Source organism: Scylla paramamosain, chromosome 27 (genome assembly GCF_035594125.1).
Source record: "Scylla paramamosain isolate STU-SP2022 chromosome 27, ASM3559412v1, whole genome shotgun sequence".
NCBI lineage: Eukaryota > Metazoa > Arthropoda > Malacostraca > Decapoda > Portunidae > Scylla > Scylla paramamosain.
Genome location: NC_087177.1, coordinates 6,231,911 through 6,370,000, shown reverse-complemented (window position 1 = coordinate 6,370,000; position 138,090 = coordinate 6,231,911). Strand labels below are relative to the sequence as shown.

At 38.9% G+C, this 138,090-nt stretch overlaps 6 protein-coding genes across 8 annotated transcripts in view; 3 read left to right on the top strand and 3 right to left on the bottom strand.

Annotated features, from left to right (window-relative positions):
- The first annotated feature begins 34,642 nt into the window (after positions 1 to 34,642).
- Positions 34,643 to 90,108, top strand: LOC135114397 (uncharacterized). The gene is made up of 6 exons (XM_064030300.1): positions 34,643 to 34,686; positions 34,781 to 34,978; positions 87,933 to 88,053; positions 88,240 to 88,354; positions 88,832 to 88,961; positions 89,206 to 90,108. Exons 1-6 carry the CDS (start codon positions 34,643 to 34,645, stop codon positions 89,582 to 89,584), a joined length of 987 nt encoding a protein of 328 aa, XP_063886370.1. The 3' UTR covers positions 89,585 to 90,108.
- LOC135114088 (uncharacterized) lies at positions 77,461 to 86,868 on the bottom strand. Of its 2 annotated transcripts, XM_064029784.1 has the most exons (7): positions 84,448 to 86,868; positions 83,690 to 84,062; positions 83,313 to 83,448; positions 82,622 to 82,748; positions 81,343 to 81,602; positions 78,358 to 78,642; positions 77,461 to 77,600 (listed from the first exon to the last, which is right to left on the bottom strand). In XM_064029784.1, exons 1-6 carry the CDS (start codon positions 84,533 to 84,535, stop codon positions 78,361 to 78,363), a joined length of 1,266 nt encoding a protein of 421 aa, XP_063885854.1. In that variant the 5' UTR covers positions 84,536 to 86,868; the 3' UTR covers positions 77,461 to 77,600; positions 78,358 to 78,360. The 2 variants fall into 2 exon arrangements, with proteins under 2 accessions (XP_063885854.1, XP_063885855.1); XM_064029785.1 differs by lacking the exons at positions 77,461 to 77,600; positions 78,358 to 78,642 and adding an exon at positions 80,065 to 80,229 and having other exon boundaries at positions 84,448 to 84,816.
- Positions 90,109 to 94,263: 4,155 nt separating the features above from the next.
- On the bottom strand, positions 94,264 to 98,916 carry LOC135114090 (signal recognition particle 14 kDa protein-like). Its single transcript, XM_064029787.1, has 4 exons — positions 98,761 to 98,916; positions 97,118 to 97,190; positions 96,723 to 96,862; positions 94,264 to 96,270 (listed from the first exon to the last, which is right to left on the bottom strand). The coding sequence occupies exons 1-4, from the start codon at positions 98,788 to 98,790 to the stop codon at positions 96,151 to 96,153; spliced, it is 363 nt and encodes a 120-aa protein (XP_063885857.1). The 5' UTR covers positions 98,791 to 98,916; the 3' UTR covers positions 94,264 to 96,150.
- A 3,701-nt stretch (positions 98,917 to 102,617) lies between these two features.
- LOC135114087 (molybdopterin synthase catalytic subunit-like) lies at positions 102,618 to 112,714 on the top strand. Its single transcript, XM_064029783.1, has 11 exons — positions 102,618 to 102,758; positions 103,231 to 103,360; positions 104,192 to 104,313; positions 104,858 to 105,102; positions 107,122 to 107,282; positions 108,517 to 108,682; positions 109,095 to 109,187; positions 109,440 to 109,577; positions 110,031 to 110,179; positions 111,251 to 111,313; positions 111,975 to 112,714. The coding sequence occupies exons 2-11, from the start codon at positions 103,241 to 103,243 to the stop codon at positions 112,053 to 112,055; spliced, it is 1,338 nt and encodes a 445-aa protein (XP_063885853.1). The 5' UTR covers positions 102,618 to 102,758; positions 103,231 to 103,240; the 3' UTR covers positions 112,056 to 112,714.
- A 2,210-nt stretch (positions 112,715 to 114,924) lies between these two features.
- Positions 114,925 to 124,457, bottom strand: LOC135114089 (vesicle transport through interaction with t-SNAREs homolog 1B-like). Its single transcript, XM_064029786.1, has 5 exons — positions 124,317 to 124,457; positions 122,697 to 122,789; positions 121,781 to 121,962; positions 119,690 to 119,804; positions 114,925 to 117,136 (listed from the first exon to the last, which is right to left on the bottom strand). Exons 2-5 carry the CDS (start codon positions 122,769 to 122,771, stop codon positions 116,834 to 116,836), a joined length of 675 nt encoding a protein of 224 aa, XP_063885856.1. The 5' UTR covers positions 122,772 to 122,789; positions 124,317 to 124,457; the 3' UTR covers positions 114,925 to 116,833.
- A 662-nt stretch (positions 124,458 to 125,119) lies between these two features.
- LOC135114086 (uncharacterized) overlaps positions 125,120 to 138,090 on the top strand; it is a 25,030-nt gene continuing 12,059 nt past the window's right edge. The window contains exons 1-9 of one of the 2 annotated variants that reach the window (XM_064029782.1): positions 125,120 to 125,313; positions 130,951 to 131,084; positions 131,605 to 131,693; positions 132,453 to 132,607; positions 133,265 to 133,395; positions 134,039 to 134,174; positions 135,399 to 135,559; positions 136,770 to 136,966; positions 137,804 to 137,982. In XM_064029782.1, the coding sequence (XP_063885852.1) occupies positions 130,970 to 131,084; positions 131,605 to 131,693; positions 132,453 to 132,607; positions 133,265 to 133,395; positions 134,039 to 134,174; positions 135,399 to 135,559; positions 136,770 to 136,966; positions 137,804 to 137,982 (1,163 nt within the window). In that variant the 5' untranslated portion in view covers positions 125,120 to 125,313; positions 130,951 to 130,969. Of the gene's footprint in view, positions 125,314 to 129,165; positions 129,443 to 130,950; positions 131,085 to 131,604; positions 131,694 to 132,452; positions 132,608 to 133,264; positions 133,396 to 134,038; positions 134,175 to 135,398; positions 135,560 to 136,769; positions 136,967 to 137,803; positions 137,983 to 138,090 lie in introns of those variants that run through there. The other variant, XM_064029781.1, reaches the window with a different exon arrangement.

The window sequence follows — 138,090 nt, the reverse complement described above, 5'->3', positions numbered from 1 at the left end:
TCTCTATTCGAAAAATATTTAAACTGCGTCCCGTCTGTTTTCATGATTCCAGCGACGGGGATATTAAAAATAGTGCTTTTGTTTGTTGTTAGTTCTTGCAATACCACTGTATGATGATTAATGAACCCAAAGATCACAGAAGAAATGTTTTATTTTGCCAACAACAACGACACTTTGATGGATTCAAATGCTGCGCAGGATTGACAGAAGTGCATGCATAAATTAGGTTATTACCCGAGGAGCCAAGGAGAGAAACATTAACAGGAAGGGTTTAAAATCTATAATGTTGGAAGTAAAAAAATATTGATGTTACCACCAAGGTGATGTAGCACAGCGAGTGCATCCCATCACCGCCTGCTGTGCTCTATTTTGCCTACTGTGCTGGAATACTTGTTCACAAATTTAGACGCTGAAGGATAATTACTGAATTTTACATTTACTAAGTCCGAGATTTCCATCTAGTGAGATGGAGTCAGTTTTGTTCAAGGTTTTTAGACAAGCTAAAGAAAATTGTGGAAGTAGAAGAGACGTTTGTTTCAATCGAAACGGGGAATACGCAGAAAGTTTATGATTGTGAACACGAGTTAATAATTATTACATCAGTGTGGGTAAATATGCAACAATCAGTTTCTTGATCGAAATGAGGATGAAAATAGTAACCTGGTGTACAATAAGAATGCCCGTCGATATTTTTAGAAACATGACAATGGGAACAATAGAAGGGATATGGCATTTTACAGATAGGAAATGGCGAAAGTTGAGACCACAACAATTGAAGGAGCTATCGGATCTCTTCAAGAATCGTCCCCGTGATGGTGAGCCGATATGGGAATATATTTGGCTCCCCCTAAACTGCAATCGCGAATTATTATCATGTAAGATGAATTCTTAAGCATACTAGAAGTTTAAATGACACGTAAACATTACCGTGTGGAAATCAAGAAACAGAATTACAAAAGTGCACGCTGAATCGCCCTCTGATTTTGCAGGGACGAAATGAAAAAGTGACGTAACAGTGAGATTGAACGGTAAGCTTCCAACACACATATTCCGCCACCAGGACTTAAAGCTCAAATTCCTGTGCCCTAAGAATGCCTCCGAAAACTTAAGTTCTAGTTAGCCTCGGCCAAACCTTTTCAGGGTGCAGGGAGTAACGCTTTGAGTGAGTGAGAATCCGACCTGTCGCCTAGAGGCTGTTCAGTACCTTGTCACTTTCCCTCGCGGGATACTTGATCCATTCTCTCTCTCTCTCTCTCTCTCTCTCTCTCTCTCTCTCTCTCTCTCTCTCTCTCTCTCTCTCTCTCTCTCTCTCTCTCTCTCTCTCTCTCTCTTGGCGGGTGGTGTCAGCGCTTCACAGCATCATCAGGCGCAGTTTTCCTTGGCTTTAAAAGTTCATAGCACTCGGGAAAGCCTCTCTCTCGCATTTTTGTTTTGCCTCTTTGACATTTGAACCTTTAGCTCATCCGTCACCCGTAATTATCAAAGCATTACGTGATTACTCTTGAAATTATATGCTAATGTTTTTTTTTTCCTCTGTGTGTGTGTGTGTGTGTGTGTGTGTGTGTGTGTGTGTATTTTAAACACACACACACACACACACATACACACACCCTTCTCAAGTAATGTCAGTGGTACAGTTATCAAAGTAACATTATTTTGGATATTTACTTCAGCAGATTCTTGCTTAGTTTTTTTTTTTTTTTCCAATCTTCTGTTACTGTTGATTTTCTCTTATATTCCTCACAAGAGACAGATTTGCCGCAGGGAGAGGGGACGGGAGGGATGGGATCCACGCCACACGCTGCACGGAATACGAGATAAACAACAAAAAATATCCCCGTAAAAAATAGGAATGCCCCAAAAAATATATGAAGTAAAGTTTTTATCTCCTTCCTCCATCCCCCTCCCCTCCCAACATGTATTGCTTTCATTAATTCATACTGCACGCTTCTTCAACATTATCTTAGCTGACCGAGATTTGTTCCTGCTCTGGAGCCTCGATTTCTACGGATGATAGAGGAGTTACTGTTTTCCTTCAGCAAGCGGATGAGGTGTTTGGTGTTGGAGTATGAGAGGTTTGAGCCTCACTCATAAATCTGACTTTATAGGCTCTCACTGGGAGGCGATCACGAATCATGCACGTGATCGTCAAGGCTGCGGTGAATATTTCAAACACACACACACACACACACACACGTATCTTCTTCCGTCATACTGTATCGGGAGGGACTTTTATAACAGTTCAATTTTTATTTCATGAATTGCAGCACAAAAACGGATCGCTGTTAATGTTTTCATGAAAAGTTCGCATCTTCTGTTGACATGAAGGCTACAATCGGCCCTGGATCCCTTCTGTATTCGTATATTATATAGGCGTCCAGCTCTCCAGTGCCTATCTTGTTGTCTTGAAGTCTCAGCTTCACTCTCCTGATCCACTATGATCATGATCGCCTTTAGGCATGAAAGCAAACTGGTTCAAGTAGGATTATGACATCAAAGAATTAAAATTTCGGCTACTTTAATAAATTTCAAATTTTCAATTTCTAGCTACATTTCGAAAAGTAAAAAAAAAAAAACTTGAATAGTGACTTACAAACGTACACTATTTCTATAAAAATTATTTGCTATTTATACATCAGAGCATTACATAATAGATGTGTGGAAAATTAAAAATCCGATTCAGAAACACAGTTCATCAGAATTATTCTGAATATTTGAATAACTAAGCTAATCATGCTGTTACTGACGCATTAGTGTTGTGAATACGTATGAAAGATTACAAAGAAGTAATGTCTTTGAGTGAGTTGTATCGAGGCTGATAATTAGAAACTGTTGATAAGAAAATTAAATGTATGAAGCTCTAAACAACTAGAAAACAGTTGGAAGGAAGAATGTACCGAAGCATCTCATATTTAATAATGATATTGTGATACACAGCTGATGAAATTATCGAGTTCAGGAAATACGTAGAACTATGAGAGAGACCTTTATTTACAGCTGGCTGAGTTTTGTACCGTCATGGCAACCATCCATGATATGGCTGCCATGAAAAGGGTAATTGTTGGACGAAAATACCACAAGGAGCGGAGAGGTGCACATCATTAAGAGGTTCCCTAACAACAGATGAGGTTTTTACCCTCCGGATAGCCATCGTGCAAGACAGGACATGTCAGTGACCTAAATAATTATCCATACGTGAATGACTGGCATCTTGATCGCTGAGAACTAGTAGCTGAAGCAAATGAAAGGGATCCCACGAACTGTGTCTGAATTTATTGTCTGGCCAGCATTCCTTGATGAGATAATGACTACTTAAAAAAAGTGCAAAGCAGGGAAGGCAGCGCTGTATGATGAAGGCATTCGAAGTGCCATTGAGTGACAGACCAAATTTACACTAGAAATATATTGTATAGCCTGGAGTTTAATATTACCTTACTAAAATCAGGTAGTGTTACTCAAATGAAGTAATAAGCGTCATACTGTCATTATCTAGTGCTGAAAAACTGAATGATTATCTAACACAGAAACCGCCACTCAATTATTTAGTTTTTCCTTTGTTTGTTTGTTTGTTTTTTTAAGTAAAGCGGATCCCTTTCATTTATACTAACAAATGAAAATAAAATACTAATAAATAACTGTCTGGCTTTTCTGTCAGCATAGAGGCTAAAAGATAAACTTGCTCTTCACCTGAAATAAACTTTTAAAATATACTGCCATAAAAAAAAGATGACATGAACCAAGAAAGTTATGCAAGAATTCGCGACTCGTTATATATTTTAATGAGGAAAAAGGTACTGGTGTGTGTGTGTGTGTGTGTGTGTGTGTGTGTGTGCTTGCTTATTTGTTTTAAACTATTTGCGTTTTTCAGGAGTGAGTGAAGCTCGTAATGCCTTGATTTTCAATAGTATATTGTTTTCCTAAATGCTATTTGTGTGTGTGTGTTTGTGTGTGTGTGTGTGTGTGTGTGTGTTTACTTAAAAGTTACTATCCTAAATATCTTCTTACGGAACAAATGTCGAATTTTTTAACACTGTTTTTATTACTGTTTTCAACTCCAGTTTTTGTTACCTAGATTGCTTTATATTTTTCGCCTTGCAGTTCTTTGAACCTATCCGAATTTCTACCACATACATTTCCTGCGGTTAATGATTCCATGAATTTTCCTACTTCGAAAAACAAAACCACCATGACTCACTCTTTCTTTCCACATCTAACAGTTTTCTGTGACGTCCTCCTGATCCTCGGATTCCAGGAGTTTTATAATTACTTCTCTGGATTCCCTCCACCCACCATCCTGACGGAATTGCACATCATTATTATATGTTTTCTCTTGTTCCTTCCCATTATAGGAATATTGGAATATTTCATTCTTTCTTCGCAATACATTTACATATAGTTAGTGATTTATATATATATATATATATATATATATATATATATATATATATATATATATATATATATATATATATATATATATATATATATATATATATATATATATATTATTTTTTTTTAGAAAGACGTCACACGGTATCTCTACATTTAAGTATTTGCCTCATAAATAACGTGATTTTTTTATTTTTTTTATCATGTGCTTGTTGATGTGATTACAGGTTGTCTTCATAATGTCCAGCTGAATGTGTAAGTCTTTTAGTTCACTGTCGAAATGATCTTCAGGGAAAAATGGTGAAGGATATTGTACCAAACTGAGATTGTTCCCTGTAGATTGTAAGTGGAAGTTGGAAAGGGTTCCTCGACAGTCTTACGTTTAGTGGTCACAGCCTCATCTTTTCTCTCTCTGGCAGTCTATTTTCCATTTCACTCTCGGTTTCATTCAGCTTTACCGCTTTACATAAATTCCATCAGATGAATATTTGATTTTTTCTTTTAATTGAATATTCATATTTAACTATCTAAATTGCTTATTAATATTTTCAAGCATCCAGCACGGTCTTTCCGTTCGATGTTAGCTCTCAAGTAATGGTTTGATCTGGTACCAGCTTTCATATTATAAATATCTCTGGAATCCACTTTCTTTCAATAAAGACTATTTCTGGTTTTATTATTTCATACTTTTGTTAAAAATGATAATTCGACGATTGCTTCATCTGAATCCAGACCCATTAACTATTTACCAGTGTGTCGCTTCTTATAGTGAAGATATTTGATCCAAATACACAATATTACATAAATCTGAGTTTTGACATAAAAAATCTTGAGTACTTGGTCAAGAAAGGATCTGCTGAACAGGCTGTGACTTCATTCTATCGTAACATGAGTTGTGCTGCTCACAATTCACTGACTTTCCGCACAAAACGCATTAGTTTTTTTTTTTTTTTTTTTTTTCCATCAGTGCTAAATCGTGCTTGCCTCCTCTTATCCGCTACATTTCGCGTTGACTTTTCCTGCATGTTTTCCCCGCGTCGCTTGATAAGATTTACCAACTCAATTCTTGCGATGACGGGAGGGAACGACAGGTACGATCAGTTTACATTCGCGCGTATGGAAGCTGACTTGTGTTTACTGCCCCGGAACTGATAATATTGATCTTGCACATTATTAGATGAATTAGAATCTGAATTAGAATTAGAATCTGTGTGCCTCGAAATGGACTCAGGGATCTCCTCCTCCATCAACACTCACGTTCTCTTGCTTAACGATGTTGCTCGATTATCAGATACCACTCCTACCATGTCACCACCATTGCCTCCATCATCATCCATGTTCTGTCATGCATTCATCACTATTTAATCTATTTAAAAGCAGTAGGGCAACAATAGTCTCAACTCTGAAAACAAGACAGACATGGGACTTAATGAAATTTAGTACAAATGTGTTTGTTATATTACTCGTTTCCTGCACAACATCTCTCATTTCGTTCCCTAATAATTCTGGGACATGACCCGGACCAAGTATTACACAGTCGGATGCTATCATAACTCTTAGTAATTACTACTAATATAAAGTGAGCCTTCTCGTGTGCGTGTGCCTTACATGCTGGGAATGTATTAGCCTGAGTATTGGTGTGCCGCCATGCACGCAGTACAGAGAACACCAGTGGCATGGGAATTGATACTTTTCTTTGTGTGACGTAGAAAAAAAATACGCTTACCGGTTTAAGTATCATTATTCAGTTGATACGAAATTAAGGAAAGATGAATATAAGCCGCAGGAAACCGACAGAAAGGTATAGACAGGCCGTGAAACCCAAACCACTCACTCCCCTCAGTAAGTGTGGCACAAGTCTGTTCAAGGTAACTTTCGCCGCCACAGGGAGAAACCCTTCCAGTTGATTTGAAAGTGTACCAGAGAGTAGCAAAACTATCGTTCGTAGAGGGTGGTTAGCAAGGGCATACTGTACGTAGAAGAGAGGGAGAGTGAAAAACGTGAAGGAAAGGTGGAAAGAATAGAACTCGTGAATGAACGTGAGAAGTAGGAAGGAAAGACTCGAGGGAGGCAGGGAGGAATGGAGAATGGGATTTTGTACCACTTGGGAAGGGGGAAAAGTTTTGTTGGAAGAAAATTAATCCGCTCTTAAAACAAAAGAGTAGCAACGTTTACGAGATTGTGCAGACGACGAAGAAAAAGGAAGAAAAGAAAAAAAACAGATGGGAAAAAAGATGCCAAAAACTACAGTATGTTCCGGGCCTCTCAACATGGGGTGTAGGTTGAGAAGAAAGAAAAGAAAACAATCTCTCGCTTTAACACCCTGTGGTCATTAGTTTTAAATAACAGCGACCTGATAAGCTCTCATCTTCGTGGAGAGCTGTGTCTTGTCCGACGTGAGTGACATGACCACCTCACCAGGCTCGTGAATACGTTGGCAATTACAGAAGTTCATGAGGAATCAATGGAATAAGAAGCTCTAATTCATACAAGTAGTAAATAAATAACAACACTCGCAAGTGAGAGAACACACACACACACACACACACACACACACACACATACACACACACACACACACACACGCACACACGCACAGCCATGCAGATTGTGACTGACTTAACTGACTGGTTGACTGAAAGCAATCGTGAATTCACAAAGCTGTCAATAAAGATCAGGTTTTCTTATAAAAGCCAAACGCAGTTGAATGCAAAATACAGTAAATTCGGCTTTCGTTCGATAGAAAAGAAGTGAATCACCTAATAATATTGTCATAATAAACTGGATGTATAGAAAGAAACAGGCATATATATATTTTCGTTTTTGCTCATTTGTATGTATGCTTTCTTTCCTTCGCTTTCAATATTCCGTTTCGCTTGGTTTAGATTATGCAGTGTATCGTATCGCAGGTCTGCTGATGTGTGGTCTTTTGTGTTCTTTGTTCTTTTTTTTTTACTTTTTACTTTTATTGCTTTCTCATAATTCCTTCCTTCCTTCCTTCCTTCCTTCCTTCCTTCCTTCCTTTCTTTCCTTCTTGGTTGTTTGCTTGCTTACTTTTCTTTTCCTACCATTCATCCTGCATCCCCTCCTTCCTTGCTTACTCATATCCTTCCTTCCTCCCTCCTTTATTTTCTTCTTTCCTTCCTTCCTTCCTTCCTTCCTTCCTTACAAGGCAGAGGAAATTTACAAGCCACGTTACATCACATTGGCTGGATGAGTGGCGGCGTGAGGGGGGCAGGACTCAAGGTGTGAGAAGCTGAATGCTGGGTGGAATAAATCATTGGGTGTTGAGGGGCGAGGAGTGGGTGTTGAAGTGACTTGTTTATTGTGGAGCCTGAGTGCTAGGGATCTGAATGCTGGACGTGGGGATCTGAGAGGATTACATAGCGGGGGAAGGGTTTCTGAGAGGTTAGGCGTTAAGTGATTGGATATTACATGTTAAGTGGGCCGAGCAGCAAGGGGACTGAGAGCTGCGGAGGTAACTGGGTGGTTGAGGCTTAGCGGAGAAGTGTGGTTGCTGCAAAGTTACTCAACGTATAGTTATGGTTAGAAGTAAAGAAACATATCGTATTCGCTTCCACTGTGCTTAGCGTTCTTCCCCTCAAGCATAAGTCCTCCGATGTGCAGGGAATCTATCAGTCATTAGGATTTGTAAGGAAATTGTCAGCAGATGAGAGAACTTAGAAAACCTTATACACATAGGGAGTGCAGTTCTGACCTTTTTTTTTTCTTTTTTTTTTCTGTGTAAGAGGAATTCTGGCCTTCGTAAAAAAAAAAAAAAAAAAAGATATGAAAAAAAGAGGCCCACTGAAGGAGGCAGTCCCCCAAGTAAACAGTCCGAAAGCTTGTCCAGAATTACTTTGTGAAGTGTTATGAAAATACTGAAGCAGGCAGGGAGTTTCAGAGTTTACTATTAAAAAGGTATACAAGGAATTTATCGTGTGGGAAACCATACCACTTACTCAGAAATTTGTAAGAGTGATTGTTACCTGTAGATTGTGAGTGGAAGATAAAGAATTGCTCGACAATCTCAGTCCGTCTTAGAAGCGATGGATCTAAAAGAATTGACTTACAGAGTTGGATTATGTGATAAAGGAGATAATTACAGTTACAAAAACTGTTTAATACACAAGAATTATAGGTTTGCAGTTTATGGAGACCAGAATTTTTATCTAATTGACCTTAATGAATGAATGTACATCAGAGAGAGAGAGAGAGAGAGAGAGAGAGAAACTGACTGACTTGACCATAACAGTGGAATCAGATGAGCTGGGCGGCGCGTCACTTCCCCGCCTTGCTATTCATGACCTCGATGGAATGGTTGCGGGAGATTAAATTATTTCGTCATTTGTCCTGGCCTGGTTTGTAGCAATATGAATAATTTAATGGTAATTATTATTAAATTTCCTAATCATGGTGTGAATGGATTCCCTTCAACACAGCGGAGGGCGGGAATTAGTCATGTTTTGGTGAGTGTGAGCCGCTGAGGGAGGGAGACGTGGGCTGTGGTGAAGGCTGAGTAGGAAAGAAGAGGAAAGAATATCACTTTGAATAAGATTTTTCTAACAACACTTAATTGCGCGTCATTCCCAAGACCTCTTAAGGTTGATTAATGAGTAAGAAGTGGACGGCTTGCTTTTTGCTCCACACATCGTGTTTTCTTTTCTCCAGCGGTGGCTTTAACGATTCCCACGCCTGCTGTCTGGTTTACTCCCACTTTCGATAATAATTACCTGTTACTTGTTAGTTATTTTATCGTCTGAGAAGGAAGACAGCGAGAAAGACGCATTCGAGTGTTCTGTCTCGATTAGTAAGCGCGGATGGATCTTCTTACTTTCAATAGTTATCTATTACTTATTAGTAGTACTTCTTTTATTGGCTGAGAAGGAATGTAAGGAGAGAGGCGAATTCTTGTGCTCAGTGTCGATTAGGAAGCGCGGATGGTAATTGTGGACGCAACTAATTTCTCACTGCATATGCTCAACTCAACATTCCTCGTGTGGAAGTCATCTTGGATTATGTTTTCCATTAATCTTTCCCGGTACCTCCAACGAGCTGCCATCATCAGCCTCGTGGTAATAAGATAAAAAAAACGACCACACACATCCCAAGGTGGTCTTTTCCCGCATCGGTTATTCTGTACCACAATTTTATAGTGATGGCTACACGACATTGTAAAGAACTGTAATTTTCTCTAGCTTTTAAACAAGTATTGTTACCTCATATTTCGTGGAGTGCAGCCGTGCTGTTTCGTGGAGTACAGCCTTATCATGATGACTGTTTGGTCTCCTAATTGCTGCACTTCCTGGTTTAGCGCCACAGCTTAGGAGACTTACGAGAGAGAGTTACATGCCTTAGTTTCTTGGAATAACGAAACTTTGCCTCCCTCCTCCTCTGTCAATAAATTAAGTCATGGAAATGCACTCACCACCATGGCAAAGTTCATGAAAATATAGTTCTAAACATGTGAGGTGCCTGCAGTGCCTCAAAGAACAATTCAACATTTTTAAACACGAGAAAATATTATACGTACGTTCATTTTTCTACATGTTTCTATATTTATCGTGTGTGTATGTATGTGTTTGCGCGCGCGCGCACGCGTGTGCGTTTTCGTGTGTGTGTGTGTGTGTGTGTGTGTTTTATATGTAGAGAGAGAGAGAGGCGGGCGAGCGGCCTGACTCCACCTTTTGCTGTTGGGTCTAGGAACCGTGCGCTGGCCTGCCCGTCTCTGCCCTCTTATCCCTGAACTCCCTTTATCCCCTTTCCCTTCCCCCTCACAACAGCCAACACCTGCCAGGAAAGGAAGACTTGCGATGTTTTCCATTCTTCCATTTTTCTTTCACCCTTTAAAGCCAGTCACAATCTTTCCACCATTTTTACACACTGACATGCTTCACATACCACCACAGTGACTACCGTCACTTCCTCTTCCATTCTCCCTTTACTTCCTCACTCTCTTCTCTTGAACCGTTCTGTAATCCACTCACTCTTTTACTCACTCACTCACTCGCTTCCTCACTCACTTACTTGTTTGTCATATCACATTTCAGCTCAATGCATTACAACAAAACATGAAACAACTTACTACATACAAAATTTAATAGAATAAAGTACAATAGCAAACAACACAACACAGCACGACACATTATTAAACAACACAGCACAACACGACGTAATAGAACACAATACAACACACTGGAACAAAACACAATGCAGTGCAACACAGTAAGCATAACACAACACTTCATCACAACACAACACAATACAACACAACACGACGCAACACAACACAATTCAATAGAGCACAATACAGCTTAACGCACCATAACAGAACATGATGCAGTACAACACTGCTCAACACAGTGTAGCTAAACAGAGCACAGTACAATACAACACAAAACAACTCTTTACAGTATAACATAATGCAATAGAACACAATACTACACAACACAACACAATAGTACATAACGCGACACGACACTATGGAACACAACACAATTAAACATAATAAAACAACACATGGCACTATGCTGTGCACCATAACACGATATAATACAACACATCAAAATAGAACTGAACGCAACACAACAGCGCACAACCCAACTAAACACGACTCGACACGACACAACAATGAACATCGCCTTCTATGGCTATACTATTACACACACACACACACACACACACACTGCTCTCCCTTCTCTGGACATTTTTAGGCTGATAAGTTTGAAATTGAATTTATCTTTTCACAACAATCAATTTTCTGGATAAATTTTCGTTTGGCTGAAATGATCAAATTTTTCGGAAGAGAAAATAGATTGCGATCTAAACCCGCTCCGCTAAGCCTTTCGTTCTGGGAGCGCAATCCTGCTCGTGCATTTAAAGTCTTTCATTGGTAGTGAATTTGAGCTGATGCCTTTTTTATGCGTGTGTGTGTGTGTGTGTGTGTGTGTGTGTGTATGTGTGTGTGTGTGTGTGTGTGTGTGTGTGTGTGTGTGTATCCGCCCGCGTGCGTGTATAATCATTTATAATTTTTCTTAGCATCACATTTATCATGATATCTTTTATCATATTTTATTCTATCGTTTCCTTTTTTGTTTTTAAAAAATCCATGTACACAGAACATTTAATTTGTCATTTCCAGGTGCTTTTAATAACTGAAATTGTATTTATGTATTACCTTGAATGTGTATGTGTGTTAATATGAACAAATTATGTCATACCGAGGGAAATTTATGTTGTGAAAGTAAAAATAATTTCTTTTCCTTCCAGTACTTTCCCGCTGCAAGGCTGAAAGAATACTGCCACTGTATTCCGTGCGTGTCCGTAAAAGGCGGCTGAAAGGGAGGGATCGAGGGGACTAGGAACTCTGTACTGTGTGTATTTTTATTCCTACAATACGTTATTTAGACACCTTGTCTGGACTACCCACCTTTAACGGTGGACGTCAGCAAGGTATATAGATAGACACAGATAGACACTCCGCGAAACATAACCTTCTGCATACACACAGCGCTCTCTCATCGTGGGCGGTTTCCACTTCTACTTCATCCTGACATCCGGTTGTCTGTGCTTACACTTTAAAGAAATAGGTTGCAAGAAAATATTAGAAAGATTGAAGGGACAGAGTCAGTAAAGAGAGATTCGATGCTTTCTCCACGCTGTTTCATTGACCAGACACAAGGAATATTAGATAACAACGAAATAAAAAGAAATAAATGGACAAAATCAGTAAAGACAGATTCGATACTTTCTCCACGCTGTTTCATTGACAAGACACAAGGAATCTTTTCTGTTTGTATTATATTTAAATTCGAGCCACACTGGAATAGACTAATATCCCAGAGTTGTTACTGGCTTTTATCAGTGAAATATCTGGACAACATTCTGTTCCAAGAAACTACGCAGAATGCAAATTTTTCGTCACCGTTGCCTTTATTGTTTCTGAAGTTGGGTTCACATTTTTTGGTAAAACTTCTGCATTTCGTGGCACACAAGTGTTATCAAGTATTGCCAAGAGAAACAGAGGAGACTCGGCATCTCCCTGCACTGGATTCTTTATTGCCTCAAAAAAAAATAAAAATAAAAATAAAAAAAAACTAACCGCAATAAACTGGAGTCGCTGTCGAAGGAGTAACGGAACTAAGGCGTGTTAGATCAGAGATAAAACTGAAAAGACAAACTAACGAAGCAAGATAGTGGAAGGCATACACACTGGATGTATCAAAACATAATTAATGCATGACAGAAGGATTCAGATTTGACTTAACAGTCTCACGCCGCCTGGAGACAGCCACCACAGGCCATGCAGGCTATGAGCTCTGGCTGAGGCTTGTGGGATTCAGCGAAGACACAGCAAGATGGACGGGCACATACATACGTTGATACGAACATGCATATATACATCACTGGTCCTAGATTTGAAGCTGATGGAACCATTGAGGACCATTTCACGTTGGACGGTGTTTGTTTCATTCCCATATTCGCCCTCATTACAGGGAAAGCTTGAAACAAATAGACCGATAAACAGACCAAGCACTGTTATAATGCAGACGAGGAAACCATAAGGACAAATGGACGCCTGGTGTTTAGGAGAGTCAAGAGGAAAGACTAATGGACAGTGGATTTGCAGTCAGCCGATATACAGATGGAGGACGACCGTGAAAAGGGCGACATGAATATATACGAGAGATGGGTCCCTGCGCGTGGCGAGGGGACGGCCCCGCACCGTGGTGTCAGGCAGACCGATGCAAAACCAATCAGGAATCGAGTTGGAATTAAATTATGGAATTCAGATTATAATTGGAAACTTGAGGTAAAATTGATTCGGTGGTGGTGTAAGCATAACTTTTTGTGGCAACAGGTAAAGGAGAATATAGGAACAGATTCTCACTTTGCTGGATGGCACGGGTGAAATGAAAGCCTCAATATTTGTACCGAAAAATAAACTTGAGGTAAAATAGGATCGATGGGAGTGTACGCATAACTTTAAACGTCAACAGGTAAAGGTGAATAGAGAAACAGATTCTCACTCTATTGCATGGTGCACAGGGAATGAAAGCTTGAATATTCATACACAAAAAAGAATCACATATAGCTGAGCGAGGCGCAGGCGGCGGTTTGTGAGGCAGATGCAGTGTTGTCTGTAGTTTCCATCACACCACACGCAGATCAAGGCAAAATAATTATTAACGTTGCTTCTGCACTCGCTTTTGTTTTCCAACGTTATTTCCAGGACACCTACTATAATTATTAGCATTGGATGTGTATGTGTATGGATGTGTATGGATGGAATAGTAAAGGTAGACTCAAATAGTAAAGGGAGACTGAAATGATAAATGTAGAATCAAATATTTACTCAAATAATATATCCAAATGGTAAAGCTAAACTCGTGTAGTAAAGATAGACTCAAATAGTAAAGGTAGACGCAAATAGTAAAACTAGTCTCAAATAGTTGACTCAAAAGATAAAGCTAGACTCATATAATAAAGATACAATTAAATCTTTAGCTTCAAATAGTAAAGCTAGCCTCAGACAGTAGATTAAATAGTAGAGGTGACCTAAACAGTAGATTAAATACTAAAGGTGGACCATAACAGTAAATTAAATACTAAAGGTGGACCACAACAGTAGATTAAATTGTAAAGGTGACCCAAACAGTAGATTAAATAGTAAAGGTGGACCGAAATAGTAGATTAAATACTAAAGGTGACCCAAACAGTAGATTAAATACTAAAGGTGACCCAAACAGTAGATTAAATAGTAAAGGTGACCCAAACAGTAAATTAAATAGTAAAGGTGAACCCAAACAGTAAATTAAATACTAAAGGTGGACCGAAACAGTAGATTAGATAGTAAAGGTGGACCGAAACAGTAGATTAAATACTAAAGGTGACCCAAACAGTACATTAAATACTAAAGGTGGACCGAAACAGTAAATTAAATACTAAAGGTGGACCGAAACAGTAGATTAGATAGTAAAGGTGGACAGAAACAGTAGATTAAATAGTAAAGGTGCACCCAAATAGCACATTCCCGTGGGTCAAGAGGTTGTGGGGGTTCTGAAGCGCGAATATTTTGTCCCGCTGGTCGCGTAAAGGAATTGTTGGCGGCATTTTTTCATTCTTTGTCATTTGGTGTGGAAGCACTGTGGGGATTACGGAGCGTGGCGCCGCCGCGACATTTTTATTCTATTTTCCTTTATTCTTTATTTGGTGCGTTTTGCTTTTTTTTTTCCCCATTGTATTCCTATCCTTTTGTTCGAGAAAATAGGATTGCAAACACACACACACACACACACACACACACACACACACACACACACACAGAGAGAGAGAGAGAGAGAGAGAGAGAGAGAGAGAGAGAGAGAGAGAGAGAGAGAGAGAGAGAGAGAGAGAGAGAGAGAGAGAGAGAGAGAGAGAGACCAACATAAATTAAAGGGTTCCGTTGCAATTAATTTAACTTACGACTTTATAAGAGCATAAATATTGGATTCGCATGTTGAGAGAGAGAGAGAGAGAGAGAGAGAGAGAGAGAGAGAGAGAGAGAGAGAGAGAGAGAGAGAGAGAGAGAGAGAGAGAGAGAACCACAGCAAGTCACTTCGAATACCCCCATAACTGCTATGAATGAAATATGGAATTAGCTTCAGTATTCGTCTGTATCAGTCACGTGCAAGTCGAAGTTCATCTCTCTATGGTGGGGTTTAATATCGTGTCATTTTCTTGGCCTAAAGCTTAGCTAAAGACGAGTTCCTGTGCCCTGTTTTTAAACATAATGAAGGGAGCTCTATATGCTTTAAGACTTGTATGTAATTTGTCTCACGTGTTACTGAAGCTCAAAGGAAGGATTGCATATCTGGAATTCTGGGAAGACGAGTCGTTTTTTAAATAAAGGGATTTTGCTGCATGTTAAAAATTACATTTCAGTCGTCCTTTATCCTCTCCCTCTCTTTTCTTCTCGTAGTTTTGTCGCACGTAGGTTGAGAACTTTGAGACTGAACATTTTACATTTAGAAAAGAGAACTTCAAACCTTAAAAATATATAAAAATTTGCTGTAAATTTTTCCATCCTTTTATGCAAGGAAATGTCACCAGCAGACAGGATTTGATGGACAGGACGTGGTAGTGACGAGGACAGAGAGACTCCCGCCAGATGATGAAAGCCAATGTGGATTGATTTACCGACATTTTATTCCAATGAGTGCTGGTTAATGATTTCAGTGTTGTACTTAACGAGGCAAGGGAAGGAAAAGAAGTGTTGTACTTAACGAAGGAAGGAAAAACACCTATTAAAACATTAAAAAGTACACTGGAGAAGCTTTTCCCGTTACAAAGTTACATCACTTATTTTATAGAGCATGTTTGTAATGTAGCTTATCACAAACAGCCTCTTAAGAGACAATAGGTCTTTGCACTGTAATAAGACTAACAGAGATCTTAAATAATTTGGTGCTATAAGGTAAGGTTTCTTCCCAAAAAATATATGAAGATTTTTATGATCGTAGGGAATAAGACAAATTGGTGCAGTCGAATAGATTAATAGATAAATATGGAGCAAACCCACGATGTAGCCAGCAGCAAGCTTTGGCCTTTATATTTCACTTTCATCCTTTGCCATTGTTCTGCTGGTGTTGTTGACAGTGGACTCGCAGTTTATTGTAACTCATATGTGTTTTTATTTTTGTCCGCATTTAATTTTATGCATTTGAATTTGAATGATTTTGTTCATTATTTATTCTTTTTTTATTGGCATCATTTCTCGCTTTCATGTTTGCATTTAGATAAAATTGTGCTGATATAGATATATTATACTGTATTTTTTTTTTTTTTTACATTGAATATCTCTCATCTCCATCATAACATACTGTGACTCGCCTGTTGTAATTTCATGAGTCGCCTGTTGTAATTTCATACGAGTCTCCTGTTGTAATTTCATACGAGTCTCCTGTTGTAATTTCATGAGTCTCCTGTTGTAATTTCATACGAGTCTCCAGTTGTAATTTCATGAGTCGCCTGTTGTAATTTCAACGTGTTCATTAATATTTTCTTGTAACTGTAAGAGGATAGTTTCAATGTTTGATTTTAGTATGATGAACACTGACGTTGTTATAACTACACGACGAACAGCTGAACACACTGTAAAATATTTTTCATTAGATAATGTATGCTTTCCACTATTTTATGTGACCTCACAGCCAACAAAGCCTGATGATATCCATGGCCACTTGTGTATGATATATCCTCTCATGTTTAATTGATCATAGCACTAATTCATGTGAATGTACCATGAACTGCACATGAATGGGGGAAAAAAAATCAGGTCAACTGTCACGTCGCTGAAACACCGTCCATTCCAAACTCATATTTTTTGCATTTTCTGATGGCCCCTCCAGAAATGCCTTGCCACCTCCCCCAAGCTGGGAGCCTCTGGGATTTTTATGTGCAGTTGACATACTCTAGAAAAATAATTACAGTGATACCTTTTGGTGGAGTTAGCAAGGATATTTGTTTAAGAATACAGTATAGAAATCTGAGTCATTATTTCATTCCGCGGTTTTAATGAATTTCCGTGTTTCCCAAAGAGATATGAATAATCAAACTCGTAATTAATTTAATGAGCTCCACAGGCCTGACAAGATCGCAGCTGCTGAGTTTCTACGAATGTCCGTGCTCAACATCCATGTTTGTGAATCTTATGAATAGAAGGTATTGTGCACACATGTTATGATATATTAACACACCGAGATTACAAAAATAAACTTATTCTGTATCAAATAATTCGGATGATCCCTTTTTGTCCCAGGTGAAGCATTGGACGAGCCAAGCACCATACGTATTAATCTTTTTTCCATCATTCACATTTTAAATTGTTTATCTGTGACTTATCAGAAATATATTTTTGTTACTGTCGAATGATGTGTATTTTATTTTTTTTTTTTCAAGTGAGGGATCGACCATGGCAAAAATGGTAATTAGATTTTTGTTTTATTTCTTACTATATTACATTAACTGTACTGTACATTGCGTCAGAAAACCTATGCCCATATCTAATAGAGAAACCATAAATCCAGGTGGAACAGAATGAATGTAATCACTCTAACAACCAAACTTACAGATGACAGAGAAGTGTTTGATGATATGGGTGATTTATTTCCTGAGACTAGTTTTTTTTTTTTCTTTTTTTACCTAAGATGGGCTCCGGCCTAGAGCAAAGGAAGTTGAAAAAAATAAGAAAAAAAAACACTGATCGTGCCACTCCCAGTAGAGTAGTCAAAAAAGAATTATCCAAAATTCTGTGTGGCACTATTTCAAGAAACTAATGTGTGTTGTTTTTTGCATCAGTAGCTGGATAAATTACCTTGCTGTATACTGCTCTGTTATACGTTACGTCTCAGCGCCTTGCAGTTGCTCACACTACATCCCGCCATTGTAACACCAGTACGTTCAGAAACTAAGATAAATTAATGGAAAGAGATAAGAGGAAGTTTCTAAACTCTGGGTTGTATATCTTAGGGATCGTGCGCGGAATAAGACGTGCCACCGGGAAGCTCTTATCGCTTAAGCAAAGGTGACTGTGCTGGAAACCGGTTGGCTAGATGGCTGTGTGTACTGTGCCTCTGTTTGTTGTTGTTGTTGTCGTCGTCCTCCTCCTCCTCCTCCTCCTCCTCCTCCTCTTCCTCCTTCTCCTCTTCTTTCTTTTCTTTCTATTCTTCATCTTCTTATTCTTCTTCTCCTCCTCCTTTTCCTTCTTAGGTCTTCTTTTCCAACAGATCCTTTCGTTTGCTCCACTTATCTGTTCCTCACTTTTCTCTACACTTTTTAAACTTTTATCTGGTGATTTTCTATCTAACATATTTTATTCACGCATCTGCGCCGATCAGTTTTACTTCTGAGTCGATTTTAAGTTCGACATTTCACTCGGCATTCGTTTCGTAACATCCATGTCTTCTTCACTCCCACAGTTCGCGATCAATTTTAGTTCCCAATCGTTTTCAAGTTCCATAGATAGGTATTTCACCCCGCATCACATCCCGCACTCACACCCACACACATCCTCGTATTCCTTAACGCCACACTTCACAGCACGTCCATCACCTTCCATCACCATCAACTACTGGCATTCGTGGAACCCTCTCCTTCATAACCATTGCTATGCACAATACGAATCGCACATCGAGCCCTCCACCTTGTCCTCCTTTCATCACGGCTTTCCCAGGGACGATGGAATGGAATAGAGCCGTATCAGCAAAGACCTTTTTTTCTCTTTCTTGACACAAGGCATTCTTTGTGATGGATGGCGGTGAGCGTCTTGTGAAGGGTCCCATCTCCGCAGTAATTGAACCTGGCCCAGACATTATCCATCATGGTGATAAGCTGTCGCCGAAGAAAACGGGCTAGGTGTGTGGAAGGAGGAAAGCCGGATGGCCTTGTTTTCTGCGTCCTGGTTCGATTAGAAAGGTTCGGGTATTTCTTGGTGTGAATTGTTTTGTGCCCCAATACTCACATACAGAGGAGTGCAGTGCAAGAAGGGAAGTGAGTGCGTCAGGTGCGTTGATGGCTATGGGTTGTATTCGTGTTTAGAAGCATGATTCTATAGTTTTGTGAAACACTGAAACAGTCGTCGGTAGTTCGTGGGTTCATGGATGAGTTTCAGTGCAAAAAAAAGAGGTAGTAACTAAAACAAAAATATCTGAATGAATGTACTGAGCGTGAATCAATAGCATCCTCGCACAACGCCTCATGTTCGTGTCCCCAGCCAGAGAATGTGAGATCCGTCTAATTTTCCTTGGTATTTCCTTCGATTCTTCCACTCCCTCGCTCGCTGCATCTTTATTACTTTGTTTTACTTCAGTTCTTCTTAGTTTAGGAACATTCTTCACTGTGACTGATACCTTAGTCTTCGCTTTTATGTAAATTATTTAAATCTTTTTTTTTGCAATGCTAGGACGCTACCTTACTCCATTGCTCGTATGAAAATTAATTTCACAAATAACTGTGTTCTTCTTTTATCTTTCTATTTATTCGTTGTTTCTCTTTGTATATTTTGTCTTTGACCTAGAATCTTATCTCTGTTATTAAGCTATAGACCGTGAAGGAGCAGCTTAGTGTGGTGCAAGTAGATTATGTGATGATTACATGAATATAACAATATCTGCTGTTGATCCATGCAACCCACACCTGGATTCAAGATGTGTATACTAGAATGCAGACGTAGTGCGTATGGTTTTAGAACAGTTCATCGCCGCTGTAAAGCTTCTCCCACGTCATCCGTTAAGTTGTCTGTGACGAGTATTTATGACCGATGGAATATCTTAATTCCTGTCCTGCCCAGCTACTCATTACTTCAGCAGGACTCACTTGATAACCAGTACTAAATTACTTTCGGAGAAAAAAATTAGCTGTAGGCATAAGTTCCAGAAGAGTGCATCCTGAGGTGAAAGTTTTAACGACATAAACTTTGTCCTTCTAGCTGGAAAAGAGGTGGGGACCGCGGTGAAAGTTTGAGCGGCTTTGCGTCTTCTGGACCTCGGAGGCGGTCGCTGCCTGTTGGAGCTGAACAAAACGTCCTGCCTATTGTAGTTTTTTTTTTTTTTTTTATGTAAGAGAGGCTCTGTCCTAAGGAAACAAAAAAATAACCAAAATGAAAATCCCTCTGAGATGCCAGTCCCTAAAGAAAGGTCAAAAGTATCATCCAAAACTGGAGGATGTCTTGAAACCTCCCTTTTGAAAGCAAGTCATAGGAAGGAGGAAATGCAGAAACAGGCAGGGACTTCCAGAGTTTACCAGAAAAGGGATGAAGAATTGAGAATACTGGTTAACTCATGCATTAGAGAGATGGACAGAATAGGGGTGAACAAAACATCCTACCTGGTCAAGCTGAACAAATCGTCCTTCTGCTCCGTCACACACACACACACACACACACACACACACACACACACACACACACACACTTCAGATCTTTCTCCCGTCTACAAACATAATGACTTCAAACCACAATTTCCACTGGCACTTTCTTGGAACGCAGGTACGATCCATCAAGTCTCTCGATTTTGTGAAATCATTGGCTGTCGTCAAATCAACAAGGGAAGCGTGTTGCTCATATCCACCTGTCCGTTCAATGCATTACTCATCCATCTTTCTTGTGAAATTAGTTCCTGGTACGTAGACCTGGAGATTTTTAGAACGTACACTTAGAATTTTAATCAAGATAGAATTTAAATCACGATGGACATTAAGTTCTTATCTTTCCAGATGTCCCCTAAGGTGTACTTTATTCTTGTTATTATCATTATATCATTTAATCGCTAAAAATTTTCGTATTTTGTATCTTTGTTAAAAAAAAAAAAGTTAATTTCTATTTAAAATTTTAAATATGTTCCTTACTTCAGAAAGAAGAATTGTACATATGCAAAATATTCTTTTTACTTCTTAAGAGTGGTACGTAATCATCTTTCAATTTCTCAAAAAAAATAAATAAAATAAAATAAAAGACCCCCCCAAAAAAACTTTTGATTGATATATATCTTTTATATTAATATTTTTCACTTGCTTTTCATGATTCATTCATCTGTAATCTTAGGGTAAAAATTTTTTATTGCAATTTTTTTTCGGTTTTCTGTACAGGTACGGTCTTTGGTAAAATGTCAAAAATTTTGAAATTAACAATTTTCATCTGACTATTTGGATACATTTCTTAATTAAGAAAGAATCATTGTACATATGTAAAATATTCTTTCGACTTCTTAGGAGTGGTATTTAACCATTTTTTAAATTAAGACTAAAAACATATTATTCTTATTATGTACATATTTTATAGTTTTTTTTTTTATTATTGTTATATACTTTCATGATTTATTCATCTGTTTCAATTTAAAAATTATCATCTTGTAACTGGGATATACACCTTCCTTAAAAAAGAAACATTGTACATGAAGGGTATAACACGAGTTTCTGCGGATGTTGCTACAGGCGAAAATGCAGGTTTATCTTAGTCAAAAATGTTCTATGCACATATGCATTTTGAGACGCAGTTTAGCCGTGAAATGAAATTCAGTGTGTTGCCTGGCGACAGATGCAACGGCGGAGCCGGGCGGATAACCATGGCGGAATGAATAAACCTGGATGTCCGTTGGTGAAGTTGTGAATTATTCATTCATTATTTCTACAAGTTTCCAGTGAGAGCAACGTACAGGTGATTTGCCGATAAACATTACACAATGATGGTATGGATGTAATAAACGACAAGTAAGTGATAAGTATTCTAGTCTTCCTTTTCATGGTTTATTCATCTGTAATCTTAGAGGAAATTTTTATTCACTTTTTTTTTTTTTTTTTTTTACAGGTATGGGCCTTTGTTGAGAAGAAAAAGTGAAAACATTTCAAATCAAAAGTTTTCTCTTTGAGTTTGGGTATACTGCTTACTTAAGAAAGAACCATTGTACATAATTATGTAAGATATTATTTTGCCTTCTTAGGGGTGGTGGGTAACCATCTTTCAGTTTTTCAAAATATTGGCACTAAAAACACACTTTTTTCCCTGATATGTACTTCTTATATTAATATTTTTCTCTAGTCTTTCATGATTTATTGATCAGTAATCTTAGAGGATAATTTTTAAGGATAATCACGGAAACACGACACAGGAGGAACTGAAAGCGACAGCAAGACATGCGGGAAGGAATCGTGTTGACAAGGGAAGTGGGGCGGTGTTAGGGGACAGGCAGCTGGTGGGAGGAGGTGAACGGGTCTCATTAAGGTCCCCATCACAGGTAATTACCAGCCGGGAGGTGAAGGCCTTGTGGTGACGCTTGAAGCACTCTAGGAAGAAACCTGAATAGCGAAAAAAAATTTGACCTATTAGCGGCTGTATTCCCCGCAGTGAGCCAGGGAGCAGCGGCCAAGGCCCCTGGAGACCTTATTATAGTGGCTGATGAAAGGGCCTCTCCACACTCGGGATTACCTGGATAACGCTATTTCACACGTCACACGCAAACCTTTCCTGACACCGCAAAATAACAACAGCTGCTCCTACTACTACTGCGGCTGCTGCTAGAACTGCTCCTGCTTCCCTTACTGCTGCTGCTGCTGCTGCTGTTGTTGCTGCTGCTGCTGCTGCTGCTGCTGCTGCTGCTGCTGCTGCTGCTACTACTTCTGGTACTACTACTACTACTACTACTACTACTACTACTACTGCCTTTACTACTACTACTACTACTACTACTACTACTACTACTACTACTACTACTGCTACTACTACTATTTTTTTTTACGTAAGAGGTTCATTGGCCAAGGTAAACAAAAGAGGAAAAAAAATCCTACTGAGGTGCCAGTTTCAAAAGAGATGTCAAAAGAATCATCGAAAATTGAAGGATAAGTGTCTTAAAACCTTTTTCTTTGAAAGAGTTCAAATCATAGGAAGGAAGAAATACAGAAGCAGGCAGGGAGTTCCAGAGTTTACCAGGGAAAGGGGATGAATCATTGAGAATACTGGTTAACTCTTGCATTGGAGAGGTGGACAGAACAGGGATGAGAGAAAGAAGAAAGTTAATAGATTTAGAAGAACAGTGACCGTCTACCACAGCAGCAATAGAACAGTCAGAAAGGAAACTTGAGATGAAGTTACAGAGAAAGAAGGATAGAATCCGTAGGAGGGTAGTTTGGAAATCAATGCTTTGTGCCAGAATCTATCAAAAGCTTTTGCTATGTCTAAGGCAACAGCAAAAGTTTCACCAAAACCTCTAAAAGAGGATGACCAAGACTCAGTAAGGAAAGCCAGAAGATCACCAGTAGAGCGGCCTTAACGGAACCCATAATGGCGATCAGATAGAAGGTTGTGAAGTGATAAATGTTTAAGAATCTTCTTTTTGAGTACAAATTCAAAAACTTTAGATAGGCAGGAAATTAAAGCAATAGGACAGTAGTTTGAGGGATTAGAATGGTCACTCTTTTTATGAACAATAAATGAAGGCAAACTTCCAGTAAGAAGGAAAGGTAGATGTTGACAGACAGAGCTGAAAGAGTTTGACTAGGCAAGGTGTAAGCAGGGAGGCACAGTTTCGGAGAACAATAGGAGGAAGCTCCATCAGGTCTATAAGCCTTCTGAGGGTTTAGACCAGCGAGGGTATGGAAAACATCACTGCGAAGGATCTTAATTGGTAGCATGAAATAGTCAGACGGTGGAGGAGAGGGAGTAACAAGCTCTGAATCATCCAAGGTAGAGTTTTTAGCAAAGGCATGGGCGAAGAGTTCAGCTTTAGAAATAGATGTGATAGCGGTGGTGCCATCCGGTTGAAATAAAGGAGAGAAAGAAGCAAAGTTATTGAAGATATTTTTGGCTAGATGCCAAGTCTGTTGGAGAACAGACTTGGCATGATTCCGGGCAGAAGTATAAAGAGCATGAGATTCTGGTGATGGAAAGCTCAAGACCTTTTGTGGGCCACCTCTCTGTCATGTATAGCACGATAACAGGCTGAAGGTTTGAAAGGTTAAGATCGAGAGAAAGAGTCAGGAATGTACGCCTCTATTCCAGACACTATCACCTTTGTTATGCGCTATTGCTGCTGCTGCTGCTACTACTACTACTACTACTACTACTACTACTACTACTACCACCACTACTACTGTCATTATTGTTGCTGTATCTGGAGTTGTTGTCGTCGTCGTCGTCATTTACTACATTACTCGCATTACACCTTCAAAACAGAAAAATTCCTGAACAGAAAATAAATTGTACAAGATTGAACGGCATCCCATGTAGCGTCTATAATTTTCACCCTTTATCTTTGTCCTTTTTTATTTTATTTATCTGTTCCTACTTTAAAGCAGATATAAATTCAGATAGAAATAAATTTTTAAAACTCTTATCTTACAAATCTTGAGGTAAGGAGACATCGTTCTCTGGACGCATCCTGTCGCCGCGGAGCAACGATAAAGTAGATAAGCTTGAGGTCTCGGATTTACTTGGGTATTTACGTTTTCAAAAAGTTAAAGCACAGCGTTCATCTGACATTCAAACTGATGCTACATGTAATACTTGAATATCTGACTGATTTTTAGTAAAATGACACTAATTGAATCAAATAAGTATCACGTTTAATTTTCAAAGAATATAATATAATAGGACTCGTGTTCCTGTAAATAGATTACTTAAATATTTCTTTATTTCGACAATCCTGTTATTGGTGATGATGAAGCAACTTTTCTTTAATTTCTGAAAAGCTACTGAAAGGATTAACTTACTCTGAGCAACTGCCTCATTATAAAACTTGAAAATCAACAAGAAGATTTGATTACATTTAGAAGTACAGAATATACTGAAATAATAATGAAATGTTACAGTGAAATCCATACATTAAATATTCACACTAATTTATTTTCATATACTTTAATGAATGCTTATTATCATTATTATTCATGTTACCCATAAATAATTATTTTAAAATTAATCTATAAACAAACAAATCTCATTCAGATTCATTAGATTACCTGCGTGAGCGCTTTTTTGTTGAATTAATTTCATTGTCATGCAAAGGTCTTTGTATCAACATACGTATGTGTGTACGGTGCAAACCTTTTAGCATCTATTAGCAGGCTTGTTTCAGAGATACACAAGAGACGCTTTGAACTACAGTATGCAAGTGAGGAACTCAAGAGCGTGGATGTTTAACGGTGGTTTTATTCATTTCCGTCAACTCTGGTAGTGAGTGTATGTTGAGTTATTGACGTGTGTGTGTGTGTGTGTGTGTGTGTGTGTATGTGTTTATGTAAGCGCCAAGTGAAGTCAAATCAGTTTAATCACAGCTACGAATGCAAAAACAGTATCAAATAAGATAAAATACCTGCAAATACAAATGTTGGAAAAAATTAATGCTACGGATGTCGGATAACTCACCACAGGTTCCCTAAACAGAGGTTCCCTAAACAGATACACACATTTTGTTTTTCTTCGAAGCTACGTTTATCTCTTGAAGATTGTATTTAGAAGGTTGGAGGCGAGTTACTTAAGGGCTTCCAATGAATGAAAAGCTATTCGTCTCCTAAATATCTCTTGTTATTATTACTGACAATTGCCTTTAGACTCCCACACAATTCAGAGCAGTGCTGGGATGCGTGGAGTCCTGTATGGCAGTCTTCACAATTACTACTCATCAGAACTTGATGCTGGCACACTTCCTTCCCCTTTCCGCTGCAATTGGGTCTCTAATCGCCCTCGCCCCTTCTGTCCCATCTTCCTAATGCAGCATTTAACCTCTACATTCACTCCTTTGTCCCTTTCACTGGTATACCTCGGAGCGGGGTTGTCTCTCTCTATTGTCCATTTTCTACAAGTGGGCATTTCTTCGTAAGAGGTGCATTAAGACGACTCTTGGACTAAATTAAACTTACCTTCTGTTTTTTTGGTGAGCTTTCTTTCCTTCCTCAGCGGCGTCTGGTAGGCTTATTTCCTCAGTTTGTCTCTGTAGTTTCATTTGACGCGGCTTTCATGTCAAAAAAAGAGAAAAGTTTATATTAAAAGAATTAATCCTCTCTCTCTCTCTCTCTCTCTCTCTCTCTCTCTCTCTCTCTCTCTCTCTCTCTCTCTCTCTCTCTCTCTGACATGTGAATCCGTTGTTTATCAAGTACTCACAAAGTTGTAAATCAAATTAATTGGAATGGAATCCTTTCATTTACCTCCGATTACGGTGATGCAACATAATTTCCCTTAATAAAACCTAACTATAACACGACTTACTGTACCGAAGGGGGGGAAGGTTTAAAGTACTGGGAGGGGTAATTTTATCACCTCCCTATAGAGCGTCTGTGTGAGAACGTGACGTGGGAGTGAGAGACTGAGGATAGATGAGGTAAGGCTGCCACCGTCACTATTGAATGATTTGCATGTGTTACGAAACTTTTAACTGATTTATTGTTTAGCTTTATAGTTTTTTTTTCTATTTTTATTCTTTTTTTTCTCATTGGTTGGTTTATTTATTGTATTTTGCTTGTTTGTTCATTCATTTATTCACTTACACTTACATATTTTCCTTATTTTAGCCTTTTATATATTCCTACACTTGCTATTAAATAAGTCATCTTTTATGTGTGACGGACAGTAGTGGAAATAGATCTAAAGCCGAACACTTCAACAAAGGCAGTAACTGGTAACTAAGGTGACGATACTATGCGTATTTTGAACCAAGTCAGTAATACTCGTAGATGGAAAGCGAAGCCAGGTTTTTTTTTTTTTTTTTCGCGTACCGATTCGCTGCAAACTTTTATTTGTTCGGCGAGTTCATTTAAAGGGGCAAGAGATTCGGGATCACATGCAGCACCGGCAAGGATTACGAGGGAGTACTGGCGCCGAGAAAGTGTTGTATGCGAGGACTGAGCTGGCAGCGTTTTGGTGACGAGTTTGATCTTGACTATAAGAGGAAGTGGAGAAGAAACATTGAGGCATGAAGGAAACGAGAACTAGGAGAGGATATGCTTAAGAAGGACAAGAAGAAGAAGGTGTTAGTGTAAGGTACTCTATCTTTAAAGTTACACAGATGATAAAATTAGCAGTTTCAGTTGGAAATATCATCTAAACACTCATTCGAGAGGAATTATTATCTATATGTTACCGAATTCCAATCCGCCTGCGAGATTTCATGATTCCAATATATAGTTTTGGCTGTCCACTGCACACAAGCAGACTCTCGCACTTTTCAATAGTATGAGTTAGTTTCAGTCACTATGCACAAGTTCTATCACCGTGGTGCTGGATTCCTTACACTGACCTGCCATCTGATGTGGAACGGTGTGGAACTCACCGCCTTTCTTACCAGCAGCTGTAGAAAATTCGGAGGCGGGACTATCAACTTTTGCTAGCATTTCGACATCTCTTATATCTTTATTCAGCCTTCATATCCTATCTACTTTTATGGGAATTACGGAGCAGAAAACAATCTACTTATTACTTTCTTCATATAAATGCACGCACCCTGCTTCTCTAATTTATGTGTATTTTCTTCTTCTTTTTTTTTTTTCGTGAGTATTCAATAAATCAACAACGAACAAAAGTTAAGCCTCAGTGTCACTCCTTTAAAGGCATGCGTCAGTGTTATTAAAGGCAGGAAACTGAGTTCTTTACTAAGGCAAATGAATGTCATCCTCTGGAAACATTTTCGCTGTGTGGATTTAATTTCCTCCACGCATAGTAGAAAAATCCTCTGCCATAGTGGAAATCACACGATCCAAAGCGGCTCCAGTGTATAAAAGCTCATTTTCTTACGCTCAGGTTGTTACGAAAATTAACAGTGAGACTATTACTTGTATTTGAGAGAACCAATCTGAAGGGAACACTGCCGAGAGGAGAATATATGTTCATTTCTACCAGTGAGGAATGGAGTCGTTCTCGCTATGAGGAAATGCAGCCGGGAACAGACAGGAGTTACTCTGCCGCCCACTTGAATTAATTAAAGAGAGAAAACACACCGCCACGCTCAGCCCATCTCGATAAAATGCACAAAAATCGTGCTATTATTGTGAAACGATATTAATTGGCGTCGCTATACGATGACAGGGAAGAAAAATGGGGTTGTTTTATTCATCAGCAGGAAAAAATAAGATTTGTGTTTCTGTGGTGTTAATTGGCCATTCATGAGTATTTCCGCGTCACGATAGAACACACAAAGGATCAAGACACAGTTGCAGATGTTTAGACATTAATGAGGATGTTTGTGATAAGCTACATTCTCTAAAATACACAAAGTAGGAGACGTGGAACCCTGGTGACACTGGTGAGGTCAGAGGAGTACTTACCACATTGTGAATCAAACATTAGCGAAATACAGACCTGCTTGTGATACGTTACGCAGTCTGATTCATTACAGGTGAAACAAGACAACACTGGCAAAAATCAGAGAGTCACCACATAGGAATCAAACATTAACCAGGTTTAGTTGATCTCGTACAAAAGGAAGACGGTAAAGGTTACAGTCAATAGCTTTATGTAAAGTTCTAATATGATACGAGTGAAAAGGGTTATAGGACACCGATAACACTAGCGAGAGCAGAGAAAGTCACCATATACGAATCAAACATTAACCATCTCCATTTCATGTTGAGGAAGACGGTAAAAATTATAACCAACAACCGTACCCAAAGTCACAACAAAGCTATTCAACTACGCCAACATCAACAATAGGAAAAAAAATATTATTCCGTCATTAACTGCAATCAGTTTCTCATGGAAAAAATATTAGCCATTATTCAAAGGATTCATAATGACGCTTGATTGGCCAGAGCACTTGGCGGTGTTGCGTTTTATGTTTGGAGAGGGAGAGTGGGAAGGCGGCTACACGTGTGTGTGAATGCCATTAGTGCTGAGTGTGTCTTTGACCTGAGAGAGTGGAAGAATTATACAACAATTAATCACACTTATGCAAAGTATTTCCACGCATCTGTTATTCAGCTTCATCGAACTGACCTGCACAATGAGAGAGAGAGAGAGAGAGAGAGAGAGAGAGAGAGAGAGAGAGAGAGAGAGAGAGAGAGAGAGAGAGAGAGAGAGAGAGAGAGGATGCCGTCTCCCTTAACACACTCCTGGACACTCGGAATTCAATTAATTTCCTCTAAAATTCACAATGTTTTACTGACGATGTAATAGAATTTCTCCTCGCCATTCACCCTGGCACCACCTGCGTGACTGTGGCGGCCGCGGCTAGAAGGCTGGGCGGGGCAGTGAAGCAGGTTAAGTAAGTGTGCTGATTTGTCGTGTCTCTCTCTCTCTCTCTCTCTCTCTCTCTCTCTCTCTCTCTCTCTCTCTCTCTCTCTCTCTCTCTCTCTTGACATAAAATCTATTGTATTTCAAAAGCCAACCAACGAAAATAGATCAGTGAATTTATTGAATCATATTCATATTATTCTTTTTGATTGTGTTCATCACGGTTGAACTCATGAGGTGCGGGAAAACTCCCCTCCTGCTGTAGAGGTTCTGATGAAATCTAGATTTTTGTGATTATTTATTTCGTGTATTCAGGGGGACACTATGTATTTTTATTACTAGGAACGTTCAGTATGTGTTTGTGCACCTGTCTGTCTGTCTGTTTGTCTGTTTGTCTATTAAGGAAACTTTTCCCAACAGAGAAGCAGAATTCAGTATATTTGTCTGTGTGTCTGGCTGGCTGGATGTCTGGCTGGCTGTATGTCTGTTTCTTTGTCTATCTTTCTGGATGGCTTTTCATGACACTGAAGCCGAATCAAGATTAAATAAAGCAGTTCTCAACACACAGTAATCAAAATCCCCATTGAGGAACAGCGAGATTAAAAAATAAGAAAAATAAAAATTCCTCTATCAAAAGTTATAGGCAAGAAACTAATTCAGGACGCAGATCGGAGCAGAGCAGAGGATTAGGTCTATTTTTTTCCTCCGGGAACTACGCTTTCTGTGACCACTGCACGAATATTTTGCCAGCAAGATTTCTTCCCAAATAATTCTGCCATTCATTGATTCGGTTGTGTTATGTAATGTTTATGTTATGTTGCGCTACGTCATGCTGCATTATGCTGTGTTGTGCTATGCTGCATTATGTTATGCTGTGCTGTGTTATATTATAAGGTTATTTTTGTTGTGCTATGTTTTGCTGTGGAAGATTGTCATAGGAAGAATAATTTTGGTGTGAGGTATTTATGGATGGAAACTACTAGTGTGAATTAATAAGAGAGAGAGAGAGAGAGAGAGAGAGAGAGAGAGAGAGAGAGAGAGAGAGAGAGAGAGAGAGAGAGAGAGAGAGAGAGAGAGAGAGAGAGAGAGAGAGATTGGAGAAATGGGAATTTATACGTGCCGTAAAAGGCTGCCGAAAAGAACAATGGCAGAGGAAAGGAACCCCACCCGCGGGAACTTTTCGACTGAGACAAAAGAAGTAAGCTTGAGGTGGCTTTCATTCTTTTGGTTTTATTTTGTTTTTCCTTCTGCTATGTATTTTCTCCATATATTCTTGCATACCAACGAACTTTTTTCTGTGTGTGTGCTGGGAGAGAGAGAGAGAGAGAGAGAGAGAGAGAGAGAGAGAGAGAGAGAGAGAGAGAGAGAGAGAGAGAGAGAGAGAGAGAGATTAATAACTGCAAACTACCTCCATTTATAATTTCATCAATGTTGAAAAAATACTCCTATCATTATTATTGTTTGTGTGTGTGTGTGTGAATCATTGTAACTTTGTAATGAAACTAAAAAAAAAAAAAATGGTTATGATTTTGTTCAACGCTGTCCTCCACCGACACAAAGATGTGATTTCCAGCCGACGAAACACCAGCTATTCTGCGCCGCCTGATTCATGACGCTGCCCGGAACCGCCAGGAAATTACTGCTCGCTAAACTTCGGAAAAGGGTTCTTAATTGCCAGATATCATAATGGCGGACGGAACTGACGGTCGGCCGCGGCTTGTGGGTGCCAAACAATCCCCTGCAGTAGCCAGTTAGCGGGTTCAGTGAGCCGTGGGGGAGGAACGGCTGTGTTAAAACATTGGTAAAACATTAAAATCCGTGCAGCTAAAGGCGGTACTCCAGCGCCGTGAAGCTTCCCTCGCTGAAAGTAATAAAAGCACGGAGCGAATACAGTTTCCATTGTGTCGGAGTTTTTCTATCAATATTTGCTGGATGTTTCTCGGCAGGCGCAGGGAACAGCTCGGAGTAATCACATGCATTATTTACACGGCAGGCTCCCCGGCGCCGCCCATGCCGTGTTTATTAAGTTGATTAAATCGGTGAGAACAATGCACCCAAGACCAGGCGGGAAGATAGTGATAAACGTCCCCACTGACGCGGAAATAACGCATGAGCTGGTGGCCTCCGTGCTCCATCTGGCTAATTCTGGTGCTGCACGAAATATTCTCAAACCATTTGCCCTTCTTTCCACTAGATCTTCCTCTCTCTCTCTCTCTCTCTCTCTCTCTCTCTCTCTCTCTCTCTCTCTCTCTCTCTCTCTCTCTCTCTCTCTCTCTCTCTCTCTCGCGGTACCGGAAGTTTTTCCTTTTCCTTACATAAAAATCTGATCCCCTCCTACACACACACACACACACACACACACACACACACTCGCACAGAGAGAGAGAGAGGCAGCGATCTTCCCTTCACAAGCTTCCAATCCCAACTCGAGCGCAGTAATATTATTTTTTTCCACTAAGGCTTGTCCGTTCTAGATTTGATCGATCTCATACCCTCTCGCCCCCACCCTCTCTCTCTCCCTCCACCTTTTTCCTTTCTTCCCATTTTTCAGCTTCCTTTCTTCTCTCTGTGTGTATTTCTCTTTCATGCCTCCCCCTTGAAATCCCCAGAGCGCTCTTCCCTTTTTTTCTTCTCCCTCTCTCTCTCTTTCTCTCTCGCAGCGTCCTTCCTTCTGCCGCCAGTGATGGAAGTTATCTGAGAAGAAGACTCGCGTGTCCTCCATCTCAGTGCTCGAGGCGTCCCGGAATGGTCAAGGGGGGAAGCAAGTGGGAGTGATGACGAGGAAAGTAAGACTGATAGAGAGAGAGAGAGAGAGAGAGAGAGAGAGAGAGAGAGAGAGAGAGAGAGCGAGAGAGAGAGAGAGAGAGAGAGAGCGAGAGAGAGAGAGAGAGAGAGAGACCAAATAACTTGTCTGTGTTTAACGAGGATATCTGCTGATCTGCTGATTAATACTAATTAACTACACATGGAGTGACAAGATAGGTGTAGAGGAGAGAGAGAGAGAGAGAGAGAGGAGAGAGAGGAGAGAGAGAGAGAGAGAGAGAGAGAGAGAGAGAGAGAGAGACGTAGGCTGGCATGAATGAAAACATCCAATGAAAATATATACAGCGAGTCAGATGAGTGAGCAAAAGATTCATACATACTTCAAAAACAAGAGGTACGTAGATAACCGTACACACACACACACACACACACACACACATACCAAGACGGATGGGGTATGATGGCAATTTTTTTCATATTACACGAGATAACTGCGATGATTCATATTTCCATAATGACCCTATTAGTTTGTTTCTCCTCAGCGTCTCCTTGCCTCGAGAAGTAATGGCCACTCGTATCCTCTCCGGGGCGCTTCAGGATGGACCAGTCAGACAGAACTCGAGCGAAAAATTGTGGTTCCGCAGCTCATCAGAATAACTGCATTACTTTCCCTCACCACACGCCGTCTTTGTCCCGGGTTTTCTACATTCACTTTTTATACACCGGAGTGAAATTAAGGACCGTCGTCTTCCTATATTGCCAGATATTTTCATTGTACATACTTTTATATTTATTAGTGTCTTTCTCGCAGGAACTTAAGTATTCTGTTGCAAACGATTCTGACGCATTTACAAAAAAAAGTCTTAGTTTTTTTTTTCATTCATTTTGTTAAAGTGTATGTTGTTGTCCTGCTTTTGTGTCCCGTTGTATTTGTTAGTGCTGTGTTGGGTTTATATTGTGAGTTTATATCCTTTTGTTTTCTTATGTTATGTTTCATGCTTCCTTATTAGTGATAACAATTGTCGTAATTATCAAAACAGCAACGAAGTAGACGACGACGACGACCACGACAACAACAACAACAACAACAACAACAACAACAACAACAACAACAAACAAAATGAAACCAAAGTAAAACACAGAAAAGAACAAGAACAACGAGAAGGGAGCATCGTGGTTGTTGAAATAAAGTGAAACTGATGCCGCGGTACTGAAAGGAATACAAATGGCGTTTATGTTTGTATTTGTATTTTCGGAACCACGAATTTCAAGAAGTTTGTGCAGCTGCGGTTGCGTGAGATAATAATATTTGACTTTGCACACTTGCGTTTGCTTAAGTAAATATTCCCTTGCAGTGCTCAGCTGTTGTGAAAACATTTCGGCTTCTTTAAGAGATAATAAAACGGATGCAGTGCAGTATTCAGTGTCATCAGTGTAACATTTACTTCAACCGTCGTATGTGTCTACTACTTTTCAACCTCAACTTTTTCCTTTATGATTTAGGATGATGTTCATAGTAAGTTTCACCGTAACTTGTCTTAAGATATCGTTAGAAAGACACATATCTACGCATATAAATTAATGTTTACCACCCTAATTCTTGCTATGACTATTTTTTTCTACCGTTAAGTATGAAAAGTTTCAACAAAAGGAAATCTATTCTTTTTTTCCCCCTTGGAGGTGCTTAATGACCCTAAGTAGGCCCGCGTTTTCTTCGTTTTCATTTAGGCTTTAGTTACGATCCGGTGATTATTGGCTACAGTAAAACCAGTGTTACATGAAAGGAAATTTGTGGTAGAACAAAATAGCAAAAATTAATTGGAACTCCATGCTGATGATAACGATAGTAGCAGTAGTAGTGGTAGTAATGGTAGTAGTAGTAGTAGTAGTAGTAGTAGTAGTAGTAGTAGTTAATAATAATAATAATAATAGTAATAGTAATAATAATGATAATGATAATAATAATAATAATAATAATAATAATAATAATAATAATAATAATAATAACATAATTGATAATAGTAATAATGATAATTAATAAGTATTATTTAAACCTTTATTTTTAACTTTCATTCCCGTTGATTGTACTGAACACCATTATATCATTTGTACACGCTTTCTGCAGGTTATTTATGAAACAATACATCAAACGCAAATTTCACTGGATAACAAGTGGTCTCACCCTCCCCGCCCCCCTCAACCAATGAATGCACGCTGCCTGGCCGTGGCTGCCTGGCCTGCCCGCCCCACGCCTCGCTCTCGCTGCCACCCACGCGCTAGCTACAAAGGTCCTATCAGATTTTCTATAAAAGGGAAAATGTGGGAGATAACGTTTAGTCTGGTGACACAGTGCAGTGTAAATGACTCAGACACCATGTTTGCGTAGGCTAATACTTAGGCCGCTTGCCATTAGTGACGCACACTAAGACTCAAAATACTGTTATCTTCCTTCCATTCCCTTCATCGAAAATATGTTAACGCTTTCCTTTTTTTTCGAACTCTTTCTGTCACATATCAGCTATTCCAACGTCACGACTATTTCCATATAAAATTAAATTAAATAAAAATTATATAAATAAAAAATGTGTATAGTATATATTACCACACTTAATTTTTTTTTCTTGAGATAAAGATATATATATATATATATATATATATATATATATATATATATATATATATATATATATATATATATATATATATATATATATATATATATATATATATATATATATATATATATATTATGAATACACACTTTACAGTAAAGCTGAGCGACTGAGGCAGCAGTGTCCGTACTTCATGAGGCATTATAAGCTTCTGCGGGTACGAAGAGCCAACACGAGGTGAGCCTTGGCAGATAATAAAACACGCGTGTTACGCCAAGCAAACTGATCCTGCCAACACGTGCAAGAGAAGCAAACGTTTTGGTCCTCGCAGGAGAGGCTGCTGGCTGCTGTGTTGCCATCCTCTGATCGTTGCCAATGCGGCCACCTTCATCAGCTGTAATACTTTTAGATTCTCGCCTCACTTACTCTCGCACGCTTTCCCGCTCTCAGTGCAGCCGCGGCCATACAAAGGTGTCTTACGACTTCCTTACGCCTCTCTGCTGAACGACTCTCGAGACACTGTTTCTTTGTGAGTTACTATTACCGACGTGCGAGACTGTGAGATACAGTAGTAGCATTAAGCATTAGGGTGTGTGTGTGTGTGTGTGTGTGTGTGTGTGTGTCTATATATATATATATATATATATATATATATATATATATATATATATATATATATATATATATATATATATATATATATATATATATATATATATATATATATATCGCGGAAGCATTCCATGTCACGTAAGTCTTATTTAGTGTTAAAGGAATAACAATATTTAAAATGAAAGTACCAATTTGTAATTGTTTCGTTCCCTCATAACTTTCTGCGTTACAGGAAGTGTGAGTTCCAAAACATTGCATGCACTGGTGCACTCATGGATTTCTGTCTGTCCTTCCTTTATGTTGCTGTCTGGGGACACGAACAGGCAGGAAAGAGATCGAAGTAAATAAATAAATCAATAAATATTTAGAAAAGTCAAAGATTGTTCAGTCGTTACTATTTTCCTTCTATCTTTTCAGTCGACAATCTGTAATGCATGCCCCATTAAACATGGAAGTCCTTTGAGTTCAGAAATTGACGCAGAAAGTAATACATAACCATTCATTCCTGTCTTGCAATTGAACTCTAAGCTACTTCTGTAACAGACAGTGGCTCTTGCAGTCTTGTCGCCGACTGGTCTGTGGGCCAGTCAGCCGGTCAACAGCTTAGCCCACACGCTGGCTTGGTCATCAAAAGTTTTACTTTTCTTCCCTCTATTTCCGTTATTTTGTGGAATGCTTACTTGATTTCTTGATCACTGGATGAAAGAATGATAGCAGAATACAAATGTGTTAAAATTGACAACGAATAATCAAGATAATGCGAGTTGAATTTACGAATAGAGCTGAAATGTTTGTGTTGATTTTTTTTTTCTTTTTTCATGGAATTATCATGATACCGTTAAATAAAAATGATGCGATAGAGGAAACTTTCCTGAACACGATGGTGTTATCAGATTATGAGGTTAGGGTAGTAAACTTTTTTTTTTTTTTATCCGAAGCTTTCGCCTTTCGCCTTTCGTCCTCACGTTGCTTCTCGGCAACGTGAGGACAGACACATGCACACATCCACTGTTGCCTTGCGCCTACATCGCGATGGATAAAGCTGCTTACCATTCTTTCTATCCGCCTTATTTAAAATGTGATGACACTATCGCAATGAAGAAAGCTTCCTCTACCCCGCTTCACTATTTCTTATTTACAATATCATGACTCATTCCATTAGAAGAGCAACGTAGAACAAAAAGTTATATAAATTCTTTTCAACTTTGCCCTTGACTTCAGCTTGCATTATCTCGATTATTTCCTTCTTTTGCTGAGAATGATATATTCTTTATTTTCTTTCTTTCCAGAGATAATTAAGATTATTTTAAGCATGCCCGGCATATTATACTGCATATAATTGTTACAATGAGTATTAAGATTTATGTTTTCTTCCCTAAGGATCCCTCATGTCATCATTTATCTTCTCTCTCTGAATAATACGATGTAATTTCAAGATTCCAATCAAAAAAGAATTAGTCCGCACCGCGGCTTTTTTCAAAAACCTGAAGTATACAAGTTTTTCTCAGTTCTTTGACTCGAATGAGTTCACTTTCTGCAGGTGTGTACGGGGTGACGTCACCGCACGCCAGGCGCCGCTGCCCTAGACAGTTTTACCACAATTAAACCGTACCTTAATTTTAAATCAGGAAATAAGCTCATCTTTAGAAAAGGCAGTTTCTTTTCGATTGAGGTCGTAACGCTACAACAACTTTTATTTTGGTGAGAACCTCAAGATAAGAAAAAAAAAAAAGCAGGCGTGGCGCGCAGTGTATCTCTCAATCTGCTCACATCACCAAGTTTTGTACAGGTTGACTAATACAGATATTCTTCTAGTTTGTTTTCTGTACAGTACATAATTCATGTTGAGCGTTCTACATACTAGATTTCTTGTATGAATTGTTTTCGCAACAATTATGTTCATAGGAAGTGTTACAAATGTCTAGGAATGCTTTGAAGGAAGGGTTCCGAAAGGAGTGTTTTATTGTGCAGAGGTGCCGCCAACTAGGCCACCCAAGTGTAAGGCAGATTAAGGTCAGAACGTTGCCATGCATTTAATATCCTAGCGCAACTACTCGTCGTAGTCCACGTACGCATTAACCCAGATAGTTATTCTGCTCCCAATTGTGCTCCCAGTTGTGCACGCACGCGCACGCGCGCGCGCGGGCGCGCACACACACACACACACACACACACACACACACACACACACACACACACGAGTGTTCCTGCAAGGGATGACTAATGTCTGTGATGATGGTGGTCATAAAGGAAGCATAAATATTGATGATGATGATTTAGGAATTCTGGTATGATGTGGATGCGCAGATACTGGTGATCACTACTTCAGAATGTTATGACGTGATATGTATTAAAATAAACACGAGCAGTAACAGATAATCTGTGGTGTCTTGAGTGTTTGGTTTGAGGTGATGATTCAGGCATCATTACCGGTAGTTGGTGTGTACGATAATTAAATGGTGGTGGTGGTGGTGATGGAGGTGGTGGTGGTTCTGGCAATCAATTCAGGGATTTCTAATGTGAAAAGAAGACCACATAAGTGTTACAAAAATATTAGTATAGCAATCCATTAAAATCTGCGCCAGAAGTGGTAAGGGTAACCAAGTTAGAGTTCATAAGAGAGTTCATAAGTTTATTGTCAAAGTGGTTACAAAAGTTTACAATATTACAGACAGTTGTAAACATATTACACATGACGAAGAGGACCTGATGCCTGATGGTGTATGTGTCCTACCATCCTATTATGCAATTAGAATTTAAGGTTTTGAAAGAAGATGGGTAGTGCTCCCACAGATTAATTAAAGATAAATGATAATTACCAATAAATACATAAATAATAGCATTCCTATGGTGTTGACAGTAACAATAATAATAATAATAATAATAATAATAATAATAATGATAGTGATAATAATAATAATAATAATGATAATAATGATGATAATAATAATAATAATAATAATAATAATAATAATAATAATAATAATAATAATAATAACTAGTAATAATAACTAATGATAAAAATACTAATAATAATAAGAAGAAGAATGATAGTAACAGAAATAGCGTTAATGAGCTTATGCTTTAAGTAGAATTTACCTTGTAATTCAAATTATCCAGCTTCATAGTTACAGTGTTTAATGAATGGTTTAGAGTATATGGCTGATGTCATTCTGAAGCAAATTTTTTATTTATTTTTTTTTACTTAAAAGAGATAATGGTGCGATCATGTGGGACATGTGCTGATATATAGTTCCAGCTTATTGCCCACCTGTACCTGAAGGTGTTTTGTAATAAGGTTGTTCTGCATTGTGGTACATGAATCAGTTGACTATGTCTTGTTGAGTGAGAACGAATTTGTCTATTTCTAATTATAAGATTAGTAAATATTACAGATAAGCAGTAATTATTTAAGTATTTGTACATCAGAGTACTAAGGGAAAACAAATATATTTTATCAAGAGATAATATTTAGTGTGATAGGAAGAGTGGTGACATGTGCTCTCTGTAATTTACTGATGCAACAATTCTTTTTTTTTTTTTTGAAGAAGAAGAAGAAGAAGAAAGAATCGATATGACACTTGCTGGCCTTTCCCGATACTTTAATCCCAATACAATCCCTATTACAGTTTCATATATCCATATTTAATATAGATATATGAAACTGTAATAGGTTGTTGTAAGTGATAGTTTGTTAGAAACTTTTTTGTTTTACTTGGTATACCAATGCCTTTAGTAATCTTATTCTTAGTTGTATTTATGTGTTCAGTCCAGTATAAATTTTCATCAGTAATAACACCTAAGAATATAGTATTGTTTACTTTATTAATTACTTTACTGTCAATAGATAAAGCTGTATTTAATGATAATTGTTTTCCTTTAATGTAAAAAATCATGTAACTAGTTTTATCTAAGTTAATCGACAGTTTGTTTGCATTTATCCAATCCAACACTCTCAACATTTCCATATTCATGTTTGTTACTAATTCATTTACGTTACCACTCTCAAGAAAGATATTTGTGTCATCAGCAAACAATATGGGTACAAATAAAGGGGAAAAGTTTCCTGTGTCATTTATATATAAGAGAAATAGCAGCGGCCCCAGAATGGATCCCTGAGGCACTCCACAAGTGGTAGTATTAGTATGTGAGTTGACATCATTGTAGCATACATACTGATATATGTTTGATAGATAACTGGTAAACCATTCATGAGCAATACCCCTGATACCGTATTTATATAATTTCTTTAATAAGATTGAGTGATCAACAGAATCAAAACATTTCCTAAAATCTAAAAATATCCCAAGCACAAAGTGGCCTTCCTCTGGAAATGATATGTAGCTAAATTAGCTCCATATCCATTTTTAAATCCAAACTGGTATTTGCACAGGTTATGATAAAAGAATACAGTCTGTTATACATTAAGCGTTCAAATATTTTTGAAAATACTGGTAAAACGGAAATAGGCCTAATTACTTAATTATTTACGATCGTTTCCATTACATATGGGAATAACTTTTGTTCTTTTTAACTTTCGAGAAGACATCTTGCCAGTATGATAAATGTTTAATATGTTCGAGGCAGACTAATGTGAAGGTGAGTTTCTTTTACAATTTTTGCAATAATGCCATCCCATCCTGGGCTTTTAACTATAAAAGTAAAGTACTTTAAATTTCAGCTCCGTATGAGATGGAAAGTGTTTTTGTTTACATCTGGTAGTAGGGATGGTGCGAGAGGGAGGCAGGAGGGGTCAACCAAACATCATGTCAAATCTTATGGTACTGGTATTGCAGGTGTGCATTCTTCACTCATTGTTGTAGGCTACACTTTTACAGTTGTTTTTGTAAGAATATAAGAACATAAGAAATAAGGGAAGCTGCAAGAAGCCACCAGGCTTACACGTGGCAGTCCCTCTATGAAATATACCTACCTATTTCTATCTATCATCCCCATTCATAAATCCGTCTATAGTAGTTAGAACTTCATGATGCAGCACTAACAGACGAAAATAGCATCAAATGAGGGAGCTGGTTTGTTTTGCCTCCTCCATCTCCTAATTTTGAAGTTAAAGCATCTTATTCGTCAGACTCTTACATATTTTTAATTCTGAAAGATATAAGGTAAGCCGAATGTTCTAATTAAGTTATTTCATTCACATATAGGAAGTGGAAAACGTAGTCAAACTTCCAGATATTTAACACTGAAGGGAATGGAGGAATAGAATTGCTGGTTAAATGTTGCATCAGTAAGGTAGAGAGTGTACACCAAAGAGTTTCCTCATGTGTATTTCTCTTACAAACATTCCACTTGTACTAGATTTCTCCCAACCTTTATGATGTTATCTATTTTTTTTTTTTTAATGCAAGGGGGATCTGGATATGGGTTACCCAAACATTCCACATATTAGTACTAGATTTCTTCTAAAACCATCCCCTCTATAATGTTTTTTTTTTTTTTTTTTTTTTTTTTTTTTGCTTTTCGTATAAGAAAAGTTCTGGCAAAGGGCTGCAAAAAGACAGAAAAAGACCCACTGAAGAGACAGTCCTTAAAGATTAGAGTAGAGTAGGTTAGCTCGAGAAGATTTATCATGGGAAAATTATTTAGGGTGAAATTTTAATGGGTAAATATTCGTGGAGTAGCATGGGGTGGTGTAGGGAATAGGTTAGAACGCGTGTGTGTTGACCTATATGTACATTTAGGAGCCATTAAAGGGAAGGACGGAATGCGGTCAACAGTTTGAAGAAATCTTGTTAAGTGGGTTACTCTTTGGAAAATTTACTTAAGGGAACGTAAGGAAAACGGTAGATGAAGCGTCTAATATGCTTATTTCATACCGGGGTGATAGCTTCCAAATAGACTGAGTATTAAATACAAAAAAAATATTGGCGAAGATGACACACGAGTCTAAATTTTGATGGAATCCGTTAGAGCAGGAGTTGGGATAAGAAATGTGTAGTTGAGATACCTCGTGTGGAAGTGACAACCTAGGAAAGTTTATTGTGAAGAGAGAGTTGGCTGAGCGTTACTAGAGTGTGTAGTTGTCAGGAAGACGTATTTACATTGCACCCACGAATATTTCAGCATTTTAATTTCACCAGTGCTAATGCCATCCATCCCAAAGGAAACTGAAACCTGACATAACCCAGTCTACTATGGAGAGGAGGGAATAATTTTGGGAAGAAGACTATCAAATCCTCTTATGTAGTTCATGAGATCATCAGTCAAGAGGTTTTCATTCGCAGCTGTGACCCACAAACCACATGCTTAACTGAGGATATCTTTCATCTTTGGTGTGCGGCGGAGGTGCGGTAGTGGTAGAGGTAGCAGAAGTGCCTGCAGGTACTAGTAGTGTTCAGGTGGTGTGAGAAGGGACGCTGGAGGTAGTGGTGCAAGGGAAGTATTGTAGCGGTGGGCAAGAGTGATGATTGGAGACTTCTTTCTTGTCTCGTCTCCCTCTGTCACAGTTCCTCTCTCTCTCTCTCTCTCTCTCTCTCTCTCTCTCTCTCTCTCTCTCTCTCTCTCTCTCTCTCTCTCTCTCTCTCTCATTTCACAAGTTTTGCTTTTTCCCTGTGGCAACTTTCTTTTCGCCTTTCATCAATGAATATTCAGCATTTTCTTACTTTGCTGTCTATGACATTTTCTTTACACTCTTCTCTTTCCCACACATGTTTCATCCACACCCCTTCCACCAATCTTTTTTTTCCATTCTGGCTTTTCCTCCCCTTCCTGCGTCTTTCGTTTTTTACGCTTTTCGTTTATACTCGCCCTTTCTTTCTTAATACCTCGCTGCTCTCTCCATTTTCTTTCGATTCAGCACTACCGTATCCTCCTCCTCCTCCTCCTCCTCCTCCTCCTCCATTTTTCCGGCACTTACATGGTTATAAGTAAAGGTGTATCTGGTATTTGCTTTCTCACCAATAGACGTTACATATCATCCCTCCCCTAGCACAACAGCTCGCCTCATGCCACGCAATACCTTTGTGATCTAGAGAGTTGTACATAGATGTTTGGAGAAGGAAGGAAGAGCAGCACGTGTGTGTTATATAACAAAAGCTATGGGTGAGTGGAGTCGTGCGTGTGTGTGTGTGTGTGTGTGTGTGTTTGGTATTGATTAAATGCTGAGAGAGAGAGAGAGAGAGAGAGAGAGAGAGAGAGAGAGAGAGAGAGAGAGAGAGAGAGAGAGAGAGAGAGAGAGAGAGAGAGAGAGAATCCAGTCAGTCATCTTCCCAGTAAAGTTGAAATGTAGAAGTTATAAACTGTAAATAACGTATCAACAAGAACATATGATAATTGCAAAGGATGCGAGACAAAACACTACCTTTCCCACCGTGACTTTTCTAAGTAACCAACTCGCAACATTATGGCATCAAACTACTAAGGGCGAGGATAAATAAAGCTTTAGCCGAGGACTCATACCCACCCCTGAATACCTAAAATCCAATTAGGGTTGTCTATAGCAAGAGAAGTTTCCACGTGCTGGGAGGGGCTTATGTTGAATTAGAATAGGTCTATAGTATCATCTCACAGTCCCACCTGTTACTCATTCCTTTAACTCCCTTCCTTTTCAATGGGGTTGAGAAATTGTTCTTCTCTTTCCAGTGTCATCCACACAGAGATACCTGTTACCTTCCTTTCTGACATATCCCTATCATCAAAGAAAAATTTTAAGATTGATTTTTTTTTTACTTTTTTTTTTTACTTAAGGTCTGGATCAGTACAGAAAGTTCAATTTTTTATGCGATTAATTTATTTTCTTTAAGGCTACAGATGATTAAATCATGAAAAATATAAGAAGAATATTGATACGAAACTTATGTATCAACTGAATGTGTTTTTTTTTTAGGGTCTTAATGTTTCTTTTAAGTGAAATATTTAAGTGAAATTATCTACGCACCACTCCTAAGAACTCAAAAGAATATTTTACATATGTACCGTATAAGTTTTCTTTAAATAACCAGTAGAGTTGAGAAATGAGTGAAGCCTTTCCAACATCATTATGGCGCCGTACAGATCCATCCATCCATCCATCCATCCATTCATCTATTCCATTCCATTCCATTCCATCCATCCATCTATCCGGAATTCGGACTCTATTAGGTATGGGCAGCGTGATGATTTTGATATTACGTGCATGCAGTAATTAACTCGCTGGTCTTAATACTTCCAATATTTCGTTCACTATTTTCCTCAAAGGCAACGCGTATTTCAGAGAGAGAGAGACAGAAAGAGAGAGAGAGGGAGAGAGAGAGAGAGATTGAAATTCTGTGAAACTTCATACGGCTCACGAAAGAAACACGGGAAAAAATGATAACTTGGTCGCCAGGAGTTGAACGGTTTCGCATTTCACCTTCGTCTTTAACGAGAGAAGGTGGAAAATGGGCTGCTTTCGTTGTGCTGTTGTTGTTGTTGTTGTTGTTGTTGTTGTTGTTACTGTGGTTGTCTTTTTTGTCGTCCTTGTTGTTTTTGTTGTACTTCGCTTTTTTTTTTCCTCCTCCTCCTCCTCCTCCTCCTCCTCAATCATTGCTGCTTTTGTCGTTAGTAAAGTTGTTGTTGTTGTTGTTGTTACTGTTGTTGTTGTTGTTGATGATGATGCTGCTGCTGTTGTGCACAAGGGGACTAGTTAAATTAATATATATTTTTTTCTGAATGTACTTTTTTTATTAAAGCTCACATTTCATTTTGCTTTATTATATCTGTCTGCACTGTGCATTGCGAACATATTTACTTTTCATTGTTGAATAAATTTATCATTATTAAAGCTTTCCCTGCCTGCCTGCTGCTGCTGCTGCTGCTGCACTGTACTCACATTAAAAGTTATTATTTAAGGCTAATGTGCTTTGTGACTTTTCAACAAGCGGTGTGCGTGACAGGGGCTAATGTAGTGGTTCCCTAACTCATGAAGCTACCACGGGGATAAACAGTTTCATATCTCGCTCTCCGTTTTCCACCATTTCCCCGCTCTGGCCGATCACCCAGCATGCACCGGGGCCGCGTGTCGTTCAGGCGTGCATATTAATCCTGCAACATGTAGAGCCCTGCGTTTTGTGCGTCGTTGTTTCACTTGCCTTTTAACTGAACTCAGCTTATTGTAAAGGATATGGTGTTGTTGGTTCAGTACTTTTTTTTTTTTTCAACTTAAGTTACTGTGCTTATATTTTTGTAAAGAATATAGCGTTGCTGCATCATTACATCTGTTCCTAACGCAGCATAGACTAGTATTTCATGTTAATATAATGCACCTGCCACGAGGTTTTACAACGAGGTATTTGTAAATATGAACGTTATAAATTTGCCGGAGGAAATATGGTCTATTTTTTTTTTTATAAACGAAATGTAATATATATATATATATATATATATATATATATATATATATATATATATATATATATATATATATATATATATATATATATATATATATATATATATATATATATATATATATATATATACGAGTATATATATATATATATATATATATATATATATATATATATATATATATATATATATATATATATATATATATATATATATATATATATAATAATAATAATAATTTTTTTTATAAACCAAATATAATATACATAGATCAACCTATGAATTATCAAATGAAATACAAATCGACATATGAAGTACTAAAAGTCAAAATTCGGTGTCTAGGATAGAAAAAAAAAAAAAGTTAGATAAAAATTCATTATCTCTGAAGTACTCGGCGAAAAAGAAAGTGATGTCAGATGTAGTAAATGAAATAGAAAAGCAGATTAACAAATTAAATAAAAGTATATCTCTGAAGTACCAAACAAAATAGAAATTCATCTCATGAAGAGTGAACTGAATTGTGCAAAGCACAACTCGATCTCTGAGTTACAGAATGAAATAGATATCAGTTTTAAAAGGAAACAAATGAAATCGAAGTCAGACCTCTACAGGATTAAATAAAATAAAAACAAACCTTGTAGGTTCTAAATGAAGTAAAGAACCCATCTCCTAAATACACCACTCAAAATTAGGATCCGTGACAGCGTTCCTTAAATACACCACTCTAACGTAGGATCTGTGACAGTGTTCCTTTATGTTCTTCCTCATTGCCGCGTCAACAGAGCTCATTCTTACTGGATGGAATAATACGTAACAAATTTAAACTCGAAAGAAACAGAAAAATATGTAGGGCCCAAATAATAACTGAATAATTTCTTAAGTGATTAGTGAATACCTACATCGTCTGAGGTCATCTGAGGTCATGCTGCGATAACCCTTTTTAACGCCGGGAAAATTGCTGGCTCATTTTTAATGAAAGAATTTAATTCGCTACTGATATTAAACCAAACGCTGTGTAATTAGCCACCTGTCATTTTACTACTGCTACCTAGGGGGAGAGAGAGAGAGAGAGAGAGAGAGAGAGAGAGGCATACAAACAGACAGACAGAATTCAATCAAGTTAAGGCAATGAAAAACAAAACAAATGGCATTACTCTTCACGTGAGACAAATGAGAAGTGTTATTTATGATGGAGATGTATCAAGTATTAATGCCTGCACATGACGCGACCGGGAACACTGAATGCCTGTGACCGGAAACTTTTGCGTGTACGTGAAACCACTGGGTGTAAATAGGATATATATTTATGGTCAGAAGTCCAGTAGTCATTGCCTTGCGTTCTCTCAGTCTTGGGTATTTTGATCAATTAACAGTCTCTTTAAACTTCTTCATGCGAGTGGCGTCTACTCGATGTAAGTTGGATGTATAGTCATAATGAAAAGTCCAGTACTTAGTTTACTGTATGTTTTCTATCAGTCTTAGCTTCTCTGATCTACTGGCAGTCTTTTTAAACCTCTGTGTGTGCGTGAGTACCAATGGATGTAAGTAGGACGTATATTTTTGGTCAGAATTCTTTTCTCTCTGCAAGACAATCTTTCGTTTGATCATTTGCAACTTTTTACGACTTCTTTTTTTGCACTAGTCTTTTTAAATAGTTTTGTAGCTAATAAAAGACAAAAAATAACCTCTTATTCTCTTCCTTTTTTTCTGCATCCAAACTTTTTTTTTACACACCTGTGGATGCCAACAATGGGTGACCGTACCATTGAAAGAGTTAAGAACCATCGTGTGTTATTAAGGATTAGGACCATTAGATTCGAACACCATTGCACGTGACTAAAAATCAGTGAATGTAATAACCTGTACGTAAATGTATGAATCTTTGTACAGGTGTGCGGAGCGGCAGTTAGGGATGTACTAATGGCTGTCGTAAATCGTGAAAGAGACTGTAAATAATTTCATATCGAAGCTGTAAATTTTCACATTCACTTCCTCTCCCCTCGTTCTCTCTCCTCCCTCCTCCCTCCCTCCCTCCTTTCTCCTCTCTCTCTCCTCTCCTCCCACCCTCCTCCCCGTCGCTCGTAGGTCATACACGCTTCTATACTCTTTGTGGCTCCACCATGCATGTTAATATTAATTCATACTTTTTTTTTTATTCAGTCTAGCCTCCATTCTATCTGGGCAAAAAGTGCAAAGGGAAATAGAGAAATGGATATTTATTTTGTTTGCATTTCACACACACACACACACACACACACACACACACACACACACACACACACAAGCGTACAGGTGCTATTCGTCATGCAAGCCCTGCTCACACTGATGGGTGGCAGGGTTGTGCAGGGATCGTGGGTATTTAGTACGCCACGCGAGGCGGAATGAGCTGGGTGGTGCGTGTCGCTTAAACAGACCTCCGCGCCGCGCCGTGTTTCAGCTGGTAGAGGTGACGTATTTCTGTCTGCTCTGAATATGTTTGAATGTTATCTGTAAGATTTTTCGTGCGATGTTACTCGAAGATGCATGTAATTCTTCCGTTTACATTGAAAGGAGAGAGATTAAAGATTATAAAACAAATGAAATCAGAGAAGAAAAAAATAACAGGTCATTTATACGAACTGACAGATATCCTAATAAGACGTAAGTTAAGCCACCTCTTCAAGAAATATGAATATGTTACAATAACTAATGAAGGTTTTTATTAATTCTTGTGGAAATGGTCCATGCCGTACTAGACAATGTGATCAACAAACGATGTACAGAAGGAAAGTCATACGGTTCAGAAATGTAGATGTTTCTGTTTATGTGAGGTAGTTTAGATTGAAAGAGATCGCCCCTTTAGGCCATGGGCTGAATTGCTCTTCACCGTCAACGAACCAGAAGGAAGCTGCCTGAGGAGACACAGGAAGGGTTAACGACACGCTGTCAATGTCCCTCATCGTTCTGACTGCTGGGTAATGTTAGTTTAGCTCTTGTTATCTAATTTAAGAAACGTAAATTGTTCTAACCAGCGAAAATAAAATTGCAAGTACTAAATATTTGATCACTTATTTTGCTGTCACTGGTGTTTTTTTTTTTTTTTTCTCTCTCAAATTACATTCGGGACTTGCACCAGATAATTTCAGGAAGGTCAAAGAAAAGCCATAACAGTCAAAGGCTTAAGCAATATGTATGTACCTTCTGAAGTGTGTGTTGTAACTGTAACGGTAAATATCTGACTGCTGGGTGTTAGTGGGAGGTATATCCTTATTTCAAGTGAATGGAACACACTCATTATCATTTATGAGACTAATAAAACACTCGCACCAGGCACAAAATAAACTTTCGGTAAATGCAAACTTTTTAAAAGAATAAGAGGATGCATCGATGTATTTATTATATAGCCCGTGCTCTATTTCAGTGCTGTATTTAATAACGGATAGCACATACACATCTTGTTTACATACAGACTCATAGCAATTAAATAAAGCGTTATGATGGAGGGATGCATTATTGATACACTACTGACGAAGGGAGGAAATTACACATCTAATACATGTATGTACATACTCGTATTTATACACCCATCTGTACGGACATGTATTCAAATGACGCTATACAAATTCAGGCACAGCACGTATTTGAGTGACGCTTCGAAGATAACGTATGAAAAGACTATATATGGGAAAGATTCGGGGGAAGAAATTAGTTATGATGCTGTGGAACCGAGACGTGGAATGACAGGTGGTGAGGGGCGGGAGCCGGGCGAGGCATGGGAGAAGACAGGTGGTGCTGGTGCTGGTGGAAGAAGGGTAGAGGAAAGTGGCTGGAGAAAAGTGTAAGGAGGGAGAGAGAGAGAGAGAGAGAGAGAGAGAGAGAGAGAGAGAGAGAGAGAGAGAGAGAGAGAGAGAGAGAGAGAGAGAGAGAGAGAGAGAGAGAGAGAGAGAGAGAGAGAGAATAAGAAGTAAGAGATTTTGTTGGCCTTTACGAGGCTGTGGTCGATTACAGAACCTAACATCAATCAAGAGATATAGAATAATAAAGCTAGAGAGAGAGAGAGAGAGAGAGAGAGAGAGAGAGAGAGAGAGAGAGTCAAGTCGAAAGGGTGAGAATGATAGCGGAATTGCTCTCACAGGATGAATGAGCGTCCTCTGAACCGAGCCAAAAAGAATCGGTGTCCCAAAGCTTGAGGAATTTGCAACTCCACCAAAGGAAGAGAAAATAGCTACATGCGTCCCGGGATAGAGGCGAAGATAACAGAGGAGGAGGAGGACAAAGGGCGGATAAGACTGAGGGATAGAAGAGATGGAGGGATGAAGGGAAGGTGATGACGACGGCAAAGGAAAAAGAACGTTCAAGCTTCAGATTATAAAAAAGATAAATAAAAATTGCATACCTTACGCGGCTTGGTGATGGAGGAGGAGGAGGAGGAGGAGGAGCATGGAAGGAAAAAGAGAAGAGGATTGGCAGAACGAGGAGGAGGAGGAAGACGAGAAGAAGGAAGGGAAGAATGATAACGAGGACAAGACGAGGATAAGGGTGAGAACGGAAAAAGAAGAAGAGGAGGAAGAAGAACGAAAAATTGAATGAGGGTAACGGAGGATGTGGTCGAAAACGATGAAGCGGAGGAGGAAAACAAGAGCGATGAAGAAGAAGAGGTGGAGGTGAGGTGAGGAGGAACGCGGTCATCCCACGCTCGGGGAGAGGCGGCGGTAGCAGTGCCAGATTAAAGTGGCACTCTGGAGGTAATTGCCGCACACCTGAACGCCAGGTTAAGTGCAGCAAGACGATTTAACACTAGATGTACGTAAGTGTGGCTGTGCAGACACATAACGTAGAGGTGCTGGCTGCCATTGACTTCGCTAATAATACGAGTAACTGCTGTAAACAATTGCACAGATACACTCACATACAGACACATATGTACTCTCTCTCTCTCTCTCTCTCTCTCTCTCTCTCATTACACGGTCTCCCTCAGTTCCGTTATCTCTGCCGCCCTGCTGGTACACTGCAAACATTCACCATCTCCACGGCGTGATATCACCCAGAGAAATATACGACCGTTCCTTCCCAACATCAAGGGAACTTTTCTCGAGCTCTCCTCTCCCCTTGTGCTTCATTGACACATGTGGCCGTCCCCCAGTAAAGGCGGCTGGGCGCTCATCATTCCGCCTCCCTACGCCGCACTCAAGGTACCCAACCCTCACTTCAGCTTGCAAGGGACACGAAAAGGAGTGTTATCTCGGTTCTTTCAAAATAATGGGGGAATTCTCGTCAGTTGCAGACTTTCACGTGTAGGTTTTGTTTATGCGTTGTTTATCTGCTTACGAGTGCTTTTTTTTCTTTCTTTCATCAACTTACACTTTTCCACTGCAAGAGAAAGCTTTGTATTTCACCAGTCCGCGATAGTAAAGTTACAACAAGATCATAAGCCCTCACTTTACGTCCCATGCCTACAACCTGCTGGTAAACAAGGACCACAGCGTGAAAGGAGCCTAGTCGAATGGTCCCTCTCCGGAAATCTGAACCTGAGATCGTATTGCCCATTACGCCAGAACACAAGAACACAGGGAAATAAGAGAAGCTGAAAGAAGAGAAGCTGCAAGAAGGCAACAGGCCTACACGTGGCAGTCCCTGTATAAAGCATACCTTCCTGTATCTGTCATCCTTATTCATTCATTTTTTTTTTTTTGTCTTCTTTTAAAGCTTGTTACTGACGCGTCTTTAACAACGCGACTACTAAGTCTGTTCCTGTTGACTACCGCTACTTGAGAATCAGTTTTTTCTTATCTGTTTTTTTTTTTTTTAAGTAACTGTTTCAAGCTTCGATCTGTTACTGGAACTTACTTCTACCCCTAGCCTAGATACTAATACTAAGGGTTTGGTTTATATCACCCTTGTTATATGGCTTATACCCTTCAAATACCTTTATCGGATCCCCTCTTAATCTGCTCCTTTCTACCCAAAGCAAATTTAAAGGATATAATCTCCCTTATAAGATCTCTCTCTCTCTCTCTCTCTCTCTCTCTCTCTCTCTCTCTCTCTCTCTCTCTCTCTCTCTCTCTCTCTCTCTCTCTCTCTCTCTCTCTCTCTCTGTTTTTGTCATTATGTTACCTTTCTGGTTTTCCTTAAAGTCCATTATAAATTTGACTTTTCTCATTTTCTTCCATCATAAACTTAATTTGAGCTTATACATACTAAACACGAGTAAATATTACATCATCCTCCGGTACGAAATTATACATCAAAGGTAATTAGTTTGCAAATGTAAGAAGCGAAGAACCTCAATAATATTGGAAAATATCGTCGTTCATTTTTTTGGCAACACCCACCCCACTACCACCCCCGCTCCCCACTATGTTACTTCTGCAGCATTCCATTCCCATTAACAAACTCCCTTACGGTCACATTCTTCGAGATCCTACTGTACCCCTGAATCACATATAAGACTAATGTACCACCATCTACTATCACAATCTACTCATCTAACTATTAATCCCTTTATCTACTTTTCTCTCACCTGTGTATAACCATGTACAGACACCGTATTCTGTTATTACGTATCATGTATTACTAGAGCACTACTGTAGGTCTGTTTGTATCTGCCTGCTGTCCGTCTCCCCTCCCTAGAGTCCTAGACATTCAAGTTCCCCTTCCTGTGAACCCTTCGTCTACATTCCTGGATCCTGTATTTTTTCCTGGCTCTTTCTCCTCTCCTATCTCCCTTCACTCAACCTGCCTCCGCTCTATCCCTCACCTCCCTGTTTCCCTCGCTTCCTCCCTCCCCTCCTCTCCCTGCCTGGCTTGCATCCCTCTCCTCCCCTTCTCTCTCCTCTCTCGCCTTTCGCATCTCTCTCTCTCTCTCTCTCTCTCTCTCTCTCTCTCTCTCTCTCTCTCTCTCTCTCTCTCTCTCTCTCACCTCCGCCCAGTTACTCTCCCGGGCTCAGTTTCACGGAGTCACGCATCGACATCCTTTCATTGTCACTTTTCCCCAACGCGTGTCCTGCATAAATGTAAAATAGTCGTTTCCTGAGTTGTGTTTTAACTTCACGTTGCGATCCGATTCCGACTCGTCTTTCTGTCTGTCGCGCCATCTGTTCGTGTGACATGCATTTAGATAAGAATACTGTGAGATAACTATGTGATAAAAATAATAGCGTTTGTATCTATTTCTTATTTTTTCTTTTCTTTTCATGTGTGCAAGGAATTTATATAAATGTTTGCGCATGGTATTGAATTTGAGAGAGAGAGAGAGAGAGAGAGAGAGAGAGAGAGAGAGAGAGAGAGAGAGAGAGAGAGAGAGAGAAGGGGGGAGCAGGCAGGCAGGCAGGCAGGCAGGCAGACAGACAGACAGACAGACAGACAGACAGATTCACTCAATCACAGACAACAGATGGTCAGACAGACAGATGGACAGATAGACACATAGAGACAAAAGGCAGACACACGGACAGACGGATAGAGCGACATATAAACAGACAGTCAGAGAAAATTATAACAATATGAATATAGAAAAAAATTACATTAACCTGACAAGTACATAAGCCCTCGTGCATAACGGATTTGAACATCAGTAATATGGGCAGTAATGAAACATGAGGCTTTTTAATTAAAGAGATACACTCGTGCTATATGAATGTGCTTGGGTTAGCGAAACCTAAATAGATGGATAGATAGATAGATAGATAGATAAGTAGGTTAATTGGTTGGTAAAGGTAGATAAAATAGATAAATAGGTAGATAGGTACTAGATATATACTCTCTCTCTCTCTCTCTCTCTCTCTCTCTCTCTCTCTCTCTCTCTCTCTCTCTCTCTCTCTCTCTCTCTCTCTCTCTCTCTCTCTCTCACAGTGCAAAAAATTGTAGGAGTAAACATCCATTATATTCAAACACTGCAATATGAGTACTCTGCCACAGGCCACTCAATATCGCTCGTCTCTGAACCCCACGTGCAGCAAACATGATCCTGAGGCAACGAGAGGGAGGAAAGAAGTGGAGGAATAGTTCATTCGAGACGCTGACAAGCAGATAAAAATGAGACAGACAGACAGACAGACAGACAAATATGGATAGACACATACATTTATTGATGTGTTATTTATTTTCTTTTATTTTTATTGTTGTTGTTCTTGATATTGTTTTTTACTTTGATGATTATTATGTGTTTACTTAGTTTGTATTTTCTTAAATCAGTATTAATAGTGATAGTAGTAGTAGTAGTAGTAGTAGTGATGGTGGTGGTGGTAGTAGTTGTAGTAGTAGTAGGGGTGGTAATAGTGATAGTATTTCAATAATAGTAGTAGTAGTAATGGTGGTGATAGTAATAGTATTTCAATAGTAATAGTAGCAGTAGTAGTGGTGGTGGTGGTGGTGGTGGTGGTGGTGGTACTAGTAACAGCAACAGCAGCAGCAGGAATTGTATTATTATTATTATGAAGGGACGAAAAAAAGACTGGTCACGTAGAGGCTCCTCACCATCTCTGAACATCACTTACATCACCCCATTCACTGTCATACCGTATACAACCCGTGTCTTATGTCCCTGGCAAGATACTCACTGCTCCCTTTAGAAACTCCCTCTCTCCCTCTCTCCCTCTCACTGAAAACCTGAGGGAAGCACAAAACTCGTATTGGGAAGTGGAGTTAGAGCTGGAAGGTGTCGCTGGAGAGACCGGCATCCCGCCACGCCCTGCTGCATCACAAGCCCCCGAACTTAGTAAAGATAGGACGATTTTTTTGTCCAAATCTCCGGATAAAAAAGAAGGGAATGGGACAACTTGATATTGGTAAAAGTTCTTGGACCGGATTAATGAGTTTTTTTTCGTTTTTTGCCTCTTTTTTTTCTCTCTCCTTCTCTCTCTTTTCCTTCTATAGGTGTTGTGAGAGGAAGTAAAGGTGTGTGTGTGTGTGTGTGTGTGTGTGTGTGTGTGTGTGTGTGATTCCCATCTTAGATCATAAAAGTTAGCAAGGTTCCCCAGTTACTTTGATTCCTCAGTATAGAAATTTCCTAACAGCTGAATAGATTTAACCAAACAATTACCAATCTTTGTATTCTTTCATTCAAAGACCTACAAGTGTGCTGCTTTGTTTGTTCTTCCTTTGTATTCATTGGTGATCACTGTCCTCCCTCCATAACTTTGTCCTTTTAGCTTAGTTCCTATTTGTTTTACGCCCATATTTACATTTGTCACACACACACACACGCACACACACACGCACACAAATCAGGATCAATGTTGCAGATGCGCTGGAATTTTCTCAGCTTGAAGAAATAATAGATTTCATTTTTTTTTTTAATATATCATAAGCTTTTATAGAGGAGGAGGAGGAGGAGGAGACAAGAAACAAAACAATAAGCAAAACATGAAGGAAAAAAAACACAAACAACAACAACAGCAACAACAAGATTATAAAACTGGAAACGGGAGAGGAAGAGGAGCAGGAGAGAGCATAAGAAGGAAGAAGAGGAAGACAACCCACTGATATCCGCAAGTAATTTTATAACCATCCACAAACAAAGAAAATGGGCCCACGAGTAAGAGTGTGCAGCGGGATTTAGGGAAGACTGAACCAAACCCGCTTAGCCGACCTGTGGGGGATCACAGAGCGCAGGGGATCTTAACATTATGGGAGGGTCTTGCGTGTCTGTGTGCTTAGACGCGGGTGAACGACCTGTAAACACGAGAATTTTGCGGAGACTCCGGGGAAAGAGGATAAGGGTGGTCTTATTGCCTTGATTTTTGATGAGCCCAGATTATCCTAGTGACGGTATTGAGAGAAAGAGAGAGAGAGAGAGAGAGAGAGAGGGGGGCGGGAGACAGGCAGGCAGGTAGGCAGGCAGATAGACGATAGACATAGAGACAGAATAAAAGACCTAAACAGGAACAGACAGACAAAAAAACAGACAGACAGAAGCAGGGACAGGCAGAGACAGATAAAGTGAGGTTACAGATAGATTGATAGACAGAACAGACGGCAAGCAAACATAAAAATCATAGTATAAGAAATATGAGCAGACAAACGGAAGAAAAAAAGGCAGGATTCCACACACACACACACACACATACACACACACAGAGGCTTAAGAAAAAATAAATAAATAAAATAAACAGACCAGTAAACATGCTAACAAACAGACACGGAAATGAGAAAAAAGTTGAAGAGGGGATTATGAAAGAAGGATCGTGACGAGAAAAAAAAGTAAAGGAGAAGAGAATGAAGAAGAGAGAGAGAGAGAAGAGAAGAAATTCATGAAGGAAGGATTCTGAAAAAGGAAGAGTGGACTGATGGAGAACATGGAGAAGAGGGGAAAAGAAGAGAAAGAATTTAGTGTGATGGAGATGCGGAAGAAAGTAGAGTAAGAGAACCCTGGAAGGAGACTGAATGAGGAAGTTAGTGTGATGAGATGGATGAAGGAGGGAGAAGATGCCGGAAGGAAGGAAGGAAGGGAGAGAAGGAAGGGATGAAGGCAGCCGTCAGGATAAACATGATCCTCAGAGGCGTTCAAGGCTCGAGGGAGGATGACGATGAAGATGCTGTGAACAAAATATTGAGGGCGAAACTTTAAGGAGAACCTGGGTGAGGAAAGATGTGTGTGTGTGTGTGTGTGTGTGTGTGTGTGCGCGCATTCCTGATGATTATTGATTTGTTATATTCTTTGATCTTGTGCAGTTCTCTCTCTCTCTCTCTCTCTCTCTCTCTCTCTCTCTCTCTCTCTCTCTCTCTCTCTCTCTCTCTCTCTCTCTCTCTCTCTCTCTCTCTCTCGTGCACCACAGAAGCATTTTTCATTTCCCTATCCGACACACACACACACACACACACACACACACACACACACACACACACACACACACACACACACACACACACACACACACACACACACACATACACACACACACACAGTTCCATCCCTTCTACTGGGTGACCAGCAGAGACATTCTCTCCAAATGATCGCCGATCCCGCAAGATAGATGATGATAGGGCGGAGATTCCCTTTCGTTTTATCCCTAAAGTTTCAAGATTAGGGGAACAGTCATACTCAGCAAACAAACCTCCAAAAAACCCTAGTGGATGTTTTTTGTCACGGAACCGGAGAATTCGATACCGTTGTCAGAGCTTTCTATCCATCGTCACTAAGCATGGATTCGATACCTTAACGTTTTGAGAATCTCATAGTAGTGACCTAAAGAAATTAAAATATCAGTTGGATTAATACTGATAAAATGTACAAGTGAGACCTCCCTTATTGGTCTTGATTATGTACTGTTGTTTGAAGTGTTAGTGAAGCACAAAAAAAATTACTTTCAATTAAAAAGCCAGGAAAATTATGACCTGTGCCACATTACTAAACGTTCCTGCCGTCACACCTCGAAGTGTTTTGTTGTGCATCGTAAAAGAAGATTAGATAAATTTATAGATGGGTATGATAGACTGAAATAGATATGCATGTTTAATTCAGGGGACTGCCACATGTAGACCTGATGGCTTCTTGCAGCTTTCCTTCCTTTCTCTTGATAACAAATAATGGGTTCAAGCTTGATAAAGTCAGATTTGGAAAAGAGATTGGAAGGAATTGGTTCTCAAATTGAGTGATACATGAGAGAATAGTTGTGGTTGTTAGTGCCTAGTCATTAAGGAGCTTTAAAAGAAGATTAGACAGATATTGATAGATTGATAGGGATGACAGATAGAGGCTGGTAGACATGTTTGATACACGTGTAGGACTGGTGACTTCTTACAGCCTCCCTTATTTTATTCTGTTCTTGTGTTCTTGTGGGGGTCGACTCGAATGTTAGCAAGCTTTTTTTGTAACCAAAGACTGCTAGGTCAGCAAAACACTACCAGCAAACATCACTCCTGTTAACCATTGTGCTATATATTGTGCTATATTGTTACTTACCACCTCGCTGCAGAGTCCTCGAAGATCAGAGCTGGATCAGTTTAGCAAGTAAGCACTTTGTTCTTTCCACTCACTATCTGGAAGGAGAAAAATAATCCGCACGAGTTTATTAATTAGTGGATCCGTTTTGTACCCGACCTGGTTCTTCAGGGAATGGATTGTTCATTAATGTGGAGTTTAGTTTTGCTAGCTCGCCAGTAACGGAAATCAGAGAATACCTGTCCTGTGCCACCAGTTCTTGTCTCTTCATCGACTCAGGAATGAACAATAAAGTGACGCGGTGGAATTCATTTGCGATACTAGCAGAGATTTCACTACTCTTCAAAAATGTTTGAGAGTTTTTCTTTTTGCAAGTTCTTACTACATTGTTGTGTTGTGTACAAAATTAAAGAACCGCTTTGATTTCCTAATGATTGTGGAATAAGATTGTCAGTGACTTTTAGGTGGTTCTCATCGGCGCTATGTGACCCAATACAGCTGTGCCCAAGCCTTTCACTGCGAAACATTTTTATCATAATCACTTTTTAAATTTACACTCAGCATACAGTCTATTACAGTCCGACAGTCTCATACATATATCTGTAACCGAGAAAAGACTTTTTTTTTCTGAATGTCCATTGCAAGCAGATTTCTACAGTGTTGTAAATGTTAATGATCACCATAGCATTAAGAAAATTTAAATCAGTAAGAAGTCAATCAGTAGAAGTAGTTTTACCTTTACTCGGCTTTTCCTCTTTATTCGCTTGCGCCCTGAATGTCCATGCAAACAGATATCCAAAGTGCTTTCAATGTTAATTACTATCATAGAGATAAGAATCTTTTAAAATCAATAAGCGAATCAATCAATAGAAGTAGTTTTGCCTTTACTCAGCCTTTCTTCCTCATCCTCCTGCGCTTCTCCTCTCCCTGCCATCTAATCCAACTTTCATCGTCTCATTTCCTCTCGCTCCTCCACTCACCGCGTTCCTCAGGCCTTCTTACTATGCTTCCCTGCAATAATGAGATTCAGATTATTTTTCCGATACCGATGCCTCTCAGTCCGGAAAGACCGTATCAAGCTGCGCATAGACGGAGGTGCGACGGATGCAAGAAGCCGTACGCTCTATTGGACGCTAGGGAAGGGGCGACAAAAACTACATTTGTGATACAGAGAGAGAGAGACAGACAGACAGACAGACAGAGAGAGAGAGAGAGAGAGAGAGAGAGAGAGAGAGAGAGAGAGAGAGAGAGATACAGACAGACAAGGAAAGTGTGTGTGTGTGTGTGTGTGTGTGTGTGTGTGTGTGTGTGTGTGTATAATTTCATTTCAGAAAAACTACAATTGTGTACTTACTTCATATTCAATTTATTCCTGAATGTTTGGACAGCGCGACTCATTTTAGCATCATAAGGGGACGAACAAATCTGCTGGTGTCTGTTTCTTTTTTTTTTTTTTACTTTAATCCTGTCACCGGCAGATAATCCCTCCCCCGTTCACCATAATAACCTACATAGTAACCTACAGCTTTTAAGCCACTTTTTTTTTTTCCTTTTTTTTTTTGTATTATAATCTTCAAAAAAAAATGTTACCTAGAAAAAACAAATTGAGCTACTGTTTTCTTTCTTTCTTTTTATTTATGTCAACGCATATTTCACTATGCTCTGAGGACTACGGTGAACATAGCAGCAAAATTTCTGTGCGACTGATATTTAATGCAGTGTAAATTGTAATTCATATCCATTTGTAACACCTACACGTTTCCTCTAAAGCAGTAAGATCCAAGACTACTTTATGTGTTCAAACTCAAAATCATCACCTGGAAAAAACACTGAGATTTGTCCAACTAAACCCAACTTAAATAATAACCGTGAATGCACATCTTACATATGAAATATTCAAGATACTTCTCCATATCCGCCCGTCCTTTGATAGCGACGAGGAAGAGTAATTTGTTCCCCTTTGTTCCTTGTCCTCTGGGGCCTTCCGCTCCTGCTCAAGAAGGTGTGTAGGTGTGTTGTGCTCTGTTAATTAATCGGAAGAGTGAGAGGAAATTGTGAAGCGCTGTTAAGGAGAGAGAGAGAGAGAGAGAGAGAGAGGAGAGAGAGAGAGAGAGAGAGAGAGAGAGAGAGAGAGAGAGAGAGAGAGAGAGAGAGAGAGAGATCTAGCCAGGGAAAACTAACACGGTTGACACTTGTTTACTCTTAGTCACCAGGGAAATGGAGTCTTTGAATGTACTAAAATGAAAACTGGATTCAAAATGAGTTGGTGATATCTCATGTAAAAAAAAAAATAAAAATAAACAAAAATAAATAAATAAATAAAAATAAACGTTCCTGTTTGTTGATTAATTACTTTGCTTTACTTTTAATTTCACCGAGTAAATGTTGCTGACCTGCATGTATTAAACGTATAACCTCGGGGTGGGGTGGGGGAGTAGGAGGAGAGGGGAGGGGGATGTTCTTAATATTGACTTTGTATTCGTTTGCATGTGAATCATTTATGAGTCCCTGCAGTTTTTTTTTAATAAAGCATCTGCAGAGATTCAACGCTTATTCCACCTACTCATACAGGGACTGCCACGTGTAGGCCTGACGTCTTTTTGCAGCTTCCTTTATTGTTTTATGTCCTTACGTACTAGTTAAATGGGTGTGAGAATAAATTATGTAGCTCCGCCATGGTGAGCGTCTGACTGCTGTGAGTTGTCTTTGGGCTTAATGAAATGGTTTGATGTATGAACAAGTTTAGAACATAATTTGAAAGTATTCCACTGGCAGCAAGAATTGATCGAGTAAAATCGCCCTGGGTTCCTCCAATTAAAACATCAAAATATAAGAAGATAATGGAAGTCGTCAGACCTACGCGTGGAAGAAGTAGCAAATGTCATAGCGTCATTAACCAAGAGCATTAAAAATTAACATTATATACGGTTAGGAACGAGAAAATGCTGCTCTGAGGACGGTCAATACCTGCCCAGTGCTCGAGACACTCATTACGTAAGACTTTAATCTCCAGAAGTTATGAAATTCAAGATGTTCGTTAATCTTTTTTTTTTTTTTTTTATCAGATACGTTTGGCATCAGTGCTGCCTGGTATATGTTGTTCTCAGAACGTATGCTGAAAAAATGGAGAGACATGTTTAGCATCTATATTCATTTCACGTGAAGATTAGTAACTTCGAATCTACAGCGTAAAGAAATGTGTTATGTTCGTGTGAAGTAAAGCAGATTTTTCCATAAAAGAATATTCGTGGCAGTGTTTCTAAATATGCATTGTTCTTGTGTGTGTGTGTGTGTGTGTGTGTGTGTGTGTGTGTGTGTGTGCGTGTGTGATGCAAGGTGAAGTTCCTGAAATGTGTGGAATCTAATACGTCATTTCCTCTGCACAGAAATAAGGGCTGCGTGCAGCGATGTGCCAGGAATGTCTTGTTCAGCATGAGAATCCTGTATTCCCAGTCACTCCGACTTTAAATTTGCATGTTTATGTCTTTTTTTTTCTGATAAAACTGTGGACAATTGTCCGTTACGCCCTTTCATTAAAGCGATTACTTAAAGTATCGTGAGCACTGAAGCAGTGCACTGATCACATCTCTGGCACTCTCACTGAAGCCTCGTGCTTCTCATTTACCTCGCCACGAGAAAAAGTCTAGCAGTGTTGTTGCCATGGGCACTCAACTGTTTCAGTAAGTCGAATGCTAAGTCCAGAGCATCACAGTGGCCTCTCAATATTCAGAACTCGAGACCAATGCCTCGTTCCTTGTAAGTTTAGGTGCCGTGAGGATGGAATAAACCGATGGAAAGAAAAGGAAAGTGAGCGAGAAATGGAACTGGAAAAGGTTTTAGAAATGGAGTTAACTAGGGAAAAAGTTTTACTAAAAGAAAACACTTTCGTATAGATGAACTCATCTCTTAATTAAGTACGACTGCGGCAAAAATTGTGTGGTCGTGAACAAAATTCAATACAAAAAATGGACGATAAAAAGTCATTCTTTGTGAAAGCAGAGAGAGAGAGAGAGAGAGAGAGAGAGAGAGAGAGAGAGAGAGAGAGAGAGAGAGAGAGAGAGAGAGAGAGAGAGAGAGAGAGAGAAAGGGCGGGGGGGAGGCAGGGGGGACTGTCGGTGTGGCTGGGTTTGTTTACCTACAGAGCACCAGCAGCACCAAGCAGTCCCCGCCCACCGTGGACTCAGCGACCTTGTCTCGTAAATCATGAGCGAAAAGCATACGCAGTGTGTGTGTGTGTGTGTGTGTGTGTGTGTCGGAGAGGGGGATAAGCAACACCCACCTCCACCTCTCCCTGTTCCACATCTCTACTCCCGCTCCCACACACGTCTTTATCAACTCCCCCTGTCCGTAATCCACGCCACTCCCTCTCCATCCTCCCTGCTTCCGCTCCACCAAGTATTCCATCTACTTTATTCCTTCAGTTCCTCCATCATCATTGCTCTTTGCTTCTCTTTGTGTGTGACTGTGACCAGTATTATGAACACACACACACACACACACACACACACACACACACACACACACACACACACACTCATCTTCACCTCCGCGTCACATTACATTGCCAATTAGCTATTTTACAAATTCCCAGAAATAGTAGTTACCATAGAGAACACTTTTCTATACCCGCATTAATTTATCTCAAATGGTTCAGCAAGCGAAGATTTGTGGAGTTAAATTAAGCAGTCTTGTTAGAATCTGAAGCTCTGTTCTTGTTTGAAATCTCTTCATCGTTTATTTTAATATTTGTGGTAAGTATATCGTGAGTTTCTCCTGGGAAAAATAAGTAAATATTTTCCACCACGAGAATTTCTCCAAAAATCATTTCCCCTACGGTAGGTTAGACTCGATTAGAATAAGTTAGGTTATTTAACGGTAGATAAGATTTCGTTTGCTATAAGGGGAATCTGGCGTGGACGAAACATTCTCTCTCTCTCTCTCTCTCTCTCTCTCTCTCTCTCTCTCTCTCTCTCTCTCTCTCTCTCTCTCTCCCCCAATTTCCTCTCATTCTCCCTCTTTCCGTCATCTTCCCCGTCCTTCCCTGTCCCTATCCTTGTCTTTCCCCCACTCCCCCTCCTTCCAAACCCTCTTCATCTCTCTGTCATCGTTAGCTTCACCTCACAATCCGTCTTCACTGCCTCGCCCGTCGGAAAGTAATTAGCGTTGGGCCGGATAAAGGATCTTCGCCTCGTCGTCTCCGGAACGCGACTAATGAGAGGCAGTGATGCTCCGCTATTCGTCTACTGGTTTTTCCGGAATGGGTATTATTCTCGTCATGTTCGTTACGTCTCGGTATTTGCATAAGTTATCGGCTTTAAATGCGTCATATCATCAGCTGTCTGTAACTAGATTTTATTGATTTTTTTTTCGTGTGTATTTGATTTTTATTTATGGATTTTAATTAGTTAGGTTTGGTGTGTATAGAAATTTAGTAGTAGCTAATGTCGGTGATGGTTGGGTTAGCTGTCTTTTTTTTTTTTTTACTTCGATTTAATGTGGTTGATTCTTAGTGATTCTCTCTCTCTCTCTCTCTCTCTCTCTCTCTCTCTCTCTCTCTCTCTCTCTCTCTCTCTCTCTCTCTCTCTCGTATTTTTTTTGTAGTTTGTTATTGTGCTTATTTTGTGTCTGTCTGTCTTTCCGTCTATCTGTCTGCGTGCCTGTCTGTCTGTGTGTGTGTTTGGAATTTGCTTTGTTTTGTTTGGTAGCGTCACTCATAGTTGGTCGGGTGTTTTCAATCATGTACGTATATATTATAGTCTCCGGTGTAGTGCTCATAACTTTTGTGTTTGTATTGCCCTACTAGTTGTAACTGTTATGGCTGTGTGTGTGTGTGTGTGTGTGTGTGTGTGTGTGTGTGTGTGTGTGTGTGTGATGCATATAATGATTCACTTTTCTCTTTTTTTTAGTTTTTGTTTTCGTTTTTCGTATGTACGGATGAAATGTGAAAAAAAAAATCATTATTGAATGCTCTCCATTATCATACGCAAGCTGTTTATCAAATAGATAGTAAATAAATAAATAAAAACTATATGAAAAAATTCCACCCCATGACTGACTGACTGACTGACTGACTGACTGACTGATTGACTGATTGACCAACTGACTGTTAAGCTCCTCAACATTAGAGTCACAAGGCAATTGCTCCACACGGCTCACAAATACCCAAATATTCCTTCGTGAAGGTGAGTGTGCCTTGGGGGATGGCACAAGAACGAGGAGAAGGAAAGTGAGGGCGAGGGAGACGAGAGATAAAGTGAGCTTAAAGAGAGAGATCGAAAGAATGGTTGGACGACAAAGGACGAGGGATAAAGGAAAGGAAAGAGGAAGAAAAGAGAAAGTGGTAGAAATCTTCAGAGAGAGAGAGAGAGAGAGAGAGAGAGAGAGAGAGAGAGAGAGAGAGAGAGAGAGAGAGCACTAACAGGGAAGCACGTAGACAGAAGAACACATATACAGGCAGATTAACACACACACACACACACACACACACACACACACACACACACACACACACACACACAGACCGACAGACAGAAGAGTGGTATACAGAAAAAAGCAGACAGACAAATTGTAAAAGGATGAGAAAAACACACAATAATAGAGAGAGAGAGAGAGAGAGAGAGAGAGAGAGAGAGAGAGAGAGAGAGAGAGAGAGAGAGAGAGAGAGAGAGAGAGACGGAGGACATAATACAAAGGCAGGGCAAGACAATGGGCAAGGCGCGAGGAACAGCCAGACATAACAAGCTGGTCATCTCTCAGACTTCCGATGATTGAGTCATTGCCATATCAAAGGGGCGCATCAGCGGGGTGTCCGAGCTTCCCTTTTGTCCCCTGCACTTCTAAGCTGTCTTCATTGCAACCTCCCTTAATCTCTACAAGCCAAAAGTCTTCCCAGGGGTAATGCGTGTCATCTGCATCCGCGCAGGTATAAGTGTAGATGTGACACGACGGGCAGGAAGTGAACACAAGTTTGACTGGGTTTAGCTTGGAGTGCATTAGAGAGAGAGAGAGAGAGAGAGAGAGAGAGAGAGAGAGAGAGAGAGAGAGAGGGCATCCTTCGTCATTATACAAGTTGATTTGTGGATTATTTAACCATCCAGTAATTGTGTCCTGTCATACAATTAATAGTACTTAGGAAATTAAGTTGGAATATGTTTGGCATTGTGGCACGTCACTTTTTCCCCCTCGTCTTTCAGTTTCTCTTGTCTTGCCTGCTGCTCTCATTTTTTTCCCCTGTTTGGTTATATTTATCTCTCTCTGACTGGCTCTTGCTCCCACTTCTATGTCCGTTCCATTTTTTTCTCCCTTTTATTTTGTATTATCTTCTTACCTTGCGTCTCTCTCTCTCTCTCTCTCTCTCTCTCTCTCTCTCTCTCTCTCTCTCTCTCTCTCTCTCTCTCTCTCTCTCTCTCTCTCTCTATCTATCTATCTATCTATCTATCTATCTATCTATTTCTCGTGTCTGAGTGGTGGATTTGTTTGCGAGTGTGAGAGCCTTTTTATCTATCTATTGTTGGTCTATAATCCTTGCGTCTATTTGTTTTACTTCTTATGATATCTTAAGATTACTGGTCTGCATCTCTTATTTCATTTAGATCAGACAGTGTAACATATCACAAACAGCCTCGTAATGACCATCATGTCTGCTACTGCTTGTTTCTTCCCTTTACACTCCTTTGTGTCACTTGTAGTTCATGGTCACCGAGGACTAAAAGTTAAATTTTATCGCCCGTGAATTTGTCTTCTGCTCGCGAGGCATAAATTAGATTCTAGCCCCACGCCAAGGAGTTTATCTACCGCTCGCCTGGCCTGCGTCACCCAGCCACACACCTCCCTGAACTCATTAAAACTTAGTCTGAGCTGCTGGCCGCTCCTCTGCAGGGCTTGCTATGAATATACAGCTGCAAGACCAACCGGGGAAAACTTTTGTACTGCTCTGAAAAATCCTGAACGGAGCGCAACAGGTTCTCACGTTCGTAAAGATTTAATTATTTTGCGATGATTAGAGAGTGGGTGCGATTAAAAAGGTAGTTGTTGGTGTAGAAGTGAAACAAAATCTAGACGGAAAAATTCTTGAACACGATGCCTTGGTAGCGAAACAGATCGGTAATAAAAAGAAAAAAAAAGAAATGGGTAGGCATTATCGGAGAGGGGAATGGGAGGCTGCATGCTCGAAATGGAGTGTTTTGGAAAGAAGAATGAAGGGCTTGGGAGGGAGGCTCGGTCCACCCTCACCCTCGGGGCTGGTGGCCACCATTAACTTGATGAACATCGATTACTCACTCTGGAAAACACCCGCGCTGCACTTTGTCCCCGCAAGTCACCCTGATGCTGACTGTGATGCGTTACAGGCTTCTTTCTCGTCCCATGCATTTGTCTCCCCGTGTAGGTCACTAGTCACTGCTCCCTTTTTTCCCTTCCCATTTCCTCCGTTCACTTCACTTGCTCTTTCAACACTACTTACCTTTTTGAGAGTAGATTCGCCTCTGATTCTTTAATTAATGGAGTGCTGATCAACAGGTAAAGTTCCAAGAGCCTCCTAGCGGATCGGAGACCCACTCACTTTTGTAATATCAGAGTCCGCGGCGAGGAATGATGTTGACAAAAGGGAAAGAAACACGACTCGGAAGGGACGCGAGGTTCGGGACACGAGCACAGAACAGAGCACTAGGAGTCTAGGTTTAGGGGAGGAAGCTGTGAGTGTGAGCGCGAACACACCGTACTGAGTCCCTAGTGATCCTTTCCTGCATTATAAAGCTTCACCTCACCCCCACAGCGTGACCTATGCGTGGCTTGGTCCTCCGTGACTCAGCTGTGTCCTTTAAGGCACCACTTGATGGGAGCAAGTTTTCCCGTAATTTGCAGCGTTAGTTTCAAAGTAGTAATTGAGAGTGCAGTGGAAGCACGTTTTGAAAAGGTGATCAATAGTGTGAGCGACGGTAATGCAGCAACGTGCATAAATTATGCGGGTGTTTTTCTTTCTTGACTTTGTGTTGAAACGTCCATAAATTCACAGGAAGGGGAGAGAAATAAGAACAGTCTTTTTGTGAATGATTTATTAAATGTAAATTTTATTTTATTATATTTATTTATTTTATTTATTTATTTATTTATTTATTTATTTATTTATTCTATTTATTTTAATTTAATTATTTATTTTATTTATTTTTATTTATTTATATATTAATTATTTTTTTTTTATTTATTTTTTTTTTTTGGCATCCAAATTTTGAGTTTTCATAATAATTTACTGATATATTGACGTGATGATACCATCACCCTATCACCCTGTCCTCACAACACCCCATGAACACACCTGCCTCAGAACACCCGAAAAATCTTCGCCTTGACACACCTCATCACCCCAAGCCAGGAACCTCACCTTCTTAGGACATCTTGAATATCACCAATAGAACCACGTTAAACACACACTCAGGCCCAGACACACCCTTGTCCCTTGACGCTTCTGAACACCTCTGCTTCAGATCACAACCACTCTCGCTGCAAATACCAGACTTTTTTCACATTGCCATGAGTCTCCGAGGTTCATTGGTCTCCCAGAATAACCTGCTGATTCATTAGTGGTGGCCCATAATGCTCTCACCTGTAGTGTCGCTCACCTTTATCAGAATTAATGTATTAATTTGCTTGTTTCTTATATTAAGTTATCATCACACCTAGCGATTTTCAGGTTTTTTTCATTTCAAATTTTACCAATACGTATTGAGAAAAGAAAGTTGATATTTTCTTTCTTTTCTTTTTCTTGACTCAGCTTTCGTTTTTTTCTTTTCTTTATTTCTTGTTTTTCCTTTTTTACTTATTTTTTTCACTTCTTTGCTTTGCTCTCTAAATTTTTCCTCCCCTCCATTTTCTTTCCTTTAACTTTTCTTTTTTCTTCTTTTTATTTATCTTTTTTTGCCCCCACCTCGCAGCAGCTTCTCTTCCTCCTTCAGTCCCTCCTCCCTCCCCCTCTCCCATCCTGTCCTCCCTGTCCCTGGGGGAGGATGCGTCAGTCAATCGCACTTCCCTACCCCCACCCCCATTACCCCACCCCCGACCGCACCACCAACGCCCGTCCCGTGTCACTTTTTGACGTCTAGCATTATTCCGTGACTGAAATTTATGAAGAGGCACTAAATTTTCTTTTTCGATAATGCATCCAGGAGAGGCTGACGGAGGCGACGGCGAGGTGATGGGATGTGCGCTCTCTCTCTCTCTCTCTCTCTCTCTCTCTCTCTCTCTCTCTCTCTCTCTCTCTCTCTCTCTCTCTCTCTCTCTCTCTCTCTCTCTCTCTCTCTCTCTCTCCTAACACCCCCTCCCCGACTCATCTAATCCATACTTTACTTCCAAACTTTATCATGAGGGAACCTGTCCGAGTGTCTGAGTTCGTCACCGCAGCTTTTCTCTTATGCACGAAAAGAAACATAATCCGCTCGTAACATTCAGCATCGAACTCTGCAGGGAGGGACGCTAACACCGATTCTGCGCTATTTTTATGCATCACCGGCAGGCAGGCAGATAGTACTGGTCGCGGATGGCTTGTATCGTAAGGGAATCTGTAATTGGGTGGTTCCTTTGATGGGACGGGAAATAAGTGAGGGAAAGTGATGCCGTGTTGTGTCTGTGTAGATGGAGAAGAATAGGTTGGGTAGATAGGAGGAGCAAGGAGAAGAGAGGCTGTTCTTTTGATGGGATGGGAAAGAAAGGAGGAAAACTTCTCTCGTGTTGTATCTGGTTGTATTTGTGTAGGTGGAGGGGAATAGGTCGTTTACATAGGAGGTGGTTGAGGCGAGGAGGGGTAAGAAGCACGGAGGCAGCAGGAAGGAGGCGTGCATGTGACGGTGGTGTGCGAGGAGAACTCCGGGGTCGCTTAAATTCATGGGCATATAAAGGTGTTTTCTTTTCCAGCCGTCTCCTTTGTCTTGCCCCCGACCCGCAGCCGCCAGGGGACGACCCACTCAGAGGAAAGGACACGTCACACACAGCCCCTGCCTCCCTCCCCACCTGCTCTTTCTCCCTCTCTCTCTTTCTTTCTCCCTACCGCCCTCTCTAACCTTCTTCTCCGTTCTCTCCTTGCAATTTCCTCCATCGTCCTCACTACCTTTGACTCCCTCTCAGACACACTTTCCTCTCCTATCTCTTCGTACATGCTCGTTGTTCCATCTTACACACACACACACACACACACACACACACACACACACACACACACACACACACACACACACACACACACACACACACACACACACACACACACACACACACACACACACACACACACACACGCTAGCTCAATGGTAACGTCCTCGTCTGGCACTTGGCACTCTGAGGTTCTCGGTTAGCGCCCAGTCAAGTGCAAAGGTCTTTTTTCCACAGATGAACTAATAGATCCTCCTGCGCAATAGGATCGGGCGTGTGGTGCATGAATAGCCTCAGTCTCACCTTTACACCGGACTGCGTGAACCCTCCCAATGGAAGGGTGTAGCTGGTAACTAAGGAACATATTCTGAAACAGTTCTCAGCCGCACCTCTACTATATTTAAAAGGCGTTGCTTGAAGTTGCGCAGCTTTTAATGATTTTTTTTTTTTTTTTTTTTTTTTTGGTTCAAGTGACAGATAAACTAGATTTCTACATTATGAACTGGAGAAACACTCTTGAGAATTCGGCTAATTATTTCTGCCGTCTTTGAAAATCGTTGGGGTGAGAAAGCAAAGCGTTTCTGAATACGAGGTTTGCCTTTCACTGCTGCACTTTGGTCGTCTTTGTGTAACATTCAGAGCAATGCAGGGATACAGTTCGCATTTATCTTCTGCTTGTGAGACATAAATTAGATTCTAGTGCCACGGCAAGGAGTTCATCCACCGCTTTCTCGATTTACGTCACCGGGCCACACACGTCTCAGAACAGTATCGGGATATAGTTTGCATGGACGTATAGAAAAGAGAGAATAAGATGATAGTTTTTTTTTATTTTCTATGCTACAAAACTGAATAACGTACTTTAGTACAAAAATGTAGGGTTTTGTGGAAATAACTCTCGCCTACTAATTTCGAGACACTGACTATTTATTTTTGAACAAAATTATGAAGCTTTCTTTAAATCATAATCCAAATTATCCAAAATGTGTCTGATAAATACCAAGGGATTATGGGGAAAAAAATGTCTACCACTGAAAGGGAGAAGAGTCGAGCACGGGTGTATCAAGACGGGCGTGAATTACACACAGGAGATGCTCGCTCATCAGTGATGACCCTTGTGATCTGGTGCGTCCCGCTCACCTCATGGGAGTTCATTGATGAGCGATCAGTTACAAAGGATCTTTCCTCGACTTTATCTCTCGTTTGTTTTCTGCCTCCAGTGTGGATGGCTGTCATGTTTGTTTTAAGGTCTTGAAACTAGTTTTCGTGTGTGTGTGTGTGTGTGTGTGTGTGTGTGTGTGTGTGTGTAATAATAATAATAATAATAATAATAATAATAATAATAATAATAATAATAATAATGAGAAACGGTTTATCTAGGTTGCAGCCGTGAGGGCAAAACTATACATTTAATTTAGATTGGTGGTTACAGAGTGGAGAGGAGTGGTTAGAGTGACCAGTAGAAGTGTCTGTCAGTCAGTTCAATCAGGATGTGTTCTTGCCATCTTTGTTTCTGGGTGGAATTTTAAGCTACTCCATTACTCTCGTTGCTGTCACTGGCGTCTTTCGAAATTACCCTCAAAGCTTTACATCACGACCTCTAATTAAGCTTGAGAAAAAGCCACAATAGTCACAGGACCCCCTATCCTGACCACTCGACCACTCCACCCCCTTCCCATACAGCGTCGCCCTGAGGCAGCAAAGGTCACGTGATCGATCTATTCAGTTACCAGTATATGACCGGCAGCGATGGTGGGCGTCCTCACCAAACAGTGGGAAGTCGTGCGTGTACTTTTGTTCCCATGAGTGATGATGATGATGATGATGACGAGTAGAAAGAGGAGAAAAAAGAGGTGGTGAAGGAAGATCGTTCGCATCATCATCACCGTTATTCTATAAATTATTGTCATAATTACATTGTTGTTATTGTTGTTGTGGTTGCAGTTTTTTGTAGTCGTTGGTGGTGGTTGTGGTGGTGGTAATGGTGACGTTGGTTATGGTAGTGATGGTATGGTGGAAATGGCAGTGTTGATATGGTGTTGGTATCTAAAGGTGGATGTGTGATGGAGGTCGTAGTGGTGCGGTGAAGATGATGGTGGTAGCGTGGTGGAATTGGGAGTGGCGGTATGGTGGAGGTGGTAGTGGTGAAGTGATGAAGGTAACAGTGATGATTTTATAAAAACAAAAACAATATAAAGTAAGTGTTTTATATATTAGTGTTTGAAATTAACCACTGCATTATGCAAGTCTATATTGTATTCATCTACATATCAAGCAGTGAATTATTTACTTTGTTATTCATCTTTTATTGCTGTTGTCATTTTCTATATCAACATACCACGTCACCACTAACAGAAGTACCTATGGTCGTACACCAAAAGCAATACGGTTTCAGGTAGAGGTACAGAGAAAGGGACCAACAGAAGATGCAATGGATGAAAGCAAGCGGAAAGGATTAATACATGAGGGTCACTAGGGACATGGCAAAGATCAAGTGAACCTTTCCCCTTCCACTCAGCAAGGAATAAACATCCCTTAGAGTTTCTGAATAAGTGCAACAATTCAATAATCTGTATACAACAATGTTCTTTTGGAAATGGTCTATTTTATGATATGGCCTGATGTTCGATGACACTCCATAGAAGACTCAAATTTTCACGGGCTCAATTTGAGTTTGTTTACCTTCCGAAGTTCGCAGTACTTTTTGTGAATTAAAAGCTCTGATTTGATGAGTTATCTTCTTTGAATGCATCTCATTCATTTCGTGTTCCAAAGTCCAATTTATCCTTCACTCTTAGGAAAAACATAGTGTAGATGAGGTGGTGTCGAAAAACACATTTCTTCTACTTTTTTTTTATGTTAATGGTGGAATATTTTTCTTCCAAGCTTGAGGACAGGAACCAAAAACATTTATAAAAAAAACTGGAATGGATTACACACACACACACACACACACACACACACACACACACACACACACACACACACACACACTTTACACATAAACAGACCCAAAGGACTTAAAGTGATGCAAAACAAACCTGACTTACTGGTGCGATAGTAAGTTTTGCGGCGATGAAAAAAAAAAAAGGGAAACACGGCAAGTGAGAAAGAAAAAGGCTAGTAAAACACGTCTCTTTTTTAATGAATGTTCCCCACTGGAGGGAGAGCTTCGGGTCATTACGCGGTGCCGGGCTGGCGGGGACGGGGACGCAGGACAGAGAGTGATGCCTTCATTACCGAGGCGTGGGGTTCAAGTTCACCCTCCCGTCGCCCTTGCCAGGTGCTGCGGGTCACTGCGCAGCTCCCGGGGTATGAATTGCTGCGGCTCGAGCGGCTGGCTTTTGGGGATGAGAGAGAGAGAGAGAGAGAGAGAGAGGGGGGGGGGGGAATAATGACTGACTGACTGGCTGACCAACCAAACAACTAGCCAACTAGCTAACTAACTTACCTACTTTTGACTAACTGACAGACGGAAGAAACACTAAGGAGAGACAAACAGCATACCTTTTGGCCCTGGCGAGGCTGCTCTTGGTAAAGCACATTCTCTAATATATAGTAAAATATGTAAGCTGGAAAGACGGACAGAAAAGATGAAGACAGGGAGAGAGATGCAGATTGATGCAGACATGAAGAAGAATGGAGACACGAAAAGAGACGGAATGAGACTGGAAGAGAGAAAAACTAAGACTTGGGAGGGAGTGATGCATTGACAGGTAAACGTGGATGTAGACAAGTAGACGGGATGCAGACAGACACACGTGGTTGTGGACAAGAGCAAATATGGAAAGAGAAGGAAGTGAAGTGAAGTGATTAAAAATTTCTTGCGTGGCACCACAACAACTACGTTCATATGGCGCCGAAATTTTAAAAAAGAAAATAATAAATGCATGGAATATAACTACTGTTAAAATATAAGAGAGAAGGAATGCATGGAGGGAGGGAAGGGAGAGAGAGAGGAGGGAGGGAATGAGGAAATGGGGGAAGTAGGGATGAGGCGTGACTTGCGAGCAGCGGATTATGCTTCTAATTACTGTGAGAGGGGAGAGGCAAGGCAGCAAGTTTTTTTGCGTGAAGGGGGATAATTTATCAAGGGAACAATAGTGGATGATATTCCTGATTAATCTGAGAGGGAAATTAGGTGAGGCTAATGATAATGTACCCGAGAGTTACATGATGGAAGTAATAACGTTTCTGATCACTGCAAAATTAAACTCGATGATTATTTGGAGGCTACTGTGTGGTAGGAGTAGAATTTTACAACAGAGGTGGCTTAGATTTACGTTTCAAGTGGAATTTTATATCAGGGATGGTTTAAGTTTAGATCTGAAGTAGAATTTTATATCAGGGACGGCTTAAGAGCAGAATTTTATATAAGGGACAGTTTAAGAGTCTGAAGTAGAATTTTGTATCGGGGACAGTCCGAAGAACCGGCCATGTTTTAAGTAGTGCTACGATGTAGTACTCTTTTGACCTTTGTCAGTTGCTACTTCACTTGATTAACCCTTGACGATCTTACTGAACAAAAATAACCTTGCATGTACCAAAAGATTTTCATTGTGTATTCAGTCACTCATTGCATTGTGAGTGATACCTTTCGTAATTATAACGTTGACTTGCACCACGGCATTTTGTTGTTGGCGCTTTCACAAATACGGAGTTCTGTAACCTAAGGAGGAAAGGAACATCCTCCTACAGTCAGAGCGAAAAATTGTGGGTAGTAAACGGCATCATCTATTGAGACTTTCACGTTAACACCACTCGGCCACAGCTCCTGGGTTGGCAGTCATACACATGCCAGTTCACGAGGCGAGGCGCACCTTTCATGCAGAGTCCGACCGCCCGGGGCATTCAGGGTATTCAGGTCACATCCTCTCCCACGCCTGCATGTCGTTCCCACCTCGCTCTCCCACTCGCCTCCGGTTAGGTCGCCATGACAACCCATCGCCCACGAGCTTCATGCGACGGGGAGTAAAGTTCAGAGAGAAAGAGAGAGAGAGAGAGAGAGAGAGAGAGAGAGAGAGAGAGAGAGAGAGAGAGAGAGAGAGAGAGAGAAATTGTATCTACTAATTTTGTGGCGGGTGTACAAACTAAACTTCCCTCTGAACAAGATAATTTTCTTGTGTCAAAGTGAACTACAGGCTAAGTATACTGTTCTTGTTCAACCTAATGTATTATTCTCTCTCTCTCTCTCTCTCTCTCTCTCTCTCTCTCTCTCTCTCTCTCTCTCTCTCTCTCTCTCTCTCTCTCTCTCTCTCTCTCTCTCTCTAATGATAGAGTAGAAAAGTAGTAAGTAGAGCATCAGATACCCTCATTATAGACCTGTACTCGTATATCTCATGGCATTTGTTTATCACTCTCCCCCCTCCCTCCCCCCTCTCCCTCTCTCTCTCTCTCTCTCTCTCTCTCTCTCTCTCTCTCTCTCTCTCTCTCTCTCTCTCTCTCTCTCTCTCTCTCTCTCTGTCTGTAAGTAGTCACCGAGACGCAGCACAAAGGAATCCGGTGATATTCTTTGTGAGAGGAGACACTGTGATAAATTATTGGGTACTCTTCTGCTCCTCAACCTTTTGTATTCTTATTTTTTTCGTTTCACCACATTTTTTTTTTCTTTTCATGTTTTTTGATATCTTGACGAACACTTCACTGGTTACTTTATGTGTTCTCTCTCTCAATGCGCGCTTCCACTTTACCCTCCAGCGTTTCTTGATTTCCTTTCATGTTGCTTTCCTGTCTCCATTTCTTCGTTGCTGTAATCTTTATCGTGTGCTGTTGTGTTAAATAACTTTTTTGTGTATTCCGTTTTCTCATGGTTCCCACTGTATCCTCTCTCTCTCTCTCTCTCTCTCTCTCTCTCTCTCTCTCTCTCTCTCTCTCTCTCTCTCTCTCCGTTTTTTCCCAATTTTTCCAACTTTCCGCGTCTCCTATCGCTGTCCTCCAAAACACTCCATTTCCCTTCCCCACCAGTCACTGCTCCTCCCCCCTCACCGTACCTTCTATTATATTTCCATTTTCCATGTTCTCGCTTTAGTTTTTTCTCTTTTTTCCACTCCTATCGTTCCTTTGATACCAGACACTCGGTTCCCCCCTTCTTCCCATTCACCATTCCTCCTTTTTCTGTACATTTGTTTCCATACATTTATTATAGAAGGTAATGAAAACTAGGGAGGTGTTTGCGATGTGTTAGGTAAGGGAAAAAAATGGTTATCTTTTATACTCAGAGCATGCTTGGCTTAATCTGAGGAATGAGCCCCAATTTTTCTAGTACCATGAGATTATGGGTAGGGTTCGCTCTCAGTAATCAAGTCACATGGGTCAGAAAAAAAAAAAAAAAAAAAGTTGATCGATTGACTGATTAATGGTTGGACTTCAGGTGCTAAAATGGCAGACTCGCATGGCACCGCACATCGAACATATCTGGAAACATAACTTTAATGTATTTGTTAAAAGAAAAAGGTAATGTTAACATATGTTTGTTAAAAGAAAAACAGAAAATATATAAGATCAAAAATTCCAGGACAGAAATAATGTTGAAAATCAGATTACTTCTAAAACAGTCAGTTCAGGAAGAAGGCCTTTCCTCTCCAGCCAGTTTGTGCTTCACGTCGGAAACAGAAGGAAAGCACTTTGTACCGCATCCATCAAGATATTCGAAGCAACGCACACTTACCTCTCCCAACTCCCTCATTCACTGTATCCCGTTTTCTTTATGCAGACCCCACACTCTCCATTCTATTCCCTTCCATACCTGCACCATTCGTCTCCTTCCACACTTTCCATACCTCCGGCGCGTCTCATCTTGCATTCGTTTTGGCCTTCCCAACTCCTCCTTATTCATATTCTCTATATTCTTGATCCCATTCCCATAGTTTCCATTCTTTTCCCCTCCGTACCTCCTCGCCTCGTCTTCTCGCACACTTCATGATCTTCCCCAGCTCTCCTTCCCATCACTGTTCTCCATATTTTTTTTTCTTTTTTTTACGCCAGTCCCACATTTTCCATTCATTTTTTTTCCGTTCCTCTACGCCTTGTCTTCTTGCGCACTTTATAGCCTTTCTTTCTTCATTTCTTTCATTATTCTCCATACTTACCATTCTGTGCCTTTCCATTTTTTTTTTTTTTTTCTCAATATTGTTCACGCCTTTCACTGTTCATCCACGCCAGGACTTTCCAGCTTTGAGACCATGGCCCTCTGATAAATCATGGAATTCTTTCTAGAGAGCCATAAGGGAATTTGAGTTCAAGTGAAAAATGTGTTTTTTTTTGTCATAGCCACGTCTTATTTCTGTTTGGTATGATTTTGTATACCATAAAATTGAGAAAATATTTGATACCTTACAGAAAATGTAACAAGAATATTGAATGACGGACTATCCCAAATAGAGTGTGAGAGGGAGAAGTGAAGAGAGTCCAGGCTGAATGGAGTGGACGTAGAAGGGTAAAGGGCATGATCTGTGAGGGATGGGTTTCTGTGCAATTAAAATTAAAGGTAGGTTTTGCAAGACAGTTGTGAGGTCATGTAGTTTGACAGGAAGACGGTAACACTTACGAAAAGACAAGGGTAGAGTTGGAGGTGGCAGAATTAAAGCTGTTGCGTGTTTCATTTGGAATAACAAGATCGGGAAAAATATATATCAATAAACTATAAGGATTGCATACGTACGTCAGTTTAAGGGGCAAAGCTAAAGAGGTGAGATCGAAGTGGTTGGTCATGTGTACAGGCGAGAGATGAGAAATACATAGGAAGGAGGATGTTGGAGATGGATCTATCTGACAGGAGGAAGAGAAGAAGATCAAATAGAAGGTTTATGGATGCACTGAAGGATGCATGTTGGTGATGGGTGTGACAGAAGATGCACAAGGGAGTAAAATGAAGGCGGGTGATGCGCGATGGCGACTCCATAAGTGTAATCAAACCGGCGTGTTGTTACTGTTTTATGAGACTGAGCTGTCCTTCACTCACATTGATGTAGAAAAGTAGAGGGATAAGATATGGGGACTGGGGTGGGGGGGATGAAACAGGTGAGCAGTCATGAGGTAGATAATGATGGACCCTCAGTGTTGTGTTCACCAGCTGCCTTCATCGCGTTCTGGAAAATTCTTTCAGAGGAGATTAATAGTTGCCATTTCGTGATTAACCCTTTTCCTTTAATCGATATGAAGGTTTCAATTAAACTGTACATTGAAAGGAATCCCCCGGTGAGCAGCGCGCCACTGCGGAACAAAGGAACCTCTCGGCCTGTGAATTTTTCGAATAAGAATTAGTTGTTGACATAATTGAACTGGCTTTGTTCTCACGTCTCTGCATGTGCTGAAGTATCCAAGAGGGCGAAGTGTAATAATTTATCGAGTCTGATCGAGAACGTTATCAGAGACCAACGAGCACTGCTGAACAAATGCCACACACCGGCTGTCTGGCTCGCAATCACACACACGGCGCCTCACGCGTCACTCACCCCATCATTACTTCTCCGCACTCTGCTGTTATTGCCAACCAAATTAGAGAAAATCGTCCACAGATCATACTGTTGCGAGTAGATGTTGAAAAGTGACTCGTCTGTTTCTGTGACCGTGAGCCAAGTTATCGTGCGTCTGCCCCACCATCCAACACACACACACACACACACACACACACACGGGCGCACGCGTCCCAAGACAGACTATTGACACTGGCATTTGTGTCCTTTTGGTCGACCTCAGTCTAGAGCAGTACTATATTGACTAAACAGTAGTTGGGTATATTTTCAATTTCTTAATCATTCCATAGTTTTATGAAAAGTAGCACTTATTTTGAGAAACTATGCTAAGTTTTTGTTACATATAATTATCTTCAAATTACTCTAAAGAATCATACCTTTCCTTAAAAGTTGAAAAATAGATCCCCGATATCTGGATCAAACTCTGCAACACAGTATGGAAAGTTCGTTTCTATGAACATCACTGAGAACACAGTGAAGCGACTCGGTGGTGGTAATAAGTCGTGGCCACTGATGGTGGAAGTGTGTTCTTGATATATGTACTCACACTCAAAAAACTGTCGTTACAGTGGGATCCGACGAGTTTCACACTTAACACCCCAGTAGTCCAAGCAGGGTTAGAAAGAGAGTCGGCGGGCAGGGTGCCAAATAGAGCCCGACAGAAACATGCATGGGAGAAGTAGTGAATATAGTTAATCTTTCCCTGTATGTGTATCTATTTAGCTAACTATATATTGCTTCATTTAAGAGTGCCGTTCACTTGATTAATGCAGGTGCAGCTATACTACACACACACACACACACACACTCGGCTCACAACCAAGAAGACCCGGGTTCGAATCCCGAGCGCGGCGAGGCAAATGGGTGAGCCTCTTAATGTGTAGCCCCTGTTCACCTAGCAGCAAGTAGGTACGGGATGTAACCCGAGAGGTTGTGACCTCGTTGTCCCGGTGTGTGGTGTGTCAGTGGTTTCAGTCCTACCTGAAGATCTGTCATTATGAGCTCTGAGCTCTTTCCGTAGGGGGAACGGCTGGCAAACGACCGTAGGTGAATCACGCACAGGGATACCAACATGAGTAGCCAGATGTCAATGGATCCGTCCTAGATGTCAGTTCGCTTCGTGCTAAATGTGTGAAGATAGTTCTTTGAGTATGTGTACATACTTGGTATTGTACTTTGGTAAGTTTTTGATAGTCATATCAATTACTCATTTAATCTTCTTACTCATTCATTAACGCTTACTTTATTATTCGAGAAGCGGAAAACAATATTGGCCAATTGATGACACCACATCACGTGCTTTGGCGTTGGAGCTGGAACTTTATTCAACAATAACAGTAACTGACCCAACATAAAAAGAGCACGACGACGAATTTAACCATAGGCCACATCCATGATTGCTTCTGGTCACCATCTCGATGATTAGTGTTCCGTCAAAGATTTACCAGAACGTCGGGACGCAAAGAGAGCGATTACGTGCGGCACTGGGCTTGGTGTCTGAAGCAGGAGTGTCAAAGCGGTGGCACAGAATCTCGAGGCCCAGGACGATCACCGCAACGCCCAAGACTAGCGCTACCAGGAGGAAGGTTCCCTGAGTGTCTTGCAAGGAGAGCGGCCGCAGGGAGAAATGGTCTTGATGCACAGTTTCAGGTAACAAACCGTGATCTCTTCGGAAGCTGCGTATAGTCCTCTTGTGCCAGTAGTTGACCAGCCCCGCCTCCACCATCCTCATCAAGTATCTGAACAAGGACATAAGCACAGTTAATGTTCTCACTGCGGTATGCAACAATTCACAGCATAAGAACGTAAGAACATAAGAAAATATGGAAAGCTGCAAGAAGCCATCAGGTCTACACGTGGCAGTCTCTGTATTAAATATGCTTACCTATTTCCAAAAGCAATGTGCAAAATGTTAAGCATATGCAAGAACGAAAAGTGAGTAAAAGAATAGACTTTACAATGTCTAGCCAGTATCGTGCTAATAGTGGTTGCTGAAGAGAATTAAATGTCTCAGAGTGATTTGTGATTATGGAAGGATATGTGAAATAACAGTGAAAGAGTCGATTAAAAAATGTATTCGTAAAAAAAAATAAATAAGTAAAAAATAATAATGATAAAACTAACCAAAATATATAACAGTATTTGTAAATCGCCGTCAGTCTCTCATAACCCAGCATAATTTTCGAGTGCGTTCATGTATTTATGGGGATGCGAGGTGCTAGTCGGTGAGTGCATGGAAGGTTGAAGGTGTCCGTGCGCGTGACAGTGAGTGCCAGTCCAGTCTTTTCACTAGGTACTGTCAGTTACTGGGGTCGTGAGTACCTCTAGCTGACCTTTTACGCAAAGATTCCTGGATGGGCGAGGTTTTCGACGCAAAGTTTATCAGTGATCGTCTCTCTCTCTCTCTCTCTCTCTCTCTCTCTCTCTCTCTCTCTCTCTCTCTCTCTCTCTCTCTCTCTCTCTCTCTCTCTCTCTCTCTCTCTCTCTCTCACTAACTTGTTAAAGAGATGCCTCCACGGTGTCCCTTTCTGAAAAGCCCAGGCATTGTAGTTGGGGAACATTTTCTCGTCCACCACGTACACATCCTGCATGCCCCACTGCACCAGCAGCGCCTGGGTGTAGTGTGTTCCCTCCACGAAGGCGTGACCTGCCGAGATCTCGTCCTTGATAATTTCGTAGGACTGGAGGAGCTGCAAGCGGTGACCCAGACTGCGGTACACTTGATCTGCCGAGGTGCGCAGTAACCCAGGGAGGAAGGCGCCGTAGTCCAGCATGAACAAACTGTATGGAGGAGGATGTTCTTTGTACTTTTTCCTCCTCCTCCTCTTCCTCCCCCTCCCACCATAGCTTTGCGCAATCAAGAAGAGGATGAATTTCAACACTAACGGGCAAGGAGCAGAAGGGAGGAGAGAGGCGGGAGGCGGGAGATGGTCAGGGTACATGATGGTGCATGAGAAAACAGAGAACATGAGAACAATTTTTCTATCAATATCGGTGAAAAAACTGCTCTCAAAAAACACAATCAATTTGTGTAAGGGTGAAGGTGAGCTTTTTTTTTTTTATCGATCTCACACACACACACACACACACACACACACACACACACACACACACACACACACACACACACTGATAAATACGCGCCTACACATATGGTTAAGTGGTATATTACGAGTATGTGAAAAATGGAAATTAATCTGGGTTGCATATACTGGTCACTTCCCTGCAAGATTTTTTAGCATCAAAGTTAGTAAGCTGGAAATTGTGACAGAAACGTGAAACAACTCACATGTTCACAAATACTGATAAGAGATAAGAAGGGTCACATATGCACTTAGGCACTTTTCGGTACAGTGATCATCACATTTTCATTATCAACCAGTGTGTGAGGGAGGACGAATACCCAGGGCTGGGGTGCGAACCGCCTTTTCCGGCCACGGCTTCAACCCAGACCCTGAAGGCTCGTTGCTGTATTACAGAGCCAGTGGTAAATTCGTTGATAGATTTGTTGACTGCGTGAGTAATAAACTTTGTAATTTTTCCTCCAAGTCACAGGCACTTCAAATGGCTTATCATATCGGTAGTCAGCACTGCTATCAGAGCCACATGACACACATGCGTACTTGTGATCGGTGTCAACGAGTTGCTTGAGCGTAGAAAGTCGCGGAGTCTGTACAGGAACAGTGAGGAAAGCTATGATGCTTCCTTTGTAGGAGGTGGACAAAACCAGGCCAGCCAGCCACCACGTAGCCGCTAGTGGCCTTGTCCCAGTGGCCCCGGGGAGGCGAGTCACGGTTTGATTCACCAAAGCCTGTCCCAGCCACAGCCCTGCCACCACCACGTCTGTGCCTGCCACACATGAATCGGGTTATCTACAAAGGCTGATGAATCGTGCAGAGTGGTAATGTTCACATGAAATTGTGGTGATGGTGGTGGTGGTGGTGGTTACACTGATAAAAATACACATAACTGTATCAGCGATAACTCAGTGTGATAGTTATATTGGTAATAGAGGATGTTGTGATTAGTAACAGTAAAGGCAGCGGTGGTGATGGTGGTGATAGTAGAATATCAGCCTAATAATTGTACTATATAGGTATAGTTTTTTAATGACGTTCCTAAGGCATCATGGCAGTAAATGGCGAAATATTACAGGTTTTCCGATGCTGTGGTGAGTCTTCACGTGCAGGTGCAAAGAATACATCAATTGAGAACAAGCTTACAGTACAGGTCGAGGGGGTAGGGCTTTCTGATGATGAAGAAATGGAGAATAAGAGCCAAGCAGAAGAGGCAGACACCCACCGCCACCCACACCACCCCCTGGAAGGGAAACGTGACGGCCATCCAGCGAGGCACTGGCGGCGGCACCTGTAGAGGAGGCCACGTGTGCTATTCTTGTCATCCGCCCCCCGCTCTCTCTCTCTCTCTCTCTCTCTCTCTCTCTCTCTCTCTCTCTCTCTCTCTCTCTCTCTCTCTCTCTCTCTCTCTCTCTGATATTTTAGAGACTTAGTAAGAGAGAGAGAGAGAGAGAGAGAGAGAGAGAGACCGCTTATTCAGAGAAGTACACAAAATAACAGTTTTTAACATTTTTTCGTTATGCATTGTCTCATGAACACCTTTTCATGCCTGCAGCATCAAGGACTTGAAGATTATTTTGACAACTGTTGTGTTCGTGTTTGAAATATTGTGTTTATATAACATTAGTATGTAAAATCACAGAGTATGAAAATTAACTTAATTATATTTTTGGAACGGGAAAATAAATATATACCCTATACATATCATCGTAGGTTAAGAAATTTTGCATTGCTTAAATGAACACTCAAGACCAACAAAAATATTAAAAATGAAAATGAGACTGTATAATCTATAAGCACTCACTTTTCATAGCTTAGATTAGTTTATTGTTTACTGTTTACAGTAAAATCCCTCTCATCCGGCATTCGAGTATCGGTAGCTTCAAGTATCCGGCACATTTTTCCCCGAGCCTTAAAATCAATAAAAAATCAATGTGTACTCATAAAATCGATTAAAATTCCCGCACGAGGCATACTTTGTCCCCTCACCACCAGAGCGCACTGCTTCGCGCCACCCGCGGCCCACTGCACTGTGTTTACTCAGTGACTCAGTCCCGCGTGTGCACTGTTTATCGCCTGACGCCTTCATCATGCCTAAAGTTGTAGAAAAGAGGAAGCGTGTTGTGCTTACACTTAAGCAGCTGATCAGATCAGCTGCTGATTAAGATCAGCTGATCTTTGTTATGGTAAGATGCGTGAGTATAGGGTGGTGATTGTGGACATAATTTCACTCCTATTCAAGTATCAGGCAACATTCAAGTATCCGGCATGTCGGCGGTCCCGTTGATGCCGGATAAGAGGGATTTTACTGTATATGCGTGGCAATTAGAAATCACTACGAGCCTAAACGTTCGTGAGAATCATACGTTCAGCATTCACAACGCTACACTGACCCTCGGGGTACCTTGAGGGAGGCGCTGTAGGAGTCGGTGAAGTAGGGCACGGAGAGGTCAAGGGCGAGGTAACGATCGTGCAGGATGGCGAACCCGTCCACTATGAGGTCCTTCTCGCCCCGCACCAGCTGGCCCGCCATGCCCATCCACGTGCCGTTCACCACCTCACCCCAGTACCCGTCTGGAGGCTCCTTTTGCAGGCTGTAGTTGAAGTGCAGACGACTTGCCATCTCGTCCAGTATTACCTTGGCCATGCCCTGCACCCGCTCACCTGCAGACCGCCGCAAATTATTATAGGACCATATTCGGAAGGACTTCTGCCCATACCTCGACTATTTTCAGTAGGCTCCAGTTGAAGTGACACTGGTTTTTAAGGAAGTTTTTACGGTTCTAATGACGAATCAACAAGATCTCTAGATCATTATGAGGAGAAACACTCTCGAGAACCCGGTTAATCTTTTTTGGGGCATTTGAAAGTAGTCGTGGTGAGATAGCAAAGTGTTTCCGAATACGCTTCATAATATCAGTGAATATAGAAAAAAAAAACTGCATTGGTATAAAAACGGCATTTCTGGCCGTGCCATTTTTCTTATCCGTTTTCTTTCCGTAAAATGTATGTTTCCGTGTCTTATTTTCTCGTCATTTTTCAGAGTATAAATGTTTGGTACCATACTTTCATGACTCACACAAAAAAATATAAATCATGAAATACTGTGGCAAATCTTATCGAAAAATACAAATCCTCATATAATGAAAGAAAAAAAAAAGCACCGCAACGGAGAGAAAGTTCTTAGTGCTTAATTAACGACACGTGGATGAAACCAGAGCAATTAACGACATGTGGATGAAACCAGAGTAGGAATAGTAGGCAGCAAAACAAGAGAGCAGCTTCCTTGACAGAGGTGCTGATAAGAAAATATTACAGTCGGCAGGTGAAAGAGAACTTCTCTGTTATCTCCTCTCCCCGCAATATAAGAAATTCACTTAGCTTTTATTGAAGAGTATTCTGATAACTGTTGGTAGGGTAAACATACATCTTACAGAATGTAAGAATACACTCTTGTACATCTTACATTAGTAATCTTACAGAATCACGTCTGCATCACTTTGACGAACGAGTAAAAGCCTTTATTTCATTGTTATTCATGTCATTACCGTCACACTTTATAACCTAAGTTGACATAGCGTAATTACTACGTAAACCTCTAAATTGATCCTGTAAAACGAAAATAATGCAGCAGTGATGACGCAATAGCAATGAAATATATGTACAATGTTACCGCTACCTACCAGAGTCGTAGTACAAAAAAGGAAAGTCGTCAATCCAGCTGGCCACTTGTAGCATCCGCCCATGGAAGTCCCCGAAGCGCTCCTCAAACATGTCCCACAGTCGCAGGTACTCAGGGCCACTCACCGTCTATCGTGGATGACGCAACAACAGTGGCGTGAATAAAGATCCGCACGTGGTCACAGTCGTATGGGTAAACAATAACAAACCTCTGCTGGCCGTCAGTGTCGCGCGAATGGCAGGAACAGTGAAGTGGGTGTTGTGCCTTCGGATGCTAAAATATGGAAGGTGAAGGCAATGTTTCCTTCCAAAGATTTCGTGCACCGACTAAAACTTTTGGGGAACAGCATGAAGGGATTTAAATCGTTGAAAGTTATGTCGTCACCTTGAAGGTTTGGGAGTCTTTACGGCACGACAGAATGTGCAGTATACATTTCATAACTGTTGCATTTTATGATCTTATAGTTATACTGAACATGGAAAAAAAAAAGCTTTTACGCATGTTCTTTTTTTCTGAGCTGGTCTGTTACTTGCGGGGACAATGAAATCTAACAGGACATTTGTCAGCCCACAGCCAAAGCTATGGGCTGTTGTGACAGCGCAACTCGTCCATAGAGAGATATTGTTGTAAAGATTGTGTCATTAATGATGATGATGTGACATTTATCAGCGGTATTAATAGTATTCAGTTACCTGCAGGGAAAACTGTTTCCCGGGTGCCTGGAAGGGCTTGTAGTTGATGAGGGTGAGGACAGGGCGGTCCAGCCTCCTGTGGTTTAGCTTCAACAGAACAGAGCGGCGTACTTTCGACACTGCCTCCAACACCAGCCTGCCGAAACGTTGTGCTGCAGATATTCTAAAGAATGCCATGTATACAAGATCCTTTCAAAAATTAAAACTTCCATACAGCATCCTTTTAAAGTATGCTGTACATACAATATCCAATATTTGTGTAGCATCTAGTTTAGTGTGTTTTACCTCTTATACTGATATGCAGCTTTAAACATTAAGACCTGCCTTGTGGCTCGTGGCGTTCCCGTAGTGCTAAGAAATCAAGGTGATGAGAATACCTTTCATCATCGGCGGCGGAGAGGCTGAGCAGGAGCAGAGGACACGTAACTTGTTCAAGGTTCAGCTCTGACACGACCTTCAGCGTCTCATTCACGTCACTGAACACCAACATAGCCACTCCCCGCTCGCTGTTGAGGCCTGGGCAGCACGAAGACATGGTGAGGCGAGAGACACCCGATGCGCCGGCGAGCTGGAGAGGCTTGGGGGCGTCGGTAGTCACGTGGTGGACCAAGCCCTGGGCGTGAAGGGAACCGTCGTGTATGATCAAGGCTGACGTAGTCTCAGCCAGTAAGGCTCTCACGAGGGAAGCATCCGTCTGGCTCAAGATGGAAGTCTGAACCACAGACGCAAGGTTGTCGCCTGCCGCCGCCACTGTAGGGAAAAAAAAATTTAAAGGATATGCGCAAGATCGGCAAAATAAGGAGTCATAGTTCTTTGGATAGTTGTTGTTGTTGTTATCGTTGTTGTTTTTGTTGTTGTTGTCAGTAGTAGTAGTAGGAGTAGTAGTAGGAGTAGGAGTCGTGTATTAGAACTACAGATTTCACAAAGGGCTGCCTACATTTAAAATAAACCAAATCCATGCTGAGGCACAACCGAGGAACTGAAGCACATAGAACTACAAGATTTTAGCATTATAGCATTTTAGATATCGCCGTATGTTATTGTTTTATTAGATATCGTTGAATGAAAATGTTTTGACAATCTAATTGCTTAATATACTTTGTGCTCTACACTTTCTTAACCTAGGGATACTGACTCTGCTGAACCGCCAACCACAGAACTGCCAGTAATGTGATGGATCGGCAGGAGCTTAGCGAGTAATGTAGTGTTCCACTTGGTTTCATGCTGACTTCGGGCTATTCCTTCATGTGAATATTGGACTTGGCAAGGCTAGGGTCTGTTGTCTGTCGGAGGGCTATAATATTATCAGATCGCAGTAGTGGGGCTGGTGCTGGCAAGAAGACAAAGGTAGAACTCTTCTGGCGAGAACTGCTATGACGTTTTAAGTGGCAGAGATCTTACTGACGGCGGCGCAGTGGTTGTCATTCTCAGCGGTGGTGCGGAGTTTGAAAAATGTACCTCGAGACACCAATTTCAGAGCATAGGTGTTTGGTCACGTACCGACTTTCGAAATATATAGCATTTACTTATTAGAGAGAGAGAGAGAGAGAGAGAGAGAGAGAGAGAGAGAGAGAGAGAGAGAGAGAGAGAGAGAGAGAGAGAGAGAGAGAGAGATTAGTAATTTGTCAAGAAAAGGAACTTATTCTCAACTCAACATTTTGATCTCATTCAGAACAAAATTAAGTCTGGGAAAGATCACAAAAGTTCACAAAGAATGACTGAATAGTAGATCCTTATTCTGCACTTGGGTCACCGCCATTACCTTTCCTTATTCACCTGCTATACTCCTTATGACGCGATTTCTTTATTGAGAAATGTGACGTGCACTCTGCTTCAGATCCAGGTACCGTTCAATGGATTTCTTCTCGATCATGAGCCGGTCAGTTTTAAGCTTTATATTGATTTTTTGTTATCCTTCATGATTTGTCTATTTATTTGCAAATCAAAACAGCAAACGTAAGGCTGATGAGATGCTTTCAGTCTCATTTTACGATTCGTATTCCTACGTTTTCTTTCATTAGTCGGTAGTCATTCACCATGAAATGCATATGTTCTCAAGATTGATTACTTCCTGTTTTTCGTCAGCCAAATTTTTCTTTCATGATTTCAGTGAATAACTTAAAAAAAGAAAAGTTTTTTTTTTTTTTTAATGTAAAACATTCCCTCTCGCACCAAAACCCGGGAAGTCCTTCGCCGTCACAAGAGTTAATTCCCCTCAGACCTTCACCGACCCCCTCGCCCCAGGTGTCGTCTTTCTTTCAGACCTAAACTTTATGAAATAGTAACGTTCCTGCCTCGTATGCAGTTGTGCAGGCCTTGTTATGCCACCGAAATTTTCTGTCGGAATGAAAATGGTTTGGATGTCCCGCGCAAACCAGTTTGTACAAAAAGAAACAAAAAGATTATTCGTTCATTTTTTTTTCTTTTCATGGGTAAAGGGAACCAGCCTAGGAAAATAAATGGCTAAAATAATAAAAGTGAAAATAAAGTTTCACTGCCGTCCCCAAAAAGAAACACGAGACAAGGGCTGAGGAAGATAGCCAATTAAGTTTCTAATGTGTCTTGATCCCCCCCTTTCGAAACATTTCAAGTCATAAGCAAAGAGAAAAATTCACACACACACACACACACACACACACACACACACACTGCACTGTCACCATCAATGAATACGAAATATAAGTAGCAAGAAGTCAAATCGCGTGACAGACCTACCATGAAAATCTGAGTCAAGTCCAGTTTGATATTTATCTGCGTCATTCTTAACACTTGTCCGTCCACGTGCACTCCTCGCTCATAAATCAGGCCTGACCAGCTCGCTAAGCGGCATTCATTGTCACATCAAATACAGCCGTGTTCGAAACCTCAGAGGATAAGTGAATACTGATGCAGCATGCTTGATTGTTTTTCCTTTTTGGAATTTAATCTGTATGTAGACACACTAAAATACTGAATGCATACAAAACTTGGATAAAACGGTATGTTTAATTGAAATTTTAAATAAATGCGGTAAAGAAATTGAAGCAGGTTGGTTTAATTTTATACCTAAATAGGTCCTTAACTGATATACTAACAAATGCAAACATAGATAACTGAAAAGAATTATTTACAAGGAGTAAAACCACACGTGTCCCAAAGTAAAGGTCGCATGTCCCGCTGCCCCCGATAGGAGATACAACTCTATCTAATCTTCAGATATATTGTGTTTGGCCAGACTCGCTGCACCTCCCACTTGTTTTGTCAGTATCAGTTAATCTTCCTGCCGATACCTTCCTTGTCCGTCAGCCTCCGCCTCTATGTGTCGCCGCCCTGCCTTCGCCAGGAGTGGTATGATGAACATTGTTGGAGGATGCATAATTATTACAGTGAACTGAACTGAAGCGAAAAACCACACTTGTTACTCGAGCAAACAGTGAGAAAAAAAAAAAAAAACAGCGCTTGTAAACAATCAGTTATCTGGCAGGCAAAGTTCACTTGTCAAGACGACGCGAGACAGTCCGGCATCAGACTGGAGGAAGTGAGTGCTTATGCCCCATCACGACAGCTGGCCGGCCACCAAGGTAAACTGTCAGTGTTTCGTCCTAGAGATGTCTTGATTTTGGTTGCGAGAAATGGACGATAAGGAGACTTCCAATATTGTGGTGAACTGTAGTGAGGCTTGTAGACGCTAACCTCAAAAATATATCAAAGACATACGAGTTGAGGTATTGTGTATTATTATCTGTGCAATGTCGATGTTCTTTGTTCTTCGTACTTGTTTCTTTAGTGGCTCCATATTATATTTTCATATGTAGTTAATTTTTGGCTTGTTCATGGTTGTTGACGTTCAGCATCTTTCATTATTTATTTATTTTTATTTCATTTTATCATCAGTTTGTTGCATTGTTGAACACAGGTCCCTTCATCTTTTCAGCTTTTTACTTTCTTCCTTGGGTACATATTTATTTCAGCACACGCACTATCTTACCTATATTCTCATTTCAATCCTTTGTGTTTCCCTTTATCCTGTCTACAGTGTGAGGACTAATGTGTCTTTACATTCTTAAAACTTTGTCACATGCTTCTGGTCGTGAGTTTGTTTCAATTTCATAATTGTATGTATATTCAATTTTATTATCAAACCTGCCACTCTCGTTCAAACTATAAGTTTTTTTTTATTCATTTTAATTATTATGCACCAGAAAACCCTCTTCCATTTTTTTCCCTTTTAGCAAAAAATTGTGATCTTACTTAATGGAGGCCTCTCTGCATGATACTGTTAATATCACTTCGGCATATGATATACAGTGCGAGTGTGTGTGTGTGTGTGTGTGTGTGTGTGTGTGTGTGTGTGTGTGTGTGTGTGTGTGTGTGTGTGTGTGTGTGTATATATATATACATATATAGAGAGAGAGAGAGAGAGAGAGAGAGAGAGAGAGAGAACGAGAGAGAGGACTACAATGTTATGTGATGCTATAAAAATTAACGTGGATCCGCATTAATCCCAGGGTGCGTCACATTTCTTGCCAATTCTGTTGTTTTGAAGCATTTTCAGCCTCATATACTTGTTCCGTGATAGTACCCGTACCTCACAGACGTTCATGTTGGAGTGGTACGTGTAACACGGTGTTTCCCTCACAGAAATCTAGTCATCATTGAAGGTGACGTGCAGTACTTAGTGGCGGGGTCCCGTGCGAGCAGAAGGATGTACGCCCTCCCGTATACGGCCAGTGACGTGGAGCCCAGGCACTACAAGCTCGAAGTAAGTACAGAATGTTGCGTCCCTATTCTGACTGTGGATCTACTCAAACTTATGATTTGCACTACACAAGCTTAATATTTCAAAATACACTCTCAGTAATTATGTTCACTTTACATGCAAATTCTTAGTTGAAATATGTTTAAGCTTTCAAAGGAGAAAAAAACAATATCGGGTTATCCGCTGCAGTGGCTGTCACTGCTGGGGGCCGTGGCCGCCGCCCTCGCCCTGCTGGTGGTCGCTTATTTCATCAACAATCAAGATGGACTGCAGAAGGTGGCCTTTATTTGCATTGTTGTTGCTGGTAAGTGGTCTGCACCGCCATCAAACTACATAAGTTATATTTGACATTCTTGTAATCTTCATTGTCAGTGAATTAGTAAGAGTACTTCACTGTCCTTGAGAAGGTGAGCGTGCCTCAGGCACTCCTTTGTACACGTGATGTGCCATATCTTCCATCATCATCATATGATGATCAATGATGGCGTGAGGTCCTGAGCTGAAAAAATTAAGTTTATACGTGAAAAAGCAAATCGTACACATGAAACTGTAATTCCAGATCTTGAATGGGTGTACGTATGTACATAATTCTAGAAGAGTTTGTCGTTTTGTCAACACCATGTTCCTCATAAATGAAGCGACTGTAATTTCATTAAGCAGTGAGATTTAATCATAGGCATGTGTATGACGTGACGTCCTAGACTTTCTCCGACCCCCGTAATCATTTCACTGTGTCCTTGTTACTTTGCAACATTCTTCCAACCCGTATCCCTCCCTGCAGGCTTCACCGTGGCCTTGTGTCTGGCCGCACTGTTCGCCCACTACTATGTTGCCAGGCACAACCCCAAGCGAAACAGGGACGACCCGCCCAAGTACAAGGACGCCTGGGGCAGAGACTACTATTCCCGCAGGTGGGTTTCAAGATACTTTTATCATCGAAATCATTTGCACCATGCCTGAAAGCATTTCCATTTCAAGAAACTGAACTAAATAATTAAATTAAACAAACATAAGTGAAGGATACCGAAGGCATATAAGATTGCGGAGGCTGTTTTGGGAGTTCAAAAATTTAGTTTTGCTTGAGTAAAATAATGTAAATCCAATAATATTCTAACTTCAATAACACTAAAGTTGAGCATTGTTTACAACCTGTAGGATGTCAGAACTGCAGGACCCTGAGAATAATGTGTCCAGCGTTTCGTCCACCCTCCTTCCGCACTCCGTCCTCCAGCTCCAATGTGACTTGCCTCGTAATGAGTCTGCCCTGCGTCTTGGCTCCTCATCGCACGTCAGTTCGTCCATCCCAGACTTAGCTCCTCATTCCTCACAATCGGCAGCTGCTTTTTCATCTCCATCATCTTCCACGTGCCAGAGTCAACTCGTCACTTGCTCCGCCACCATCTGTTCGAGCCACTACGCCGATGAATCTCAAGAGGTAGTGAATGAGCTGCCATCTTACGATGAAGCGATGCAGTCCATGGATCTATCCTCCATCGAGAAGCTGAAGCACGATATTGAAGCCGACGGTGATTGATTAGCAATAAGTGTCACTATTATTATATAATAGTGCTTTAAGTTGACTTTTTACTCCATTACATGACAGAACCAGGTGTTTACTGTTAAGATGGTGCTTCATGTAGTGACTCGACGAGATAGATTAAGGGAGAGGTTACTCCCAATGCAAACATGTTATTGTTACAAGTTGCACATCACAGCCTTCCATAGTTTTTTTTTTTTTTATGAATGAGCACAGTCTTATGATTATAGACAATATTGATCAGAAAATTGCCTTTCATATAAAAAAAAAATAAATAAATAAAAAGAATCTCAATAACAAGAGAGATTTGGGAAACCTCGATAATCATAATATGGAAACTGCGTGAGATGAGAGATTATTACCGATAAATTCATCATATTGAGCAACTTTACCTTTCTACTCTTCATCAGAAAATCCATCTCCGCTCCATTGCCTTCTGATCAGCTGATCAGCTCTTGTGTTACTAGTGTCCATAATGGATCATGTTTTGACTTGGAAATAAATAAACATTTTCTTAATTATGTTGTTAAGTTTGTATCACACCCATTCCTTTTCAACCTGATAGCAAGATGATAAGCAAAAAAAAAAAAAATTGCAAGATTCTTTTTTATTTATTTATTATTATTTTTATATATTTATTCTTTATGGATGAAGTTAAACCTCTCAAAAGAGCGTAATAGGAATAAGTATACTGACGGTGGTAAAGAGAGATGGCCACTGTATTGGAATACTATAGGAATAGTCATACGGTAGTCACGAAATGTCTAATGGCTGGTCTGATTGTTGCCATCATTTCGACACGATAGGATGAAAATAGACATGTGAAGAACGTTTATTTGCAATACAGCTGATGAAAGAACATCGGGAAGGTGGAGGAAAGAAGGGGCAAAGAGGGGGAGCAACTGGGGTGAAAGGTTGGGGGCCCAGGTGAGGGACGGTTGATCACATGACTGTTCGTGTGTTCGAAAAAGATGGGTCGAGCTTGGTATACAATTTTATGGTCTTTATTTTTCATCATTCTCCTCGTCATTTGAAACACGAAGGTGCATATCAGTATATGTAAACTTGACTTGGTCTTATACTGCAATAGAAAATGTGAGGGTGTGAGCTGCTGGTGTCTTCATTAATTGAAGGTACGGATCGAAGATAGTCTGAAGCAATGACTCTTAAGCGGGTTGGATAGATCAATGTTCAATGTTAAGCATTCTTGATTAGTGTTCAGCAGGAGAGTGTTTGTAAGAGTGCCTGTGAGTATCGGCGTGCTGTGATTACGTGCGTTATCAGTGTGCGTTAATAATTTCAACGTCTCATTCACCTCACCAGCTCCACGATTCGTTCGAGTAAGTAGACAGTGGTATTTTTGTTCAATATGATGATTTTTGAGAACATAAGAAAATAAGGGAAGCTTGATGCTACACGTGTCAGTCCTTGGACCTGCATGATTATATGGTTTTATGACAATAAGGCAAGAAGATTCTCCTGTTATGCCCTGTAATGTAATATATATATATATATATATATATATATATATATATATATATATATATATATATATATATATATATATATATATATATATATATATTATATTACAAGGCATAATGGGAGAATCTTGCCTTATTGTCACGAAAGGATATAATCATGCTTTACACAATGTAACAATCTAGAAGGGATGTTCTAGTAAAATTGATTCACCACTGTTCTGATTGAGGCTGCACACCACTTGTATTGGTTAGATTTTGCTGCACCACTGTCTCAGAGAGATCACTGCCTGTTTGACCTACTAGATGTTGCTGGAGATGATGGTGGCAGGATAGATGGTGGTGGCTGACTGCTTCTCCAATGAATATTGTTAGTAGCATGGAGATCGTGGGTAGTGGTCTGGATTGTGGTTGATTGTGTGAGTAAAGGAACACAAGATTTTATAAGATTTCTTATTGATTTAATGATGGACAGAGATGTACATGTGTCATACCGAGACACAGGTTTCGATGGACGTAATGATGCTTGATTCTCTCTCTCTAAAGATTGATTCTGTCTCTAATCTGAACTCTCTGATGGACTGAACTGAACTGATGTGCTCTCTCTCAGGAACTGACTTGAACTACCTGTACAGGCTCTTTATTTAAAAGAAGCAGATCAGGATTTAGAACCTGAGATGAAGGAATGACCAATGAGCTGTCTCTAAATGGGTTGAAGGGACCAATGATTGAGGTCGTTATTCTGGCCAATGACCAGGCAGGATATCAGGAAGGCAATGCAGGTGTTTTCCCTAAGGATTGGCAGGAATGTAGGGAAGGTGTGGTATTCCCTTGAGAGGGTGAAAGGAAGGAGAAAAGGTTAGAAATGAGGACAGCGCGTGTGGAATGAAATATATGAACGATGAATATATATAATAATAATTATGATTGATACAGGGACTCACCTCTTGCCAACTTATAAAAGTTCCATTTTGTATGAAATACTAATATGAGGGGAGATCAGAAAGTTTTGCAATTTGGGTATTTATTTCAGAGGAATGAAAATGATAACCACATAATTTTTCAAAGTAATTACCTTTGACTTGAATACACTTGAACCACTTGTTGCGAAGGCTCTTCATTCCTGCCTTCCAGAAGGATTCTGACTGTTCCTCCAACCACATCATTACAGTCACCTTGACCTCATCATTGTTGTTGAACCTCTGCCCTTACAATGAAGAATTGAGCTGGTGGAACAAAAAGTAGTCACTGGCGGCCAGTTCCGGACCATAGGGTGGATGATTGAACTCAAAGCCGCAGTCCCTCAGAGGAGCCTGGGCATGGCGGGCCTTGTGGACCGGAGCATTGCTGTGAAGGAGGAGGACACCATGAGTCAACTTGCCCCGTCTCTTCTGATGGATGGAGTCCCTCAAGTGAATGAGTACTCCAACTTAATACTCCCCCGTGATCGTACAGCCACGCGGCAGGAAGTCCACCAGTAACACTCACTTGGCATCCCAGAAGATGGTGGCTATGATCTTGCCAACTGATAGTTAGGTCTGAAACTTGAGCAGTGTCGGGGATCCCTTGTGTTTTCAGGCCATGCTCTCAAGCTTCGTCTGTGGGTTCCAGTGGTGAACCCATGTTTCATCACTTGTCATGGCCCTTGACTTGAATCCTGCTGGGTCTGCGTTGGACAGAGTCACCAGCTCCTCTGAACTTGTGCGGTGCTGAAGGCAATCATGTAGGCACCCAACAAGCAGAACCTTTGCTCATGCCCATGTGATGATGAATAATGGTACTTATGCTTTCATGAGAAATTCCAATCTCCAGTGAAATTTCCTCCACCTTCACTTACCAATTTTCTGTGATGATTGCTTCCACATGATCAACAATGTCTTTGGAGGTTGCCTCGGTGGGGCGTCCTATATGGGGATCATCTTCAAGGGACTCACAGCCAGGACGAAATTCCTTGTGCCAGTGGGTGACTGTGGCACATGAAGGGGCAGTGTCATTGTACACCACAACTAGCTTGTTGTGGATCTCCTTTGTGTTCTTCCCATCTTTTGTCAAGAACTCAATCACTGCACGGTACTCAATCTTGTCCATTGTTGCTGACTCCTGCCAATCGTGTCCGCTCCTCGCTTCCTTAAGATTGAGGAGAGAGCAAGGGACCAAAGCAGCGCTGCTTGTGAACATGTCTGAGCCAGTCCTAACTTGGCACAACAGGTAACGAATGGTTGCGCTACCTTACATACTGAACTGCAGAACTTTCTGACTGCCTCTCATAAGATCCTTGGAAATCCCCTCTACACATACAATAAATTTTTAAGACATATTTCTTATTCAGTAGTTTATGCTTCCTTGTAAGATTTAGGGTAGGGGCATTAGCAGCGGTGAAGAAAACTTGCTATAGTAATTTTATTTTACAGAAATTGCCTTTTAGGATTTTTAAATTGAATATTTTCTTGCAGTGTCAATTTATGTGGAATTCCAGCTCTTAGAATACCAATCTATGGAGATCTTACTGTACTTTCACAGGTGAACCTCCTTGATTCCTCAGTCATACCATTGCATAATGACTGCTACACAAGATTAATTTTCACTTTTATTCGTGCTTTTAATTGATACAGATGAGTCTAAAGAGAATTATTCTTAATTTATGCATGAAGGATTATATAATTTGCATCATCTGTATTTTGACATTTTCACTTTCAGTGATACCTATTGCCACACTAACCTTAGTAATGAGCAGCAGATGAACAAAAGGGTGTGGTCATGGTCTAACCTTCTATGGGAAGGTAATACTGGTCATTGAGTTTGTTGTTCTCTGCACACTGAAAAATTTTGTTGACAGCAATGCCTGAGTTAGAGTGAAACTTTTTTTTACATCTTAGCTTTCTTTTTCACAACCACTGCAAGCATTAAGAGATTTTGTACTCAAGAATCCATTTTCTCTTGGAAAATTTTTAACATAGTTTATTAACATTCAATATCCTTTTAATTATTGAAAGATGAAAAGGGAAAACTAAAAGTTTAGTACATCCCATTCAAAGCAAGTATATAGGGAGAGAGTTGGATAAGTGTTAGTAGAGAATCCTTGTTGTAAACATTCTGGGGGAGAAAGAGAACAGCTCTTAGAAAAGGGTGCCAGATATATGCATAAGTATGTAAAAGGATTATCTCTCAATAGAAATATTGTAAAGCAAAAGAAAATTTTGTGTCTTTTGGTGATTTATTAAGAATATTGACAACCAAACATGAAAAATGAGACATTCCAAGTATGGCACCCAGGGCAGGGAAACCTTTTACAGTCATTCCAGAATTGCATCTGCATCAAAAATGTCTGTAGTCCTGAGGCATGAAGTGTGAAAGCTGCAACCTGAATGGGCTTCATACACAATCCAGGAAACTTTTATAGCAGCTTAACATCCTACTTAAAACTTAAGTAGACAACCTGAGCCTATGCAGATGACATGAAGACATGGTACTTATTGAATCAGATGAATTTATGAACAAATAACTACATCCCTCAAATAAGAATTGTGCCACAAATATAATCTTGCTTCCTTAAAGTGATGGCAAATGTTTAGTGTCTGATAATAATAAGTGATTTTCTTGAGAAGTTATGGCATCTTTTTTTTATGTGTATGATAAACACAAATGTCACTCAGTGTGACCATGTGGTATCTTCAGATTAATTGTTAATTCTTTCAACAACATATTACCCAAACTGTATAATTTCACAGAAACTTAAAAAATAATAACAAACTTATAAGGGAAATATATTAATCAAATACATTTCTTCTGTTATCAGTCTTCAAGGACTAAATCTGATAAAAGTCACTGTGGAAAAAAAAAATAATAATTTATCAGAAACCTTTACATCATATCTTGTAAAAAATATCCTTAATTATCATTCACATATTTTGTCGTGCATGAAGTGAGAAGAGGTTGAGCACTTAAAGAATACAGATAAACAGTGAAGCAAAACAAGGCATACCTCAAGATCTTACACTGGTGCCATTTTTATTCCCAAATATTTTTTTTTTTTAACAATGCATTTTATTCTTTATGAAAATTAGCCTTAAAAATATACCAAAATATGAGTATATTAAAGTGGAAATTTATGATGCTCATAACTTAAATCTTTCAAGTGCACACACATTTTTGAAGATAATTAAGCTTCTGCACTTGTTTTTACAGTGAAAATTAATTTACTGTATTACAATAATATTTTAGCAATGAAATTACATTCTACTGAAGTGGTAATTTTTAGTCACATAGCATATCAGTGTAAAAATATACTTAATCAGATAAACTTTAAAGCAAATGTACAAACCTTTATATTTTCTCAGATAATCTTTAAAGCAAAATGTACGAGGTTTTATAAACAACCACTCGACTGATTCAGTTACACTTTACAGAAACACAGCACGACATGATTATTTTTTTTTTCTTACGTTTCCTCTATATTACAATGAACACAGGAATACCAGTCTTCTCCTTCAGGGGCCAAGGGGCTAAAAGAGTGGTGCAAGTATGAATATGAAAGTTCTGTGCTTTGTCTAGGCTACCTGCTTTTTTTTTTGAGGAGACAGCCTTGGTTTATGATCATTATAAAGATAATTTTTGAAAACTCTGCACCAAGATTCTTGGCAATATTTATTATTATTGTTGCTGTTGTCTGAAAAATGCCACAAAGTCACATTTCTTACATTATAAATATGAAATTCTGGTATGCAGGAATGACCTCTGGCAGATTATAATCAGGACAGATGAGTAAGACCAGTACAGAGCACATCATTTTGATCTAAACATTCATAATACACTTAGTCATGAATATCCAATGTTCACCTATTGCTTCTTACAGCAATGGTTTATCTATTCACATTTCATGATCCACAAACATTTCTCCTGAAATGTTTTATAACCATACACATTTCATGATCCACAAACATTTCTCCTGAAATGTCTTATAACCATAATGTCCCACAAGCTTGACAAATGATGCGATGCCGACAAACCCAAGCCCTTTACGGTGCCATCACCAACCTGATGAGTTGTCATCTTGCACACAATCTTAACTGTAATCACATAAGGCTACTGAGTTGCCTTTTTTACTTTTTTCTTTGTTTTCTTCTCCTTTTTAAGTCCATCCATATTAGAACGAAGGAACTGAGCAAATTGGAGCTGGAATTTCATTGCATCTGCTGCAGAAACCTGCAATACAATGTATCTATTAAATGGAATTTTTCCCCATAAAGTGATTGGCATATCATATCATATGGTCTACATCAAAGGTGTTGAGGGAGAAAAGGGATTGTTTGTGAAAAACAACAAAAATGGCGATACACAATCATGCTCTTAGTCACACAACTTGTACCCCAATATTATATGCTTACAGTATACAGCATTTACTTTGTTGTGATGAACAGGAAGTGAATTATGATCATAGGATCCTTTCTCCTTATTTCTTATTATGGTTTTAAATTCATAAAAATTTGAAATTATATAATCAAAAAGACTGAAGACAAGTTATCAAAGTCTAAACAGCTGCTTGATAGTGTACAGCCTAGTATCTACCATCAAGTAAATAGTATCAAATCAATGTCACTCTTTCAGTGGTATTGGTAATGATGGTTGCTGACACATCACCTGAAGGTATTGCTTACCACTGTACTTATTTTCTTGTTTTTTGACTTGGCTCGCACTAAACAGCTGTACTCATCAGGCTCAGGAAGAGGAGTAACCTTTGACATCTTTCCATTTTTCAGCCTTCTTGGCTTGGGATGAGGACGAGTTCGTCCATCATCTGGGAGAAAAATTTGAATTAATGTCTGATATAAACGAAAACTTCTTCATGGGCTTGCAGTTTTATTTGACTGACCTAGGCAACAATTAATCAGAATGAAGCTTTATTATACACTGTACTTCAATCAGAAAATAATTGTTCAGTGACATGATTAGTAAAAAAATTACCATGCTAAAATATTTTTAAGGAGTAGCTACTACAAATAGCACTGATTCTTGACCAGGGCAAAGACATCTCTCAAGATCATGTACTCACATCTCTTTATGGTTGTGACCACTTCTCCACTTGTCCGAGCATTGTGAAACATTAGTGTCAGCTCAGACATGAACTGAAAATATTAATGGTATTAAAAATCATCTTTGAAGGTTTGCTGCCCTGGTTTTAAGCAGAGCTAATATATCAATAATATAATACACAGTAATACGAGAGCTATTCAAAAAGTTCTGAGAAAACTTATCAAACCTCACTGCATAGGATATAAAATATATTTGAACATGTATCTTTTTTCATGCAAGAAGGGCTCTAGCCATGGGCAATAAAAAGAAAAGAAAAAAGAAAAAGTCCACTGAGATGCCAGTTCCTGAAGGAAAGAGTCAAATGGATTATCCAAAATTTCTGGAGAAATGCCTTGAAACCTATTTCTTGAATAAGTTTTAGTCATTGGAAAATGGAAATACATAAGAAGCATGGAGTTCAAGTTTACCAATAATAAGAATGAAAGAATGAGAATACTGGTTGGCTCTTGATTTAAGGAGGTGGATAGAACAGGAATGAGTGTAGAAAGTCTTGTGCAGTGAGGCACCAGGATGAAGAGAGGCATACATTCAGCTTGAAAATAGTGGCAAAAGATAGCAAGAGATGCAACACTGCAGCAAAGAGAGGCTGAAGACAGGCATTTAGAAGAGAGGGGTTGATAAGACAAAATGTTTCTAATTCCACCCTGTTCAAAAGCAGTGAGAGTGGAATCCACGGGACTTTTAAGTATTAAGAAACTAAATCTAACCAAACTTAACCTAATGGTCTCCTTAACCTCGGCCAACAGGGATCTGCAAACCTCCTCAATCCCCCTAACCTAATCTATGGTTGGCGTTGGGTAATAATCATCTGCCTGCGCATCCACACCAAAGCTTGTTTTGTACTGTAAGTGATAATTGTATTTTTGGTATAATTATACAAGTGCACCCATCTCACAGCCAAAAAATATATTGTTCTCAGGGAAGTAGTTGGGTCACATACAACAGAGTGGTGTGTATCTTTACCACTGCAAATTGTTCATTCCTGAGATATTGATTTTTATCAAATTTACCATTAAGGTAGGTTAGGTTAGGTTTAATTAGGTTAGGTTAGGTTTAGTTATTTATTTATTTTATGAATTTCTGCTTGTTTACATGTGTGTAGGGGTGGGAGGGTATATAAGAAAAAATCGATTTGCGGTGAAAATTCTTACCACATTCATTCAAAGCACATCAAAATCTACCAGAAAAATGTTTCATCCATTAGACGGGTGCACTTGTATAAATTTACCGTATTTTTATATAAAACTGCAAATTTACACTAATCTCTTACACTAACCTGGTAAATTCTATCAGATTATAGTGGCAATCTGAGGACCTGTCAAATAATTTCGACCTTATGTTAGGAATAGTCATACAGCATTTTAGTCCAAGTCGAACAAGCGTGTGACCATGACATTACACGTCATGCATTCTGCCCCTCAATCAGATGTGCAAGTGAACACGAGATGAAAGCAGCCACAAAACAGATTGACAAGAAACCTGGCTGTGGAAAAGTACAGTGTGGGCCAAGCATGTCTGGGAAAATTGTACATAGGAAGCTTCAGGTTGGATTTTCTCCTCACATATGACCGATGAAGCTTGCCTATGTGCCCTAACACCCACCACTTCATTGCTGAGGTGCACGGCTGCCATCCTGCCTCAATGGTTCGCACACGGCAGTACTTCCAACAGGTCTTTCTGCAGACGGGACCTGAGGCGAGAGAGTTTTGATCTTGGCCCCGTGTTGTATGTGACTGATCATTTCTCCCAAATCACACTGGCATCTCCTGAAAAGAAAGAGAGGAAATGCTACCCAGCATATGACCATGTAATAATGCAATATTTTCTTCAGGTGGTCAGCAATTTTGAATACAAGTTATAAGTAGTTTTTCCGTCATCTCCAACTTGCTGGTTTTGCTTGTCTATGTTTGCACCTTGTATGTTTTTTCTCGTGTATTTTTCTTTTATTTTTTAACTAGGTATCATTGATTATTTAATTCTTTATATTATTTGATTTTTGGTACCCCGATGGCTGCGCAGTGTGGGGATGGTCGTGGTGGCCTTGGCGGCGCGGCACAACAAGTCAACAACACTTCATGGACCTTCTGGGTTATGTCTTCCATACCAACCAGGTAACGGTACTACATTACTTTACCTTTATTGGGGATCGCTGTTTTCGATGAGTCTTCCTATCTTGTGCCGTCCTTTGACTTATTCATTTGTCTCTCTTGTTTTCTTTAATTCAGCCTCTTTGCCTTATCCTAGATCTTGCTCTTCCTCTGTGCAAGATTTTTTATCGACAGTTAATGCAATACCAAGTGAAGCGTGCTTCACTTACGGTATGCTATTGCCTCGCCGTACTTTGTCCTAGAGACATCCAAAGGTAACTTGCCAAAATACACGTAACATCGACAGTACGTAATTTATAAAGTTTGCAGGATTGAGTGTCATCACCACTCCTGCTTGTCATCGTGAGGTGAAAGATATTACTGTAACAATGGAAGTTTTTCATGGAAACGATTATGACAACGTTTAGAAAACGTTATGTGAAGCATTGATCATTGAGAGAGAGAGAGAGAGAGAGAGAGAGAGAGAGAGAGAGAGAGAGTATTTAAGTGTATTCCATTTTCTATTTTTGTATACTGTAGTTTATTGATGATTCAGGGAGTGAGGAGGTTAGTTAGTGTACGAGTATTGTCTCAATCCAGGGTGTACCACTAATATTGCTTCAATTATAGCTGTAACCACCACACACTCAGTACATTGAATTATTCAGTAATTGGTAAGTAAGCTCAAATAAATGCGAGCTCTAGAAGAAAGGTGCCATGTCAGGAAATCAGACTCGAGACCCAAGCATAAAAGACAAGCGTGTTGCTTAAGAGAGATTGTGGGGATTTAATGCTCATTAGGCTATTTTTTTTTTTTTTTTTTTTTTTTTTTATGGTGATATGAAGGTGTCTTAACTGCTTAGCCATTAGTAAATTGTCAGAGTAAGGGAACTTTGCATAGGAGTTGTGAGGTATCACATAATGTAATTCAGATTCATGTCTCATGTTCTTCGACCTTTAGGTCTTGTATAATATTTCAAGGGCAAAGCCTTTCTGACTCTCTCTCTCTCTCTCTCTCTCTCTCTCTCTCTCTCTCTCTCTCTCTCTCTCTCTCTCTCTCTCTCTCTCTCTCTCTCTCTCTCTCTCTCTCTCTCTCTAGGAAACAACTCAATCTGGCTGAAGTAATTCCTGTCTCAAACCCTTGTCACCCTGGCCTCCTTGCGACCCCCAAGTCCCTCAGGCCCCTAATGGGCACCATGATACAATCATTATATAGTTTGGAAGAGAATGAATAATAACATAGTAATCCAGTTATAATTTTGATTGACAAAATTGTAAAATAAAATGTTGTTTTGAAAGTTTACTTGGAAAAGTAATAATAATATTGATTAACAAAATTGTAAAATAAGCTGTAGTTTTAAAAGTTCACTTAGAAAATTGTCTAATAAAATATTTAAAATTTTCACTTACAAAATGTAATATGTGGTTTAACATTGTCATTTACAAAAGCATACTGTATGTAAAATATGGTGCAAAGTACTTAAAAGTACATCTCTTATAATTAGCAAATCAAACTATAGGTCAGTGAGGCAGGAGCAGGTTTTAAACATTTGCAGAGTGGTCAGCTTGTGTTCATTTTTCTGCCATAAACAAAATGTGCAACCTTGCAAAGATCTGTAGGTCTTTCACTAATACCAGGCAAGTTTGCTGTCCTTCACCAGGTGCATCTCAACATGAAAATGCATTGTTACTTTGTGGAGCAATGGGAGAAGAACATAAAAAGCAATGTGGGAACTATCTGCATTACCATTGAATCATTATTTGCCCTAATGCTTTGACCATATCCACTTGTGCACTGTGATAATCCCCCCTTTACCTAGATAGGTATGTGCATTTAAATTGGTGCACCTCTAAGCAATAAAGTTTGAGAACCAGAAAGATTAAGTTGTGGGGTTGGAGTGATTGTGGCCAGATTGATTTGAAATCCTCTCTCTCCAGAAAATTACTTTTGATGGAAGGTTTTCCCTTTATAAAAAGAATTAGAAAACTTTTAGCTGAGATTATCATTATCAGATCAATTTGAAACACATTGAAGTATATTGTATGAAATAGTTCCATCTCAAAATTAGAGGTTTTGCATTTCAAATATTTACCACTATTGTTCATTGCTAATAATGATAAATCTTAAGAAAACTTCTCAATTTTCTTTCATTCTTTCATTCTTTGGTTAAGAACCAGGGTTTAACACTTTAAACACTTTTAATACTTTAGGTTATTATGTTTGTCATAAATGACACATTTTTATGCTAAAATAGGCATTGGAAAAACAGCTTTTTGGGTAAGTGTACCAGTGCAAACTTCAAAATAATGAATATAAAGTTGCCAAGCATATGAGCAGAGCAAAATAAAGAACTGCATATATATTGATTTATGCCTAGGGGCTGACCTTGTGACATCTCAGCTGTTTCTTGTAACAAAAATATTTTACTATTTTTAATAATAAATATAGTCAAGTTTTAACTTACATTAGGTAATGCATGTATTGGATTTGGTGATATAAGATGTGGTATTCCAAGGATTTAGATTGTGTTTAATTTCCATGGAATTTGTTGCAAGATGTAGTTGAACAGGGATTTGTAAAGCATTTGATTTACATAACTTAACAGTATTTGAGGACACTTCTGTTGCTATAGTAAAACACTAGTTATATCATCTTTTTGATACAGAATGATATGAAGGGAATGCAGAAAATTTTTCTATAGGTAGGAGATATGACTATCAACAGAATATCACTGATATCATTGTGACTAAAGTTTACACATGTATGTGCTAGCCAGCATGACTGAGCAAGAAAATGTGATGAATCATAATCCTTTTTACAAGTCTCTTCCTCACATTCTGCTCTACACATATCTCTAGTAAGCATTACCATTGCACCATTTGTGTTAGTTTTCAGCCTGTAACACTTCAGTTTCCAACTGTATATTTCATCACACTTGTTTTAGGTGACTTGTACCATTATGGTTTCATCAACACTGTATATATATATATATATATATATATATATATATATATATATATATATATATATATATATATATATATATATATATATATATATATATATATATATATATATATATATTTTTTTTTTCTTTTCTTTTTTCTTTTTTCTTTTTACTAAAGGAGAGGAGAAATGCAGTAACAATCACAGGCCAGTAAGAGATTACTAGATGTTACATGGAAAAGGCAGCTAGAAAGGTAGGAGATGGATTTTATTTTATTGTATGGCAACATGTTTTGCAGGTGGGATGACGGAAAGGGAAGTGTCAGTCACTCTTCTGTTCTTTGCTGGAGCCCGTGACCTTGCTGGCGTGGAGCGTGCAACCGTCACCCTCACAGCATCCACCACACCTGAACAGCTGCTGGCTGAAGTTGTGCGCTCATTTGGAGAGATAACAAATCTAAGGGACAGCTTGATAATCTCACTAAATCAGGAGTACTGTGAGCCAGGCCAAGGACTTGAGCTTTCCAACGGTGACGAGATTGCCATCATTCCTCCAATCAGCGGAGGTAACGTACACTAGCAGAGTTTACAGTTTGTGTGATATTCCTCTTGGTTTGCATTCTTATAGTTCAGAAAAGACAGAATGAAGTTTGAAGTCTTACCTAGAAACACTATAACTTTTAGAAGCAAGTTACACATAAATATATATAAGATCGAAGTGATATTGAACTGGAATGTGAAAATCACGTTAACAATGAAATATTTTTAATGTAAATCAACTATAAACTCAGAATTAATATTTACAGTCATGGTACTTCTCATAGAAGAAAGTGAGAGTGTAGTTGCTAAAAAATTTAATTAAGTGACTATTATTATATGTCATAGGATTATAATATAGTAAATGGCATTAGTATTAGAGAAATTATGCTAATTGATGAGATGAAAGAACATTCATAAAAAATCTTTTTCTACAGAAGCTTTTTCCTCTGATTTGGTGTGAGAGTAAGGTTGTGTCAATGTTCTGCTTGCTTCACCTAGGCTAATCACTATGGACTACATCAAATTAACTGAAGAAGTGCTCTCTGTGGAGGAGGCCACATCCCTGGTTACTCATCCTTCCTGTGGTGCAATCAGTCTTTTCATTGGGACCACAAGAGATAATTTTGAGGTAATAGTGCTGTCTTTTTTATCAGGGAACACACATCAAACTATATTTGAAGATGTGGCAAATTTGTTGGTAAATAAATGGTCACTTAATGTTCAAGAGTGTAAAAGTAATGTCCATTGTTCATGTTAAATCATCTACAAAAGTGGAATATATACTGGGTTATATAAGTGAGAGAGAGAGAGAGAGAGAGTTTTCAATTAATATACTTCATAATTATTAGATTCATGATAGACAAATAAAGTAAAGCACAATTCTTCATTGATATACTGTAGTTTTTGTTAGGATGTCACACATATCAGTGTTCGACACCATTGATGATTACTGCAGTCAGAACATGTTCATAAATATCACTTCAAGTAAATAAACAAAAATAAGTTACAAAATTAAACACATGAGATTGGTAACTTGTACTTCATTTTTGGATTTCTTGCTTTTAATTTTATAACTATGAAATCATGAGACTACAGACCACTACAAATATATTCCACCACTTATATATTGTAAATGTTTATTATCCGTCATTATTAATGACATATGTAGTACATTTATGGTGATGTAGGTCTGCTCTAAGTTTGACTTTTATACACTTAAGATAGTGCAGGTCTGTTTTGGGTTTGACCTCTGAACAAGACAATATAGCAACTTGACTGTACGAGTATCTAGTGTGAATGTGTAAGAGTGAAGTGTTCAGACAGGAACAAACAGATACTTTTTGACATGGTTACTACCTTAAAGGAATGGAAATTAGAATATTAGATTAAAGAAGTTTAGACTTGCAACATAGATAAAGTAGGTCATACGAAATAATGATGTTGAAAAATTCTGTTGCAGGGTAAGGATGTTCTTCAGCTTGCATATGAAGCATACCAGGGTATGGCAGAAAAGGAAATGCGCAAAATCTGTGCTATAGCAAGAGAAAAGTGGAGTCTGAAACACATAGCTCTTCACCACAGGTAAGGCTCCTTCATCTCATAATAGTTTAATCACTTTGGGATTGTAGGTACATTTGACAGCTAATAAGTACTGAAATAATCTTATCATATGTAAAGTCATTAAATACAGCTACACTCTTCTCTTTACAGCTGTGGGTTTACCAACCACAGGTGCCAGTTTACATTTAACAGTTTTAATGCAGTTATTGAGTATGGATGCATTATTAATTCACTTATGCTTTTTCTGATTTATTTAAACTTGGCAAATTTTTCCTCCCTACAGCCTTTGAGTTTTGTTTCATAAAGATTCACATCATCAAGTCTCTCATACTGTATTTACTTTATCTCAGGTATCTTTTTACTCTGATCACATTCAAGCATCTTCATGCACCACCACCCAGATTTGTAAAAGTTTATCTACTCCTCGTCTTTTCTGTTGTTTTCTTGTTCATTGAAAAGTGCAACATTCATGACTGGGGAGGTCCCCCAACTTTTTTCCTCTGCATAAGATGAAATTGATTTTGTGTTCCATAATCCCATTTTAACTTTTTTTTGCTCTCTCCAGATTGGGTCATGTACCAGTGACTGAAAGCAGCGTAATTGTAGCAGTCAGTTCTGAACATCGTCGTGAGTCCTTAGAAGCTGTCACCTTCCTCATTGATGGACTGAAGGCCAAAGTTCCAATTTGGAAAAAGGAGTTATACAGTGATGGCAGTGGTGACTGGAAGAGGAACAAGGAGTGTGTTTGGGGAACAGATAAGAAGACAGAGTCTGCTGTGAACAAAAGGGAAATTATTGATAATAACAAAAGCACGTAATATTTATTTTTTGCATGCTTTGGGATGTTACATATCAAGATAAGATGTTACATACAGTATTGATGAAAGTAATTAGAAATTATTTCATATTCATGTAGTTCTTGTCTAAATTTTCAGTTCATTCTGCTTTTCAGTTTCTTGTACTGTATGGCACTCAGTAGAACATTTCACTAATTAATTTGAAGGTACAGTACTTGATTAAATGTTCATACCTTGATTATAGGTTTTCACTTTATCCTAAAACTATCCCAAGATTATGTTTCACTTTCATTTATTTGCCATGATAACAGTTATATTCTCTGGCAACTCATCATTCATAATTTTTTGTTTCTGTGTTTTATTATTACATGTGGCCCTTCAGGTAGTTCAATGCCACTGAGCTTTTTTTTCCTTATGTTTGTTTCAAAAGTATATTTAAAAAACAAAAATATATTACTGCTTTGTTATCAACTTGAAAGAAATATGCACATTATTATAAATCCATTGTTATCATCATGGGGAATGCATCATAAACACTGATTAGCAGATCACTAAACAGTGCAAGTAGGAAATAAATCAAATAAATATGTAAAAGAAACTAAGATCAATGTTGTTCATTTGATTACATTCTATGATCTTAACTTTTCTGTAATAATGTGTCTGTATCCACTTTGCCTTCAAACATGTAAAATAACTATTCTCTCTGCTGCTCTTATCTTCTATGCCCTTAAATATAAGAAAGTATCTTTTATGTATTCTTCCTCTTTCTATGTGCATTCTGATCCTGTAGTCATTGCATATATCAATGCTTGCCTTATTGAATATTCAGAATCTTCATCATTCCATTTAATCTTTACATCAGGATGAAATCTCATATGATTCACTTTAGTAACATGGTTCAGGCTGTGATTTAATGGTAACTTAGCAAGTTACATTGTGTCTGTGGCTACACGGACTGCTATGAAGTTATGCTTCAGAACCACCAATGGTATTTTTTGTGGGAGGATAACTTATTGTTTCAGAATGTCACATGCATTTCCGTCCATGTTTTCCATTCATAACTTTCTCTATTGATAGACCACAAAAACTGTACAACATTTGTGACTGGTCTGCTTATTTATAGAGGAAGATGAATAATTGTGAATGGTACATAGCTCATACAAGGGAAATAAGAGTAACTGCAGAAGACAAGGAATGTTTCTCAGTAGAGGAATGCAATGTAATATTACTGTAGTTATTTGATCTTGTTACTGAAAAGTTGCAAAGTTTAATTTCAGAATTTAGAAGGGGGTGTGAGAGAAGCAAGCAGAATTGCAACAGTAGAGTGATGAAGTATAGTCCAGATTAAAGTTTAGGAGCCTATAAGATGACCTTAATGGTGAAACACTATAAAAAGTAGTAAATTGTGACATGAGCATGCATTTTTCACATTAACTCCTGTTGTTATGAAATGTTATTGTCATAATATTAGTACTATTAATACTGTCATCATGGTCACCACCATCATCATTGTTGTCAGCCCTGTGATAAGGGAACATGGTCTAGCTACACACTCCATGGCTGTGCTGGAAAAGTACTACAATTAAGCCTTCATATATTTCACTTCATTATGAGAACACTTAACAGCTGTGCAATTTTATAAGTTATTATTAGCTGATTAATGCCATATGACTCTTATGGTGTGAAAACTCATAAATCAATTCATAAATTGTGTGTAATATAAAATTATTGAAGGTTAACTAAAAGAAACTTGGGTAGTTTCATTTCTGACCTTGTGTCAATAAAAGCTGGTGAAATGTATGTATGTGTATTTTTATAACTGCTTGTTATGAAAAAGCCATGAGTGGGACAAATGTGGCAAGAAACAAGGCTTAGAGATATATCTTTTAACTTTGATTCTAAGTACTCTTAGGTATTTATAATTAACTGCACACCCACACTGTCATGGAACCCCCCTCATGCAACCTGATCAAATTAACAACATGACCTGTAGCACCTTAGCAGCTGTGCATAACTATGTATATATTTTCAGGGTCTTTATCAGAGGAGAAGAATGTTGAAATAAGACCACCTATGAAAAGAATCAGAGAAGAAATTGAATTTGTCAATGAACCTGTGAAGGATAGCAATACTCAGGAAGAGAAGACTGATCTGGACCCAAATTATGTACAAATTCTAGCATCAAAGCAGGAGGTATGGCTTGAGGATGTGTGGATAAAATGTGTGAATGTTTTTGCCATTAAGAGTTGAAAATAAGTGTAAAATAAGGATAATTATAAGAATGGATTATAGTTTACTCTTATTGATGCATTGAAAAGATCTCAGTATTTAATCCTTTATAAAAATTGCTTTTCCCTGCATATAGGATTATATGTGAGAAAAAGTTGAATACAGATATCCAACTCCATAGAAAAAGGAATAAAAGTAGCATTTTTGAGGAATTCAGTCAAAAGCTTAATGTGTGTGCCATTTTGCTAAACAAGCGAACAAGTGTTACTTATACACTCACATTTACATATCTTGAAGAATTTTGCAGTGTTTTTCTTTGATGTTTTCATATATTAGCATCAACTTGAGCAATAAGAAGTAGCTTAAGTTTATAGTAAGAATGAAAAAGAAAATGCATGGTAGACAAGCAAGATAAGGTAAGGTATAGAAAAGGATACTGCAAAGGTGAGTGAGTACTGTGAGTGAGTACTGGAAAAAAGATGAGAAGTCAAGATATTAGTGAAGGGAAATAAGCATAACTTGAATGAAGATTCTAGTAGGAAGTTTTCAGTGTGGTAACAGGAAAATGCACAGGCTTCTGTAGGAAATGAAGTAAAAAGAAAAAAAAAAAGAGGGAGGGTGGAGTGAGGAGATAAGGGGATTTTGTAAGAGCCACCTTGAGATATTGTTGAATGTGGAAATGGAAGAGATGGCATTAGTGTTGAATTCAGGCATAGAGTTCAATGCTGGGTGACCATGTCTGCTAAATGAAATAGAGAGGAGTGCCATTGTGAAAACAAGAGGGAAGGTAAAGGCAGGAAAGTATTCAATAGCATGGAGTAGTGTTTATATATATATATATATATATATATATATATATATATATATATATATATATATATATATATATATATATATATATATATATATATATATATATATATATATATACAGATTTTTTATTTATTTATTTATTTATTTATTTATTATTTATTTTTTTCTTATTTAGAGCTGCCTCACTAAGTGTGTGCCAAGCTGTGGTAGAAAACCATATTTCATATACTGCATAGAAACACTTTCCTCTGTGATGATGGATGAAGAAATAAAACTCCATGGTACTTATTGAATAGATTAATCTTTCCAGGTCATTTTGAATATCATCAGCTCATGTAACTTACAAATTCGCTATTTTGTCTATATACTTTAAATTTTTATGCAGATCAATCGACGTATTGCTGCATTCCAACAACATAAGAGAGAAGAACTTGATGTGTTAAATATTCAAGAATTTTGCAGCCTGTCAGGAGGACCAGCTTCTCAAAACTCCAGTGCTCGCATCTCTGCTGTTGTTTTAAGATCAAAAGGATCAAGAAGTCATCTGAAATGTAAGTTTAGCTCCTTGGTTATTGTATTTAACATTTATTTATTATTGCTTTGTGCAACATGGGTTGTCTATTGTTGGAAGAATGCATGTACAGTACAAGGGAAAACAAAAGGAAATAAGTATTTTTATTCAAGATACATATGTGTACACATGTCGATAAAAAGCATAATTTTTCAGGCTTTCTTTTGTTATCTTTAATATCATGAATAGCTTTGGTTTAGTAGTTTCCACTCATTTAAGTGGACTGTACCTAAAATTCATGTCTAGGCACAGAAAATGTAGACTAATCTAATCTCATGTTGCCCATCCTTACTACCCACTGGTAGGAGAAAGTTAACATCTGTGTGCAAATGTCACATTACTGGATTAGACATGCAGTTTATCAGGATATTTTCTTTGTGTTATATTTTCAGTAACCCATGTGGTAAATGAATGGGGTCCTCAGACTCTGGGAATGGATCCTGGCTCCATTTCTACTAATCAGGCAAAGGAAATAATCAAGCAAGGTCAGTTGATGGAATTTTCATTAAGTATATGTTATACCTTAATAATTCCATTACTATTGATAACCCAGATTAGTACAGTGTTTCTCTGTTTACCTGGTCAATGCCTGCCTTAAAGAGGTGTGGCTAAGACAAGATTTGCTTTTTTTTTTTTTTCGGTATGCACAGGATGTAGACCAGTATAATACTGAAATGATTAGGTTTTGATGCAGATAATGACTAACCAGTGTAGTTTATCATAATTCATATTTACAGAGGGAATTGGCAATAACAATGGAAGCAGCAGGGAAGACTCACTGGAGCCAGGTTTAAATTCCTCTCCAAAATTTTCAGGAGAAAACAAATGTAAACAAGATGGTATCTCTTCCTCAGAAGAGGGGATGCAATTTACAGGTAAGGCAAATATTTAAATTTGTTCACTGAAAAAATACATATAAAAGGTTTGATAAAGTGTTCTGAGATATCTGGCTGCCAGTGAAACAATCCTGATGTTATATACACATGAGCTACTCGAAGAGAATAATTGTGATGGTTGTTTTTATCAGTCTTGCTCATCAAAATGTTCATCTTCCATTTTGTGCTATTCTCCAAGAGGGATATTATTATTATGAGTGGGACCCCAGTCATTTAGATAATACCTCATTGTTGATCTTTTGATGGAGTAACAAGAATGCATTACCAGTTTGCCTCAAGAAGTCTGAGGTTTTCTGAGATAAATAGTGACTGGTATCACGTGTGAAACATGAGCCTAGTTGCAGTATCTTTTTAAAGTTATTGGGATGATTAAAGAATTCCTCTGGAGTTCAGTTTTTCCTTTCACAAAGCAGTGCACTGTATCCTTTACAGGTATAGAGGAGCGGCTCCACAATTTAGAAGTTCATCTGAGAATTTTTCCTCGATCACCCATTCCACGTGATATTTATGCCAGGCTAAAGCAAGTGGAAGACCGGGTACTACACTTAGAAGGCCTTTCTCCTGAATACTTCGGAAATTATGTAAGAATCACACACATGCATGCACATACACACACACACACACACACACACACACACACACACACACACACACACACACACACACACACACACACACACACACACACACACACACAGATAGATTGTTTGATATCCTTGTATTATGGAAGGAAACTCACACATTTTGATCTTTTTTGACAATTCTTTTTTTATATATAGGCTTCACTGATATACATTTTGTAATTCTTCTTAAGACTATCACTGCACTTTACTCAAAAACATTCATGTAAGTTTCCAAAGTAGGTAGTGATTCACAAAAAAAATCTTGAGATCAACTTATTCATTATTGCTTATGAAAAAGTAAGGCTAAGCATGAGTGAATAACAGTTTGCTCATATTCTATCATGCAGTCTTAAATTAGGTAGTCTATCTATCCATCTGTCTGTCAATATATAAGACTTGCTCCTAAGAATTTCCCTAAAAGGCAAAGGACTCCTGTCCCTGCTTTGCCCATTTATATGCTTTAATCCTCATATTCTCATTTGTATACTTTTTCCCTCATACTTTGGTACTCAGTCCTCTCATTTCACTGGAGGTCATCATCTACCATAATTTTCATGTGGCCAGATCACCTTTGAGTGTTGTGCTTGGCCCCCTCAGCCACTTCACAGTTCTTTGATGATCACTTGCGGCAGGTTAACTGTATTCACCTTAATAATACCTGTATGATGGTCACAAGTGTACTAGCTAGCCAGTTTTTGGTATCAAGGCAGAGGTGAGATGGGTAATGGTAGATCATTGTGATGGTTGAATACCTGCCTTCCTTCCTTCATAGACATACCTTTCTATCAAATGCTCTCTTCTTATCATCCTATCTGTGATCTTCCTCCTAGTCATATATATTCAGTTCTTTCATATTCTTCACCTAATGTTGATTATTTTATTACAATTCACTCCAGTCATGATTGGGTTTAACCATGTACTTCATAAGACAGTTTTCAAGGTTTATACAGGCATATTTTAATTAATATATATCTTATCAACTTTTCTGCATGTTATTGCTTACCTCTTATTTTCATATTCCTATTTCAGAGGGTGTTGACATCATCCAGGAAAAATAAAAATTCAAGGGAAATTAAAGCATCTGCAGATGACGTAAGTTATACTTTTTTTTGTCATGTACTGTATTAGTCAAGTATGTTATAACAGTTGTTGTTCATATATTACTTGTGTTTGTCAAATTTGTCAGTATATGCCTTATGTAAGAAAATGCTGATGGAAAAAATTTTTCCATTTGTGGTTTTCAAAACGTACAAGCTTTGCTTCATGCAATCTTTTTTTTTTCTTTTTTTTTTTTAGTAATACATTAAAGATGGTCCCTAAACCTAATACATAACTGCTAAACTGTGACACTTCTCTGGCCTCACAGGATCTATTTACTTGTCCATCTGGGTAATTAAGGTAACACTTCATACCTTGACTCACAGTAGGAATAAGTATACAAAGAAAGGGTCCCCACTGCATTTGCTTTGTCTCATTTAGTAATCTTTAATAGCACATAGGAAATGAGTTGGCAGCATTTTTCCCTTTTTTACAAATAAGGTGAATCATTCATAGCTCTAGGGCACCAAACCACACTATCCTGGCTTGCAATAGGAGTTGAAACATCTAAAACATTCTCTCTTCCTTCAGGCATTTAGGTATGTATTCATCTATGCTGTATAAATTAATTTTCTTGTAGTGCAAGATAGTTGTTATAGTATTATAAGTCTTGAACTTCTTCAGAAAAACACCAAGTCGTCTCTTCCTCTTACAGATCTGCCTGGATGACTTGGATATGAAAATGCATAAACTGAAGATGAAACTAAAGCAAATGCAAGTAAAACAAGAATTATAGCACAGTGTAAGTTTGAGATCAGTTCATTGTTGGTTAAGAAAGTTGAATATATAATTGCTTTACATAGATTTTTTAAAGAAGTCTTAAAATATTAGCACTATGTGAACATTTTATCTTTTATTGTTCATATTTTTAGTGCTGAAATTAGATATGAGAAATATTTAATGAAAGGAAAAGTTAAAGTTATGATTATTCATGGAAGTATATTCAGCCCCTTAAGGTTGGGGTGTGTTTTCATTTGATACAAACAATGAAGGGACATTGCATTCTCCAGGTTATTGTTATTTTCTGTTCCATTACATGAACTTACCAGCACAATTTGGAGAGATGGAATGTCCTTGATATCAACTGCCATAATGAAACTATAAATTTTGGTGAATTTACTGTTGATGAGTAATAAGCAAAAGTAATCAGTGGGCCACACTAGCATCATGTATAAATGTTTAAATCATGTATAAAAGTCTTGATTGACATGAGTATCAGCTATATAGTACTTGAATTATAGCAGCTGTGGATTGTCCCTACTAAAAGAGTGGATCTGAGGATCTGCTTATGTACAAATTTTTGTTAAGATACATAGTTTGTTGAATTTATACCTTCCATTGTTAGTAGCTGCTGACTGTTCTATACTAAAAAAATAAATAAATAAATAAAATAAATAGTAAGGTATATACCTTCTAATCTCAGCACCTCCATATGTATCACCATTCATTCAGTTTATAGGTAGAAAAATAAACATAAATAGAAAGTAAATTTCTTCCTTCTGAGATCATGGTGGGGCAAAGTATTTAATTAACAATGTAGGACCTCACAGGTTCTTGTGAGTAACTTCACAGGATATGACCGATAAAATTAGTCTGTATCTTGGTCACTTCAGGAAAGTACTCATATAGGACTGATGCAATGCCAGATTCAATCATGTTTCTTATTGTCATGAAATTAGCATACCAGTTTAAAGTCATGGCATGCAAGTATCAAATGTAATTATTATTTACAACTCACAGAGTAAATATTGTGATTTCTCTGCCATACAGGACATTTGAGCAGTGCCATCATTGGTCAAATTGCTCCTCATCATTCCACCATACCACACCATCCCAGTAAAATTAAATCTAAACTAATACATCTAAACCTAATATAACATAATCTCTTGACTCACAAGTCCTGATTCCTGAGGTGGCCAACAAGGTATGCCAAGGAAATAGTTTATTTTACAAATGTGAGCTACAATGAGAAAGATAGAGAAGAACTTTGCAACAGTGAGGAAATTCTTTGGAAGCTAACCTTATGAAAGCAAAAACTCTATAGCTGCATCAAGATTCGGTGAACTAAAATTAATATCAATAGCAGAGATCAGCCCATCTACTCTGGCCTCCTTCCAAAACTTGGCATCATTGTATTGGACAAAACATCTTAGAGACAGTATCTGTGTGTGGTGCCGTGATTGATGCATATCTTCATTTATTACTCTCTTTCTATCCTCTTCACATACCAAAGAATCACAACACTTTGTCCTGATCTGCTGATCTGCCAACTTCCTCACAACACTACTTTTCCATCCCATTTTCTCATACTTCACTTAATCCATTTTCACTTCATACAGCGGTAGCATGGTATACGTCCTTAATCCATTCCAGATCCTTGGACATATACTAAACAGGATGTACACAAAGAAATTTTTCCCATAAGAAAAAAAGGGAAAATGATTAATCCATTCCCATGAGAAAAATCCTTTTGTTATTGGCATATTATGCAGTACATTGATGGAGTTGTGTAAAATAATTGAAACACTGCTTAATATTAAAATACATACTGTATTTGATGGTATGTAAGATTTATGAGCATATAAGATGCACCTCCATTTCAGCAGGATATATTCAGGAAAAAAGTTTTTTTATGTATTTAATCACATAATGTTTAAACCAAGCTAGCAGTACAGTTGAACAAAAAGCAAGAAATCCTAAATAAAACAGAGGTAGTGGCTTAGTCACAGAGGTGAGGTGAAGAATGCAGCCCAGCTGCTGAGATTTCAACAACACTTGGTGCCTCACTGAACAGGGCCATGTTTTCAATTTCAACATTTCCTTACATCATATTATGATTGAAAAATATGATATAGCACCCTTGCCTATAATACAGCGGTGTAAATCTTCGGGTGTGTGGATGAAGGAAATTTCAAAATTAAATCTACGGGAGGCCTCACATATAAGACACAGGGTAATTTTTGAGCCATTTTTATGAAAAAGGTGCATCTTATGTGCTGTCAAATACAGTAAATACAAAAACAATTAGATGAAATACAGAGGGTGTTAGAGTTACAACTGCGATGCTCTCCGGAAGGCCACGTGTAAGTCGTTTTTCTCGTAACTTATCATCGTAATTTTTCGGTACAATAAAAAGTATCGTGTTCCACAAACAATGTAATGCTTACTTACATGATACTTTATACCATGAGAGAGAGAGAGAGAGAGAGAGAGAGAGAGAGAGAGAGAGAGAGAGAGAGAGAGAGAGAGAGAGAGAGAGAGAGAGAGAGAGAGAGCACCTTCCCTTATTGGTGATGTGACACTACTGAGTAGTGACAGGCTTGAGGCTTCTGCCAAACAGAAGACTCATATATGCCAAACATACAATCCAAGTTAAAATGATCTCTCTCTCTCTCCTTTTTGGATTATACACACCTTTATTCATATAATTAATTAAGATGGCTGTTAGAAAGCATTAAAACAGGTTTGTTTGCCTATTCATGGACTTAGAAGCTGGTGTACCCAAAGTCCAGCAGGTGTAGCCCTGAGTTATGAGACATTCTCTCTCTCTCTCTCTCTCTCTCTCTCTCTCTCTCTCTCTCATGCATATCTTTTTCCTTTCCTTCTCAGGTTAAAAATGCTTTTATTCATATAATTTATTAAGATGGCCAGTTGAAAGCATAAGACAGGTTTGTTTGCATGTTCATGGACTTAATATAATGGAGCAGGCTTTCTACACCATGCAGTGCAACCCTCCTGTCTCTGTGCCTCTCAAAGACCGACTGGCGGAGGTCTGTACACCATGGAATCTCAAACCAGACTCACTGTGGTGCAGTACAATAAGTTTTTAAATTAAATTAAAATTTTAAATTAGCATCTCGAAATAAACTGTTTAAACTAGCATCTCAAAATAAACTGCTACAGGGCCTGTGTCCTGGGGCGGTAGGCAGTCCTTTGCTGTGCTGCTGCGCTGCATGGATAGTGGCAAGACGGCATACTAGGTAAATATGGTACATAGCACCAAATTTGAACTCTGGGTTAGCAAAGGGAACAATACTGAGAGCACAAATTCATTTTGTGTAGACTGCTTGTATCTCTGAACACTCATAAGTCATTACCTCGTAACTCAGACATCCTGTGTAAGTGAAAATTTAATCTCATTTTACCTTGCTGAGAAGAATTGAGTGCTTTCTAGGATGGTGCTGAGAAGGGGGGAGATATTATTGTTTGGAAGGAGAGTCCCACCAATCGGGCAACACTGCTCATGGGCAGTCATGACTTTGTCTTGAGAGAGGTAAACAAGGGTAGCATGCAGTGTCATGACTCATTTTGACCTATACAAGTTCTAGCACGCAAGTTGTATTCCAAACAAAGGTCATATACCAAGCAAATTTTTTCATGTCCAAACAGGACATATACCAAGTTGGACTTATTCCAAAGCAAACATATACTGAGGCACCATTGTATCTATAATTTTCACTATCTCATCCTCATTCATTGCTCAGACACCTCATTTCTAGTAAATTTAAACTCCTTTTCCCCTACTCCCCAGTTCCATATTCCATCATACATACATGCTTCTCTTTGCATTTGCTCTGAGCAGTCTACATCTGAACATACTTTTTAATTCCTCCCCACAACTTTCCCGATTCATTCACTCAAACTATTTATCCTTACTTTTACATACAATTCTGCCCTATTTCTCTTAACTTCCTGCCAGGAGATTGTTGTGATGTAAAACTCCAATTAATGTAATATTTGTATTATAGAAAAATCACAGCACATATGTTGAGTTAACATACATATTTTATAACAGGAGTACTGTATAAAAATACTATACACAGACATTGTCTGTATTACTGTTAGTTGATTATATATTACATGTTGATAAATCAGTTACTATGGAAAGTAAGGAAATTTATACAGAAGGGAAATTAGAAAATCTATGATAATCAAAATATGAAAACATAGTTATGATCATCTGACTAGTACTAGAATTCAAACAAAAAATAGAAACAAACAGCTTGATATATACCTTCTACAGAGCAGCAATTATTTGCAGCATGGTGAATGTGATCAAATGCAGTATCACATGAAGAGAAGAGTACTTTAAAAATGTGAGAGAATATAGAAGGTGGGGAATATGAGACAGTACAAATACAAAGATGAATCAGATGAACAGGAATGGGTGGAGACTTCTACCATAACTACTTTCTTAAAGAGACTGGCATCATGGTAGATATTCATAGGACAACTTATAGTCTAAGTAATATTCAAGACATAAATATGTAACTTTATGTATTTACTTACAAATCAAAGCTAGAATGGAATTGAGTGATAAATATTATCCACTCCTGAGGTCTCTATTTATTTGGCCAACATCTCAGCAAACAGTCAGCCAAAACAATCCATACCAAAAAACATGCCTACATCCACACCAACAACACCACCCACTTCTCAAAGATAAATTAAACACCATACCATTTTAGTCCCAGGGCAAGGGATAACTTGAAATTTCACACTGTCTTTATAGATTCATTTCATGAAGAATTTCCAGTAAATAACAGCAGCTAAAATTGCACATTCCAATAAGATGATGATAACCAACAGTATCTTGTTATACAAGACATTATGGGATAATGTTCGAATAATTCTCTTACTTCTAGTCAATTCCCCTTCTGTATCTATCAGCCTGTCCCTTGTGCGTGTGAGTGTATCCCTCTGGGTGTTAAGTTCTCCCAAGACCCCTGTGCCAACCTGCTCTGTTTCCACAGCTATGGCAGTGGATCGTGCTATGCTTGCTGATGTCCGCTCAAGAACTGCAGTTCCTTGCTGAACCTGAAATTTTTATACATTTAGTGTCATGGAGAGAAAATTTACATTTGAGTAGTGCCACGGAGAACACTCCAAGCACCACCCCATGAAAATTCTATTTTCGAGTGCAAACACTACCTCGAGCCAGAATGGTCGAAAATACTTTATAGTATGCAGTATTATTTTCATTACTTGACCCAGGAATATGAGAGCCTTCTACTCTGCAGTAAAATACTCCAAGCACCTTGAGTCAAGTGAGCCATCACAGCCACTCTGCGTATCGTCTGGTCCTGGCGTGGTGAGATGTCACACGACATCATGCGTAGCTGGCCAGTGATGCTACCATATTACCCTGATGTAGATAGTGCTGAGCCAATGGGCTTGGAGCATTTCCCTGCACACACACTCATAGCTCAGTCTTGCTTCTACCCTTGCTGCATTACACTAGCCTTGTGGATTGCTATTTTGTGATGTGTTCAGAGCCATTGATTCTTAATGCTATAACCATGTACAGAACCTTCTTATACTGCATCTCTAGCTATCTTCTACCATTATCATTCTATCTAACAACTCTATGGGAACTAGCATTTAAGTGGGCCTTTTTTAATTCAAAATTTCTGTTGCCTTTGGCCAGTGGCCCTCTTAAAAAAAATAAATAAAATAAAAAAAAAATAACACTTTCTTTAACTTTTCATGTAAAAGGTGTGCTTTGAACATTAATAACTACTAACTGGTTTTATTGATTGAAATTTTCTTTGTGTCTATTGGAAGCTGATACCCTAAAAATTAATTTGCTACATATTTCACAAAAATTATATGGTTGAAACTTGAGATATATGAGATTTTATATTGGCAAACTTTAGGACTGATTTCTGGGATTTTTAAAAACGACACTTGGACCATTCTCCCATGGCACTACTCATCTACAACATCACATGTCATATGAATATGAAATATATATATATATATATATATATATATATATATATATATATATATATATATATATATATATATATATATATATATATATATATATATATATATATATATATATATATATTAGGCAAAGAATAGTCACAGTTTCAACTATGACTTTCCTTGATTTTTGCCAAAATATCCTTATAAAATTGGAGTTTGCTCCATGTGAATTTATATCTTATATCTAGGCAAATACAGTCAGTGCTACTTAATGTAATTGCAGTGTCATGCATAGCCAACCTGCATGCAAATTATTTTCCCAATGCAATGCCTGAGCATTCTGTTGTGAGTAATGAGGTGATATTCATGTAAAAAATGCTATATAGAAAATGTACAATCACAATCATCAATGATGAGTTCTATCTTATCATAGAAAAGTCACATGGGAAAAATCACTACTATATGGCAACACCAGAGTTCTCACCTAATGCTCTGAATGACAGAAAAGGTAAATTTTTATCATGCTTGGTTATAGAAATGTGCTTTCTTATCAAGTGCATCCACCCTCACACCTTCCACAGCTGTATCTTATGCACACACTTCCATGTGCAAATATCCTGTAATGTCAGAGACATGCACAAATGGGGCTAATACAAGGAGAGTAACTCAGTGCTACAAATTAAGGTCCATTACTAAGGAAATAAGTCAGCACATTGGTGGAAATCCAGTTACAATATGCCACCTGCTTTCTAAGTTTAAAGGTGCAGTCACACATGACAGTTTCTCAAGAATTTTTTCGTGAGATTCAAAATCAACATTTCACGTGAAACTTGGTGGAATATTCTGACAACTCTCAACCACCAGCATGTCAGTTATTTTCTCTAAAGAGTTGGCAAGTTGTGGTCACAAGAAGAGGAAAAAGATCAGCTGATTGCTCCAGTAGTTCACCACATGTGTGTTCCTCTGATGAATCCACCACAGCGAGTTCAATGAAACTTGCCTTTAATATTACCTTGCTTATCATTTTGTGATTCGAGGTTAAGGTTAGGTTTAGTGACCCTGTGTGAGTCCTGGGAGTGGTTTGCCATCCCAAATTAAGATGTTCTATCTTCCCCCATTTTTTTTATGAGAAACAAATATCAGATCAATTAAAAAACTGATGCAAAGTCCAGATCCATCTTAGTTTTACTTCTTTTCAGCTGATATTTCCCTGAATGCAACAGTCCACCGTGTAACCAAACTCGGTAATAAATTGCCAAGAATATATCTCATGTGACCACGCCATATGACTCCGAGAGAGCGTGAGATACCCCATCACAAACACTGACATCCTGGAGAAACCTGGGATTCTGCTTCTTTAGCTGTCTTGCTGTAACAGTGGGATTTTTCTTCAACTGGTGCCTTATCTGAGCCAAAAAGTCCCATCATTTAACTTGGGATGCCATCCACTGCCATGTTTGTGGCAGGTTATCTCATGCTCTCCTGTCAAGGCAACTTAAAGTGAAAATTTCGAAATAACTACATAAAATTACATATATATATATATATATATATATATATATATATATATATATATATATATATATATATATATATATATATATATATTATAAAATTATATTAAAAATTCATAAATCATACACAGCATTCACATACCTGTTTTCTAATGGCTGCATCAATACTATTGGGGTCAGTAGCAAAGAGAGGTGATCTACCACCACCACCCATGTGAGAGAGTGTCAGTCGTTCCTGCTCAAGCTGACGATGGTGCCTGAAAGGAAGCAAAGCCATAATAACTGGGCTTGGAACAATGCTACTTAACAACGAGCTTGTTTAAAACTCAATAGAGGAAAGGAGATTGTAAGGATCATATTAAATACAAGTGTTCAACAACAGGAACCTCTTTCTGCAGTAGAGACCAGTCAGATGAGGATACTACTTTGTAGTTAAATGAGATGTGAAGATATTATGTAAGCATGTGTAAAGCATTCTGTTGTGAGTAATGAGGTGATATTCATATAAAAAGTATACAGAAAATGTACAATCACAATTATCAATGAGTTCTATCTTATCCCAGTGAATGGAAGGAATATTAGATAATGAAATCTGTGCAATATGAGTAAAAATATTAGAATTAATTTTTTTTAAGCCCATTACAGTAAATCTGTAATAATGTTTATATTGACATTCAACTTTATTTACTACAAGGAAAATAATTACCATATTTTAACTAGTTATTAGGTTCTGTGGTATATTGCAAGATAACTGATGACATTTGTATTGAATGAAGTACAATTTCTTCCAATCAGAAGCAAGTGGAGGTAAATTAATAAACCCACTAGGTTACACTAGGTCAAGCACCTTAACCCCTAAAGGGCAGGTGGCATCTATACTTGATGTACTGTAGAGGGTGGCTGGCATCTATAGTTGACCTGCATTTTGTTGGCTTAATTTCAAATTTCTGAGCGAATTTTTGTCCCTGTGAACATCCTTCCTTCACAACAATGTTTCCATCTCAGCTTCAGTGTCCTGCAAACCATAGTGATGGTTACAGGGTAACATAATAATTCCTCTGCCTCTGATTCATCAGACAAAGATAAGCAGCCAATGACTTCCACTCCACATAAGGGCAAATTTCCTCCAAAACAATCTCTTAGTGAAAATACTACTGGGAGAGGGTTAGAAGTTACCCTCTCAAGTCTCAAAAGTGGTTTTTACCAAAGAAAATAAAACACTAATTGACCGTGTTTCACTCACATACATCTTCCCAGCCATGATGATTACATTTTTTTTTTCTTGCATGTTATAAGTGACAAACAGCAATACTATTTCCTTTAGTGTGTCTACAAAATTATAGATTTAGGCATTCATGTGAGTGAGTGACTGAGAGATACTGGTGAGGGAAGCAGATAAAGTAGGCTTGGGCAACTCAGCTCGGGCCTGAACCAGGCTGCTGCATGACATGCAACCATCTGAACACAGGCTGAGAAAGCACTGAAAGTTACTTCACATCACCTAGAGAGTTCAGGTTTGTGGGAGATTGAAAAGGAGGAATTGATAAGTGTAATACTATAATGTTTTAAGCAATCAGTCAAGGTAGAGTTGAGAAATTGTTGATGGAATATGACCTATTTTTGCTGATCTGTCAAAACTAGCCCAGCTAGGAGGGACATCCACAAGGAATGTCCCAGTCCTTTAGGAGATGATTAGTTGGATGGCACTCTTTTAATGCAGAAAAAAAGCAATGGGATGCTAAGTAAAGCAATACATGATAGATTATATAATGTGACACTCCTGCTGCTATTGGCCATTCCTTACAAAGATTTTTCTCTGTGGAGTGAAAAGCAACTGACAAAAGAGAACAACTAAAGCCATGATTAGTTATCATGGACTGAGAACTGCTTGTAATCAAAGAAACACTACAGCCCATGACTAGTTGTTGCAGGAAGAATGACACCTGGAACAAAGATACTGTCACAGGATAGTACATATACATGAATTGTGACTATTACCCCCATAGTTACATAATTACTTGTTTTATAATATATACAAATAAACTGCCTATTATCCTCACAGTTACATAATTACTTGTTTTATGATTGACTCTGTGTTAATTTGAAGCTACAAATTTACTAAGGTCAATGAATACTTAATATTTCTGAGCAAATAACATTAAAAAGAAGTTAACATGAATCATAATAAAACAAACAGTATTAGTGATGATAAATAACAAAGGTTTCTACTAACCTTATCAACTCATTCTGGTATCGGTGTATTTTACTATTCATTGTTGTCTTATAGTCTTCTGGAGCTTTTCTAACTTCAATATCCATCTCCACAAGTGAATCATTAGCATCCTTCAGAAGTCTCTCAACTTCTGACAACAATGTTCTACGCTCCTCATGACTTTTACACTGTGGTGCGCCAAACTGTCATCCAGAGAGAAGTAAGTAAGACTGATTAAAGAAACTTGAAAATGTTAGCAGTTTATCAGTTAACTGCATTATATCAATTATGGTCAATTTTGATAGTGGAGGAAATCCTCTGCTCTATTTTTTTACTCTAAAGTGTTACAAAACTACCCACTTTTAAGTAAAGTTTCAGGCTGAGATATGTAGTTAAAATTACAGCAAATAAACTACTTTTATGGCTATTCAAACACACTCCTCAAAAGGCAAACATGAACAAGGCTTGAAAATGTTACCATCTCTTTTATTATTGTTTCATCATTTGTTATGGTGGGTCCAAGTCCACATTACTGCATTTTATCTTAAGTAACAGAAGAAAATTTTTCATTGAACTATATTATGGCATCTTCCACTAATTCAGTCTAATAGATTCTCTTCTTCTCTTAACAGGTTCCTTATCAATAAAACTCAGTACATCTCTCCTCACATGAAAAGATCTTCAGAGGCAGCAGGTTACTGCTACCACTTCGACCATGTTTATGTAGTGTTTTAGTCATAAAGAATTACAATTTGATTCTGTATTACTGGTAAAAGTTATGAGGTGCAAACTGTAATATGATCAAAAGAAATTACCTGCCAAATATTGCATAGTTGTCAATAGCAAAATATAGGCAAAACATAGAACTTGAAGATGAAAAAATTTGCTACGCATACTCAATCAAAGGAGGAACAGGGTATGATTTTCTTCTACTTACTTGTAATTTATCTGTAACTTGGTCCATGATACCCTCCACCTCCTCATCCAGCAGCTCAAACTTATGAGAAGACATCTTTAAAACTTGACCAGCCTGCAATTTGGAAAATATAAACATTAGCTAAGTGTTATACTTTGTCAGAGAAAGGGTCTTGTCTGGTTTTATTTTTCATATATTTTTTATCTACAACATAAAATGAGAAAAAAATAACATTGTTTCATATTATATATATATATATATATATATATATATATATATATATATATATATATATATATATATATATATATATATATATATATATATATATATTATTCCCTGTCTATGAATGGAAGTATGCCTACCACAATTTTGATTCTTGGATTTTTTTTTTTCCATTCTCAAAGGTCACACCATCAGAATAGGGATGCAGAATTTTATTTTTATATTTTCTAAAGCTTTTATTTTCACCTTTGCATGCACTTTCCACAATCCTATAGCATGTGTAATAAATAAGTATTTTTTTTTACATTACAAACAAGAATTGTACATTCAAGAAAATGGTTGGATGCACATCTGGCAACACTCCATGTGTCAAGGCCATGGTTACTATACCTGCAGTTCTCAAAGAATAGAACAAACTATGAATTTTACGACATTCAGTTTTCCCTTCCAATTACTCTGGTCTCATTACCTATTTCTTATGCCTTACTGATTATAGATTTGAAAAGTGCCTCCCTATGGCTGAAAAGGGAATCACTTTGTAGGGTACCTTGCAAGGTCAATGTTTATTATGGCCATTGCTGATCCCAGCAAGCGTTTTCAGGTCTTTCTTTGAGAGGTCACTTCCATGTACAACCCCCTATAGTCCAAACCACCCAGTGGGGACAGCTGTTGCCTTAATTTTTTTTTTGTAATTCTGTGAGTATTTGGCAAACCATTGTATATTTGAATATTTTGGTATTTAAAAAAATTTTACTTAATTTTTTTGTGTACTATGACCCCAGCACTAGGTGAAGCAACAGTGCATACATGGCACCTTGCCTCCTGGCTGTTATAATGTCAAAGCAGGTTAGGTTAGGTTAGGTCAGGGGGTGGTCAAGGGTGGTACAACCCACAAGTTATGTTGGGATATGTTACAGAGTCGACAGGGGCACAGTCCCCATGACATTTGGTTAGGTTAGGTTAGGTAGTTCAAAGGTGGTGTAGACATTAGGTTAAGTTAGGTTATGGGGTTGAGGAGAGCATAGTAAGGTTAGGTTAGAGGGGTCAAAGGTGCATAGCTCCTTCCTGGTTAAGGGCAAACCTAACTAAGCCCACGCTCATGACTTGAGTATGGCATTTTTATGTTTACATCACTCGAGTAATGACTAGTGTATGCCGAGTACTCAGTCCAAATAGATGTTTGACTGTTTTTTTTTCACTATATATAGGAGCACTGCGTATGTAAATATATGGATATATTTACATAAAATTGTACTTTCAGTAAAGCCTTACATCTTCCATTGTTTTACAACTAATCGTAGCCGTAATGATCCATTAAAGAACGCAGAGTACAGGAACAAACATCTATATTGCCTAGCACTTAATGCGTTGAAACTGCGAACCACGATAATGAAATATAAAATGAAAGCCACCAACCTGTCAGGCACAGCTCCCTCCGTCACACCCACCACTAGACAAGCACCAAACACTGACTGCGGGGCCAGCGTTGCCAGATTGTTTTGGTCATATTATCGTACTACACAGGTTGAAATTATTGTACTTCTGGTAAAATTGTCGTACATATGTAATTATTCCAAATATTATGCAAAACTGCCACTTTCCAAATACAGCAGAATTTAGGTTTTATATATATATATATATATATATATATATATATATATATATATATAGAGAGAGAGAGAGAGAGAGAGAGAGAGAGAGAGAGAGAGAGAGAGAGAGAGAGAGAGAGAGAGAGAGAGAGTGTGTGTGTGTGTGTAATGAAAAAAACAACAATGCCCTTAACAAACAAAACACTTTCCTAAATACATATCATTAATAATTGGAGAAAAACTACAGGACACTTCGTTAAGTTGTTTACTTACTAAGTAGGAGATTACTGGTCTTGTTCTCCTATATATACATCCGGCACGTCGTCAGCAGCCCCGGCACTCTCTTCATTGGAGGAATATAGCACTCTTGATGTCATGTTTTTTTTTAATCATTGACTTTGATAGATGGCTTGAAGGTCGTACATTCACTGCTGGATGTGGAAGCAACACATTGCTTCGCTAGGATGGTCTGGCAACGCTGACTGGTAAGTTAACTAGTCAGTGTGTCGGGTCTACGGGTGGTGTTAGTACGCGTCTGTTTCAACTTCCAGCCTGACAGACTTTGTGTGTGTTTTTTTTTTTTTTTTTTTTTGTGTGTGTGTGTATGTGTGTAACCAAGCCTACACAGTGGCTGCCAAGGCTTACCCATGAGTTAAACCTTCTTTAGTTGGTAATGAGGAAGGCGTGGGCTCTAGCTGTAGACACCCGAAGGCAGCAGTGGGTGAAAAACAAGCAAAATAAAGAAAAGTTTGGCTGTGAGAAGGTGCTAGGCAGCCAGCCATAGTGACGAGGAGGCAGGAAGGTTGATCACCACTACAGGGAAGGTAAGGTCAGGAAGTGTTAGAATAAATTTAGGTAACTTAATGTAACTTTTTAATGAATAACTGAACAATCCACGGTTTTAACTCATTTTAACGCATCTCACTTAACCTCCAGCACAATATATCCCTGTGTCAGCCTCGTCTCGTTGCTAAAATCTGTAAAATTTAATTTAATGAAAATGTAAACAATCTGGGTTGTCTCTATTTATTAGCCATTATCCATCTTATCTGTGAGTGTTTTAAAACAATACTGTCGCAAGGCGGAGCCACATGACCAAGCTTTAATATCCGCTCGTTAGATATAGCTGCCATTACTTAGTTTAAGTTTGGCGAGGGTTTAAATGAGTGAGAAGGGTTGGTCGTCCCCTCCACTGGGCCCTCCACCGCCATCTTGGATAAGGCTCCCCAGCTCCCTCCGGTTCCAATATTATTATTATTTTTTTTTATTTCCTAAGTATTTTATTTCGGCTTGTAGCTAAGATTTTATGGTTTGTAAAAATATTTCGTTGTTTTTTAAGTTATTTGAGCGTGTGTGTTGCGTGAAAAGTGGTGATTTTGGCGTTGTTTTTGTGTAAATAAGAGGGCCGTTTTCGGCATATTTCTTTACGGTCCCAAAACTAAATTTTTTATTTCAGCCTGTACTAGGTTCTTATTGGTTTTAAAAAATAGTTGGTGTTTTTTCAAGTATGTTACCGTCCCGCCCAGTGAAATGCGTGCACCGTACACTTGTTTTTATTCGTGTTCAACTTCAAATAATATTGAATTTTTTTTCGGTAGATTTTTTATTTGTGCTTGTAGCTCACTTTAAATGGTTTTAGAAAATAGTTCAGATTTTTTAAAGTGTTTTCCGTTATTTTTAAGCCAGAATGGGTGGACATTTGAATGATTTTGAATGGGGTGAAGGTTCCAACAGTTTCCAGATACTTCTTTTAAAATATCTTTAATACTACTGCGTTTTGAAATGTGTTGTTATTTGTGACATTAGTTAAAATGTGTGGCAAGTCTGAATTTATAAAGCATTCCTGTCTAGCTGCGTTTTTTAGAGGGGCCATTTTCAAAAGTGTGTGTGTGTTGCCTTATTTTTCGTTGTACAGATGGTGATGCAGTGTGTGTTGCTTTGTCTTTCGTTGTACAGATTGTTATGCAGTGTGTGTGTGTGTGTGTGTGTGTGTGTTACCTTAACTTTCGTTGTACAGATGGTGATGCAGTGTGTGTGTGTGTGTGTGTGTGTGTGTGTTTGTGTGTTGCCTTGTCTTACGTTGTACAGATGCTTATGCAGTGTGTGTGTGTGTGTGTGTGTGTGTGTGTGTGTGTGTGTGTGTGTGTGTGTGTGTGTGTGTGTGTTGCCTTGTCTTTCGTTGTACAGATGCTTATGCAGTGTGTGTGTGTGTGTGTGTGTGTGTGTGTGTGTGTGTGTGTGTGTTGCCTTGTCTTTCGTTCTACAGATGCTTATCCAGTGTGTGTGTGTGTGTGTGTGTGTGTGTGTGTGTGTGTGTTGCCTTGTCTTTCGTTGTACAGATGCTTATGCAGTGGTGTGTGTGTGTGTGTGTGTGTGTGTGTGTGTGTGTGTGTGTGTGTGTGTTTGTGTTGCCTTGTCTTTCGTTGTACATATGCTTATGCAGTGTGTGTGTGTGTGTGTGTGTGTGTGTGTGTGTGTGTGTGTGTTGTCTTGTCTTTCGTTGTACAGATGGTGATGCAGTGTGTGTGTGTGTGTGTGTTGCCTTGTCTTTCGTTGTACATATGCTTATGCAGTGTGTGTGTGTGTGTGTGTGTGTGTGTGTGTGTGTGTGTTGCCTTGTCTTTCGTTGTACAGATGCTTATGCAGTGGTGTGTGTGTGTGTGTGTGTGTGTGTGTGTGTGTGTTGCCTTGTCTTTCGTTGTACATATGCTTATGCAGTGTGTGTGTGTGTGTGTGTGTGTGTGTGTGTGTGTGTGTGTGTGTGTGTGTGTGTGTGTGTTGCCTTGTCTTTCGTTGTACAGATGGTGATGCAGTGTGTGTGTGTGTGTGTGTTGCCTTGTCTTTCGTTGTACATATGGTTATGCAGTGTGTGTGTGTATGTGTGTGTGTGTGTGTGTGTGTGTGTGTGTGTGTGTGTGTGTGTGTGTGTGTGTGTGTGTTGCCTTGTCTTTCGTTGTACATATGCTTATGCAGTGTGTGTGTATGTGTGTGTGTGTTGCCTTATCTTTCGTTGTACAGATGGTGATGCAGTGTGTGTGTGTGTGTGTGTGAGTTGCCCTTTCTTTCATTACACATATGGTGATGGAGTGTGTGTGTGTGTGTGTGTGTGTGTGTGTGTGTGTGTGTGTGTGTGTGTGTGTGTGTGTGTTTGTGCGTAATCTAAGTGTAAGCAGTTTTTTCTTTGTATTTCCTTCTCTCTCTAGATAATGTGTGTGTGTGTGTGTGTGTGTGTGTGTGTGTGTGTGTGTGTGTGTGTGTTTAAGCAAACTTAACCTAATTTCTTGAACTATATATATATATATATATATATATATATATATATATATATATATATATATATATATATATATATATATATATATATTTCTTTTGTCTCTCTGTATGTCTGTGTCTGTCTGTCAGTCTGTCTGTCTGTCTGTCTGTGTCTGACAGTCTTTACAACCTTTTTTTAATAATTTCGTAGATTTTTTCTGTTTTCGTTTTATTTGTCAGAGAGAGAGAGAGAGGGAGGGAAACATAAACACAAATACACACTTACCTGTAATAATACACATCTACTTTACCGCAAGTCAGCCCAGTTTTCCTCAGCACTTCCTCTCTTTTCCAGCCGCGCGGGAAGGCAGAACACTCATAGCGCCTTTTTTTCTATCTGCACCGACATCTTGTGAGGGCAAGGGAGAGGGAGAAGGAGGGAGTCACAGAACTTGCCGTCTGTGAACGAGTAACAATGAAGAAATTACTGGCGGAGAGTCCCATTGTACATCGTACACGGGCAAAAATTATTGTACTTGTACAATAATTATCGTACGTGTAGCAACGCTGTGACTGCCCTGTTAGGTTGACAAGGTCTGTTTGTTTACCGAAGACTTGGTCCGTCCCGCTCCATGTATAGAAATCTGCGTTAAATTCTATGGGCATAGCTGATCATTCTTTCCAATAAAATTCAATAAAGAAATTTATTACAAATATAAAATGTAGGAAAAACTCAAGTGCCGATACTTGGGTGTAAAATAATATCAACACAATCTTACAAAAATATTACAATACAGCAGATTGGCATAAAAACCGGTAAGATTTAACTCCGTCTTTAATACATTGGTTAGATGAGGTAGTATGCAGTGAAGAAGGTTCTAGTGTGATGGATCGGCTGGCGGAGGCGGTGTCGCATGCGAATTTTGGGCATGTATTTGGGCGAGTTATTTTTTTGCTATGAACGTAAAAAATATCAGCAGTACTATCATACCTTCCATTTATCAAGTATTCTAAAACCTCCGACTCGTCTCCTGAACGGCGATTCCACTGGCCTCCACATAGCTGCGTGCACTTTCAATTTTTAAAGTAACCAGATGGATTTTCACGTTTCTTTTGATAATGTACCCAAAGGAATAAGTCACGCGACTCCACATATATCTTCAGGGAGTAACGTTCAATTACAATTACATTACAAGCCAAAATAGTTCTTCCCTACGCCTCCTATCAAGCCATTCGCGATCGCTCTGAACATCTCCATACAATCACGTATTTCTTCACTATTATATGTTGTATGGTGATTCTGAAGGTATATATGGATATATCACCTCTTTATTTATCTATAGCTGGAAAGAAAATGAGAAATAACAAAATTCGGCAACTTTTTCTCGTCGCTGAGGGAACGAGAAACTAAGTACGTATACATGGATCAACGCAATTTATTTTTCTTCGCCAAAACCAGTTTATTTTGGACATATTTACACAGGTGAATACTTGGACCATCTTCACACGAAGTATAAACACTTGAAGACTGTTTATAATGGCAGGAGAAGAAGAAATAATAGCCAAATCTCTCCTTATTACTCCCGGGAGTGATTTGGACGGTGGGAGCGATTTGACACGACGCCGGGGAAGGAGTAGCAGCTGGTGGTGACGTGGGAGTGTTGTGTTGACAGGCGGCGGCCCAGCGGTGCTTCCTGCCAGGTACCAAGTTACTGGAGCTACTCTTAGGACATTTTTGTTATTTCCTCAGATTTGTCACGGAATGATAGGCCTCTTTCGTGATACACTTTTTCGAAAGATTTCCTTTGTGATATAAAATAGTGCACTTGAAACGAGACCATGAGGACTAATACATTGCCAGTGCATTGTAAAGCTGGCACTCCCCATGAGTGTTTTCTTAGTACTTGCAGTCAAAATACAGTTTGTTATGTGTTGATCTAGAAGACTCTTTGGTGTCCATAGGCTTTTTAACATGCCTCTTTTGTGTTACTGTTGCGTCATGCGACATTTGGTAGTGTGTCATTTTTGGAAACAAACTGGAAATTTATGCATCAGTAGCATTGCATATATGGGTAATTCTTGATTAGAGGACCACATCCCACTGAGGCAAAACCCAGACTTCTGTTTGTGTTTATTCCTCTCAGCAAGTGATTCCTTACAGCTGCCCAAATATTAGAAGAACCATTACATACAATCTAACCTAACATAGCTTATGGACAGTAGACATGTGTAGTCTTACTAATTTTGCCTTTTATTTTTGTTTTAACCTTTAACATTGCCTTCTGCAAATTATATCCAGAATGTTTTCCACTAGTGTTATACATTTGTGTATAATATTAATTACTCTTTTAAAGCATCTGCAGTCTAATTATATACATAATCATAAATGAGGTACAGGGTAGGAACACAAATTATCCTTCTAATGTAGTTTGCTCATCACCAAAGCTTCCTGAGGGGCTATGACTGGTGATGTGGAGGTTACATTATGTTAGGTATATTACAATTAGATGAGGTTTAGTTTTATGGGTAAATTGTCAAACATCAGAAGGATGTTGTGATATCAATACATATACAACCATGATTCCAGCACCAATTCCTGATGAATATTCACCTGGGTTTGCTAATTATTTAGATTTTTCCAATCATATTTATTTATTTATTTATTCATTTATTTAATTTAATTCAATTTAATTTAAACTTTATTTATTTATTTATTTATCTATTTATTTATTTATTTATTTATTTATATATTTTTTACTACAGACCTGTACATAGATATTTTACTTAAAAAAAAACTCATTTAAAGCAGGTGGAAAATACTCCTTGTTAGGTTGCATGAGACTAGGAGTAGTAATTTAGACATTTCTTGGTGTCCTATTTAATTTTTTTCAGCCAGATTCTCACATGAATCTTTTGATAATTATATCAGCCGTGTAGAGTGATCTTTTTAAAGACATTTTTTTAGCATTTTTTATCTTGTGAATTTAAACCTTTCTTTCCTGTTAGATTTAAACTTTTTTTTCCTGGTAAATTTTTATTTGTTTTGAAATATGATTCTTCTTTTTCCTTTTCTTTTCTTTTAGGGATTCTTCACACTTCACATGTGAGTGCTTTTCTTCATTGATAATAAGCACAGTTATTCAGACACATCTTCCTGTAGCCATAATTTTAATCTCCACCTGGGTTTCAGTGTGATTTTGTTGTTGCAGTTTGTTATATGGACCAGCCATGGGGGAAGAACAGGTGCCTTCAGGGCTTGTGGATGCTGTCGACAGCCTTAAAGAAGCACTGAAGGCTGGCCGCACTGACATATTCCGGAAATTGTTGGATGCATGCCAGACGGGTAAAATTTTTATATTGTCACTTATTGGTTAATATATTATTGATGAAGTATTGATATTTTTTATCTCCATGATTTTGAAGTAGAGATTGTGAATACCTTCACCACAATATAGTTCCTAAAAATTACATGGTTATATGAAACTTGTCTATCATATTATATAGTTTTTGGATCCTCCTCCAGGACATCATCCCATCCCTGGCTTCAAAATACTTCACATTTTTCATGCCACATTACTTGACTTATTATGTCTCAATTTATTGCAGCAGTAATGTGTAGCAAATCAAGAAGGTATATATTAAATATCTTACAAAATTTGTAAAGTTCCCTACTGTCTTGGATGAATTTTAGTGCTCTTTCCCATTATCTGCACTCCATGAGTATGGCACTTTTTAAACCTGTAAATCTAAAAAAGTAATCCATAAAAGTTTTATATTAATGTAAATTAGCAATAAGTATGCAGAGATTTAAAGCCAAAAAGTTTATATTGCTTCTGCTAATATAAATTTTGCATATATTTCAGAAAGTTATGGTGGTGGACCTGAAGCTAGAAAGCAGCTCATTAATAGTCTAGCCACTGAGGATGGGACTTTTCTGCACATGGCCACCAAGGTAAAATGTTCAAGTTATCACCATTCTCTCTCTCTCTCTCTCTCTCTCTCTCTCTCTCTCTCTCTCTCTCTCTCTCTCTCTCTCTCTCTCTCTCTCTCTCTCTCTCTCTCTCTCTCTCTCTCTCTCTCTCTCTCTCTCGAATTAGAAATCCGCCAACTTAGTGCCACTATGTTTAAGGATAAGATTTGTGTTCTAGATAATGGAATCTAGTAATGCAAGCATGCCCTGAGTTATATTTTTTGCAACATTAGTCAAATTATTCAAGTTTTGATTGTTGCCCAATCTTCTATGGTCATGCATCCACTACAATAGGTGTTATTCAAGCTTCCAAGAAGTAAGTCTATGGGCTGATCATTCAGACCTCAAGAAACAAAGCCTACAGTTGTTATGAGTTCAAAACATAAGAAGTTCTCAAAATTTTTTTCAAGGCCAAAATAGATGCCTTATTATCAGATGCTGGTAAAGCAGTAACATTAAATTAAGATGCTGTTTACATACCCTTTTGACAATAGGATTATTTTTAAATCTATTATTTTTGTGGCAACAAGACTACCTACACATTTCCCAGGTTTGTTACTTATAATTTGGAGTGTCAGATAAAGACTTGAGCTTATAAAATCTTACTTTTAATGTGCTTATTAAGTTTGTATCAGGAATAAAAACATTATGAATGAATATAAAAAAAGCTACATTTTTACCAACCTTACTCATATTTCACATTCATTTCATATTTGTCATCCTTATTCGTGTCTTGTACAGCTGGGTCGTGGAGACATAGTGCGTGCCCTGCTAGCTGCTGGAGCAGATCCTGGAGTGCAGGACACTGGAGGCAACACCCCTTTGCAGCTGGCTCCCTCCCCAGCCATCACTGCAATATTCACTGAAGAACTACTCAGGGCCACTGCACAGTCAGAGTAATGGATCATTGACACTATTTTTTCTTATATGTCAAAAACTAATATAAGTCAGTATTTTAGTGTTTCCCCTCAAAAGTATTATCTACTTGTGACATTTTATTGTTTCATTCTTTGTATTGTTATACCAGGAATGAGACCAATAACTGAAATATGAGGCTATCATAAGGAAAAAGGGGCAATTTTTTTGTTATTTTAGAATATACATACTTGCAACAGATGTAAAACAATGCTGTATATTTGTTTTTATCTGTACATGGAGAGAATAGAGTGAAGTTTGTAAAGAAAGTGCATGTGAGTGAAATACAAGTTACTAACAGGAGAGGAAGGCCACTTGGATGGTGAAAGGATAAGAGTAAGAAGTACATGTGTGAAAGCAGTATTTACCAAAGCAGAGTTTAAACAAGCAAGGATAAAGTGTTTGAATAGGGAGAGAGAGAGAGAGAGAGAGAGAGAGAGAGAGAGAGAGAGAGAGAGAGAGAGAGAGAGAGAGAGAGAGAGAGAGAGAGAGAGAGAGAGAGATGCTTTTCTGTCATGGTTATCCTATCAGAGAATACTCTCAGAAGGAATAAGATGTCTGAGAGATACATAAAATTTATGATTCTTTATGCAACAGTGTCATTTTCTGTAATCAGTTTTGTATTTTTTCTCTTACAGTGTTGGACGAGTATGCCAGTTGGTGGCAGCTGGTCTGAACATCAATTCCCATGACAACCCACTGAGCCGCAACACTCCTCTACACTGGGCTGCCTCCTTTGCTGATGCTGATACTCTTGTTTGTCTCATAGGTTAATACTTCATTTAGTGTTCATCAACATGTAAATGCTGAATTCATGAATCCTGGTAAAATTTACTTAGTGAATTGTAGTAGAAGGTAAAAGTGATTATAAAAAGTTACAGCAGAAAATTGTTAAAACTAACAATTAGAAGAGAAAGTGAGAAGTGGAATATGATGCTAAGATATGTAAAGCTCTGGTAATGGATAAAAGAATCAAAATATCAACTTGGAATTATTGTATGAAATAGGAACAATCTAACTACAAAGGCAGACTAGATAAAAATTTAGATACAGAACAAACTGTGCCTTGGGAAAAAACAAAATTACAAGACTGACCTACAAGGTTTAGGAAAAATTTTAAAGGTGGCAGTGCACTTCATAGATGAACACTTGATTAGATAATTGTAGAAAAAAATTACAGGGGAGAGGTTCATTGTCCTCCTTCAATATAGATAGACAAATATATTTTCATGAGATTTGTTAGGCTTGTAGGATGTTTGAAATTGTTGCTTACATGTTTCATATGTGCTATTAAACAAGAAATGTGTAATTAAATGAAAGAAAAGATTAACAATTGAGGAGTTTCAGCCTCTAAACATTAGATAATTGTGCTCAAATATAAGAAATTTAATTTACAAATGTCTTTTTCATAGCTCGTGGTGGTGATGTAAATGCTGCCAACAGCGATGGAGCAACACCTTTGCATGATGCTGTGGCTCGGGGAGATGAGTCCATTGTGAAAATCCTGCTACAGCATCAAGCCAATCCTTATATTCAGTGCTACAAAGGGTAAGATATTTTGGGACAATTCATATTTTACAATTTATGCTGGAGTGATTGTAATGCATTAGCAGATGATTCATTGGATAGCTTTTCCCTTTTCTCAGAAAACACTGTACTCAACTATCCATGGCAAAATAATTTGGATGTTTTTGTGTGTTAAGGCAAAATTGAATGAAAAATGTATTTTATGATATTGTTATTATTGGATCATTATTATCATTGTTTTGTGAGAGTCGTCTGTTCATAGCAACAAGACCATCAACTTACCTTATTGAAAATTTATGTTTTTGGTATGTTTATTGCAAATTGCATATATTGAAAAAGATTAGCCTTTAAATATAGTCAGTAACATTTGTAATTGGAACACCCACCGATGTGAGCTTCATATTGCACAAACTGGCAACTTGCTCCTTCTTGGTCTGAAAAAAAATCTTTTGGGAGAAAATAATTACCTGACAACTTAGTTTAGCCCCTCGTGTTTTTGAAAACATAAAATAACAGGTTCATTGTTTGACATATTGACATAAGGGAAAGTTGTCTTTTGTGACTGTTCTTTCCCTCAATAACAAAATGCTTTGTTTTAAACAAAATGCTTTATTGAGGTGATATGTCATGCCTGGAAAATGTGCAGGCCACAGCTACATAGTACAAGTGGTAGAGTTTCACCTGAATGGTGAAACAAATTGAAAATATAAACCTTATAACAACTCCAGTGAAAAGACTGAGTGTGTTAGTGAAGAAATGGAGTGATGAGGGACGTGAGGATGTGCCTCATTACAAACATGGTGGTGGGCCATCCCAAAATGTTTGTTTTTTTGTTGTTTTGCTTTAAACTGAGAATATACCTATAACTGTCTCTTGATACCAGGTAAGGTGTTGTCAAACATTTTGGGAGTTCCAATCATGAATGTTGCTGACTGTATGTTCTGCATGTTTATCTTGAGCTGAATGTGAGGCCCTGAAAGCATACCACCATCCATAAAATGGTGTGCTTGTCAAAATGATTGCTTACTCCTGCCTTAGAAGACTATCTTCCTTTGTTTTTTCTCCTCCTTATAACTTCATATGTTTAGCATGAAAAGTATCATGTCCTCATAATTCACATTAATGTTTTATTAATTTATCTTTGCTGCTTATATTTTTTCCTGATGGTTCTTCTTTCATGACACTACTTAGTATGAGAAATAAGATTCAGATGATGAATTTAATGGTATTTTGTATACACTCCAGCCGTCATAAAGGAAAAACTGCCTTAGAGATGGCGTCTAGAAAGCATAACCTCCAGGCCCTTGTGGAGGAGCACACTGCCATTAACAAACCAGCGCAAGTTAATGGCATGAGCAATGGAAGTGTATCCCCGCTGTTAAAACGTTGCTCTATCTCAGACAGAGGTAAGCCCATTAAAACAAACATTTTATGTGTATTTACATATATACAGAATTTCAGCTGAGCTTATATTTTTCCTTTCTCCACATTTATTCATCTCATCTTATTTTTTTCATGTTTGAATGTTCTTTATTTGTACCAGATTTACCTTTCATCCTTTCTAAATTCCAGTACTTCTGTTTGTGAAGGTAAATAGTGAACAAACACACTCAACATCTATAATCATACCTCAAAATAATTATTATTTTATATACAGGGTGTAATGTGAGTTTCTGGAAATACCGAAAGAACATATAATTTTAAGTAGAAAATGTTCTGTACACATATGCATTTTAAGGTTTTGTTTACCTGTCAGAGGAGTTGAAAATGTATGGGACTTGCGGGTGTGATCTGCGTGTAGCTATGAGGTGACGGACAGACGGTTGCATTGTCGCAGCCTCAGAGGTGCCACTTGGTCAAATTACAAAAGGTTTAATCTTATTTTTTGCAAGCTGTGGAATATTACAGTATCTTATAACAAGACATATGGTATTAAAAAGCATGTAATTTACTGATAAGCATTACACGACAACAATTTTGTGGTGATTAAAAGTACTCCTGTAAAATGCTACATGGCATCATCACTCAGCTGTTTTCAAGGTCACTCGGACTTTCTCCCCCCCTCCTCACTTGCTTTGATGATGCCACGTAGCATTTTACAGGAGTACTTTTAATTATCTCAATAATGTTGTTGTGTAATGCTTATTGGTAAATTACACACTTTTTAATAAGATACTGTAATATTCCACAGCTTGCAAAAAATAAGATTAAACCATTCATAATTTAATCAAGTGGCATCTCTGAGGCCATGACATTGCAACTGTCCGTCCGTCATCTCATAGCTATGTGCAGAGCACATCCACGAGTCTCATACATTTTCAACTCCTCTGACGGGTAAACAAAGCCTTAAAATGCATATGTGTATAGAACATTTTCTACTTGGAATTACACGTTCTTTCACCTCTTTCAGTATTTGCAGAAACTTGTGTTACACCATATATATATATATATATATATATATATATATATATATATATATATATATATATATATATATATATATATGTGAAAACATTGTTTATTTATCATAAAAACTTTGAAATTCTATGAAAATGTGTCAGAAAGTTATCTATCACTGATATGATCAAGGTTTAGCTTTACTTTATGTACTTTCAGATCTTGGGCTTTCTCGAGGGGCCTCAGGGTCTTTAGAATCTCTTACAAGTTTAGGTGCTGACAGTGTTATGACTGGACTAGAAGGAATCAATACCTCAGAGCCTCAGAACTTCAGACAGCCATCAGTCAACTCCCCTGAGCCTCGCTCCCCATTGCAATCATCATCATCTTTAGAACTTAGCCCAGGGATGGAACAGGCAAGTCTTATCTTCATTAAAGTTATTTCTTACAATATCTGTTTTAAGCTTGTGATGGATGGAATATGTGAATAATCAAGGCTTCCAATAACAATAGTTTATTAACCCATTCACTGCTATTTGGCACATCTTTCCTTAATCACTAAGCACTGTGAGACATTTCTCATTATACAGCCACCTATAAAAACTATACTGGGTAGAAATTCCAGAACATTTTTCTAAACCCTTTTTTTTTCTTAAAGATGCTTATAAAGATTTCATACATTATGCCGAGTGTCGTGAATGGTTGCATATCGTGGGGAGATGGTTAAAAAAGGACAGTTACAGAGATGAGCATGTGATGGTCTCCAAGGAAGTTAGAACAAGACTGGGTGCTTAGATCAGCTGGCAGATGAAGGCTTGAGACAGTGGTGCCATGTTACTGTTGGTGACTGACTGTCAAATAATGTAACAAAATGGCATATCTGGATTTGAACTAATTTTTTTAAGTAGACCCCTTGTGACTCCCTTTACCTGGCTTATCAGCTCTTTCATTCTTGGGAGCATTTCTATTAGTTCTGTTTTTGACTGGCTACCAGTTGTGCCATCACATTTCTCATGAAGTACTCTTGGCTCTTAAGTTGAGAGCCCAGAAAACAAGACCTCCTATTTGTAATGTTTATTAGTAGTTGCCCATCAGAGATATATTTATAATGCACATTACCTCAATAGAAGGAGAACACAATTAGCATCAGTGATTTTTGGGGTGCCATTTGATAGTCTACTTTTGTTTATTTGTAGTAAGCTTGTCTCAGTGTTTTTTAAAATCTTCATTACTGGAACAAATCTTTGCATTAGGTGTGTGAACGACTGGCATCAACCCAGCTCACAGGACCCCCACGCCCTCTCGTCACCCATCCTTCACTTCATCTGTTATGGCCTCAACCTCGCCGCATCACTGAGCTGAATGGTGCTGCCTGGTCACCACCCTCTCATGCTACACTAGCTGTTGTGACTGGTGCTATTCCTGTGCATAAGTGAGTGAACAGTCTACAAATATAGCCTATTCACATAAAACTGCAGTTTCTGCTTTAGCAACTCTTTTACTGATAGGTATTGAGAACATTGTGAATTAATTTATAGAA

Coding starts and splice junctions, on each gene's coding strand:
- LOC135114088 (XM_064029784.1), bottom strand. CDS start 84,535: ATGAAACCAAGTGGAACACTACATTACTCGCTAAGCTCCTGCCGATCC. Junction 81,603..82,621: donor TTTTTTGTACTACGACTCTG/GTAGGTAGCGGT, acceptor GGCGGTCTGCAG/GTGAGCGGGTGCAGGGCATG. Junction 78,643..81,342: donor CCTACAGCGCCTCCCTCAAG/GTACCCCGAGGG, acceptor TCCTCCATACAG/TTTGTTCATGCTGGACTACG.
- LOC135114397 (XM_064030300.1), top strand. CDS start 34,643: ATGAGGCATTATAAGCTTCTGCGGGTACGAAGAGCCAACACGAG. Junction 34,687..34,780: donor GTACGAAGAGCCAACACGAG/GTGAGCCTTGGC, acceptor TGGTCCTCGCAG/GAGAGGCTGCTGGCTGCTGT. Junction 34,979..87,932: donor TCTCGAGACACTGTTTCTTT/GTGAGTTACTAT, acceptor TTTCCCTCACAG/AAATCTAGTCATCATTGAAG.
- LOC135114090 (XM_064029787.1), bottom strand. CDS start 98,790: ATGGCAGCCGTGCACCTCAGCAATGAAGTG. Junction 97,191..98,760: donor TGCACCTCAGCAATGAAGTG/GTGGGTGTTAGG, acceptor TAATATTTTCAG/TTCATGTCTGAGCTGACACT. Junction 96,863..97,117: donor GGTCACAACCATAAAGAGAT/GTGAGTACATGA, acceptor TTTTTCTCCCAG/ATGATGGACGAACTCGTCCT.
- LOC135114089 (XM_064029786.1), bottom strand. CDS start 122,771: ATGTCTTCTCATAAGTTTGAGCTGCTGGATGAGGAGGTGGAGGGTATC. Junction 119,805..121,780: donor TACCAGAATGAGTTGATAAG/GTTAGTAGAAAC, acceptor GCTTCCTTTCAG/GCACCATCGTCAGCTTGAGC. Junction 117,137..119,689: donor ATGCAGCCATTAGAAAACAG/GTATGTGAATGC, acceptor TAAAAATTTCAG/GTTCAGCAAGGAACTGCAGT.
- LOC135114087 (XM_064029783.1), top strand. CDS start 103,241: ATGGACTACATCAAATTAACTGAAGAAGTGCTCTCTGTGGAGGAGGCC. Junction 104,314..104,857: donor CACATAGCTCTTCACCACAG/GTAAGGCTCCTT, acceptor TGCTCTCTCCAG/ATTGGGTCATGTACCAGTGA. Junction 111,314..111,974: donor TTAAAGCATCTGCAGATGAC/GTAAGTTATACT, acceptor TTCCTCTTACAG/ATCTGCCTGGATGACTTGGA.